Source organism: Oncorhynchus kisutch, linkage group LG4 (genome assembly GCF_002021735.2).
Source record: "Oncorhynchus kisutch isolate 150728-3 linkage group LG4, Okis_V2, whole genome shotgun sequence".
NCBI lineage: Eukaryota > Metazoa > Chordata > Actinopteri > Salmoniformes > Salmonidae > Oncorhynchus > Oncorhynchus kisutch.
Genome location: NC_034177.2, coordinates 2669718 through 2813896, shown reverse-complemented (window position 1 = coordinate 2813896; position 144179 = coordinate 2669718). Strand labels below are relative to the sequence as shown.

General features: G+C 44.5%; 1 protein-coding gene across 2 annotated transcripts; it reads left to right on the top strand.

The window, feature by feature from the left end:
* The first annotated feature begins 27534 nt into the window (after positions 1-27534).
* tprg1 (tumor protein p63 regulated 1) lies at positions 27535-131793 on the top strand. Of its 2 annotated transcripts, XM_031822306.1 has the most exons (7): positions 27590-27662; positions 27844-27896; positions 28574-28858; positions 32626-32717; positions 99847-100023; positions 126922-127075; positions 131126-131793. In XM_031822306.1, exons 2-7 carry the CDS (start codon positions 27876-27878, stop codon positions 131318-131320), a joined length of 924 nt encoding a protein of 307 aa, XP_031678166.1. In that variant the 5' UTR covers positions 27590-27662; positions 27844-27875; the 3' UTR covers positions 131321-131793. The 2 variants fall into 2 exon arrangements, with proteins under 2 accessions (XP_031678168.1, XP_031678166.1); XM_031822308.1 differs by lacking the exon at positions 27844-27896 and having other exon boundaries at positions 27535-27662.
* The last annotated feature ends 12386 nt before the right edge of the window (positions 131794-144179 follow it).

The following is a 144179-nucleotide window of genomic DNA, read 5'->3' as shown; positions in this document are numbered from 1 at the left end:
CCGAATGCGCTGTAGAATGTAAATACTATCTAGATATACTTCCTACTGTATCTCTGCTTAACAAAAGGATTTATAGTTTGCCCACATGTGCTAGTGTTGCTCTTGACGTAGCCAGTTCCTGAAAAGACTTACAGTAAATACTGAGGAATGGATATTATCGCAGATGGCAGGTACATCGTCCAGTGTGTATATCAGAGATGATTGTTCAAATGCATTCAGCTCTTTCAAATCTATAAGGTTAGAAAGACACACACACACACACACACACACACACACACACACACACACACACACACACATACACACACACACACACACACACACACACACACACACACACACACACACACACACACACACACACACACACACACACACACACACACTTGGCATCAGGGGAAAAAACTTGGCATCAGGGGAAGTTTCCAGTTGTGAGTGCAGGCAGCAGTGTGTTGATTGCTTGGCCTAGATATATCGTGATCCTCACTAGCTTCTCTCCTCCGGATGTGGTCATGTGATGCATCATGGAGATGGGGATGGGGTTTGTTAAGTTTCAACGGTTTATATCTGGTGAATGTATAGTGGTTTACATAAAGCATGCAGGAAATACAAAGTAAGACACGCGTCAAGTCATTGCCTGAATCCTTTACCACTGCAGGGAACGTTCACGTGAGAGGAACAGAGAGGAACGTGCAGGGAACGTTCACGTGAGAGGAACAGAGAGGAACGTGCAGGGAACGTTCACGTGAGAGGAACAGAGAGGAACGTGCAGGGAACGTTCACGTGAGAGGAACAGAGAGGAACGTGCAGGGAACGTTCACGTGAGAGGAACAGAGAGGAACGTGCAGGGAACGTTCACGTGAGAGGAACAGAGAGGAACGTGCAGGGAACGTTCACGTGAGAGGAACAGAGAGGAACGTGCAGGGAACGTTCACGTGAGAGGAACAGAGAGGAACGTGCAGGGAACGTTCACGTGAGAGGAACAGAGAGGAACGTGCAGGGAACGTTCACGTGAGATCAGGTGGCTCGCTATTTTGAAACAGACAAACAATGAACAGGGCCATGGTTTAGTCTATTCTATGGAATGACAGGGAGTTTCTCATACACTCACTAAACTACAACATGTGGAATAAGTCAAAGGGTTCTGAAGTCACTGAATCACAATATGACAAAGAAAATGTAAACTACCAAGCTTTTCATTGTCTTCATACCAGACATTAAAATCGACTTCCAAAACCCAAGTTGGCTGATGTTTCATAAGGGTTTTCCCTCTAAGTGTTTATAACCAGTGATTTATTTGTCTGTTGATTCTGTATCTTCTTTCATCATTCATCTTGTACAGTCGTTTTTTTTTTTTGCGTTACTCTCATCTCAAATTGCTTTAAATATGGAGTGATATAGAGTACAATACTAGCTACATCACACAAAAAAGGGTAAACTGTCAAATTTCCAGGAAAGCTGCATCCCGTGTCAACAACTGGAATGGCTCCTTCTTCCTCATCCATTCTGGATGTCTGTCACACCGAATGGAAACTGAAACGCACACACTTATTTCTACAACTCAAGTAGAAACCTCAGATAGAAGGCCTTCCATCCCCTACGGCCATCAGTCCTCCAGTAACCCCTACAGTAGAAACCTAGCTCAGATAGGAGGCCTTCCATCCCCAACGGACATCAGTCCTCCAGTAACCCCTACAGTAGAAACCTAGCTCAGATAGGAGGCCTTCCATCCCCAACGGACATCAGTCCTCCAGTAACCCCTACAGTAGAAACCTAGCTCAGATAGGAGGCCTTCCATCCCCAACGGACATCAGTCCTATGGTACCTCCAACAGCCCTCAGGCCTCCAGTAACCTCAACAGCCATGGAGGACTGATGGCCTATAATAATTGAAAAGATTTAAGAATAAACAATAAAGAGGTCACAATGAGAGCGCTGATTGAATGGACCAATGCTTTGGACGTTTTCTGAAAAATGAAGGCAGTAAAGAACTCCGTGTCGTGTCGTTGGTTTCCGTGTCGTTAGTAACATGGCGCGAGGGGTGGTTAGCCAATGACGGCTCCACTATGTGAGGGTTGCCAAACCCGGAATAATCCATATTGTTCATGTCCAGACTTTGGGGGGGCCACTAGTAAAAATCTTGCTAGTGAGGGGTTTCTACACGAAGCAAACACTTTTCAGTCATGTATTCAACCTCTCGACAGGTTCTGAAGACTGACGCTTACGGTTCTCCTGTGAGCAGTGATATCCTTCACGGTTCTCCTGTGAGCAGTGATATCCATCACGGTTCTCCTGTGAGCAGTGATATTCATCACGGTTCTCCTGTGAGCAGTGATATCCGTCACGGTTCTCCTGTGAGCAGTGATATCCTTCACAGTTCTCCTGTGAGCAGTGATATCCTTCACAGTTTTCCTGTGAGCAGTGATATCCTTCACAGTTCTCCTGTGAGCAGTGACATCCTTCACAGTTCTCCTGTGAGCAGTGATATCCGTCACAGTTCTCCTGTGAGCAGTGATATCCTTCACAGTTCTCCTGTGAGCAGTGATATCCTTCACAGTTCTCCTGTGAGCAGTGATATCCGTCACGGTTCTCTTGTGAGCAGTGATATCCTTCACAGTTCTCCTGTGAGCAGTGATATCCTTCACAGTTCTCCTGTGAGCAGTGATATCCTTCACAGTTCTCCTGTGAGCAGTGATATCCTTCACAGTTCTCCTGTGAGCAGTGATATCCTTCACAGTTCTCCTGTGAGCAGTGATATCCTTCACAGTTCTCCTGTGAGCAGTGATATCCTTCACAGTTCTCCTGTGAGCAGTGATATCCTTCACAGTTCACTTGTGAGCAGTGATATCCTTCACGGTTCTCCTGTGAGCAGTGATATCCTTCACAGTTCTCCTGTGAGCAGTGATATCCGTCACGGTTCTCCTGTGAGCAGTGATATCCGTCACGGTTCTCCTGTGAGCAGTGATATCCGTCACGGTTCTCCTGTGAGCAGTGATATCCTTCACAGTTCTCCTGTGAGCAGTGATATCCTTCACGGTTCTCCTGTGAGCAGTGATATCCGTCACGGTTCTCCTGTGAGCAGTGATATCCTTCACAGTTCTCCTGTGAGCAGTGATATCCTTCACAGTTCTCCTGTGAGCAGTGATATCCGTCACAGTTCTCCTGTGAGCAGTGATATCCTTCACAGTTCTCCTGTGAGCAGTGATATCCTTCACAGTTCTCCTGTGAGCAGTGATATCCTTCACAGTTCTCCTGTGAGCAGTGATATCCTTCACAGTTCTCCTGTGAGCAGTGATATCCTTCACAGTTCTCCTGTGAGCAGTTAAGCAGGAAAACAGTGATCCAGGAGAGCTTATTGAATAACGCTCTTGCTCAGGAAGAGAAGCATGAACGACCAGAGAGTGGGAGAGTGGCTGCTTATAAGATGACGATGATGCTCACCTTATTCTCGCCACTCTACCTGTGTGTCTCCAACAGACGCTCTGATTGGTTACTCTGAGAGTATTGGTGATTCATCAAAACGAGCATTTGAAAGAGAACCATAGTCATTCATATTAGAATTTGTGACTACCTGATTTGACATTTCTTTGTGTGTTCTTTGTGCAAATTCAATGGCAAATTCATTTGTTTCTGATACCCCCAGGTGTCCTAAAATATAGAATCAAATAGCTTGATTGTCCATGTTATTACTAGCTCAAAGATATTCTCTGGTACTTTTGTATATTTTTTTAGCCAGTAGTTCTGAAAGTAGAGCTCACGAGCCAAAAGCGATCATCGAAAATTGCCTACTAGGTAACATACCTACAGATATGTGCACCACATCGTTGCTCTCTCATTCGCTCTTAATAGCTGTCACTCAAACAATGAGGGGCTGAAGCTCATTGGCTGAAACTCGAATTGCTAGGGGGCTGGCCCATGTGGGGGTAATTGTAGGGAGAACAGTACCACACAGCTTCCAAAAAAGACGCGCTTTCAAACTAGGGATTTCGTGGCTAATTGAGGTAAAATATTTACACATTGACACATCCAGCACAAAGTGGGAGGTTTAAAAAAATACTTACTAGTCGCCAAAATACCGGAGCTTAAAACAAATACATGTGTCAGGGTAGTAGATGCACATAAAGAAAACGCATATATTTTACCCTAAATGGTCCTGAGGAAGAAGGCCATGCCTTCCTGGTCCCCTGGTACATAGACGTTGGAGAAATGCTGAAAGAAACCACATATCCTTACCTTAAAAGCAGTCTAAGCATCTAAACATAAACTAGTTTTGGAACTAAACTCAAACACGAATGAACAATAACCTAAAACAATAGTTATTGTCTATATCAAAGAATGTCCTTTTGGCCATAAAAAATGCTTTCGTATAACATATAGAAATGGATCATTTCTATATTTTGTAGATATTTTTGACACATAAAACAAACACAGTGGCTGGAAGACTGGGAGTTCGATCGAACCAAAAATACGTCTTGCTTGACATTCAGCATTAGGAGATGGATCTGAGGTAAGGCCCTGTCAGAGACTAGCATCCTGTCCAGGAGATGGATCTGAGGTAAGGCCCTGTCAGAGACTAGCATCCTGTCCAGGAGATGGATCTGAGGTAAGGCCCTGTCAGAGACTAGCATCCTGTCCAGGAGATGGATCTGAGGTAAGGCCCTGTCAGAGACTAGCATCCTGTCCAGGAGATGGATCTGAGGGAAGGCCCTGTCAGAGACTAGCATCCTGTCCAGGAGATGGATCTGAGGTAAGGCCCTGTCAGAGACTAGCATCCTGTCCAGGAGATGGATCTGAGGTAAGGCCCTGTCAGAGACTAGCATCCTGTCCAGGAGATGGATCTGAGGTAAGGCCCTGTCAGAGACTAGCATCCTGTCCAGGAGATGGATCTGAGGTAAGGCCCTGTCAGAGACTAGCATCCTGTCCAGGAGATGGATCTGAGGTAAGGCCCTGTCAGAGACTAGCATCCTGTCCAGGAGATGGATCTGAGGTAAGGCCCTGTCAGAGACTAGCATCCTGTCCAGGAGATGGATCTGAGGTAAGGCCCTGTCAGAGACTAGCATCCTGTCCAGGAGATGGATCTGAGGTAAGGCCCTGTCAGAGACTAGCATCCTGTCCAGGAGGTGGACTTGGACATCAAGCTGCCTCACACTACTACAGACACAGTGGGGGGGGGGGACTCATACAACACTCTATAACGCTACTAAAGACACAGTGGGGGGGGGGGGACTCATACAACACTCTGTAAACACTACTAAAGACACAGTGGGGGGGGACTCATACAACACTCTATAACACTACTAAAGACAAAGTGGGGGGGGGGCTCATACAACACTCTATAACACTACTAAAGACACAGTGGGGGGGGGACTCATACAACACTCTATAACACTACTAAAGACACAGTGGGGGGGGACTCATACATCACTCTATAACACTACTAAAGACACAGTGGGGGGGGGGGGGGCACTCATACATCACTCTATAACACTACTAAAGACACAGCGGGGGGGACTCATACAACACTCTATAACACTACTAAAGACACAGTGGGGGGGACTCATACAACACTCTATAACACTACTAAAGACACAGTGGGGGGGACTCATACAACACTCTATAACACTACTAAAGACACAGTGGGGGGGAGGACTCATACAACACTCTATAACACTACTAAAGACACAGTGGGGGGGGGGACTCATACAACACTCTATAACACTACTAAAGACACAGTGGGGGGGGGGCTCATACAACACTCTATAACACTACTAAAGACACAGTGGGGGGGGGGGACTCATACAACACTCTATAACACTACTAAAGACACAGTGGGGGGGGGGGGGGGGGGCTCATACATCACTCTATAAACACTACTAAAGACACAGTGGGGGAGGCTCATACAACACTCTATAAACACTACTAAAGACACAGTGGGGGGGGACTCATACAACACTCTATAACACTACTAAAGACACAGTGGGGGGGGGGACTCATACAACACTCTATAACACTACTAAAGACACAGTGGGGGGGGCTCATACAACACTCTATAACACTACTAAAGACACAGTGGGGAGGGGGGACTCATACAACACTCTATAACACTACTAAAGACACAGTGGGGGGGGGGGACTCATACAACACTCTATAACGCTACTAAAGACACAGTGGGGGGGGACTCATACAACACTCTATAACACTACTAAAGACACAGTGGGGGGGGACTCATACAACACTCTATAACACTACTAAAGACACAGTGGGGGGGGACTCATACAACACTCTATAACACTACTAAAGACACAGTGGGGGGGGGGGGACTCATACAACACTCTATAACACTACTAAAGACACAGTGGGGGGGGGCTCATACAACACTCTATAACACTACTAAAGACACAGTGGGTGGGGGGGGGGGGGGACTCATACAACACTCTATAACACTACTAAAGACACAGTGGGGGGGGGGGGCTCATACATCACTCTATAAACACTACTAAAGACACAGTGGGGGAGGCTCATACAACACTCTATAACACTACTAAAGACACAGTGGGGGGGGACTCATACAACACTCTATAACACTACTAAAGACACAGTGGGGGGGGGGCTCATACAACACTCTATAACACTACTAAAGACACAGTGGGGGGGGGACGGACTCATACAACACTCTATAACACTACTAAAGACACAGTGGGGGGGGGCTCATACAACACTCTATAACACTACTAAAGACACAGTGGGGGGGGGGGGACTCATACAACACTCTATAACACTACTAAAGACACAGTGGGGGGGGGGGCTCATACATCACTCTATAAACACTACTAAAGACACAGTGGGGAGGCTCATACAACACTCTATAACACTACTAAAGACACAGTGGGGGGGGACTCATACAACACTCTATAACACTACTAAAGACACCGTGGGGGGAGGACTCATAAAACACTCTATAACACTACTAAAGACACAGTGGGGGGGGGGGGGCTCATACAACACTCTATAACACTACTAAAGACACAGTGGGGGGGGGCTCATACAACACTCTATAACACTACTAAAGACACAGTGGGGGGGACGGGACTCATACAACACTCTATAACACTACTAAAGACACAGTGGGGGGGGACTCATACAACACTCTATAACACCACTAAAGACACAGTGGGGGGGGACTCATACATCACTCTATAAACACTACTAAAGACACAGTGGGGGGGGGACTCATACAACACTCTATAAACACTACTAAAGACACAGTGGGGGGGGGACTCATACAACACTCTATAACGCTACTAAAGACACAGTGGGGGGGGGGACTCATACAACACTCTATAACACTACTAAGACACAGTGGGGGGGACTCATACAACACTCTGTAAACACTACTAAAGACACAGTGGGGGGGGACTCATACAACACTCTATAACACTACTAAAGACACAGTGGGGGGGGGGGACTCATACACACTCTATAACACTATTAAAGACACAGTTGGGGGGACTCATACATCACTCTATAAAACTACTAAAGACACAGTGGGGGGAGGGGGGGCACTCATACATCACTCTATAACACTACTAAAGACACAGTGGGGGGGGGACTCATACTCACTCTATAACACTACTAAAGATACAGTGGGGGGGGAGGGGGGTGCACTCATACATCACTCTATAACACTACTAAAGACACAGTGGGGGGGGACTCAACATCACTCTATAACACTACTAAAGACACAGTGGGGAGGGGGGACTCATACAACACTCTATAACACTACTAAAGACACAGTGGGGGGGGGACTCATACAACACTCTATAACACTACTAAGACACAGTGGGGGGACTCATACAACACTCTGTAAACACTACTAAAGACACAGTGGGGGGGGACTCATACAACACTCTATAACACTACTAAAGACACAGTGGGGGGGGGACTCATACAACACTCTATAACACTACTAAAGACACAGTGGGGGGGGCTCATACAACACTCTATAACACTACTAAAGACACAGTGGGGAGGGGGGACTCATACAACACTCTATAACACTACTAAAGACACAGTGGGGGGGACTCATACAACACTCTGTAAACACTACTAAAGACCACAGTGGGGGGGGACTCATACAAACACTCTATAACACTACTAAAGACACAGTGGGGGGGGGGGGGGACTCATACAACACTCTATAACACTACTAGAGACACAGTGGGGGGGGCTCATACAACACTCTATAACACTACTAAAGACACAGTGGGGGGGGGGGGGCTCATACATCACTCTATAACACCTTACTAAAGACACAGGTGGGGGGGGGCTCCATTACAACCACTCTATTAACACTTACTAACAGGACACAATTGGGGGCTAATACCAACACTCTTAACACCTACTAAAGGACACAGTGGGGGGGGGGACCTCATACAACACTCTATAACACTACTAAGACACAGTGGGGGGGGGGCGACTCATACAACACTCTATAACACTACTAAAGACACAGTGGGGGGGGGACTCATACAACACTCTATAACACTACTAAAGACACAGTGGGGGGGGGACTCATACAACACTCTATAACACTACTAAAGACACAGTGGGGGGGGGGCTCATACAACACTCTATAACACTACTAAAGACACAGTGGGGGGGGGGACTCATACAACACTCTATAACACTACTAAAGACACAGTGGGGGGGGGGCTCATACATCACTCTATAACACTACTAAAGACACAGTGGGGGAGGACTCATACAACACTCTATAACACTACTAAAGACACAGTGGGGGGGGACTCATACAACACTCTATAACACTACTAAAGACCACAGTGGGGGGGGGGACTCATACAACACTCTATAACACTACTAAAGACACAGTGGGGGGGGGGGGCTCATACAACACTTTATAACACTACTAAAGACACAGTGGGGGGGGACTCATACAACACTCTATAACACTACTAAGACAACCAGTGGGGGGGGACTCATTACAACAGCTCTATAACACTACTAAAGACCAACAGTGGGGGTGGACGCATACAACACTCTATAACACTACTAAATGGGGGACTCATACTCATTTAACTAGGGGGGGACTCATACATCACTCTAATAAACACTACTAAAGACACAGTGGGGGGAGGGGACTCATACAACACTCTATAACGCTACTAAAGACACAGTGGGGGGGACTCATACAACACTCTAATAACACTACTAAAGACACAGTGGGGGGGACTCATACAAACCTCTGTAAACACTACTTAAAGACACAGTGGGGGGGGGACTCATACAACACTCTATAACACTACTAAAGACACAGTGGGGGGGGGACTCATACAACACTCTATAAACACTACTAAAACACAGTGGGGGGGACTCATACAATCACTCTATAACACTACTAAAGACACAGTGGGGGGGACTCATACATCACTCTATAACACTACTAAAGACACAGGGGGGGGGGACTCATACATCACTCTATAACACTACTAAAGACACAGTGGGGGGGGACTCATACAACACTCTATAAACACTACTAAAGACACAGTGGGGGGGACTCATACAACACTCTATAACACTACTAAAGACACAGTGGGGGGGACTCATACAACACTCTGTAAACACTACTAAAGACACAGTGGGGGGGGACTCATACAACACTCTATAACACTACTAAAGACACAGTGGGGGGGGGGGACTCATACAACACTCTATAACACTACTAAAGACACAGTGGGGGGGACTCATACAACACTCTATAACACTACTAAAGACACAGTGGGGGGGGGGGGACTCATACAACACTCTATAACACTACTAAAGACACAGTGGGGGGGACTCATACAACACTCTATAACACTACTAAAGACACAGTGGGGGGGGGGACTCATACAACACTCTATAACACTACTAAAGACACAGTGGGGGGGGACTCATACAACACTCTATAACACTACTAAAGACACAGTGGGGGGGGGACTCATACAACACTCTATAACACTACTAAAGACACAGTGGGGGGGGGACTCATACAATCACTCTATAAACACTACTAAAGACACAGTGGGGGGGACTCATACAACACCTCTATAACAATACTTAAAGACACAGTGCGGGGGGGACTCATACAACACCTCTATAACACTATTAAAGACACAGTGGGGGGGGCTCATACATCACTCTTTAAACACTACCTAAAGACACAGTGGGGGCGGGGACTCATACAACACTCTATAACACTACTAAAGACACAGTGGGGGGGGACTCATACAACACTCTATAACACTATAAAGACACAGTGGGGGGAAGACTCATACAACACTCTATAAACACTTATAAAGACACAGTGGGGGGGGGCTCAATACAACACTCTATAACACTACTAAAGACACAGTGGGGGGGGGGGACTCATACAACACTCTATAACACTACTAAAGACACAGTGGGGGGGGCTCATACAACACTCTATAACACTACTAAAGACACAGTGGGGGGGACTCATACAACACTCTATAACACTACTAAAGACACAGTGGGGGGGGCTCATACAACACTCTATAACACTACTAAGACACAGTGGGGGGGGGACTCATACAACACTCTATAACAACTACTAAAGACAAGTGGGGGGGAGGCTCATACAACACTCTATAACACTACTAAAACACAGTGGCGGGGGGGGGCTCATACAACACTCTATAACACTTACTAAAGACACAGTGGTGGGGGGGGACTCATACAAACACTCTATAACACTACTAAATTAAAAACACAGTGGGGGGGGACTCATACAACACTTTATAACACTACTAAAGACACAGTGGGGGGGACTCATACAACACTCTATAACACTACTAAAGACACAGTGGGGGGGAGGACTCATACAACACTCTATAACACTACTAAAGACACAGTGGGGGGGACTCATACAACACTCTATAACACTACTAAAGACACAGTGGGAGGGGACTCATACATCACTCTATAAACACTACTAAAGACACAGTGGGGGGGGAGGACTCATACAACACTCTATAACACTACTAAAGACACAGTGGGGGGGGGCTCATACAACACTCTATAACACTACTAAAGGACACAGTGGGGGGACTCATACAACACTCTATAACACTACTAAAGACACAGTGGGGGGGGGCTCATACAACACTCTATAACACTACTAAAGACACAGTGGGGGGGGGGACTCATACAACACTCTATAACACTACTAAAGACACAGTGGGGGGGAGGACTCATACAACACTCTATAACAGTACTAAAGACACAGTGGGGGGGGGCTCATACAACACTCTATAACACTGACTAAAGACAACAGTGGTGGGGGGGACTCATACAACACTCTATAAACTACTAAATACACAGTGGGGGGGGACTCATACAACACTTTATAACACTACTAAAGACACAGTGGGGGGGACTCATACAACACTCTATAACACTACTAAAGACACAGGTGGGGGGGAGGGACTCATACAACACTCTATAACACTACTAAAGACACAGTGGGGGGGGACTCATACAACACTCTATAACACTATAAAACAGGGACTACTAAAGACACAGTGGGGGGGGGACTCATACATCACTCTATAAACACTACTAAAGACACAGTGGGGGGGGGACTCATACAACACTCTATAACGCTACTAAAGACACAGTGGGGGGGGGGACTCATACAACACTCTATAACACTACTAAAGACACAGTGGGGGGGACTCATACAACACTCTGTAAACACTACTAAAGACACAGTGGGGGGGGACTCATACAACACTCTATAACACTTACTAAAGACACAGTGGGGGGGGACTCATACAACACTCTATAACATTTCTAAAGACACAGTGGGGGGGACTCATACATCACTCTATAACACTACTAAAGACACAGTGGGGGGGGGGGGACTCATACAACACTCTATAACACTACTAAAGACACAGTGGGGGGGACTCATACAACACTCTATAAACACTACTAAAGACACAGTGGGGGGGGACTCATACAACACTCTATAACACTACTAAAGACACAGTGGGGGGGGGGACTCATACAACACTCTATAACACTACTAAAGACACAGTGGGGGGGACTCATACACACTCTATAACACTACTAAAGACACAGTGGGGAGGGGGGGGGGCACTCATACATCACTCTATAACACTACTAAAGACACAGTGGGGGGGGGGACTCATACATCACTCTATAACACTACTAAAGACAAGGGGGGGGGGGGGACTCATACATCACTCTATAACACTACTAAAGACACAGTGGGGGGGGACTCATACAACACTCTATAACACTACTAAAGACACAGTGGGGGGGGGACTCATACAACACTCTATAACACTACTAAAGACACAGTGGGGGGGGGGACTCATACATCACTCTATAAACACTACTAAAGACACAGTGGGGGAGGGCTCATACAACACTCTATAACACTACTAAAGACACAGTGGGGGGGACTCATACAACACTCTATAACACTACTAAAGACACAGTGGGGGGAGGACTCATACAACACTCTATAACACTACTATAAAGACACAGTGGGGGGGGGGGGACTCATACAACACTCTATAACACTACTAAACACACAGTGGGGGGGGACTCATACAACACTCTATAACACTACTAAAGACACAGTGGGGGGGGGGGGGGGACTCATACAACACTCTATAACACTACTAAAGACACAGTGGGGGGGGAGGGGATCATACAACACTCTATAACACTACTAAAGACACAGTGGGGGGGGGGCTCATACATCACTCTATAAAACACTACTAAAGACACAGTGGGGGGGGGACTCATACAACACTCTATAACACTACTAAAGACACAGTGGGGGGAGGGGGACAACACTCTAAACACACTACAGAGGGGGGGGGGGGGGGGGACTCATACATCACTCTATAACACTACTAAAGACACAGTGGGGGGGGGACTCATACAACACTCTATAACACTACTAAAGACACAGTGGGGGGGGGGGGACTCATACAACACTCTATAACACTACTAAAGACACAGTGGGGGGGGGACTCATACATCACTCTATAACACTACTAAAGACACAGTGGGGGGGGGGGGGGGACTCATACAACACTCTATAACACTACTAAAGACACAGTGGGGGGGGACTCATACAACACTCTATAACACTACTAAAGACACAGTGGGGGGGGGACTCATACAACACTCTATAACACTACTAAAGACACAGTGGGGGGGACTCATACAACACTCTATAACACTACTAAAGACACAGTGGGGGGGGACTCATACAACACTCTATAACACTACTAAAGACACAGTGGGGGGGGGACTCATACAACACTCTATAACACTACTAAAGACACAGTGGGGGGGGGACTCATACAACACTCTATAACACTACTAAAGACACAGTGGGGGGGGGGCTCATACATCACTCTATAACACTACTAAAGACACAGTGGGGGGGGGACTCATACAACACTCTATAACACTACTAAAGACACAGTGGGGGGGGGGGGACTCATACAACACTCTATAACACTACTAAAGACACAGTGGGGGGGACTCATACAACACTCTCTAAACACTACTAAAGACACAGTGGGGGGGGGACTCATACAACACTCTATAACACTACTAAAGACACAGTGGGGGGGGGACTCATACAACACTCTCTATAACACTACTAAAGACACAGTGGGGGGGGGCTCATACATCACTCTATAACACTACTAAAGACACAGTGGGGGGGGGGGGGGGGCACTCATACACACTCTATAACACTACTAAAGACACAGTGGGGGGGGGGGACTCATACAGGGGGGAACTCATACATCACTCTATAACACTACTAAAGACAGTGGGGGGGAGGGGGGGGCTCATACATCACTCTATAACACTACTAAAGACACAGTGGGGGGGGACTCATACATCACTCTATAACACTACTAAAGACACAGTGGGGGGGGGGGACTCATACAACACTCTATAACACTACTAAAGACACAGTGGGGGGGGGCTCATACAACACTCTATAACACTACTAAAGACACAGTGGGGGGGGGGACTCATACAACACTCTATAACACTACTAAAGACACAGTGGGGGGGGGGGGGGGGCACTATACAACACTCTATAACACTACTAAAGACACAGTGGGGGGGGGACTCATACAACACTCTATAACACTACTAAAGACACAGTGGGGGGGGGACTCATACAACACTCTATAACACTACTAAAGACACAGTGGGGAGGGCTCATACAACACTCTATAACACTACTAAAGACACAGTGGGGGGGGACTCATACAACACTCTATAACACTACTAAAGACACAGTGGGGGGGGGGACTCATACAACACTCTATAACACTACTAAAGACACAGTGGGGGGGACTCATACAACACTCTGTAAACACTACTAAAGACACAGTGGGGGGGGACTCATACAACACTCTTATAACACTACTAAAGACACAGTGGGGGGGGGACTCATACAAACACTCTATAACACTATTAAAGACACAGTGGGGGGGGGGGGGGACTCATACATCACTCTATAACACTACTTAAGACACAGTGGGAGGAGGGGGGGGCACTCATACATCACTCTATAACACTACTAAAGACACAGTGGGGGGGGGGACTCATACATCACTCTATAACACTACTAAAGACACAGGGGGGGAGGGGGGGGCACTCATACATCACTCTATAACACTACTAAAGACACAGTGGGGGGGGACTCATACATCACTCTATAACACTACTAAAGACACAGTGGGGGGGGGACTCATACAACACTCTATAACACTACTAAAGACACAGTGGGGGGGGGGGCTCATACAACACTCTAAACACACTACTAAAGACACAGTGGGGGGGGACTCATACATCACTCTATAACACTACTAAAGACACAGTGGGGGGGGGGGGGGACTCATACATCACATCACTCTATAAACACTACTAAAGACACAGTGGGAGGAGGGGGGGGCACTCATACATCACTCTATAACATCTACTAAAGACATCAAGTGTGGGGGGGGGACTCATACATCACTCTATTAACACATACTAAAGATACAGTGGGGGGGAGGGGGGGCACTCATAGCATCTACTCTATAACACTACTAAAGACACAGTGGGGGGGGGGTCATACATCTCTCTATAACACTACTAAAGACACAAGTGGGGAGGGGGGACTCATACAACACTCTTATAACACTACTAAAGACACAGGTGGGGGGGGGGGGACTCATACAACACTCTATAACACTAACTAAAGACACAGTGGGGGGGGGGCTCATATCATCACTCTATAAACACTACTAAAGACACAGTGGGGGGGGACTATACAACACTCTATACACTACTAAAGTCACAGTGGGGGGGGGGACTCATACAAACCACTCTATAACACTACTAAAGACACATTGGGGGGGGGGGACTCATACAACACTCTATAACACTACTAAAGACACAGTGGGGGGGGGGGGGCTCATACAATCACTCTATAAAACACTACTAAAGACACAGTGGGGGGGGGACTCATACAACCCTCTATAACACTACTAAAGTCACAGTGGGGGGGGACTCATACAACACTCTATAACACTACTAAAGATACATTGGGGGGGGGGGGGGGACTCATACAACACTCTATACCATACTAAAGACACCAGCGGGGGGGGGAGGACTCATACAACCACTCTATAACACTACTAAAGACACAGTGGGGGGGGGGGGGCCGACTCATACAACACTCTATAAACAATACTAAAGACACAGTTGGGGGGGGTGACTCATACAACCACTCTATAACGCTACTAAAGACACAGTGGGGGGGGGCGACCTCATACCAACACTCTATAACACTACTAAAGACACAGTGGGGGGTGGGGGGGACTCATACAACACTCTATAACACTACTAAGACAAAGGGGGGGGGGACTCATACAACACTCTATAACACTACTAAAGACACAGTGGGGGGGGACTCATACATCACTCTATAACACTACTAAAGACACAGTGGGGGGGTAGGACTCATACAACACTCTATAACACTACTAAGACACAGTGGGGGGGGACTCATACAACACTCTATAACACTACTAAAGACACAGTGGGGGGGGGGGGGGGGCTCATACACCACTCTATAACACTACTAAAGACACAGTGGGGGGGGGGACTCATACAACACTCTATAACACTACTAAAGACATAGTGGGGGGGTACTCATACAACACTCTATAACACTACTAAAGACACAGTGGGGGGGGGCGACTCATACAACACTCTATAACACTACTAAGGACACTGTGGGGGGGGGGGACTCATACCAACACTCTATAACACTACTAAAGACACAGTGGGGGGGGGGGGACTCATACATCACTCTATAAACACTACTAAAGACACAGTGGGGGGGGGGGGGACTCATACAACACTCTATAACGCTACTAAAGACACAGTGGGGGGGGGGACTCATACAACACTCTATACACTACTAAAGACACAGTGGGGGGACTCATACCAACACTCTGTAAACACTACTAAAGACACAGTGGGGGGGACTCATACAAACACTCTATAACACTACTAAGACACAGTGGGGGGGGGGGGGACTCATACAACACTCTATAACACTATTAAAGACACAGCTGGGGGGGGACTCATACATCACCCTATAACACTACTAAAGACACAGTGGGGGGAGGGGGGGCGGCACTCATACATCACTCTATAACACTACTAAAGACACAGTGGGGGGACTCATACAACACTCTATAACACTACTAAAGACACAGTGGGGGGGGGGGACTCATACAACACTCTATAAACACTACTAAAGACACAGTGGGGGGGGACTCATACAACACTCTATAACGCTACTAAAGACCACACAGTGGGGGGGGGCGACTCATACAACACTCTATAAACACTACTAAAAGACACAGTGGGGGGTGGGGGGGACTCATACAACACTCTATAACACTACTAAAGACACAGTGGGGGGAGGACTCATACAACACTCTATAACACTACTAAAGACACAGTGGGGGGGGGGCTCATACAACACTCTATAACACTACTAAAGACACAGTGGGGGGGGGGGGGGGCGACCCATACAACACTCTATAACACTACTAAAGACACTGTAGGGGGGGGACTCATACAACACTCTATAACACTACTAAAGACACAGTGAGGGGGGGACTCATACAACACTCTATAACACTACTAAAGACACAGTGGGGGGGGGGGGGGGAACTCATTCAACACTCTATAAACACTACTAAAGACACAGTGGGGGGGGGTGGACTCATACAACACTCTATAACACTACTAAAGACATAGTGGGGGGGGGGACTCATACATCACTCTATACACACTACTAAAGACACAGTGGGAAGGGGGGGACTCATACAACACTCTATAACGCTACTAAAGACACAGTGGGGGGGGGACTCATACAACACTCTATAACACTACTAAAGACACAGTGGGTGGGACTCATACAACACTCTGTAAACACTACTAAAGACACAGTGGGGGGGGGACTCATACAACACTCTATAACACTACTAAAGACACAGTGGGGGGGGGCTCATACAACACTCTATAACACTACTAAAGACACAGTGGGGGGGGGGGGACTCATACAACACTCTATAACACTACTAAAGACACAGTGGGGGGGGGACTCATACAACACTCTATAACACTACTAAAGACACAGTGGGGGGGGGGGGGGGGCTCATACAACACTCTATAACACTACTAAAGACACAGTGGGGGGGGGGACTCATACAACACTCTATAACACTACTAAAGACACAGTGGGGGGACTCATACAACACTCTATAACACTACTAAAGACACAGTGGGGGGGGGGCTCATAAAACACTCTATAACACTACTAAGACACAGTGGGGGGGGGGGGGGACTCATACAACACTCTATAACACTACTAAAGACACAGTTGGGGAGGAGGGACTCATACAACACTCTATAGCACCACTAAAGACACAGTGGGGGGGGGGGGGCTGATACAACACTCTATAACACTACTAAGACACAGTGGGGGGGGGACTCATACAACACTCTATAAACACTACTAAAGACACAGTGGGGGGGGGGGGGGACTCATACAACACTCTATAACAATACTAAGACACAGTGGGGGGGGACTCATACAACACTCTATAACACTACTAAAGACACAGTGGGGGGGGGTTTCATACAACACTCTATAACACTACTAAAGACACAGTGCGGGGGGCTCATACAACACTCTATAACACTACTAAAGACACAGTGGGGGGGGACTCAGACATCACTCTATAACACTACTAAAGACACAGTGGGGGGAGGGGGGGGGCACTCATACATCACTCTATAAACACTACTAAAGACACAGTGGGGGGAGGGGGGGGCACTCATACATCACTCTATAACACTACTAAAGACACAGTGGGGGGAACTCATACAACACTCTATAACACTACTAAAGACACAGTGGGGGGGGACTCATACAACACTCTATAACACTACTAAAGACACAGTGGGGGGGGGACTCATACATCACTCTATAACACTACTAAAGACACAGTGGGGGGGGACTCATACAACACTCTATAACACTACTAAAGACACAGTGGGGGGGGGACTCATACAACACTCTATAACACTACTAAAGACACAGTGGGGGGGGACTCATACATCACTCTATAACACTACTAAAGACACATTGGGGGGGGGACTCATACAACCTACTCTATAACACTACTAAAGACCAGTGGGGGGGACTCATACAACACTCTATAACACTACTAAAGACACAGTGGGGGGGGACTCAGACATCACTCTATAACACTACTAAATACACAGTGGGGGGGGACTCATACAACACTCTATAACACTACTAAAGACACAGTGGGGGGGAGACTCATACAACACTCTATAACACTACTAAAGACACAGTGGGGGGGGGGCTCATACAACACTCTATAACACTACTAAAGACACAGTGGGGGGGGGGGGGACTCATACAACACTCTATAACACTACTAAAGACACAGTGGGGGGGAGGACTCATACATCACTCTATAACACTACTAAAGACACATTGGGGGGGGGGACTCATACAACACTCTATAACACTACTAAAGACACAGTGGGGGGGGGACTCATACAACACTCTATAACACTACTAAAGACACAGTGGGGGGGGACTCAGACATCACTCTATAACACTACTAAATACACAGTGGGGGGGGGGACTCATACAACACTCTATAACACTACTAAAGACACAGTGGGGGGGGGGGACTCATACAACACTCTATAACACTACTAAAGGACACAGTGGGGGGGGGGGGGGACTCATACAACACTCTATAACACTACTAAAGACACAGTGGGGGGGGGGGACTCATACAACACTCTATAACACTACTAAAGACACAGTGGGGGGGGGGACTCATACATCACTCTATAACACTACTAAAGACACATTGGGGGGGGGGGGGGGACTCATACAACACTCTATAACACTACTAAAGACACAGTGGGGGGGACTCATACAACACTCTATAACACTACTAAAGACACAGTGGGGGGGGACTCAGACATCACTCTATAACACTACTAAATACACAGTGGGGGGGGGACTCATACAACACTCTATAACACTACTAAGACCACAGTGGGGGGGGAGACTCATACATCACTCTATAACACTACTAAAGACACATTGGGGGGGGGACTCATACAACACTCTATAACACTACTAAAGACACAGTGGGGGGACTCATACAACACTCTATAACACTACTAAAGACACAGTGGGGGGGGACTCAGACATCACTCTATAACACTACTAAATACACAGTGGGGGGGGGGACTCATACAACACTCTATAACACTATAAAGACACAGTGGGGGGGGGACTCATACAACACTCTATAACACTACTAAAGAACAGTGGGGGGGGGGGGACTCATACAACACTCATATAACACTACTAAAGACACAGTGGGGGGGACTCATACAACACTCTATAACACTACTAAAGACACAGTGGGGGGGGGGACTCATACATCACTCTATAACACTACTAAAGACACAGTGGGGGGGGGGGACTCATACAACACTCTATAACACTACTAAAGACACAGTGGGGGGGGGGGGCGACCCATACAACACTCTATAACACTACTAAATACACAGTGGGGGGGGGGACTCATACAACACTCTATAACACTACTAAAGACACAGTGGGGGGGGACTCATACAACACTCTATAACACTACTAAAGACACAGTGGGGGGGGGGGGGACTCATACAACACTCTATAACACTACTAAAGACACAGTGGGGGGGGACTCATACAACACTCTATAACACTACTAAAGACACAGTGGGGGGGGGGACTCATACTCATACATCACTCTATAACACTACTAAAGACACAGTGGGGGGGGGGGGGGGACTCATACAACACTCTATAACACTACTAAAGACACAGTGGGGGGGGGACTCATACAACACTCTATAACACTACTAAAGACAGGGGGGGGGGGGGACTCATACAACACTCTATAACACTACTAAAGACACAGTGGGGGGGACTCATACAACACTCTAACACTACTAAAGACACAGTGGGGGGGGGGGGACTCATACAACACTCTATAACACTACTAAAGACACAGTGGGGGGGGGGGGGGCGAGGCCCATACAACCACTCTATAACACTACTAAAGGACACAGTGGGGGGGGGAGGACTCATACATCACTCCTATACAAGCACTCTATAACACAAATACTAAAGACACAGTGGGGGGGGGGGACTCATACATCACTCTATAAACACTACTAAAGACACAGTGGGGGGGGGGGGGCCTCATTACAACACGCTATTACCTACTACTAAAGACACGTGGGGGGGGACTATTACATCACTTCTATAAACACTTAGTAAATGACACTAGTGGGGGGGGACTCATTATCAACACTCTATAACACTACTAAAGACACAGTGGGGGGGGACTCATACAACACTCTATAACACTACTAAAACACAGGTGGGGTGGGGGGACTCATAAACACTCTTTAACACTACTTAAAGACACAGTGGGGGGGGACTCATACAACACTCTATAACACTACTAAAGACACAGTGGGGGGGGGACTCATACCAACACTCTATAACACTACTAAAGACACAGTGGGGGGGGGACTCATACAACACTCTATAACACTACAAAAGAACAGTGGGGGGGGGACTCATACAACACTCTATTAACACTACTAAAGACACAGTGGGGGGGGGGCTCATACAACACTCTATAACACTACTAAAGACACAGTGGGGGGGGGGGGGACTCATACAACACTCTATAGCACTACTAAAGACACAGTGGGGGGGGGGACTCATACAACACTCTATAACACTACAAAAGACACAGTGGGGGGGGGACTCATACAACACTCTATAACACTACTAAAGACACAGTGGGGGGGGGGGCTCATACAACACTCTATAACACTACTAAAGACACAGTGGGGGGGGGGGGGGACTCATACAACACTCTATAGCACTACTAAAGACACCAGTGGGGGGGGGGACTCATACAACACTCTATAACACTACAAAAGACACAGTGGGGGGGGGACTCATACAACACTCTATAACACTACTAAAGACACAGTGGGGGGGGGGGCTCATACATCACTCTATAACACTACTAAAGACACAGTGGGGGGGGGGGCTCATACAACACTCTATAACACTACTAAAGACACAGTGGGGGGGGGGGGGGGGCACTCATACATCACTTTCTTACTTTACTATTGATATTTGGGTATCTGTACTTTACTATTGATATTTTTGATTACTTTTACTTCACTACATACATAAATTCCTAAAGAAAATAATGTACTTTTTACTCCATACATTGTCCCTAACACCCAAAAGTATTCATTACATTCTGAATGCTTAGCAGGACAGGAAAATGGTCCAATTCACGCACTTATCAAGAGAACATCCCTGGTCATCCCTACTGCCTCTGATCTGGAGGACTCACTAAACAGAGAACATCCCTGGTCATCCCTACTACCTCTGATCTGGAGGACTCACTAAACAGAGAACATCCCTGGTCATCCCTACTACCTCTGATCTGGAGGACTCACTAAACAGAACATCCCTGATCATCTACTGCCTCTGATCTGGAGGACTCACTAAACAGAGAACATCCCTGGTCATCTACTGCCTCTGATCTGGAGGACTCACTAAGCAGAGAACATCCCTGGTCATCCCTACTGTCTGTGATCTGGAGGACTCATTAAACAGAGAACATCCCTGGTCATCCCTACTGCCTCTGATCTGGAGGACTCACTAAACAGAGAATATCCCTGGTCATCCCTACTGCCTCTGATCTGGAGGACCCACTAAACAGAGAACATCCCTGGTCATCTCTACTGCCTCTGATCTGGAGGACTCACTAAACAGAGAACGTCCCTGGTCATCCCTACTGCCTCTGATCTGGAGGACTCACTAAACAGAGAACATCCCTGGTCATCCCTACTGCCTCTGATCTGGAGGACTCACTAAACAGAGAACGTCCCTGGTCATCCCTACTGCTTCTGATCTGGAGGACTCACTAAACAGAGAACGTCCCTGGTCATCCCTACTGCCTCTGATCTGGAGGACTCACTAAACAGAGAACATCCCTGGTCATCCCTACTACCTCTGATCTGGAGGACTCACTAAACAGAACATCCCTGATCATCTACTGCCTCTGATCTGGAGGACTCACTAAACAGAGAACATCCCTGGTCATCTACTGCCTCTGATCTGGAGGACTCACTAAGCAGAGAACATCCCTGGTCATCCCTACTGTCTGTGATCTGGAGGACTCATTAAACAGAGAACATCCCTGGTCATCCCTACTGCCTCTGATCTGGAGGACTCACTAAACAGAGAACATCCCTGGTCATCCCTACTACCTCTGATCTGGAGGACTCACTAAAGAGAGAACATCCCTGGTCATCCCTACTACCTCTGATCTGGTGGACTCACTAAACAGAGAATATCCCTGGTCATCCCTACTGCCTCTGATCTGGAGGACCCACTAAACAGAGAACATCCCTGGTCATCTCTACTGCCTCTGATCTGGAGGACTCACTAAACAGAGAACGTCCCTGGTCATCCCTACTGCCTCTGATCTGGAGGACTCACTAAACAGAGAACATCCCTGGTCATCCCTACTGCCTCTGATCTGGAGGACTCACTAAACAGAGAACATCCCTGGTCATCCCTACTGTCTGTGATCTGGAGGACTCATTAAACAGAGAACATCCCTGGTCATCCCTACTGCCTCTGATCTGGAGGACTCACTAAACAGAGAACGTCCCTGGTCATCTCTACTGCCTCTGATCTGGAGGACTCACTAAACAGAGAACGTCCCTGGTCATCTCTACTGCCTCTGATCTGGAGGACTCACTAAACAGAGAACGTCCCTGGTCATCCCTACTGCCTCTGATCTGGAGGACTCACTAAACAGAGAACATCCCTGGTCATCCCTAATGCCTCTGATCTGGAGGACTCACTAAACAGAGAACATCCCTGGTCATCTACTGCCTCTGATCTGGAGGACTCACTAAACAGAGAACATCCCTGGTCATCCCTACTGTCTGTGATCTGGAGGACTCATTAAACAGAGAACATCCCTGGTCATCCCTACTGCCTCTGATCTGGAGGACTCACTAAACAGAGAACATCCCTGGTCATCTCTAATGCCTCTGATCTGGAGTACTCACTAAACAGAGAACATCCCTGGTCATCTCTACTGCCTCTGATCTGGAGGACTCACTAAACAGAGAACATCCCTGGTCATCCCTACTGCCTCTGATCTGGAGGACTCACTAAAGAGAGAACATCCCTGGTCATCCCTACTGTCTGTGATCTGGAGGACTCATTAAACAGAGAACATCCCTGGTCATCCCTACTGCCTCTGATCTGGAGGACTCACTAAACAGAGAACGTCCCTGGTCATCTCTACTGCCTCTGATCTGGAGGACTCACTAAACAGAGAACGTCCCTGGTCATCTCTACTGCCTCTGATCTGGAGGACTCACTAAACAGAGAACGTCCCTGGTCATCCCTACTGCCTCTGATCTGGAGGACTCACTAAACAGAGAACATCCCTGGTCATCCCTAATGCCTCTGATCTGGAGGACTCACTAAACAGAGAACATCCCTGGTCATCTACTGCCTCTGATCTGGAGGACTCACTAAACAGAGAACATCCCTGGTCATCCCTACTGTCTGTGATCTGGAGGACTCATTAAACAGAGAACATCCCTGGTCATCCCTACTGCCTCTGATCTGGAGGACTCACTAAACAGAGAACATCCCTGGTCATCTCTAATGCCTCTGATCTGGAGTACTCACTAAACAGAGAACATCCCTGGTCATCTCTACTGCCTCTGATCTGGAGGACTCACTAAACAGAGAACATCCCTGGTCATCCCTACTGCCTCTGATCTGGAGGACTCACTAAAGAGAGAACATCCCTGGTCATCCCTACTGTCTGTGATCTGGAGGACTCATTAAACAGAGAACATCCCTGGTCATCCCTACTGCCGCTGATCTGGAGGACTCACTAAACAGAGAATATCCCTGGTCATCCCTACTGCCTCTGATCTGGAGGACCCACTAAACAGAACATCCCTGGTCATCTCTACTGCCTCTGATCTGGAGGACTCACTAAACAGAGAACATCCCTGGTCATCTCTAATGCCTCTGATCTGGAGGACTCACTAAACAGAACATCCCTGGTCATCTCTAATGCCTCTGATCTGGAGGACTCACTAAACAGAGAACATCCCTGGTCATCCCTACTGCCTCTGATCTGGAGGACTCACTAAAGAGAGAACATCCCTGGTCATCCCTACTACCTCTGATATGGAGGACTCACTAAACAGAGAACATCCCTGGTCATTCCTACTGCCTCTGATCTGGAGGACTCACTAAACAGAGAATATCCCTGGTCATCCCTACTGCCTCTGATCTGGAGGACCCACTAAACAGAGAACATCCCTGGTAATCTCTACTGCCTCTGATCTGGAGGACTCACTAAACAGAGAACGTCCCTGGTCATCCCTACTGCCTCTGATCTGGAGGACTCACTAAACAGAGAACATCCCTGGTCATCCCTACTGCCTCTGATCTGGAGGACTCAATAAAGAGAGAACATCCCTGGTCCATCCCTACTGCCTCTGCAGGACTCACTAAACAGAACATCCCTGGTCATCCCTACTGCCTCTGATCTGGAGGACTCAATAAAGAGAGAACATCCCTGGTCCATCCCTACTGCCTCTGCAGGACTCACTAAACAGAGAACATCCCTGGTCATCCCTACTGCCTCTGATCTGGAGGACTCATTAAACAGAGAACATCCCTGGTCATCCCTACAGCCTCTGATCTGGAGGACTCACTAAACAGAGAACATCCCTGGTCATCCCTACTGCCTCTGATCTGGAGGACAAATGCTTCAAATACTTTTAGACTTTTACTCAAGTAGTATTTTACTGGGTGGTCGTTTTTATTATTACGGTATCTTTACTTTTACTCAAGGACGACAATTGGGTTATTTTGCCACCATTTTCCCACCATTTTTCCACCATTTTCCCACCACTGCCTAGAACCATGTGAGGTATCCACTTTTATTCCCATGAAGATTTGTAAGACTTGTTTAGCCCATTGTGGGGCAGGGGGTGAACACTATTTGGCAGTGGATTGTAATTGGCTTGACCGGTACCTACCCCATTTCCCAAATCTGTGGGTGGGTGGGGGGGGGGGGGAACCAACCCAAATAAAGTGTATGTTTTAAAGGCTCTCTGAAGGGGTAAACATTTTCACACCAATTGTCTTTCCTATATTGTCCTTAAAATATTTTTTACAAAGGCACAGTGCAGTCAAAATGACCCCCCCCCCCCCCCTGTGTTTTGTATCATATTATACACTGAACTGTTGGTTAGTAACATTTCACAGTAACCATGGTTACTGGTTGAAAATACAATCTACACAGGACTTTTTTTAATAAGCATGTTTTGCATAGGTGTAGTTTTGGCTTGCCTGGTAACATTACCGGTGTGGTGGAGTTAATAGACTGACAACAACGAGTTCCAAACCTCTCTGCCAATAGCAGCTAATTTCCAGGTTACATATCCCTCCCATTCTGCTATACTGTACTGTAGTTAACACTAAATATTTCATTTTATCTGTAAATAAAATGATATATTATTAACAGGTAACAAAAACGGTGAAGAGATGAATGCGAGGCAATGACATCAATCCAATGGGTAGTTCCTGGTCTTAACGGCTCTGTGCTGTAGTTAACACTAAAGGCTTTATATTCTAACAGGAAAACGTCGACCTATCGTGTGTGGGAGTAGCTATATAAGATACTCCGCAGGACAGACAGCCTTTTATAGGGAAAGGCTGCTTGTCAACACGGCTTTTTGGTGGTTCTTCAGGATTATAACTAGATTTGGTTTTTTACACTTCAAGCTTCATTTTTATTTTTTTACAGAATGAATAGAGTCTTCAAAGAATTACTGAATGAGGAATTAGTGGCCTTAGTCTCACGGCATGTCAGTAACGATTAGCCCGAACGGATGAATGATGCTTCAATGCTTGATGATGCCTATTCAAATACTTTGTGGGAGAGAGGTCCAAAATCACTCTGCGACAATCCTGTAGATCCCCACAGCCCACCCACTCATCAAATTGTTTGATAGATTACTGTCTATCTCTCAATGTCAAACATGGTGAAATAAAACGAGTGGTATTTTAAGCACAAACACATCAGAGTGGGAACATAAGTCAGAGATTGGGGGGGTGGGGGTAGCCAAAGAAAAAACGTATTTATTCTTTTCATTAACATGCCTGGTATCTATCCTAAGACCTAATCTTCAGCCATTTGTAATAGCATACAGTACACAATGCCTAACAGTATTACATGTTGGGAAATCAAATAGAGCCTAGGAAATTATGTTGTATGGCATTCACTATGGACATATTTCATAGACTTGTAGGCCTATTTGAAGCGTGGCTTGATCTATTTAGATACAATTCTGACATGTTTGTTGTGGTGTGTGGAGCTATAGGCTAGGCCCTGCAACCACAATGTGTGAGTGGAATACGCACTAAATGTGACACATTTCAAAATAGAAGTGTAATTGAATTACATTGAATTGATATCAAATATAGCTGTGGCCTGGTTGTCCTACATAGCCTAAGCTACGCATCCTTAAACAAATCAGGCAAGGCATTTATATCACGACAACATTATGTTCAGGTAAAGTTGCTTAATTTATTATTTTAGGCTACAGCTCTGGTCCAGAGCGTTAAGTGCGTTCCTTCCTGTTACTGGTCCAGTGAGTGGAACGCCCAGGATCAGAGCTACCTGTCAAAGTGAGCAAACAAGTGTTTTGTTTCCGTGTGCGTAACCACGGCCCCGCCCATTATAATAATACAAGGAACAAGGAAACAACACCTGCTGCCGCTGCGCATCTTTCACTCACGTCCACGAACTACTAGTAAGTATAGCCTCCTACGGCTAATTATACTATCCGAATATGTTTGTAAGTAAGAAGTTTTATGTCGATATTATTTCAATAAACAGCGTAACAAAAAGTGCAATGTCAGATTGCTTGGTGCGTAATATAGATGAAGGGCTCTGTTCTTTGTGAAAAATACTTTTTTCCCCCTCTGAAATAGTTCCTGCCCTAAAGTGCAATAGTCTACTTTTGATGAATCAAGACCGAATCGTAGTAAGTGTAGTCTACTTGACGGATGCTCAATAAAATGTGGATTGAATCCAGGAAGTCAACACAAGTTGTTTAATCATCAGTGATTAAAGCTGTCAAACATGAATTACCAACTGTCTAAACATGACAACCAATGTAGCTTACAGTTGTGCAAGATAAATGGTGTCCCAAGTTGTACCATATTCCTAACAGTGCACTACTTTTGACCAGAACTCAATGGGGGGCTGATCAAAACTAGTGCACTATAACGGGTTAAAGGGTGCCATTTGTCTGTCAGTTGTGGGTAAGACTGTAAAATAAGATGTACGGTGAGGTCCAGAATTATTGGCACCCTTGATAAAGACGAGCAACAAATATATAGTGTATCAAATAAATAATACACATGCGGAGCAAATCCCTCCCAACATGTTCTCATAAAAACATTTTTGAAAAAAGACTCGTTATCCTCGCATGGTGAGGTATTGAAAACAAGGGGTGCCAATAAATTTGAGCCTCTATCTTTTTCAGATATATTAAAATATATATTTTTCATTAAAATCCCCTTCCTCCCTCAATTGTTTTTTTTTTGCATACAATATAGTTCAGTATTTTTTATTTTATTTTTTATTTTATACAGTATTTTTTTCTCTCATCTTTATCAAATGTGTTAATAATTGTGGACTGTATGTTATTTTGTTCAGGTCATCACCATGTCTGAGGATAAAACAGTCACATTGAAGCCTGTGGATCTGGTAGAACCAGAACCAGGCTTCTCATCCTCTCACCTAGACCCCGCCGATACCTCCTATCAGCCCCCTGCTTTAGATAAGACACCGGGTCAGCCAGACCTCCAAGGCCAGGACAGTGGACACCCGGGGACAGAGGAGAAAGGCCCTGTTGGCCCTACACCTGATGCTGTGGCTCAGGGGAATCGATGGACCTCAACACTGGACCAGTTTAAACTGAAGCGGTTCTTCGTCTTGAGGGTAAGCTTAATAATGACTTGAACACGGGCATCATTATAGAACAAACCGGAAGCCTACCTGTACACAATGCTTGTTGTTACATGCAAATCATCCTTATAGTAATTATATCTACAGTAAATACTGAATCAGAACGGTTCCAAATTAGCATTGTCCTAAAAACAATGGCTTAAAACAATATTATGTTTAGTAAATTCAATTAATCCCATTAATGTGGAACATGCCCATGGTTCCACTGCACAGATTCATGAAATGTAACTTGTCTCAAGACAATGTGAACAGATTTAACATCCCCATCATCCCGGCTCCGTGTGTTCACACCTACAGTAAATACATAGTGCTTAATCAGCTGCCAGGCCAGACAGACACTCCTAAACTAATCACATTATTAATCAAGAGTTGTTATAAACTGACGTGTCCAAGTATTGTGTGCTTATCTTTTTACTCTGAGGTCAGACATGGAGAGGGTTCAGATTAGGGTTCCTTCAGAGTGGTTAGAGCGTTGGACTAGTAACCGGAAGGTTCCTTCAGAGTGGTTAGAGCGTTGGACTAGTAACCGGAAGGTTCCTTCAGAGTGGTTAGAGCGTTGGACTAGTAACCGGAAGGTTCCTTCAGAGTGGTTAGAGCGTTGGACTAGTAACCGGAAGGTTCCTTCAGAGTGGTTAGAGCGTTGGACTAGTAACCGGAAGGTTCCTTCAGAGTGGTTATAGCGTTGGACTAGTAACCGGAAGGTTCCTTCAGAGTGGTTAGAGCGTTGGACTAGTAACCGGAAGGTTCCTTCAGAGTGGTTAGAGCGTTGGACTAGTAACCGGAAGGTTCCTTCAGAGTGGTTATAGCGTTGGACTAGTAACCGGAAGGTTCCTTCAGAGTGGTTATAGCGTTGGACTAGTAACCGGAAGGTTCCTTCAGAGTGGTTAGAGCGTTGGACTAGTAACCGGAAGGTTCCTTCAGAGTGGTTAGAGCGTTGGACTAGTAACCGGAAGGTTCCTTCAGAGTGGTTAGAGCGTTGGACTAGTAACCGGAAGGTTCCTTCAGAGTGGTTAGAGCGTTGGACTAGTAACCGGAAGGTTCCTTCAGAGTGGTTATAGCGTTGGACTAGTAACTGGAAGGTTCCTTCAGAGTGGTTAGAGCGTTGTACTAGTAACCGGAAGGTTCCTTCAGAGTGGTTAGAGCGTTGGACTAGTAACCGGAAGGTTCCTTCAGAGTGGTTAGAGCGTTGGACTAGTAACCGGAAGGTTCCTTCAGAGTGGTTAGAGCGTTGGACTAGTAACCGGAAGGTTCCTTCAGAGTGGTTAGAGCGTTGGACTAGTAACCGGAAGGTTCCTTCAGAGTGGTTAGAGCTTTGGACTAGTAACTGGAAGGTTCCTTCAAAAAAGCATCAAGAAAGAGGATTTTGACACCCACCCTCACAAGTTCCTGCTACATTATTTTGTTGAAATATAATTTGATCTCTAAGAAATTAAGCTAATTGTATTGCAACCAAATTGGCTATTTTAAGTGTATACGATTCACATAATATTCAATAAATATACTACCCAACATCCTATTTGGACCAAACTTTTTTTTCTACCAATGTGTAAGACATGGGTAATCAAAAAATAATAATTTGAAAACCACCCACTGAGGTGGAGGCTATATACAGGGTATTACGGTACAGAGTCAATGTGGAGGCTATATACAGGGTATTACGGTACAGAGTCAATGTGGAGGCTATATACAGGGTGTTACGGTACAGAGTCAGTGTGGAGGCTATATACAGGGTGTTACGGTACAGAGTCAATGTGGAGGCTATATACAGGGGGTACCGGTACAGAGTCAATGTGGAGGCTATATACAGGGGATACCGGTACAGAGTCAATGTGGAGGCTATATACAGGGGTTACCGGTACAGAGTCAATGTGGAGGCTATATACAGGGGGTACTGGTACAGAGTCAATGTGGAGGCTATATACAGGGGGTACCGGTACAGAGTCAATGTGGAGGCTATATACAGGGTGTTACGGTACAGAGTCAATGTGGAGGCTATATACAGGGGGTACCGGTACAGAGTCAATGTGGAGGCTATATACAGGGGGTACCGGTACAGAGTCAATGTGGAGACTATATACAGGGGGTACCGGTACAGAGTCAATGTGGAGGCTATATACAGGGTATTACGGTACAGAGTCAATGTGGAGGCTATATACAGGGTATTACGGTACAGAGTCAATGTGGAGACTATATACAGGGTATTACGGTACAGAGTCAATGTCGAGGCTATATACAGGGTATTACGGTACAGAGTCAATGTGGAGGCTATATACAGGGTATTACGGTACAGAGTCAATGTGGAGGCTATATACAGGGTGTTACGGTACAGAGTCAATGTGGAGGCTATATACAGGGTATTACGGTACAGAGTCAATGTGGAGGCTATATACAGGGTATTACGGTACAGAGTCAATGTGGAGGCTATATACAGGGTATTACGGTACAGAGTCAATGTGGAGACTATATACAGGGTATTACGGTACAGAGTCAATGTGGAGGCTATATACAGGGGGTACCGGTACAGAGTCAATGTGGAGGCTATATACAGGGTATTAGGGTACAGAGTCAATGTGGAGACTATATGCAGGGGGTACCGGTACAGAGTCAATGTGGAGGCTATATACAGGGGGTACCGGTACAGAGTCAATGTGGCGGCTATATACAGGCGGTACCGGTACAGAGTCAATGTGGAGGTTATATACAGGGTATTACGGTACAGAGTCAATGTGGAGGCTATATACAGGGTATTACGGTACAGAGTCAATGTGGAGGCTATATACAGGGTATTACGGTACAGAGTCAATGTGGAGTCTATATACAGGGTATTACGGTACAGAGTCAATGTGGAGGCTATATACAGGGGGTACCGGTACAGAGTCAATGTGGCGGCTATATACAGGCGGTACCGGTACAGAGTCAATGTGGAGGTTATATACAGGGTGTTACGGTACAGAGTCAATGTGGAGGCTATATACAGGGTATTACGGTACAGAGTCAATGTGGAGGCTATATACAGGGTATTACGGTACAGAGTTAATGTCGAGGCTATATACAGGGTATTACGGTACAGAGTCAATGTGGAGGCTATATACAGGGTATTACGGTACAGAGTCAATGTGGAGGCTATATACAGGGTGTTACGGTACAGAGTCAATGTGGAGGCTATTTACAGGGTATTACGGTACAGAGTCAATGTGGAGGCTATATACAGGGTATCACGGTACAGAGTCAATGTGGAGGCTATATACAGGGTATTACGGTACAGAGTCAATGTGGAGTCTATATACAGGGTATTACGGTACAGAGTCAATGTTGAGGCTATATACAGGGGGTACCGGTACAGAGTCAATGTGGAGGCTATATACAGGAGGTACCGGTACAGAGTCAATGTGGAGGCTATATACAGGGTGTTACGGTACAGAGTCAATGTGGAGGCTATGTACAGGGTGTTACGGTATAGAGTCAATTTGGATGCTATATACAGGGGGTACCGGTACAGAGTCAATGTGGAGGCTAAATACAGGGGGGTACCGGTACAGAGTCAATGTGGAGGCTATATACAGGGTATTACGGTACAGAGTCATACTGCTGGACTGCATAGAAAACACAACAAAACCTTTTGTTCTTATTAAGAGACATTGAAACCGTTTGTGCTTCTACATCTAATCATTTTTATATAATTGTTATTTACGGAGGAATGATCTTTAACCTTGTGTTTTTTTGTTGTTGTTCCTGTTTAGCCAGGGACCATGGACCAAGCTCTTGGGGACATCAAGGCTCTGGTCAATCAGGATGAGGATGGCGATGTCCATGGTGTCTGGCTGATGGCCGAGTGAGTTTATCGCCGTTCATATCTCTCTCACTTTGTCCTGGTCTTCCATAGCCATTCTAGGATGAGCAGAAGAAGAAATAATATAACAGGAAGTTGCAAAACAACAGATTTTCTGTTAGAACAAGTTGTGATGATGTCCAGCAGTATTGCTTTCCCATCAACAGTGTAACTGAAAACCCTCACTGATTTATAGTACCTGGTTGTTCTCAGCTGATATATAGTACCTGGTTGATCTCAGCTGATATATAGTACCTGGTTGTTCTCAGCTGATATATAGTACCTGGTTGTTCTCAGCTGATATATAGTACCTGGTGGTTCTCAGCTGATATATAGTACCTGGTTGTTCTCAGCTGATATATAGTACCTGGTTGTTCTCAGCTGATATATAGTGCCTGGTTGTTCTCAGCTGATATAAAGTACCTGGTGGTTCTCAGCTGATATATAGTACCTGGTGGTTCTCAGCTGATATATAGTACACGGTTGTTCTCTGCTGATATATAGTACCTGGTTGTTCTCAGCTGATATATAGTACCTGGTTGTTCTCAGCTGATATATAGTACCTGGTTGTTCTCAGCTGATATATAGTACCTGGTTGTTCTCCGCTGATATATAGTACCTGGTTGTTCTCAGCTGATATATAGTACCTGATCGTTTCCAGCTGATATATAGTACCTGGTTGTTCTCGGCTGATATATAGTACCTGGTTGTTCTCGGTTGATATATAGTACCTGGTTGTTCTCGGCTGATATATAGTACCTGGTGGTTCTCAGCTGATATATAGTACCTGGTTGTTCTCAGCTGATATATAGTACCTGGTGGTTTCAGCTGATATATAGTACCTGGTGGTTTCAGCTGATATATAGTACCTGGTCATTCTCAGCTGATATATAGTACCTGGTTGTTCTCAGCATTATAGTACCTGGTGGTTCTCAGCTGATATGTAGTACCTGGTGGTTCTCAGCTGATATGTAGTACCTGGTGGTTCTCAGCTGATATGTAGTACCTGGTTGTTCTCAGCATTATAGTACCTGGTGGTTCTCAGCTGATATGTAGTACCTGGTTGTTCTCAGCTGATATATAGTACCTGGTTGTTCTCAGCTGATATATAGTACCTGGTCGTTCTCAGCATTTTAGTACCTGGTCGTTCTCAGCATTATAGTACCTGGTCATTCTCAGCATTATAGTACCTGGTCGTTCTCAGCATTATAGTACCTGGTTGTTCTCAGCTGATATATAGTACCTGGTCGTTCTCAGCTGATATATAGTACCTGGTTGTTCTCAGCATTATAGTACCTGGTCGTTCTCAGCTGATATATAGTACCTGGTGGTTCTCAGCTGATATATAGTACCTGTTCGTTCTCAGCTGATATGTAGTACCTGGTCGTTCTCAGCATTATAGTACCTGGTTGTTCTCGGCAGATATATAGTACCTGGTGGTTCTCAGCTGATATATAGTACCTGGTCGTTCTCAGCTGATATATAGTACCTGGTTGTTCTCAGCTGATATATAGTACCTGGTTGTTCTCAGCTGATATATAGTACCTGGTCGTTCTCAGCTGATATATAGTACCTGGTCGTTCTCAGCATTATAGTACTTGGTCGTTCTCAGCTGATATATAGTACCTGGTCGTTCTCAGCTGATATATAGTACCTGGTCGTTCTCAGCTGATATATAGTATCTGGTTGTTCTCAGCATTATAGTACCTGGTTGTTCTCAGCTGATATATAGTACCTGGTCGTTCTCAGCTGATATATAGTACCTGGTTGTTCTGTTCTCAGCTGATATATCGTACCTGGTCGTTCTCAGCTGATATATAGTACCTGGTCGTTCTCAGCTGATATATAGTACCTGGCCGTTCTCAGCTGATATATAGTACCTGGTCGTTCTCAGCTGATATATAGTACCTGGTCGGTCTCAGCTGATATATAGTACCTGGTCGTTCTCGGCTGATATATAGTACCTGGTTGTTCTCAGCATTATAGTACCTGGTTGTTCTCAGATGATATATAGTACCTGGTCGTTCCCAGCTGATATATAGTACCTGGTTGTTCTCAGCATTATACTACCTGGCCGTTCTCAGCTGATATATAGTACCTGGTTGTTCTCAGCTGATATATAGTACCTGGTCATTCTCAGCTGATGTATAGTACCTGGTCGTTCTCAGCTGATATATAGTACCTGGTCGGTCTCAGCTGATATATAGTACCTGGTCGTTCTCGGCTGATATATAGTACCTGGTTGTTCTCAGCATTATAGTACCTGGTTGTTCTCAGATGATATATAGTACCTGGTCGTTCCCAGCTGATATATAGTACCTGGTTGTTCTCAGCATTATACTACCTGGCCGTTCTCAGCTGATATATAGTACCTGGTTGTTCTCAGCTGATATATAGTACCTGGTCATTCTCAGCTGATATATAGTACCTGGTCATTCTCAGCTGATATATAGTACCTGGTTGTTCTCAGCATTATAGTACCAGGTGGTTCTCAGCTGATATATGGTACCTGGTTGTTCTCAGCTGATATATAGTACCTGGTTGTTCTCGGCTGATATATAGTACCTGGTCGTTCCCAGCTGATATATAGTACCTGGTCATTCTCAGCATTATAGTACCAGGTGGTTCTCAGCTGATATATAGTACCTGGTCGTTCTCAGCTGATATATAGTACCTGGTCGTTCTCAGCTGATATATAGTACCTGGTCGTTCTCAGCTGATATAGTACCTGGTTGTTCTCAGCTGACATATAGTACCTGGTTGTTCTCAGCTGATATATAGTACCTGGTCGTTCTCAGCTAATATATAGTACCTGGTTGTTCTCAGCATTATAGTACCTGGTCGTTCTCAGCTGATGTATAGTACCTGGTCGTTCTCAGCTGATATATAGTACCTGGCCGTTCTCAGCATTATAGTACCTGGTTGTTCTCAGCTGATATGTAGTACCTGGTTGTTCTCAGCTGATATATAATACCTGATCATTCTCAGCTGATATATAGTACCTGGTCATCTCAGCATTATAGTACCTGGTTGTTCTCAGCTGATATATAGTACCTGGTCGTTCTCAGCATTATAGTACCAGGTGGTTCTCAGCTGATATATGGTAGCAGGTTGTTCTCAGCTGATATATAGTGCCTGGTTGTTCTCAGCATTATAGTACCTGGTTGTTCTCAGCTGATATATAGTGCCTGGTCGTTCTCAGCTGATATATAGTACCTGGTTGTTCTCAACATTATAGTACCAGGTGGTTCTCAGCTGATATATAGTACCTGGTTGTTCTCAGCTGATATATAGTACCAGGTGGTTCTCAGCTGATATGTAGTACCTGGTTGTTCTCAGCATTATAGTACCTGGTGGTTTTCAGCTGATATGTAGTACCTGGTTGTTCTCAGCTGATATATAGTACCTGGTTGTTCTCAGCTGATATATAGTACCTGGTCGTTCTCAGCATTTTAGCACCTGGTCGTTCTCAGCATTATAGTACCTGGTCGTTCTCAGCATTATAGTACCTGGTCGTTCTCAGCATTATAGTACCTGGTTGTTCTCAGCTGATATATAGTACCTGGCCGTTCTCAGCTGATATATAGTACCTGGTTGTTCTCAGCATTATAGTACCTGCTCGTTCTCAGCTGATATATAGTACCTGGTCGTTCTCAGCTGATATATAGTACCTGGTCGTTCTCAGCTGATATATAGTACCTGGTCGTTCTCAGCATTATAGTACCTGGTTGTTCTCGGCTGATGTATAGTACCTGGTGGTTCTCAGCTGATATATAGTACCTGGTCGTTCTCAGCTGATATATAGTACCTGGTTGTTCTCAGCTGATATATAGTACCTGGTTGTTCTCAGCTGATATATAGTACCTGGTCGTTCTCAGCTGATATATAGTACCTGGTTGTTCTCGGCATTATAGTACCTGGTTGTTATCAGCTGATATATAGTACCTGGTCGTTCTCAGCTGATATATAGTACCTGGTCGTTCTCAGCATTATAGTACTTGGTTGTTCTCAGCTGATATATAGTACCTGGTCGTTCTCAGCTGATATATAGTATCTGGTTGTTCTCAGCATTATAGTACCTGGTTGTTCTCAGCTGATATATAGTACCTGGTCGTTCTCAGCTGATATATAGTACCTGGTTGTTCTGTTCTCAGCTGATATATCGTACCTGGTCGTTCTCATCTGATATATAGTACCTGGTCGTTCTCAGCTGATATGTAGTACCTGGCCGTTCTCAGCTGATATATAGTACCTGGCCGTTCTCAGCTGATATATAGTACCTGGTCGTTCTCAGCTGATATATAGTACCTGGTCGTTCTCAGCTGATGTATAGTACCTGGTCGTTCTCAGCTGATATATAGTACCTGGTCGGTCTCAGCTGATATATAGTACCTGGTCGTTCTCGGCTGATATATAGTACCTGGTTGTTCTCAGCATTATAGTACCTGGTTGTTCTCAGATGATATATAGTACCTGGTCGTTCCCAGCTGATATATAGTACCTGGTTGTTCTCAGCATTATACTACCTGGCCGTTCTCAGCTGATATATAGTACCTGGTTGTTCTCTGCTGATATATAGTACCTGGTCATTCTCAGCTGATATATAGTACCTGGTCATTCTCAGCCGATATATAGTACCTGGTCGTTCTCAGCATTATAGTACCAGGTGGTTCTCAGCTGATATATGGTACCTGGTTGTTCTCAGCTGATATATAGTACCTGGTTGTTCTCAGCTGATATATGGTACCTGGTTGTTCTCAGCTGATATATAGTACCTGGTTGTTCTCAGCTGATATATAGTACCAGGTGGTTCTCAGCTGATATATGGTACCTGGTTGTTCTCAGCTGATATATAGTACCTGGTCGTTCCCAGCTGATATATAGTACCTGGTCATTCTCAGCATTATAGTACCAGGTGGTTCTCAGCTGATATATAGTACCTGGTCGTTCTCAGCTGATATATAGTACCTGGTCGTTCTCAGCTGATATATAGTACCTGGTCGTTCTCAGCTGATATATAGTACATGGTTGTTCTCAGCTGATATATAGTACCTGGTTGTTCTCAGCATTATAGTACCTGGTCGTTCTCAGCTGATATATAGTACCTCGTTGTTCTCAGCATTATAGTACCTGGTCGTTCTCAGCTGATGTATAGTACCTGGTTGTTCTCAGCTGATATATAGTACCTGGTCGTTCTCAGCATTATAGTACCTGGTTGTTCTCAGCTGATATGTAGTACCTGGTTGTTCTCAGCTGATATATAATACCTGATCATTCTCGGCTGATATATAGTACCTGGTCATCTCAGCATTATAGTACCTGGTTGTTCTCAGCTGATATATAGTACCTGGTCGTTCTCAGCATTATAGTACCAGGTTGTTCTCAGCTGATATATGGTAGCAGGTTGTTCTCAGCTGATATATAGTGCCTGGTTGTTCTCAGCATTATAGTACCTGGTTGTTCTCAGCTGATATATAGTGCCTGGTCGTTCTCAGCTGATATATAGTACCTGGTTGTTCTCAACATTATAGTACCAGGTGGTTCTCAGCTGATATATAGTACCTGGTTGTTCTCAGCATTATAGTACCAGGTGGTTCTCAGCTGATATATGGTACCTGGTTGTTCTCAGCTGATATATAGTACCTGGTTGTTCTCAGCTGATATATAGTACCTGGTCGTTCTCAGCTGATATATCGTACCTGGTCGTTCTCAGCTGATAAATAGTACCTGGTTGGTTCTCAGCTGATATATAGGAGCTGGTTGTTCTCAGCATTATAGTACCTGGTTGTTCTCAGCTGATATATAGTACCTGGTCGTTCTCAGCATTATAGTACCTGGTTGTTCTCAGCGTTATAGTACCTGGTTGTTCTCAGCTAATATATAGTACCTGGTTGTTCTCAGCTGATATATATAGTACCTGGTCATTCTCAGCTGATATATAGTACCTGGTTGTTCTCAGCTGCTATATAGTACCTGGTCGTTCTCAGCTGATATATAGTACCTGGTTGTTATCAGCTCTATATATTACCTGGTCGTTCTCAGCTGATGTATAGTACCTGGTCGTTCTCAGCTGCTATATAGTACCTGGTCGGTCTCATCTGATATATAGTACCTGGTCGTTCTCGGCTGATATATAGTACCTGGTTGTTCTCAGATGATATATAGTACCTGGTCGTTCCCAGCTGATATATAGTACCTGGTTGTTCTCAGCATTATACTACCTGGCCGTTCTCAGCTGATATATAGTACCTGGTTGTTCTCAGCTGATATATACTACCTGGTCGTTCTCAGCATTATAGTACCTGGTTGTTCTCAGCTGATATATAGTACCTGGTCGTTCTCAGCATTATAGTACCAGGTGGTTCTCAGCTGATATATAGTACCTGGTCGTTCTCAGCTGATATATAGTACCTGGTCGTTCTCAGCTGATATATAGTACCTGGTCGTTCTCAGCTGATATATTGTACCTGGTTGTTCTCAGCTGATGTATAGTACCCGGTCGTTCTCAGCTGATATATAGTACCTGGTTGTTCTCAGCTGATATATAGTACCTGGTCGTTCTCAGCCGATATATAGTACCTGGTCGTTCTCAGCATTATAGTACCTGGTGGTTCTCAGCTGATATATAGTACCTGGTTGTTCTCAGCTGATATATAGTACCTGGTCGTTCTCAGCTGATATATAGTACCTGGTTGTTCTCAGCGTTATAGTACCTGGTTGTTCTCATCTAATATATAGTACCTGGTTGTTCTCAGCTGATATATATAGTACCTGGTCATTCTCAGCTGATATATAGTACCTGGTCGTTCTCAGCTGATATATAGTACCTGGTTGTTCTCAGCTGATATATAGTACCTGGTTGTTCTCAGCTGATATATAGTACCTGGTTGTTATCAGCTCTATATATTACCTGGTTGTTCTCAGCTGATGTATAGTACCTGGTCGTTCTCAGCTGATATATAGTACCTGGTTGTTCTCAGCATTATAGTACCTGGTTGTTCTCATATGATATATAGTACCTGGTCGTTCCCAGCTGATATATAGTACCTGGTTGTTCTCAGCATTATACTACCTGGCCGTTCTCAGCTGATATATAGTACCTGGTCGTTCTCAGCATTATAGTACCTGGTTGTTCTCAGCTGATATATAGTACCTGGACTTTCTCAGCATTATAGTACCAGGTGGTTCTCAGCTGATATATGGTACCTGGTTGTTCTCAGCTGATATATAGTACCTGGTTGTTCTCAGCTGATATATGGTACATGGTTGTTCTCAGCTGATATATAGTACCTGGTCGTTCTCAGCTGATATATAGTACCAGGTGGTTCTCAGCTGATATATAGTACCTGGTCGTTCTCGGCATTATAGTACCAGGTGGTTCTCAGCTGATATATAGTACCTGGTCGTTCTCAGCATTATAGTACCTGGTGGTTCTCAGCTGATATATAGTACCTGGTCGTTCTCAGCTGATATATAGTACCTGGTTGTTCTCAGCTAATATATAGTACCTGGTTGTTCTCAGCTGATATATATATAGTACCTGGTCATTCTCAGCTGATATATAGTACCTGGTCGTTCTCAGCTGATATATAGTACCTGGTCGTTCTCAGCTGATATATAGTACCTGGTCGTTCTCAGCTGATATATAGTACCTGGTTGTTATCAGCTCTATATATTACCTGGTCGTTCTCTGCTGATGTATAGTACCTGGTCGTTCTCAGCTGATATATAGTACCTGGTCGGTCTCAGCTGATATATAGTACCTGGTCGTTCTCGGCTGATATATAGTACCTGGTTGTTCTCAGCAGTATAGTACCTGGTTGTTCTCAGATGATATATAGTACCTGGTTGTTCCCAGCTGATATATAGTACCTGGTTGTTCTCAGCTGATATATAGTACCTGGTCGTTCTCAGCATTATAGTACCTGGTTGTTCTCAGCTGATATATAGTACCTGGTCGTTCTCAGCATTATTGTACCAGGTGGTTCTCAGCTGATATATGGTACCTGGTTGTTCTCGGCTGATATATAGTACCTGGTTGTTCTCAGCTGATATATAGTACCTGGTCGTTCTCGGCATTATAGTACCAGGTGGTTCTCAGCTGATATATAGTACCTGGTCGTTCTCAGCTGATATATAGTACCTGGTCGTTTTCAGCTGATATATAGTACCTGGTCGTTCTCAGCTGATATATAGTACCTGGTTTTTCTCAGCTGATGTATAGTACCTGGTCGTTCTCAGCTGATATATAGTACCTGGTTGTTCTCAGCTGATATATAGTACCTAGTTGTTCTCAGCATTATAGTACCTGGTCGTTCTCAGCTGATATATAGTACCTGGTCGTTCTCAGCTGATATATAGTACCTGGTCGTTCTCAGCATTATAGTACCTGGTTGTTCTCAGCTGATATGTAGTACCTGGTTGTTCTCAGCTGATATATAATACCTGATCATTCTCAGCTGATATATAGTACCTGGTCATCTCAGCATTATAGTACCTGGTCGTTCTCAGCTGATATATAGTACCTGGTCGTTCTCAGCTGATAAATAGTACCTGGTTGGTTCTCAGCTGATATATAGGAGCTGGTTGTTCTCAGCATTATAGTACCTGGTTGTTCTCAGCTGATATATAGTATCTGGTCGTTCTCAGCATTATAGTACCTGGTGGTTCTCAGCTGATATATAGTACCTGGTTGTTCTCAGCTGATATATAGTACCTGGTCGTTCTCAGCTGATATATAGTACCTGGTTGTTCTCAGCGTTATAGTACCTGGTTGTTCTCAGCTAATATATAGTACCTGGTTGTTCTCAGCTGATATGTATAGTACCTGGCCATTCTCAGCTGCTATATAGTACCTGGTCGTTCTCAGCTGATATATAGTACCCGGTCGTTCTCAGCCGATATATAGTACCTGGTTGTTCTCAGCTGATATATAGTACCTGGTTGTTCTCAGCTGATATATAGTACCTGGTTGTTATCAGCTCTATATATTACCTGGTCGTTCTCAGCTGATATATAGTACCTGGTTGTTCTCAGATGATATATAGTACCTGGTTGTTCTCAGCTGATATATAGTACCTGGTCGTTCTCAGCTGATATATAGTACCTGGTCGGTCTCAGCTGATATATAGTACCTGGTCGTTCTCGGCTGATATATAGTACCTGGTTGTTCTCAGATGATATATAGTACCTGGTCGTTCCCAGCTGATATATAGTACCTGGTTGTTCTCAGCATTATACTACCTGGCTGTTCTCAGCTGATATATAGTACCTGGTTGTTCTTTGCTGATATATAGTACCTGGTCGTTCTCAGCATTATAGTACCTGGTTGTTCTCATCTGATATATAGTACCTGGTTGTTATCAGCTCTATATATTACCTGGTTGTTCTCAGCTGATGTATAGTACCTGGTCGTTCTCAGCTGATATATAGTACCTGGTTGTTCTCAGCATTATAGTACCTGGTTGTTCTCAGATGATATATAGTACCTGGTCGTTCCCAGCTGATATATAGTACCTGGTTGTTCTCAGCATTATACTACCTGGCCGTTCTCAGCATTATACTACCTGGCCGTTCTCAGCTGATATATAGTACCTGGTCGTTCTCAGCATTATAGTACTTGGTTGTTCTCAGCTGATATATAGTACCTGGTCGTTCTCAGCATTATAGTACCAGGTGGTTCTCAGCTGATATATGGTACCTGGTTGTTCTCAGCTGATATATAGTACCTGGTTGTGCTCAGCTGATATATGGTACATGGTTGTTCTCAGCTGATATATAGTACCTGGTCGTTCTCAGCTGATATATAGTACCAGGTGGTTCTCAGCTGATATATGGTACCTGGTTGTTCTCAGCTGATATATAGTACCTGGTCGTTCCCAGCTGATATATAGTACCTGGTCGTTCTCGGCATTATAGTACCAGGTGGTTCTCAGCTGATATATAGTACCTGGTCGTTCTCAGCTGATATATAGTACCTGGTTGTTCTCAGCTGATGTATAGTACCTGGTCGTTCTCCGCTGATATATAGTACCTGGTTGTTCTCAGCTGATATATAGTACCTAGTTGTTCTCAGCATTATAGTACATGGTCGTTCTCAGCTGATATATAGTACCTGGTTGTTCTCAGCATTATAGTACCTGGTCGTTCTCAGCTGATATATAGTACCTGGTCGTTCTCAGCTGATATATAGTACCTGGTCGTTCTCAGCATTATAGTACCTGGTTGTTCTCAGCTGATATGTAGTACCTGGTTGTTCTCAGCTGATATATAATACCTGATCATTCTCAGCTGATATATAGTACCTGGTCATCTCAGCATTATAGTACCTGGTTGTTCTCAGCTGATATATAGTACCTGGTCGTTCTCAGCATTATAGTACCAGGTGGTTCTCAGCTGATATATGGTAGCTGGTTGTTCTCAGCTGATATATAGTACCTGGTCGTTCTCAGCTGATATATAGTACCAGGTTGTTCTCAACATTATAGTACCAGGTGGTTCTCAGCTGATATATAGTACCAGGTGGTTCTCAGCTGATATATGGTACCTGGTTGTTCTCAGCTGATATATAGTACCTGGTTGTTCTCAGCTGATATATAGTACCTGGTCGTTCTCAGCTGATATATAGTACCTGGTCGTTCTCAGCTGATAAATAGTACCTGGTTGGTTCTCAGCTGATATATAGGAGCTGGTTGTTCTCAGCATTATAGTACCTGGTTGTTCTCAGCTGATATATAGTATCTGGTCGTTCTCAGCATTATAGTACCTGGTCGTTCTCAGCATTATAGTACCTGGTGGTTCTCAGCTGATATATAGTACCTGGTTGTTCTCAGCTGATATATAGTACCTGGTCGTTCTCAGCTGATATATAGTACCTGGTTGTTCTCAGCTAATATATAGTACCTGGTTGTTCTCAGCTGATATATAGTACCTGGTTGTTCTCTGCTGATATATAGTACCTGGTCGTTCTCAGCATTATAGTACCTGGTTGTTCTCATCTGATATATAGTACCTGGTTGTTATCAGCTCTATATATTACCTGGTTGTTCTCAGCTGATGTATAGTACCTGGTCGTTCTCAGCTGATATATAGTACCTGGTTGTTCTCAGCATTATAGTACCTGGTTGTTCTCAGATGATATATAGTACCTGGTCGTTCCCAGCTGATATATAGTACCTGGTTGTTCTCAGCATTATACTACCTGGCCGTTCTCAGCATTATACTACCTGGCCGTTCTCAGCTGATATATAGTACCTGGTCGTTCTCAGCATTATAGTACCTGGTTGTTCTCAGCTGATATATAGTACCTGGTCGTTCTCAGCATTATAGTACCAGGTGGTTCTCAGCTGATATATGGTACCTGGTTGTTCTCAGCTGATATATAGTACCTGGTTGTGCTCAGCTGATATATGGTACATGGTTGTTCTCAGCTGATATATAGTACCTGGTCGTTCTCAGCTGATATATAGTACCAGGTGGTTCTCAGCTGATATATGGTACCTGGTTGTTCTCAGCTGATATATAGTACCTGGTCGTTCCCAGCTGATATATAGTACCTGGCCGTTCTCGGCATTATAGTACCAGGTGGTTCTCAGCTGATATATAGTACCTGGTCGTTCTCAGCTGATATATAGTACCTGGTTGTTCTCAGCTGATGTATAGTACCTGGTCGTTCTCAGCTGATATATAGTACCTGGTTGTTCTCAGCTGATATATAGTACCTAGTTGTTCTCAGCATTATAGTACATGGTCGTTCTCAGCTGATATATAGTACCTGGTTGTTCTCGGCATTATAGTACCTGGTCGTTCTCAGCTGATATATAGTACCTGGTCGTTCTCAGCTGATATATAGTACCTGGTCGTTCTCAGCATTATAGTACCTGGTTGTTCTCAGCTGATATGTAGTACATGGTTGTTCTCAGCTGATATATAATACCTGATCATTCTCAGCTGATATATAGTACCTGGTCATCTCAGCATTATAGTACCTGGTTGTTCTCAGCTGATATATAGTACCTGGTCGTTCTCAGCATTATAGTACCAGGTGGTTCTCAGCTGATATATGGTAGCTGGTTGTTCTCAGCTGATATATAGTACCTGGTCGTTCTCAGCTGATATATAGTACCAGGTTGTTCTCAACATTATAGTACCAGGTGGTTCTCGGCTGATATATAGTACCTGGTTGTTCTCAGATGATATATAGTACCTGGTCGTTCCCAGCTGATATATAGTACCTGGTTGTTCTCAGCATTATACTACCTGGCCGTTCTCAGCTGATATATAGTACCTGGTTGTTCTCTGCTGATATATAGTACCTGGTCGTTCTCAGCATTATAGTACCTGGTTGTTCTCAGATGATATATAGTACCTGGTTGTTCTCAGCTGATATATAGTACCTGGTCGTTCTCAGCTGATATATAGTACCTGGTCGGTCTCAGCTGATATATAGTACCTGGTCGTTCTCGGCTGATATATAGTACCTGGTTGTTCTCAGCTGATATATAGTACCTGGTCGTTCTCGGCATTATAGTACCAGGTGGTTCTCAGCTGATATATAGTACCTGGTCGTTCTCAGCTGCTATATAGTACCCGGTCGTTCTCAGCTGATATATAGTACCTGGTTGTTCTCAGCTGATATATAGTACCTGGTTGTTCTCAGCTGATATATAGTACCTGGTTGTTCTCAGCTGATATATAGTACCTGGTTGTTCTCAGCTGATATATAGTACCTGGTTGTTATCAGCTCTATATAGTACCTGGTCGTTCTCAGCTGATATATAGTACCTGGTTGTTCTCAGATGATATATAGTACCTGGTTGTTCTCAGATGATATATAGTACCTGGTCGTTCTCAGCTGATATATAGTACCTGGTCGGTCTCAGCTGATATATAGTACCTGGTCGTTCTCGGCTGATATATAGTACCCGGTTGTTCTCAGATGATATATAGTACCTGGTCGTTCCCAGCTGATATATAGTACCTGGTTGTTCTCAGCATTATACTACCTGGCCGTTCTCAGCTGATATATAGTACCTGGTTGTTCTTTGCTGATATATAGTACCTGGTCGTTCTCAGCATTATAGTACCTGGTTGTTCTCATCTGATATATAGTACCTGGTTGTTATCAGCTCTATATATTACCTGGTTGTTCTCAGCTGATGTATAGTACCTGGTCGTTCTCAGCTGATATATAGTACCTGGTTGTTCTCAGCATTATAGTACCTGGTTGTTCTCAGATGATATATAGTACCTGGTCGTTCCCAGCTGATATATAGTACCTGGTTGTTCTCAGCATTATACTACCTGGCCGTTCTCAGCATTATACTACCTGGCCGTTCTCAGCTGATATATAGTACCTGGTCGTTCTCAGCATTATAGTACTTGGTTGTTCTCAGCTGATATATAGTACCTGGTCGTTCTCAGCATTATAGTACCAGGTGGTTCTCAGCTGATATATGGTACCTGGTTGTTCTCAGCTGATATATAGTACCTGGTTGTGCTCAGCTGATATATGGTACATGGTTGTTCTCAGCTGATATATAGTACCTGGTCGTTCTCAGCTGATATATAGTACCAGGTGGTTCTCAGCTGATATATGGTACCTGGTTGTTCTCAGCTGATATATAGTACCTGGTCGTTCCCAGCTGATATATAGTACCTGGTCGTTCTCGGCATTATAGTACCAGGTGGTTCTCAGCTGATATATAGTACCTGGTCGTTCTCAGCTGATATATAGTACCTGGTTGTTCTCAGCTGATGTATAGTACCTGGTCGTTCTCAGCTGATATATAGTACCTGGTTGTTCTCAGCTGATATATAGTACCTAGTTGTTCTCAGCATTATAGTACATGGTCGTTCTCAGCTGATATATAGTACCTGGTTGTTCTCGGCATTATAGTACCTGGTCGTTCTCAGCTGATATATAGTACCTGGTCGTTCTCAGCTGATATATAGTACCTGGTCGTTCTCAGCATTATAGTACCTGGTTGTTCTCAGCTGATATGTAGTACCTGGTTGTTCTCAGCTGATATATAATACCTGATCATTCTCAGCTGATATATAGTACCTGGTCATCTCAGCATTATAGTACCTGGTTGTTCTCAGCTGATATATAGTACCTGGTCGTTCTCAGCATTATAGTACCAGGTGGTTCTCAGCTGATATATGGTAGCTGGTTGTTCTCAGCTGATATATAGTACCTGGTCGTTCTCAGCTGATATATAGTACCAGGTTGTTCTCAACATTATAGTACCAGGTGGTTCTCAGCTGATATATAGTACCAGGTGGTTCTCAGCTGATATATGGTACCTGGTTGTTCTCAGCTGATATATAGTACCTGGTTGTTCTCAGCTGATATATAGTACCTGGTCGTTCTCAGCTGATATATAGTACCTGGTCGTTCTCAGCTGATAAATAGTACCTGGTTGGTTCTCAGCTGATATATAGGAGCTGGTTGTTCTCAGCATTATAGTACCTGGTTGTTCTCAGCTGATATATAGTATCTGGTCGTTCTCAGCATTATAGTACCTGGTCGTTCTCAGCATTATAGTACCTGGTGGTTCTCAGCTGATATATAGTACCTGGTTGTTCTCAGCTGATATATAGTACCTGGTTGTTCTCAGCTAATATATAGTACCTGGTTGTTCTCAGCTGATATATAGTACCTGGTTGTTCTCTGCTGATATATAGTACCTGGTCGTTCTCAGCATTATAGTACCTGGTTGTTCTCATCTGATATATAGTACCTGGTTGTTATTAGCTCTATATATTACCTGGTTGTTCTCAGCTGATGTATAGTACCTGGTCGTTCTCAGCTGATATATAGTACCTGGTTGTTCTCAGCATTATAGTACCTGGTTGTTCTCAGATGATATATAGTACCTGGTCGTTCCCAGCTGATATATAGTACCTGGTTGTTCTCAGCATTATACTACCTGGCCGTTCTCAGCATTATACTACCTGGCCGTTCTCAGCTGATATATAGTACCTGGTCGTTCTCAGCATTATAGTACCTGGTTGTTCTCAGCTGATATATAGTACCTGGTCGTTCTCAGCATTATAGTACCAGGTGGTTCTCAGCTGATATATGGTACCTGGTTGTTCTCAGCTGATATATAGTACCTGGTTGTGCTCAGCTGATATATGGTACATGGTTGTTCTCAGCTGATATATAGTACCTGGTCGTTCTCAGCTGATATATAGTACCAGGTGGTTCTCAGCTGATATATGGTACCTGGTTGTTCTCAGCTGATATATAGTACCTGGTCGTTCCCAGCTGATATATAGTACCTGGTCGTTCTCGGCATTATAGTACCAGGTGGTTCTCAGCTGATATATAGTACCTGGTCGTTCTCAGCTGATATATAGTACCTGGTTGTTCTCAGCTGATGTATAGTACCTGGTCGTTCTCAGCTGATATATAGTACCTGGTTGTTCTCAGCTGATATATAGTACCTAGTTGTTCTCAGCATTATAGTACATGGTCGTTCTCAGCTGATATATAGTACCTGGTTGTTCTCGGCATTATAGTACCTGGTCGTTCTCAGCTGATATATAGTACCTGGTCGTTCTCAGCTGATATATAGTACCTGGTCGTTCTCAGCATTATAGTACCTGGTTGTTCTCAGCTGATATGTAGTACCTGGTTGTTCTCAGCTGATATATAATACCTGATCATTCTCAGCTGATATATAGTACCTGGTCATCTCAGCATTATAGTACCTGGTTGTTCTCAGCTGATATATAGTACCTGGTCGTTCTCAGCATTATAGTACCAGGTGGTTCTCAGCTGATATATGGTAGCTGGTTGTTCTCAGCTGATATATAGTACCTGGTCGTTCTCAGCTGATATATAGTACCAGGTTGTTCTCAACATTATAGTACCAGGTGGTTCTCAGCTGATATATAGTACCAGGTGGTTCTCAGCTGATATATGGTACCTGGTTGTTCTCAGCTGATATATAGTACCTGGTTGTTCTCAGCTGATATATAGTACCTGGTCGTTCTCAGCTGATATATAGTACCTGGTCGTTCTCAGCTGATAAATAGTACCTGGTTGGTTCTCAGCTGATATATAGTATCTGGTCGTTCTCAGCATTATAGTACCTGGTCGTTCTCAGCATTATAGTACCTGGTGGTTCTCAGCTGATATATAGTACCTGGTCGTTCTCAGCTGATATATAGTACCTGGTTGTTCTCCGCTGATATATAGTACATGGTTGTTCTCAGCTGATATATAGTACCTGTTTGTTCTCAGCTGATATATAGTACCTGGTTGTTATCAGCTCTATATATTACCTGGTCGTTCTCAGCTGATGTATAGTACCTGGTCGTTCTCAGCCGATATATAGTACCTGGTCGGTCTCAGCTGATATATAGTACCTGGTCGTTCTCGGCTGATATATAGTACCTGGTTGTTCTCAGATGATATATAGTACCTGGTCGTTCCCAGCTGATATATAGTACCTGGTTGTTCTCAGCATTATACTACCTGTCCGTTCTCAGCTGATATATAGTACCTGGTTGTTCTCTGCTGATATATAGTACCTGGTCGTTCTCAGCATTATAGTACCTGGTTGTTCTCAGCTGATATATAGTACCTGGTCGTTCTCAGCATTATAGTACCAGGTGGTTCTCAGCTGATATATAGTACCTGGTCGTTCTCAGCTGATATATAGTACCTGGTCGTTCTCAGCTGATATATAGTACCTGGTCGTTCTCAGCTGATATATAGTACCTGGTCGTTCTCAGCTGATATATAGTACCTGGTCGTTCTCAGCATTATAGTACCTGGTGGTTCTCAGCTGATATATGGTAGCTGGTTGTTCTCAGCTGATATATAGTACCTGGTCGTTCTCAGCTGATATATAGTACCTGGTCGTTCTCAGCTGATATATAGTACCTGGTCGTTCTCAGCATTATAGTACCTGGTTGTTCTCAGCTGATATGTAGTACCTGGTTGTTCTCAGCTGATATATAATACCTGATCATTCTCAGCTGATATATAGTACCTGGTCATCTCAGCATTATAGTACCTGGTTGTTCTCAGCTGATATATAGTACCTGGTCGTTCTCAGCATTATAGTACCAGGTGGTTCTCAGCTGATATATGGTAGCTGGTTGTTCTCAGCTGATATATAGTACCTGGTCGTTCTCAGCTGATATATAGTACCAGGTTGTTCTCAACATTATAGTACCAGGTGGTTCTCAGCTGATATATAGTACCAGGTGGTTCTCAGCTGATATATGGTACCTGGTTGTTCTCAGCTGATATATAGTACCTGGTTGTTCTCAGCTGATATATAGTATCTGGTCGTTCTCAGCATTATAGTACCTGGTCGTTCTCAGCATTATAGTACCTGGTGGTTCTCAGCTGATATATAGTACCTGGTTGTTCTCAGCTGATATATAGTACCTGGTCGTTCTCAGCTGATATATAGTACCTGGTTGTTCTCAGCTAATATATAGTACCTGGTTGTTCTCAGCTGATATATAGTACCTGGTTGTTCTCTGCTGATATATAGTACCTGGTCGTTCTCAGCATTATAGTACCTGGTTGTTCTCATCTGATATATAGTACCTGGTTGTTATCAGCTCTATATATTACCTGGTTGTTCTCAGCTGATGTATAGTACCTGGTCGTTCTCAGCTGATATATAGTACCTGGTTGTTCTCAGCATTATAGTACCTGGTTGTTCTCAGATGATATATAGTACCTGGTCGTTCCCAGCTGATATATAGTACCTGGTTGTTCTCAGCATTATACTACCTGGCCGTTCTCAGCATTATACTACCTGGCCGTTCTCAGCTGATATATAGTACCTGGTCGTTCTCAGCATTATAGTACCTGGTTGTTCTCAGCTGATATATAGTACCTGGTCGTTCTCAGCATTATAGTACCAGGTGGTTCTCAGCTGATATATGGTACCTGGTTGTTCTCAGCTGATATATAGTACCTGGTTGTGCTCAGCTGATATATGGTACATGGTTGTTCTCAGCTGATATATAGTACCTGGTCGTTCTCAGCTGATATATAGTACCAGGTGGTTCTCAGCTGATATATGGTACCTGGTTGTTCTCAGCTGATATATAGTACCTGGTCGTTCCCAGCTGATATATAGTACCTGGTCGTTCTCGGCATTATAGTACCAGGTGGTTCTCAGCTGATATATAGTACCTGGTCGTTCTCAGCTGATATATAGTACCTGGTTGTTCTCAGCTGATGTATAGTACCTGGTCGTTCTCAGCTGATATATAGTACCTGGTTGTTCTCAGCTGATATATAGTACCTAGTTGTTCTCAGCATTATAGTACATGGTCGTTCTCAGCTGATATATAGTACCTGGTTGTTCTCGGCATTATAGTACCTGGTCGTTCTCAGCTGATATATAGTACCTGGTCGTTCTCAGCTGATATATAGTACCTGGTCGTTCTCAGCATTATAGTACCTGGTTGTTCTCAGCTGATATGTAGTACCTGGTTGTTCTCAGCTGATATATAATACCTGATCATTCTCAGCTGATATATAGTACCTGGTCATCTCAGCATTATAGTACCTGGTTGTTCTCAGCTGATATATAGTACCTGGTCGTTCTCAGCATTATAGTACCAGGTGGTTCTCAGCTGATATATGGTAGCTGGTTGTTCTCAGCTGATATATAGTACCTGGTCGTTCTCAGCTGATATATAGTACCAGGTTGTTCTCAACATTATAGTACCAGGTGGTTCTCAGCTGATATATAGTACCAGGTGGTTCTCAGCTGATATATGGTACCTGGTTGTTCTCAGCTGATATATAGTACCTGGTTGTTCTCAGCTGATATAGTACCTGGTCGTTCTCAGCTGATATATAGTACCTGGTCGTTCTCAGCTGATAAATAGTACCTGGTTGGTTCTCAGCTGATATATAGGAGCTGGTTGTTCTCAGCATTATAGTACCTGGTTGTTCTCAGCTGATATATAGTATCTGGTCGTTCTCAGCATTATAGTACCTGGTCGTTCTCAGCTGATATATAGTACCTGGTCGTTCTCAGCATTATAGTACCTGGTCGTTCTCAGCTGATATATAGTACCTGGTTGTTCTCCGCTGATATATAGTACCTGGTTGTTCTCAGCATTATAGTACCTGGTTGTTCTCAGCTGATATATAGTATCTGGTCGTTCTCAGCATTATAGTACCTGGTCGTTCTCAGCATTATAGTACCTGGTGGTTCTCAGCTGATATATAGTACCTGGTTGTTCTCAGCTGATATATAGTACCTGGTCGTTCTCAGCTGATATATAGTACCTGGTTGTTCTCAGCTAATATATAGTACCTGGTTGTTCTCAGCTGATATATATAGTACCTGGCCATTCTCAGCTGCTATATAGTACCTGGTCGTTCTCAGCTGATATATAGTACCTGGTCGTTCTCAGCATTATAGTACCTGGTCGTTCTCAGCTGATATATAGTACCTGGTTGTTCTCCGCTGATATATAGTACCTGGTTGTTCTCAGCTGATATATAGTACCTGTTTGTTCTCAGCTGATATATAGTACCTGGTTGTTATCAGCTCTATATATTACCTGGTCGTTCTCAGCTGATGTATAGTACCTGGTCGTTCTCAGCTGATATATAGTACCTGGTCGGTCTCAGCTGATATATAGTACCTGGTCGTTCTCGGCTGATATATAGTACCTGGTTGTTCTCAGATGATATATAGTACCTGGTCGTTCCCGGCTGATATATAGTACCTGGTTGTTCTCAGCATTATACCACCTGGCCGTTCTCAGCTGATATATAGTACCTGGTTGTTCTCTGCTGATATATAGTACCTGGTCGTTCTCAGCATTATAGTACCTGGTTGTTCTCAGCTGATATATAGTACCTGGTCGTTCTCAGCATTATAGTACCAGGTGGTTCTCAGCTGATATATAGTACCTGGTCGTTCTCAGCTGATATATAGTACCTGGTCGTTCTCAGCTGATATATAGTACCTGGTCGTTCTCAGCTGATATATAGTACCTGGTCGTTCTCAGCTGATATATAGTACCTGGTCGTTCTCAGCTGATATATAGTACCTGGTCGTTCTCAGCATTATAGTACCAGGTGGTTCTCAGCTGATATATGGTAGCTGGTTGTTCTCAGCTGATATATAGTACCTGGTCGTTCTCAGCTGATATATAGTACCTGGTCGTTCTCAGCTGATATATAGTACCTGGTCGTTCTCAGCATTATAGTACCAGGTGGTTCTCAGCTGATATATGGTAGCTGGTTGTTCTCAGCTGATATATATTACCTGGTCATTCTCAGCTGATATATAGTACCTTGTCGTTCTCAGCTGATATATAGTACCTTGTCGTTCTCAGCTGATATATAGTACCTGGTTGTTCTCAGCTGATATATAGTACCTGGTTGTTCTCAGCTGATATATAGTACCTGGTTGTTCTCAGCTGATATATGGTACCTGGTTGTTCTCAGCTGATATATAGTACCTGGTTGTTCTCAGCTGATATATAGTACCTGGTCGTTCTCAGCTGATATATAGTACCTTGTCGTTCTCAGCTGATAAATAGTACCTGGTTGGTTCTCAGCTGATATATAGGAGCTGGTTGTTCTCAGCATTATAGTACCTGGTTGTTCTCAGCTGATATATAGTATCTGGTCTTTTTCAGCATTATAGTACCTGGTGGTTCTCAGCTGATATATAGTACCTGGTTGTTCTCAGCTGATATATAGTACCTGGTCGTTCTCAGCTGATATATAGTACCTGGTTGTTCTCAGCGTTATAGTACCTGGTTGTTCTCAGCTAATATATAGTACCTGGTTGTTCTCTGCAGATATATATAGTACCTGGCCATTCTCAGCTGCTATATAGTACCTGGTTGTTCTCAGCTGATATATAGTACCTGGTTGTTATCAGCTCTATATATTACCTGGTCGTTCTCAGCTGATGTATAGTACCTTGTCGTTCTCAGCTGATATATAGTACCTGGTCGGTCTCAGCTGATATATAGTACCCGGTCGTTCTCGGCTGATATATAGTACCTGGTTGTTCTCAGATGATATATAGTACCTGGTCGTTCCCAGCTGATATATAGTACCTGGTTGTTCTCAGCATTATACTACCTGGCCGTTCTCAGCTGATATATAGTACCTGGTTGTTCTCTGCTGATATATAGTACCTGGTCGTTCTCAGCATTATAGTACCTGGTGGTTCTCAGCTGATATATAGTACCTGGTCGTTCTCAGCATTATAGTACCTGGTGGTTCTCAGCTGATATATAGTACCTGGTTGTTCTCAGCTGATATATAGTACCTGGCCGTTCTCAGCTGATATATAGTACCTGGTTGTTCTCAGCGTTATAGTACCTGGTTGTTCTCAGCTAATATATAGTACCTGGTTGTTCTCAGCTGATATATATAGTAACTGGTCATTCTCAGCTGATATATAGTACCTGGTTGTTCTCAGCTGATATATAGTACCTGGTTGTTCTCAGCAGATATATAGTACCTGGTTGTTCTCAGCTGGTATATAGTACCCGGTTGTTATCTGCTCTATATATTACCTGGTCGTTCTCAGCTGATATATAGTACCTGGTCGTTCTCTGCTGATATATAGTACCTGGTTGTTCTCCGCTGATATATAGTACCTGGTTGTTCTCAGCTGATATATAGTACCCGTTTGTTCTCAGCTGATATATAGTACCTGGTTGTTATCAGCTCTATATATTACCTGGTCGTTCTCAGCTGATGTATAGTACCTGGTCGTTCTCAGCTGATATATAGTACCTGGTCGGTCTCAGCTGATATATAGTACCTGGTCGTTCTCGGCTGATATATAGTACCTGGTTGTTCTCAGATGATATATAGTACCTGGTCGTTCCCAGCTGATATATAGTACCTGGTTGTTCTCAGCATTATACTACCTGGCCGTTCTCAGCTGATATATAGTACCTGGTTGTTCTCTGCTGATATATAGTACCTGGTCGTTCTCAGCATTATAGTACCTGGTTGTTCTCAGCTGATATATAGTACCTGGTCGTTCTCAGCATTATAGTACCAGGTGGTTCTCAGCTGATATATAGTATCTGGTCGTTCTCAGCTGATATATAGTACCTGGTGGTTCTCAGCTGTTAAATAGTACCTGGTCGTTCTCAGCTGATATATAGTACCTGGTGGTTCTCAGCTGATAAATAGTACCTGGTGGTTCTCAGCTGATATATAGGAGCTGGTTGTTCTCAGCATTATAGTACCTGGTTGTTCTCAGCTGATATATAGTACCTGGTCGTTCTCAGCATTATAGTACCTGGTCGTTCTCAGCTGATATATAGTACCTGGTCGTTCTCAGCATTATAGTACCTGGTTGTTCTCAGCTGATATATAGTACCTGGTCGTTCTCAGCATTATAGTACCAGGTGGTTCTCAGCTGATATATAGTACCTGGTCGTTCTCAGCTGATATATAGTACCTGGTCGTTCTCAGCTGATATATAGTACCTGGTCGTTCTCAGCTGATATATAGTACCTGGTCGTTCTCAGCTGATATATAGTACCTGGTCGTTCTCAGCTGATATATAGTACCTGGTCGTTCTCAGCATTATAGTACCAGGTGGTTCTCAGCTGATATATGGTAGCTGGTTGTTCTCAGCTGATATATAGTACCTGGTCGTTCTCAGCTGATATATAGTACCTGGTCGTTCTCAGCTGATATATAGTACCTGGTCGTTCTCAGCATTATAGTACCAGGTGGTTCTCAGCTGATATATGGTAGCTGGTTGTTCTCAGCTGATATATATTACCTGGTCATTCTCAGCTGATATATAGTACCTTGTCGTTCTCAGCTGATATATAGTACCTTGTCGTTCTCAGCTGATATATAGTACCTGGTTGTTCTCAGCTGATATATAGTACCTGGTTGTTCTCAGCTGATATATAGTACCTGGTTGTTCTCAGCTGATATATGGTACCTGGTTGTTCTCAGCTGATATATAGTACCTGGTTGTTCTCAGCTGATATATAGTACCTGGTCGTTCTCAGCTGATATATAGTACCTTGTCGTTCTCAGCTGATAAATAGTACCTGGTTGGTTCTCAGCTGATATATAGGAGCTGGTTGTTCTCAGCATTATAGTACCTGGTTGTTCTCAGCTGATATATAGTATCTGGTCTTTTTCAGCATTATAGTACCTGGTGGTTCTCAGCTGATATATAGTACCTGGTTGTTCTCAGCTGATATATAGTACCTGGTTGTTCTCTGCAGATATATATAGTACCTGGCCATTCTCAGCTGCTATATAGTACCTGGTTGTTCTCAGCTGATATATAGTACCTGGTTGTTATCAGCTCTATATATTACCTGGTCGTTCTCAGCTGATGTATAGTACCTTGTCGTTCTCAGCTGATATATAGTACCTGGTCGGTCTCAGCTGATATATAGTACCCGGTCGTTCTCGGCTGATATATAGTACCTGGTTGTTCTCAGATGATATATAGTACCTGGTCGTTCCCAGCTGATATATAGTACCTGGTTGTTCTCAGCATTATACTACCTGGCCGTTCTCAGCTGATATATAGTACCTGGTTGTTCTCTGCTGATATATAGTACCTGGTCGTTCTCAGCATTATAGTACCTGGTGGTTCTCAGCTGATATATAGTACCTGGTCGTTCTCAGCATTATAGTACCTGGTGGTTCTCAGCTGATATATAGTACCTGGTTGTTCTCAGCTGATATATAGTACCTGGTCGTTCTCAGCTGATATATAGTACCTGGTTGTTCTCAGCGTTATAGTACCTGGTTGTTCTCAGCTAATATATAGTACCTGGTTGTTCTCTGCAGATATATATAGTACCTGGCCATTCTCAGCTGCTATATAGTACCTGGTTGTTCTCAGCTGATATATAGTACCTGGTTGTTATCAGCTCTATATATTACCTGGTCGTTCTCAGCTGATGTATAGTACCTTGTCGTTCTCAGCTGATATATAGTACCTGGTCGGTCTCAGCTGATATATAGTACCCGGTCGTTCTCGGCTGATATATAGTACCTGGTTGTTCTCAGATGATATATAGTACCTGGTCGTTCCCAGCTGATATATAGTACCTGGTTGTTCTCAGCATTATACTACCTGGCCGTTCTCAGCTGATATATAGTACCTGGTTGTTCTCTGCTGATATATAGTACCTGGTCGTTCTCAGCATTATAGTACCTGGTGGTTCTCAGCTGATATATAGTACCTGGTCGTTCTCAGCATTATAGTACCTGGTGGTTCTCAGCTGATATATAGTACCTGGTTGTTCTCAGCTGATATATAGTACCTGGCCGTTCTCAGCTGATATATAGTACCTGGTTGTTCTCAGCGTTATAGTACCTGGTTGTTCTCAGCTAATATATAGTACCTGGTTGTTCTCAGCTGATATATATAGTAACTGGTCATTCTCAGCTGATATATAGTACCTGGTTGTTCTCAGCTGATATATAGTACCTGGTTGTTCTCAGCAGATATATAGTACCTGGTTGTTCTCAGCTGGTATATAGTACCCGGTTGTTATCTGCTCTATATATTACCTGGTCGTTCTCAGCTGATATATAGTACCTGGTCGTTCTCTGCTGATATATAGTACCTGGTTGTTCTCCGCTGATATATAGTACCTGGTTGTTCTCAGCTGATATATAGTACCCGTTTGTTCTCAGCTGATATATAGTACCTGGTTGTTATCAGCTCTATATATTACCTGGTCGTTCTCAGCTGATGTATAGTACCTGGTCGTTCTCAGCTGATATATAGTACCTGGTCGGTCTCAGCTGATATATAGTACCTGGTCGTTCTCGGCTGATATATAGTACCTGGTTGTTCTCAGATGATATATAGTACCTGGTCGTTCCCAGCTGATATATAGTACCTGGTTGTTCTCAGCATTATACTACCTGGCCGTTCTCAGCTGATATATAGTACCTGGTTGTTCTCTGCTGATATATAGTACCTGGTCGTTCTCAGCATTATAGTACCTGGTTGTTCTCAGCTGATATATAGTACCTGGTCGTTCTCAGCATTATAGTACCAGGTGGTTCTCAGCTGATATATAGTATCTGGTCGTTCTCAGCTGATATATAGTACCTGGTGGTTCTCAGCTGTTAAATAGTACCTGGTCGTTCTCAGCTGATATATAGTACCTGGTGGTTCTCAGCTGATAAATAGTACCTGGTGGTTCTCAGCTGATATATAGGAGCTGGTTGTTCTCAGCATTATAGTACCTGGTTGTTCTCAGCTGATATATAGTACCTGGTCGTTCTCAGCATTATAGTACCTGGTCGTTCTCAGCTGATATATAGTACCTGGTCGTTCTCAGCATTATAGTACCTGGTTGTTCTCAGCTGATATATAGTACCTGGTCGTTCTCAGCATTATAGTACCAGGTGGTTCTCAGCTGATATATAGTACCTGGTCGTTCTCAGCTGATATATAGTACCTGGTCGTTCTCAGCTGATATATAGTACCTGGTCGTTCTCAGCTGATATATAGTACCTGGTCGTTCTCAGCTGATATATAGTACCTGGTCGTTCTCAGCTGATATATAGTACCTGGTCGTTCTCAGCATTATAGTACCAGGTGGTTCTCAGCTGATATATGGTAGCTGGTTGTTCTCAGCTGATATATAGTACCTGGTCGTTCTCAGCTGATATATAGTACCTGGTCGTTCTCAGCTGATATATAGTACCTGGTCGTTCTCAGCATTATAGTACCAGGTGGTTCTCAGCTGATATATGGTAGCTGGTTGTTCTCAGCTGATATATATTACCTGGTCATTCTCAGCTGATATATAGTACCTTGTCGTTCTCAGCTGATATATAGTACCTTGTCGTTCTCAGCTGATATATAGTACCTGGTTGTTCTCAGCTGATATATAGTACCTGGTTGTTCTCAGCTGATATATAGTACCTGGTTGTTCTCAGCTGATATATGGTACCTGGTTGTTCTCAGCTGATATATAGTACCTGGTTGTTCTCAGCTGATATATAGTACCTGGTCGTTCTCAGCTGATATATAGTACCTTGTCGTTCTCAGCTGATAAATAGTACCTGGTTGGTTCTCAGCTGATATATAGGAGCTGGTTGTTCTCAGCATTATAGTACCTGGTTGTTCTCAGCTGATATATAGTATCTGGTCTTTTTCAGCATTATAGTACCTGGTGGTTCTCAGCTGATATATAGTACCTGGTTGTTCTCAGCTGATATATAGTACCTGGTTTGTTCTCTGCAGATATATATAGTACCTGGCCATTCTCAGCTGCTATATAGTACCTGGTTGTTCTCAGCTGATATATAGTACCTGGTTGTTATCAGCTCTATATATTACCTGGTCGTTCTCAGCTGATGTATAGTACCTTGTCGTTCTCAGCTGATATATAGTACCTGGTCGGTCTCAGCTGATATATAGTACCCGGTCGTTCTCGGCTGATATATAGTACCTGGTTGTTCTCAGATGATATATAGTACCTGGTCGTTCCCAGCTGATATATAGTACCTGGTTGTTCTCAGCATTATACTACCTGGCCGTTCTCAGCTGATATATAGTACCTGGTTGTTCTCTGCTGATATATAGTACCTGGTCGTTCTCAGCATTATAGTACCTGGTGGTTCTCAGCTGATATATAGTACCTGGTCGTTCTCAGCATTATAGTACCTGGTGGTTCTCAGCTGATATATAGTACCTGGTTGTTCTCAGCTGATATATAGTACCTGGTCGTTCTCAGCTGATATATAGTACCTGGTTGTTCTCAGCGTTATAGTACCTGGTTGTTCTCAGCTAATATATAGTACCTGGTTGTTCTCAGCTGATATATATAGTAACTGGTCATTCTCAGCTGATATATAGTACCTGGTTGTTTCTCAGCTGATATATAGTACCTGGTTGTTCTCAGCAGATATATAGTACCTGGTTGTTCTCAGCTGGTATATAGTACCCGGTTGTTATCTGCTCTATATATTACCTGGTCGTTCTCAGCTGATATATAGTACCTGGTCGTTCTCAGCTGATATATAGTACCTGGTTGTTCTCCGCTGATATATAGTACCTGGTTGTTCTCAGCTGATATATAGTACCCGTTTGTTCTCAGCTGATATATAGTACCTGGTTGTTATCAGCTCTATATATTACCTGGTCGTTCTCAGCTGATGTATAGTACCTGGTCGTTCTCAGCTGATATATAGTACCTGGTCGGTCTCAGCTGATATATAGTACCTGGTCGTTCTCGGCTGATATATAGTACCTGGTTGTTCTCAGATGATATATAGTACCTGGTCGTTCCCAGCTGATATATAGTACCTGGTTGTTCTCAGCATTATACTACCTGGCCGTTCTCAGCTGATATATAGTACCTGGTTGTTCTCTGCTGATATATAGTACCTGGTCGTTCTCAGCATTATAGTACCTGGTTGTTCTCAGCTGATATATAGTACCTGGTCGTTCTCAGCATTATAGTACCAGGTGGTTCTCAGCTGATATATAGTATCTGGTCGTTCTCAGCTGATATATAGTACCTGGTGGTTCTCAGCTGTTAAATAGTACCTGGTCGTTCTCAGCTGATATATAGTACCTGGTGGTTCTCAGCTGATAAATAGTACCTGGTGGTTCTCAGCTGATATATAGGAGCTGGTTGTTCTCAGCATTATAGTACCTGGTTGTTCTCAGCTGATATATAGTACCTGGTCGTTCTCAGCATTATAGTACCTGGTCGTTCTCAGCTGATATATAGTACCTGGTTGTTCTCAGCGTTATAGTACCTGGTTGTTCTCAGCTGATATATATAGTACCTGGTCATTCTCAGCTGATATATAGTACCTGGTCGTTCTCAGCTGATATATGGTACCTGGTCGTTCTCAGCTGATATATAGTACCTGGTTGTTCTCAGCTGATATATAGTACCAGGTTGTTATCAGCTCTATATATTACCTGGTCGTTCTCAGCTGATGTATAGTACCTGGTCGTTCTCAGCATTATAGTACCTGGTTGTTCTCAGCTGATATATAGTACCTGGTCGTTCTCAGCATTATAGTACCAGGTGGTTCTCAGCTGATATATGGTACCTGGTTGTTCTCAGCTGATATATAGTACCTGGTTGTTCTCAGCTGATATATGGTACATGGTTGTTCTCAGCTGATATATAGTACCTGGTTGTTCTCAGCTGATATATAGTACCAGGTGGTTCTCAGCTGATATATGGTACCTGGTTGTTCTCAGCTGATATATAGTACCTGGTTGTTCTCAGCTGATATATAGTACCTGGTCGTTCTCAGCTGATAAATAGTAACCTGGTTGGTTCTCAGCTGATATATAGGAGCTGGTTGTTTCAGCATTATAGTACCGTGGTTGTTCTCAGCTGATATATAGTATCTGGTCGTTCTCAGCATTATAGTACCTGGTCGTTCTCAGCTGATATATAGTACCTGGTCGTTCTCAGCATTATAGTACCTGGTCGTTCTCAGCTGATATATAGTACCTGGTTGTTCTCCGCTGATATATAGTACCTGGTTGTTCTCAGCATTATAGTACCTGGTTGTTCTCAGCTGATATATAGTATCTGGTCGTTCTCAGCATTATAGTACCTGGTCGTTCTCGGCATTATAGTTAAGCTGATAGTACCTGTGTTCTCAGCTGATATATAGTACCTGGTTGTTCTCAGCTGATATATAGTACCTGTTTGTTCTCAGCTGATATATAGTACCTGGTTGTTCTCAGCTGATATATAGTACCTGGTCGTTCTCAGCTGATATATAGTACCTGGTCGTTCTCAGCATTATAGTACCTGGTCGTTCTCAGCTGATATATAGTACCTGGTTGTTCTCCGCTGATATATAGTACCTGGTTGTTCTCAGCTGATATATAGTACCTGGTTGTTCTCAGCTGATATATAGTACCTGGTTGTTCTCAGCTCTATATAGTACCTGGTCGTTCTCAGCTGATATATAGTACCTGGTCGTTCTCAGCTGATATATAGTACCTGGTCGTTCTCAGCTGATATATAGTACCTGGTCGTTCTCAGCTGATATATAGTACCTGGTTGTTCTCAGCTGATATATAGTACCTGGTCGTTCTCAGCTGATATATAGTACCTGGTTGTTCTCAGCATTATAGTACCTGGTCGTTCTCAGCTGATATATAGTACCTGGTTGTTCTCAGCTGATATATAGTACCTGGTCGTTCTCAGCATTATAGTACCTGGTTGTTCTCAGCTGATATATAGTACCTGGTCGTTCTCAGCATTATAGTACCTGGTGGTTCTCAGCTGATATATAGTACCTGGTCGTTCTCAGCTGATATATAGTACCTGGTCGTTCTCAGCTGATATATAGTACCTGGTCGTTCTCAGCTGATATATAGTACCTGGTCGTTCTCAGCTGATATATAGTACCTGGTCGTTCTCAGCTGATATATAGTACCTGGTCGTTCTCAGCATTATAGTACCTGGTGGTTCTCAGCTGATATATAGTACCTGGTTGTTCTCAGCTGATATATAGTACCTGGTCGTTCTCAGCTGATATATAGTACCTGGTCGTTCTCAGCTGATATATAGTACCTGGTCGTTCTCAGCATTATAGTACCTGGTGGTTCTCAGCTGATATATAGTACCTGGTTGTTCTCAGCTGATATATAGTACCTGGTCGTTCTCAGCTGATATATAGTACCTTGTCGTTCTCAGCTGATATATAGTACCTGGTCGTTCTCAGCTGATATATAGTACCTGGTTGTTCTCAGCTGATATATAGTACCTGGTTGTTCTCAGCTGATATATAGTACCTGGTTGTTCTCAGCTGATATATAGTACCTGGTTGTTCTCAGCTGATATATAGTACCTGGTCGTTCTCAGCTGATATATAGTACCTGGTCGTTCTCAGCATTATAGTACCTGGTGGTTCTCAGCTGATATATAGTACCTGGTTGTTCTCAGCTGATATATAGTACCTGGTCGTTCTCAGCTGATATATAGTACCTGGTCGTTCTCAGCTGATATATAGTACCTGGTCGTTCTCAGCATTATAGTACCTGGTGTTCTCAGCTGATATATAGTACCTGGTTGTTCTCAGCTGATATATAGTACCTGGTCGTTCTCAGCTGATATATAGTACCTGGTCGTTCTCAGCTGATATATAGTACCTTGTCGTTCTCAGCTGATATATAGTACCTGGTTGTTCTCAGCTGATATATAGTACCTGGTCGTTCTCAGCATTATAGTACCTGGTGTTCTCAGCTGATATATGGTACCTGGTTGTTCTCAGCTGATATATAGTACCTGGTTGTTCTCAGCTGATATATAGTACCTGGTTGTTCTCAGCTGATATATAGTACCTGGTTGTTCTCAGCTGATATATAGTACCAGGTGGTTCTCAGCTGATATATGGTACCTGGTTGTTCTCAGCTGATATATAGTACCTGGTTGTTCTCAGCTGATATATAGTACCTGGTCGTTCTCAGCTGATAAATAGTACCTGGTTGGTTCTCAGCTGATATATAGGACCTGGTTGTTCTCAGCATTATAGTACCTGGTTGTTCTCAGCTGATATATAGTACCTGGTCGTTCTCAGCATTATAGTACCTGGTCGTTCTCAGCTGATATATAGTACCTGGTCGTTCTCAGCATTATAGTACCTGGTCGTTCTCAGCTGATATATAGTACCTGGTTGTTCTCCGCTGATATATAGTACCTGGTTGTTCTCAGCATTATAGTACCTGGTTGTTCTCAGCTGATATATAGTACCTGGTCGTTCTCAGCATTATAGTACCTGGTCGTTCTCAGCATATAGTACCTGGTGGTTCTCAGCTGATATATAGTACCTGGTTGTTCTCAGCTGATATATAGTACCTGGTCGTTCTCAGCTGATATATAGTACCTGGTTGTTCTCAGCTGATATATAGTACCTGGTTGTTCTCAGCTGATATATAGTACCTGGTTGTTCTCAGCTGATATATAGTACCTGGTCGTTCTCAGCTGATATATAGTACCTGGTCGTTCTCAGCATTATAGTACCTGGTCGTTCTCAGCTGATATATAGTACCTGGTTGTTCTCAGCTGATATATAGTACCTGGTTGTTCTCAGCTGATATATAGTACCTGGTTGTTCTCAGCTGATATATAGTACCTGGTTGTTCTCAGCTCTATATAGTACCTGGTCGTTCTCAGCTGATATATAGTACCTGGTCGTTCTCAGCTGATATATAGTACCTGGTCGTTCTCAGCTGATATATAGTACCTGGTCGTTCTCAGCTGATATATAGTACCTGGTTGTTCTCAGCTGATATATAGTACCTGGTCGTTCTCAGCTGATATATAGTACCTGGTTGTTCTCAGCATTATAGTACCTGGTCGTTCTCAGCTGATATATAGTACCTGGTTGTTCTCAGCTGATATATAGTACCTGGTCGTTCTCAGCATTATAGTACCTGGTTGTTCTCAGCTGATATATAGTACCTGGTCGTTCTCAGCATTATAGTACCTGGTGGTTCTCAGCTGATATATAGTACCTGGTCGTTCTCAGCTGATATATAGTACCTGGTCGTTCTCAGCTGATATATAGTACCTGGTCGTTCTCAGCTGATATATAGTACCTGGTCGTTCTCAGCTGATATATAGTACCTGGTCGTTCTCAGCTGATATATAGTACCTGGTCGTTCTCAGCATTATAGTACCTGGTGGTTCTCAGCTGATATATAGTACCTGGTTGTTCTCAGCTGATATATAGTACCTGGTCGTTCTCAGCTGATATATAGTACCTGGTCGTTCTCAGCTGATATATAGTACCTGGTCGTTCTCAGCATTATAGTACCTGGTGGTTCTCAGCTGATATATAGTACCTGGTTGTTCTCAGCTGATATATAGTACCTGGTCGTTCTCAGCTGATATATAGTACCTGGTCGTTCTCAGCTGATATATAGTACCTGGTCGTTCTCAGCTGATATATAGTACCTGGTTGTTCTCAGCTGATATATAGTACCTGGTTGTTCTCAGCTGATATATAGTACCTGGTTGTTCTCAGCTGATATATAGTACCTGGTTGTTCTCAGCTGATATATAGTACCTGGTCGTTCTCAGCTGATATATAGTACCTGGTCGTTCTCAGCATTATAGTACCTGGTGGTTCTCAGCTGATATATAGTACCTGGTTGTTCTCAGCTGATATATAGTACCTGGTCGTTCTCAGCTGATATATAGTACCTGGTCGTTCTCAGCTGATATATAGTACCTGGTCGTTCTCAGCATTATAGTACCTGGTGTTCTCAGCTGATATATAGTACCTGGTTGTTCTCAGCTGATATATAGTACCTGGTCGTTCTCAGCTGATATATAGTACCTGGTCGTTCTCAGCTGATATATAGTACCTGGTCGTTCTCAGCTGATATATAGTACCTGGTTGTTCTCAGCTGATATATAGTACCTGGTTGTTCTCAGCTGATATATAGTACCTGGTTGTTCTCAGCTGATATATAGTACCTGGTTGTTCTCAGCTGATATATAGTACCTGGTTGTTCTCAGCTGATATATAGTACCTGGTCGTTCTCAGCTGATATATAGTACCTGGTCGTTCTCAGCTGATATATAGTACCTGGTTGTTCTCAGCTGATATATAGTACCTGGTTGTTCTCAGCATTATAGTACCTGGTTGTTCTCAGCTGATATATAGTACCTGGTCGTTCTCAGCATTATAGTACCTGGTGGTTCTCAGCTGATATATAGTACCTGGTTGTTCTCAGCTGATATATAGTACCTGGTCGTTCTCAGCTGATATATAGTACCTGGTTGTTCTCAGCGTTATAGTACCTGGTTGTTCTCAGCTGATATATAGTACCTGGTTGTTCTCAGCTGATATATATAGTACCTGGTCGTTCTCAGCTGATATATAGTACCTGGTTGTTCTCAGCTGATATATAGTACCTGGTTGTTCTCAGCTCTATATAGTACCTGGTCGTTCTCAGCTGATATATAGTACCTGGTCGTTCTCAGCTGATATATAGTACCTGGTCGGTCTCAGCTGATATATAGTACCTGGTCGTTCTCAGCTGATATATAGTACCTGGTTGTTCTCAGATGATATATAGTACCTGGTCGTTCTCAGCTGATATATAGTACCTGGTTGTTCTCAGCATTATAGTACCTGGCCGTTCTCAGCTGATATATAGTACCTGGTTGTTCTCAGCTGATATATAGTACCTGGTCGTTCTCAGCATTATAGTACCTGGTTGTTCTCAGCTGATATATAGTACCTGGTCGTTCTCAGCATTATAGTACCTGGTGGTTCTCAGCTGATATATAGTACCTGGTTGTTCTCAGCTGATATATAGTACCTGGTCGTTCTCAGCTGATATATAGTACCTGGTTGTTCTCAGCGTTATAGTACCTGGTTGTTCTCAGCTAATATATAGTACCTGGTCGTTCTCAGCTGATATATGGTACCTGGTCGTTCTCAGCTGATATATAGTACCTGGTTGTTCTCAGCTGATATATAGTACCAGGTGGTTCTCAGCTGATATATAGTACCTGGTTGTTCTCAGCTGATATATAGTACCTGGTTGTTCTGCTCTATATATTACCTGGTCGTTCTCAGCTGATATATAGTACCTGGTCGTTCTCAGCTGATATATAGTACCTGGTTGTTCTCAGCTGATATATAGTACCTGGTTGTTCTCAGCTGATATATAGTACCTGGTTGTTCTCAGCTGATATATAGTACCTGGTTGTTCTCAGCTCTATATAGTACCTGGTCGTTCTCAGCTGATGTATAGTACCTGGTCGTTCTCAGCTGATATATAGTACCTGGTCGGTCTCAGCTGATATATAGTACCTGGTCGTTCTCAGCTGATATATAGTACCTGGTTGTTCTCAGATGATATATAGTACCTGGTCGTTCTCAGCTGATATATAGTACCTGGTTGTTCTCAGCATTATAGTACCTGGCCGTTCTCAGCTGATATATAGTACCTGGTTGTTCTCTGCTGATATATAGTACCTTGTCGTTCTCAGCTGATATATAGTACCTTGTCGTTCTCAGCTGATATATAGTACCTGGTTGTTCTCAGCTGATATATAGTACCTGGTTGTTCTCAGCTGATATATAGTACCTGGTTGTTCTCAGCTGATATATAGTACCTGGTTGTTCTCAGCTGATATATAGTACCTGGTTGTTCTCAGCTGATATATAGTACCTGGTCGTTCTCAGCTGATATATAGTACCTGGTCGTTCTCAGCTGATATATAGTACCTGGTTGTTCTCAGCTGATATATAGTACCTGGTTGTTCTCAGCATTATAGTACCTGGTTGTTCTCAGCTGATATATAGTACCTGGTCGTTCTCAGCATTATAGTACCTGGTGGTTCTCAGCTGATATATAGTACCTGGTTGTTCTCAGCTGATATATAGTACCTGGTCGTTCTCAGCTGATATATAGTACCTGGTTGTTCTCAGCGTTATAGTACCTGGTTGTTCTCAGCTGATATATAGTACCTGGTCGTTCTCAGCTGATATATAGTACCTGGTCGTTCTCAGCTGATATATAGTACCTGGTTGTTCTCAGCTGATATATAGTACCTGGTTGTTCTCAGCTCTATATAGTACCTGGTCGTTCTCAGCTGATATATAGTACCTGGTCGTTCTCAGCTGATATATAGTACCTGGTCGTTCTCAGCTGATATATAGTACCTGGTCGTTCTCAGCTGATATATAGTACCTGGTTGTTCTCAGCTGATATATAGTACCTGGTCGTTCTCAGCTGATATATAGTACCTGGTTGTTCTCAGCATTATAGTACCTGGTCGTTCTCAGCTGATATATAGTACCTGGTTGTTCTCAGCTGATATATAGTACCTGGTCGTTCTCAGCATTATAGTACCTGGTTGTTCTCAGCTGATATATAGTACCTGGTCGTTCTCAGCATTATAGTACCTGGTGGTTCTCAGCTGATATATAGTACCTGGTTGTTCTCAGCTGATATATAGTACCTGGTCGTTCTCAGCTGATATATAGTACCTGGTTGTTCTCAGCGATTATAGTACCTGGTTGTTCTCAGCTGATATATAGTACCTGGTTGTTCTCAGCTGATATATAGTACCTGGTCGTTCTCAGCTGATATATAGTACCTGGTTGTTCTCAGCTGATATATAGTACCTGGTTGTTCTCAGCTGATATATAGTACCTGGTTGTTCTCAGCTGATATATAGTACCTGGTTGTTCTCAGCTCTATATAGTACCTGGTCGTTCTCAGCTGATATATAGTACCTGGTCGTTCTCAGCTGATATATAGTACCTGGTTGTTCTCAGCTGATATATAGTACCTGGTTGTTCTCAGCTGATATATAGTACCTGGTTGTTCTCAGCTGATATATAGTACCTGGTTGTTCTCAGCTCTATATAGTACCTGGTCGTTCTCAGCTGATGTATAGTACCTGGTCGTTCTCAGCTGATATATAGTACCTGGTCGTTCTCAGCTGATATATAGTACCTGGTCGTTCTCAGCTGATATATAGTACCTGGTTGTTCTCAGCTGATATATAGTACCTGGTCGTTCTCAGCTGATATATAGTACCTGGTTGTTCTCAGCATGATATAGTACCTGGTCGTTCTCAGCTGATATATAGTACCTGGTTGTTCTCAGCTGATATATAGTACCTGGTCGTTCTCAGCATTATAGTACCTGGTTGTTCTCAGCTGATATATAGTACCTGGTCGTTCTCAGCATTATAGTACCTGGTGGTTCTCAGCTGATATATAGTACCTGGTTGTTCTCAGCTGATATATAGTACCTGGTTGTTCTCAGCTGATATATAGTACCTGGTTGTTCTCAGCTGATTATAGTACCTGGTTGTTCTCAGCTGATATATAGTACCTGGTCGTTCTCAGCTGATATATAGTACCTGGTCGTTCTCAGCTGATATATAGTACCTGGTTGTTCTCAGCTGATATATAGTACCTGGTCGTTCTCAGCTGATATATAGTACCTGGTTGTTCTAAGAGACAGCTGATATATAGTACCTGGTTGTTCTCAGCATTATAGTACCTGGTTGTTCTCAGCTGATATATAGTACCTGGTCGTTCTCAGCATTATAGTACCTGGTCGTTCTCAGCTGATATATAGTACCTGGTCGTTCTCAGCATTATAGTACCTGGTCGTTCTCAGCTGATATATAGTACCTGGTTGTTCTCAGCTGATATATAGTACCTGGTTGTTCTCAGCTGATATATAGTACCTGGTTGTTCTCAGCTGATATATAGTACCTGGTGTTCTCAGCTGATATATAGTACCTGGTCGTTCTCAGCATTATAGTACCTGGTTGTTCTCAGCTGATATATAGTACCTGGTTGTTCTCAGCTGATATATAGTACCTGGTCGTTCTCAGCTGATATATAGTACCTGGTTGTTCTCAGCTGATATATAGTACCTGGTTGTTCTCAGCTGATATATAGTACCTGGTCGTTCTCAGCTGATATATAGTACCTGGTCGTTCTCAGCTGATATATAGTACCTGGTCGTTCTCAGCATTATAGTACCTGGTCGTTCTCAGCTGATATATAGTACCTGGTGTTCTCAGCTGATATATAGTACCTGGTTGTTCTCAGCTGATATATAGTACCTGGTTGTTCTCAGCTGATATATAGTACCTGGTTGTTCTCAGCTATATATAGTACCTGGTCGTTCTCAGCTGATATATAGTACCTGGTCGTTCTCAGCTGATATATAGTACCTGGTCGTTCTCAGCTGATATATAGTACCTGGTCGTTCTCAGCTGATATATAGTACCTGGTTGTTCTCAGCTGATATATAGTACCTGGTTGTTCTCAGCTGATATATAGTACCTGGTTGTTCTCAGCATATATAGTACCTGGTCGTTCTCAGCTGATATATAGTACCTGGTCGTTCTCAGCTGATATATAGTACCTGGTCGTTCTCAGCTGATATATAGTACCTGGTCGTTCTCAGCTGATATATAGTACCTGGTTGTTCTCAGCTGATATATAGTACCTGGTCGTTCTCAGCTGATATATAGTACCTGGTTGTTCTCAGCATTATAGTACCTGGTCGTTCTCAGCTGATATATAGTACCTGGTTGTTCTCAGCTGATATATAGTACCTGGTCGTTCTCAGCTGATATATAGTACCTGGTCGTTCTCAGCTGATATATAGTACCTGGTTGTTCTCAGCTGATATATAGTACCTGGTTGTTCTCAGCTGATATATAGTACCTGGTTGTTCTCAGCTGATATATAGTACCTGGTTGTTCTCAGCTGATATATAGTACCTGGTTGTTCTCAGCTGATATATAGTACCTGGTCGTTCTCAGCTGATATATAGTACCTGGTCGTTCTCAGCTGATATATAGTACCTGGTTGTTCTCAGCTGATATATAGTACCTGGTTGTTCTCAGCATTATAGTACCTGGTTGTTCTCAGCTGATATATAGTACCTGGTCGTTCTCAGCATTATAGTACCTGGTGGTTCTCAGCTGATATATAGTACCTGGTTGTTCTCAGCTGATATATAGTACCTGGTCGTTCTCAGCTGATATATAGTACCTGGTTGTTCTCAGCGTTATAGTACCTGGTTGTTCTCAGCTGATATATAGTACCTGGTTGTTCTCAGCTGATATATAGTACCTGGCCATTCTCAGCTGCTATATAGTACCTGGTTGTTCTCAGCTGATATATAGTACCTGGTTGTTATCAGCTCTATATATTACCTGGTCGTTCTCAGCTGATGTATAGTACCTGGTCGTTCTCAGCTGATATATAGTACCTGGTCGGTCTCAGCTGATATATAGTACCTGGTCGTTCTCGGCTGATATATAGTACCTGGTTGTTCTCAGATGATATATAGTACCTGGTCGTTCCCAGCTGATATATAGTACCTGGTTGTTCTCAGCATTATACTACCTGGCCGTTCTCAGCTGATATATAGTACCTGGTTGTTCTCTGCTGATATATAGTACCTGGTCGTTCTCAGCATTATAGTACCTGGTTGTTCTCAGCTGATATATAGTACCTGGTCGTTCTCAGCATTATAGTACCTGGTGGTTCTCAGCTGATATATAGTACCTGGTTGTTCTCAGCTGATATATAGTACCTGGTCGTTCTCAGCTGATATATAGTACCTGGTTGTTCTCAGCGTTATAGTACCTGGTTGTTCTCAGCTAATATATAGTACCTGGTTGTTCTCAGCTGATATATATAGTAACTGGTCATTCTCAGCTGATATATAGTACCTGGTTGTTCTCAGCTGATATATAGTACCTGGTTGTTCTCAGCAGATATATAGTACCTGGTTGTTCTCAGCTGGTATATAGTACCTGGTTGTTATCTGCTCTATATATTACCTGGTCGTTCTCAGCTGATATATAGTACCTGGTCGTTCTCAGCTGATATATAGTACCTGGTTGTTCTCAGCTGATATATAGTACCTGGTTGTTCTCAGCTGATATATAGTACCTGGTTGTTCTCAGCTGATATATAGTACCTGGTTGTTATCAGCTCTATATATTACCTGGTCGTTCTCAGCTGATGTATAGTACCTGGTCGTTCTCAGCTGATATATAGTACCTGGTCGTTCTCAGCTGATATATAGTACCTGGTCGTTCTCAGCTGATATATAGTACCTGGTTGTTCTCAGATGATATATAGTACCTGGTCGTTCCCAGCTGATATATAGTACCTGGTTGTTCTCAGCATTATACTACCTGGCCGTTCTCAGCTGATATATAGTACCTGGTTGTTCTCTGCTGATATATAGTACCTGGTCGTTCTCAGCATTATAGTACCTGGTTGTTCTCAGCTGATATATAGTACCTGGTCGTTCTCAGCATTATAGTACCAGGTGGTTCTCAGCTGATATATAGTATCTGGTCGTTCTCAGCTGATATATAGTACCTGGTGGTTCTCAGCTGTTAAATAGTACCTGGTCGTTCTCAGCTGATATATAGTACCTGGTGGTTCTCAGCTGATATATAGTACCTGGTGGTTCTCAGCTGATATATAGGAGCTGGTTGTTCTCAGCATTATAGTACCTGGTTGTTCTCAGCTGATATATAGTACCTGGTCGTTCTCAGCATTATAGTACCTGGTCGTTCTCAGCTGATATATAGTACCTGGTTGTTCTCAGCGTTATAGTACCTGGTTGTTCTCAGCTGATATATATAGTACCTGGTCATTCTCAGCTGATATATAGTACCTGGTCGTTCTCAGCTGATATATGGTACCTGGTCGTTCTCAGCTGATATATAGTACCTGGTTGTTCTCAGCTGATATATAGTACCAGGTGGTTCTCAGCTGATATATGGTAGCTGGTTGTTCTCAGCTGATATATAGTACCTGGTTGTTCTCAGCTGATATATATTACCTGGTCGTTCTCAGCTGATGTATAGTACCTGGTCGTTCTCAGCATTATAGTACCTGGTTGTTCTCAGCTGATATATAGTACCTGGTCGTTCTCAGCATTATAGTACCTGGTGGTTCTCAGCTGATATATAGTACCTGGTTGTTCTCAGCTGATATATAGTACCTGGTTGTTCTCAGCTGATATATAGTACCTGGTTGTTCTCAGCTGATATATAGTACCTGGTTGTTCTCAGCTGATATATAGTACCTGGTGTTCTCAGCTGATATATAGTACCTGGTTGTTCTCAGCTGATATATAGTACCTGGTTGTTCTCAGCTGATATATAGTACCTGGTCGTTCTCAGCTGATATATAGTACCTGGTTGTTCTCAGCTGATATATAGTACCTGGTTGTTCTCAGCATTATAGTACCTGGTTGTTCTCAGCTGATATATAGTATCTGGTCGTTCTCAGCATTATAGTACCTGGTCGTTCTCAGCTGATATATAGTACCTGGTCGTTCTCAGCATTATAGTACCTGGTCGTTCTCAGCTGATATATAGTACCTGGTTGTTCTCCGCTGATATATAGTACCTGGTTGTTCTCAGCATTATAGTACCTGGTTGTTCTCAGCTGATATATAGTATCTGGTCGTTCTCAGCATTATAGTACCTGGTCGTTCTCAGCATTATAGTACCTGGTGGTTCTCAGCTGATATATAGTACCTGGTTGTTCTCAGCTGATATATAGTACCTGGTCGTTCTCAGCTGATATATAGTACCTGGTTGTTCTCAGCTGATATATAGTACCTGGTTGTTCTCAGCTGATATATAGTACCTGGCCATTCTCAGCTGCTATATAGTACCTGGTCGTTCTCAGCTGATATATAGTACCTGGTCGTTCTCAGCATTATAGTACCTGGTCGTTCTCAGCTGATATATAGTACCTGGTTGTTCTCAGCTGATATATAGTACCTGGTTGTTCTCAGCTGATATATAGTACCTGGTTGTTCTCAGCTGATATATAGTACCTGGTTGTTATCAGCTCTATATATTACCTGGTCGTTCTCAGCTGATGTATAGTACCTGGTCGTTCTCAGCTGATATATAGTACCTGGTCGGTCTCAGCTGATATATAGTACCTGGTCGTTCTCGGCTGATATATAGTACCTGGTTGTTCTCAGATGATATATAGTACCTGGTCGTTCCCAGCTGATATATAGTACCTGGTTGTTCTCAGCATTATACTACCTGGCCGTTCTCAGCTGATATATAGTACCTGGTTGTTCTCAGCTGATATATAGTACCTGGTCGTTCTCAGCATTATAGTACCTGGTTGTTCTCAGCTGATATATAGTACCTGGTCGTTCTCAGCATTATAGTACCAGGTGGTTCTCAGCTGATATATAGTGCCTGGTCGTTCTCAGCTGATATATAGTACCTGGTCGTTCTCAGCTGATATATAGTACCTGGTCGTTCTCAGCTGATATATAGTACCTGGTCGTTCTCAGCTGATATATAGTACCTGGTCGTTCTCAGCTGATATATAGTACCTGGTCGTTCTCAGCATTATAGTACCTGGTGGTTCTCAGCTGATATATAGTACCTGGTTGTTCTCAGCTGATATATAGTACCTGGTCGTTCTCAGCTGATATATAGTACCTGGTCGTTCTCAGCTGATATATAGTACCTGGTCGTTCTCAGCATTATAGTACCAGGTGGTTCTCAGCTGATATATAGTACCTGGTTGTTCTCAGCTGATATATAGTACCTGGTCATTCTCAGCTGATATATAGTACCTTGTCGTTCTCAGCTGATATATAGTACCTGGTCGTTCTCAGCTGATATATAGTACCTGGTTGTTCTCAGCTGATATATAGTACCTGGTTGTTCTCAGCTGATATATAGTACCTGGTTGTTCTCAGCTGATATATAGTACCTGGTTGTTCTCAGCTGATATATAGTACCTGGTTGTTCTCAGCTGATATATAGTACCTGGTCGTTCTCAGCTGATATATAGTACCTGGTCGTTCTCAGCTGATAAATAGTACCTGGTTGGTTCTCAGCTGATATATAGTACCTGGTTGTTCTCAGCATTATAGTACCTGGTTGTTCTCAGCTGATATATAGTACCTGGTCTTTTCAGCATTATAGTACCTGGTGGTTCTCAGCTGATATATAGTACCTGGTTGTTCTCAGCTGATATATAGTACCTGGTCGTTCTCAGCTGATATATAGTACCTGGTTGTTCTCAGCGTTATAGTACCTGGTTGTTCTCAGCTAATATATAGTACCTGGTTGTTCTCAGCTGATATATATAGTACCTGGCCATTCTCAGCTGATATATAGTACCTGGTTGTTCTCAGCTGATATATAGTACCTGGTTGTTATCAGCTCTATATATTACCTGGTCGTTCTCAGCTGATGTATAGTACCTGGTCCGTTCTCAGCTGATATATAGTACCTGGTCGGTCTCAGCTGATATATAGTACCCGGTCGTTCTCGCTGATATATAGTACCTGGTTGTTCTCAGATGATATATAGTACCTGGTCGTTCCCAGCTGATATATAGTACCTGGTGTTCTCAGCATTATACTACCTGGCCGTTCTCAGCTGATATATAGTACCTGGTTGTTCTCTGCTGATATATAGTACCTGGTCGTTCTCAGCATTATAGTACCTGGTTGTTCTCAGCTGATATATAGTACCTGGTCGTTCTCAGCATTATAGTACCTGGTGGTTCTCAGCCGATATATAGTACCTGGTTGTTCTCAGCTGATATATAGTACCTGGTTGTTCTCAGCGTTATAGTACCTGGTTGTTCTCAGCTAATATATAGTACCTGGTTGTTCTCAGCCGATATATATAGTAACTGGTCATTCTCAGCTGATATATAGTACCTGGTTGTTCTCAGCTGATATATAGTACATGGTTGTTCTCAGCAGATATATAGTACCTGGTTGTTCTCAGCTGGTATATAGTACCCCGGTTGTTATCTGCTCTATATATTACCTGGTCGTTCTCAGCTGATATATAGTACCTGGTCGTTCTCAGCTGATATATAGTACCCTGGTTGTTCTCCGCTGATATATAGTACCTGGTTGTTCTCAGCTGATATATAGTACCTTTTGTTCTCAGCTGATATATAGTACCTGGTTGTTATCAGCTCTATATATTACCTGGTCGTTCTCAGCTGATGTATAGTACCTGGTCGTTCTCAAGCTGATATATAGTACCTGGTCGGTCTCAGCTGATATATAGTACCTGGTCGTTCTCGGCTGATATATAGTACCTGGTTGTTCTCAGATGATATATAGTACTGGTCGTTCCCAGCTGATATATAGTACCTGGTTGTTCTCAGCATTATACTACCTGGCCGTTCTCAGCTGATATATAGTACCTGGTTGTTCTCTGCTGATATATAGTACCTTGTCGTTCTCAGCTGATATATAGTACCTTGTCGTTCTCAGCTGATATATAGTACCTGGTTGTTCTCAGCTGATATATAGTACATGGTTGTTCTCAGCTGATATATAGTACCTGGTTGTTCTCAGCTGATATATGGTACCTGGTTGTTCTCAGCTGATATATAGTACCTGGTTGTTCTCAGCGGTATAGTACCTGGTTGTTCTCAGCTAATATATAGTACCTGGTTGTTCTCAGCAGATATATATAGTACCTGGCCATTCTCAGCTGCTATAGTACCTGGTTGTTCTCAGCTGATATATAGTACCTGGTTGTTATCAGCTCTATATATTACCTGGTCGTTCTCAGCTGATGTATAGTACTGGTCGTTCTCGCTGATATATAGTACCTGGTCGGTCTCAGCTGATATATAGTACCCGGTCGTTCTCGGCTGATATATAGTACCTGGTTGTTCTCAGATGATATATAGTACTGGTCGTTCCAGCTGAATATAGTACCTGGTTGTTCTCAGCATTATACTACCTGGCCGTTCTCAGCTGATATATAGTACCTGGTTGTTCTCTGCTGATATATAGTACCTGGTCGTTCTCAGCATTATAGTACCTGGTTGTTCTCGGCTGATATATAGTACCTGTCGTTCTCAGCATTATAGTACCTGGTGGTTCTCAGCTGATATATAGTACCTGGTTTGTTCTCAGCTGTATATAGTACCTGGTTGTTCTCAGCAGATATATAGTAACTGGTTGTTCTCAGCTGGTATATAGTACCTGGTTGTTATCTGCTCTATATATTACCTGGTCGTTCTCAGCTGATATATAGTACCTGGTCGTTCTCAGCTGATATATAGTACCTGGTTGTCTCCGCTGATATATAGTACCTGGTTGTTCTCAGCTGATATATAGTACCTGTTTGTTCTCAGATGATATATAGTACCTGGTCGTTCTCAGCTGATATATAGTACCTGGTCGGTCTCAGCTGATATATAGTACCTGGTCGTTCTCGGCTGATATATAGTACCTGGTTGTTCTCAGATGATATATAGTACCTGGTCGTTCCCAGCTGATATATAGTACCTGGTTGTTCTCAGCATTATACTACCTGGCCGTTCTCAGCTGATATATAGTACCTGGTTGTTCTCTGCTGATATATAGTACCTGGTCGTTCTCAGCATTATAGTACCTGGTTGTTCTCAGCTGATATATAGTACCTGGTCGTTCTCAGCATTATAGTACCAGGTGGTTCTCAGCTGATATATAGTATCTGGTCGTTCTCAGCTGATATATAGTACCTGGTGGTTCTCAGCTGTTAAATAGTACCTGGTCGTTCTCAGCTGATATATAGTACCTGGTGGTTCTCAGCTGATAAATAGTACCTGGTGGTTCTCAGCTGATATATAGGAGCTGGTTGTTCTCAGGCATTATAGTACCTGGTTGTTCTCAGCTGATATATAGTACCTGGTCGTTCTCAGCATTATAGTACCTGGTCGTTCTCAGCTGATATATAGTACCTGGTTGTTCTCAGCGTTATAGTACCTGGTTGTTCTCAGCTGATATATATAGTACCTGGTCATTCTCAGCTGATATATAGTACCTGGTCGTTCTCAGCTGATATATGGTACCTGGTCGTTCTCAGCTGATATATAGTACCTGGTTGTTCTCAGCTGATATATAGTACCAGGTGGTTCTCAGCTGATATATGGTAGCTGGTTGTTCTCAGCTGATATATAGTACCTGGTTGTTATCAGCTCTATATATTACCTGGTCGTTCTCAGCTGATGTATAGTACCTGGTCGTTCTCAGCATTATTGTACCTGGTTGTTCTCAGCTGATATATAGTACCTGGTCGTTCTCAGCATTATAGTACCAGGTGGTTCTCAGCTGATAAATAGTACCTGGTTGGTTCTCAGCTGATATATAGGAGCTGGTTGTTCTCAGCATTATAGTACCTGGTTGTTCTCAGCTGATATATAGTATCTGGTCTTTTCAGCATTATAGTAACCTGGTGGTTCTCAGCTGATATATAGTACCTGGTTGTTCTCAGCTGATATATAGTACCTGGTCGTTCTCAGCTGATATATAGTACCTGGTTGTTCTCAGCGTTATAGTACCTGGTTGTTCTCAGCTAATATATAGTACCTGTTGTTCTCAGCTGATATATATAGTACCCTGGCCATTCTCAGCTGCTCTATAGTACCTGGTTGTTCTCAGCTGATATATAGTACCTGGTTGTTATCAGCTCTATATATTACCTGGTCGTTCTCAGCTGATGTATAGTACCTGGTCGTTCTCAGCTGATATATAGTACCTGGTCGGTCTCAGCTGATATATAGTACCTGGTCGTTCTCGGCTGATATATAGTACCTGGTTGTTCTCAGATGATATAGGTAGCTGTAGTACCTCCAAGCTGATATAGTACTGGGTGTTCTCGGCATTATACTACCTGGCCGTTCTCAGCTGATATATAGTACCTGGTTGTTCTCTGCTGATATATAGTACCTGGTCGTTCTCAGCATTATAGTACCTGGTGGTTCTCAGCTGATATATAGTACCTGGTTGTTCTCAGCTGATATATAGTACCTGGTCGTTCTCAGCATTATAGTACCTGGTGGTTCTCAGCTGATATATAGTACCTGGTTGTTCTCAGCTGATATATAGTACCTGGTCGTTCTCAGCATTATAGTACCTGGTGGTTCTCAGCTGATATATAGTACCTGGTTGTTCTCAGCGTTATAGTACCTGGTTGTTCTCAGCTAATATATAGTACCTGGTTGTTCTCAGCTAATATATAGTACCTGGTTGTTCTCAGCTGATATATATAGTAACTGGTCATTCTCAGCTGATATATAGTACCTGGTCGTTCTCAGCTGATATATAGTACCCGGTTGTTATCTGCTCTATATATTACCTGGTCGTTCTCAGCTGATGTATAGTACCTGGTCGTTCTCAGCTGATATATAGTACCTGGTCGTTCTCGGCTGATATATAGTACCTGGTTGTTCTCAGCATTATAGTACCTGGTTGTTCTCAGATAATATATAGTACCTGGTTGTTCTCAGCTGATATATAGTACCTGGTCGTTCTCAGCATTATAGTACCTGGTTGTTCTCAGCTGATATATAGTACCTGGTCGTTCTCGGCATTATAGTACCAGGTGGTTCTCAGCTGATATATGGTACCTGGTTGTTCTCAGCTGATATATAGTACCTGGTTGTTCTCAGCTGATATATGGTACCTGGTTGTTCTCAGCTGATATATAGTACCTGGTCGTTCCCAGCTGATATATAGTACCTGGTCGTTCTCGGCATTATAGTACCAGGTGGTTCTCAGCTGATATATAGTATCTGGTCGTTCTCAGCTGATATATAGTACCTGGTGGTTCTCAGCTGTTAAATAGTACCTGGTCGTTCTCAGCTGATATATAGTACCTGGTGGTTCTCAGCTGATAAATAGTACCTGGTGGTTCTCAGCTGATATATAGGAGCTGGTTGTTCTCAGCATTATAGTACCTGGTTGTTCTCAGCTGATATATAGTACCTGGTCGTTCTCAGCATTATAGTACCTGGTGGTTCTCAGCTGATATATAGTACCTGGTCGTTCTCAGCTGATATATAGTACCTGGTTCTTCTCAGCTAATATATAGTACCTGGTTGTTCTCAGCTGATATATATATAGTACCTGGTCATTCTCAGCTGCTCTATAGTACCTGGTTGTTCTCAGCTGATATATAGTACCTGGTTGTTATCAGCTCTATATATTACCTGGTCGTTCTCAGCTGATGTATAGTACCTGGTCGTTCTCAGCTGATATATAGTACCTGGTCGGTCTCAGCTGATATATAGTACCTGGTCGTTCTCGGCTGATATATAGTACCTGGTTGTTCTCAGATGATATATAGTACCTGGTCGTTCCCAGCTGATATATAGTACCTGGTTGTTCTCAGCATTATACTACCTGGCCGTTCTCAGCTGATATATAGTACCTGGTTGTTCTCTGCTGATATATAGTACCTGGTCGTTCCCAGCATTATAGTACCTGGTGGTTCTCAGCTGATATATAGTACCTGGTTGTTCTCGGCTGATATATAGTAACCTGGTCGTTCTCGGCATTATAGTACCTGGTGGTTCTCAGCTGATATATAGTACCTGGTTGTTCTCAGCTGATATATAGTACCTGGTCGTTCTCGGCATTATAGTACCTGGTGGTTCTCAGCTGATATATAGTACCTGGTTGTTCTCAGCGTTATAGTACCTGGTTGTTCTCAGCTAATATATAGTACCTGGTTGTTCTCAGCTGATATATATAGTAACTGGTCATTCTCAGCTGATATATAGTACCTGGTCGTTCTCAGCTGATATATAGTACCTGGTTGTTCTCAGCTGATATATAGTACCTGGTTGTTCTCAGCTGATATATAGTACCTGGTTGTTCTCAGCTGATATATAGTACCCGGTTGTTATCTGCTCTATATATTACCTGGTCGTTCTCAGCTGATGTATAGTACCTGGTCGTTCTCAGCTGATATATAGTACCTGGTCGTTCTCGGCTGATATATAGTACCTGGTTGTTCTCAGCATTATAGTACCTGGTTGTTCTCAGATAATATATAGTACCTGGTTGTTCTCAGCTGATATATAGTACCTGGTCGTTCTCAGCATTATAGTACCTGGTTGTTCTCAGCTGATATATAGTACCTGGTCGTTCTCAGCATTATAGTACCTGGTGGTTCTCAGCTGATATATAGTACCTGGTTGTTCTCAGCTGATATATAGTACCTGGTTGTTCTCAGCTGATATATAGTACCTGGTTGTTCTCAGCTGATATATAGTACCTGGTCGTTCTCAGCTGATATATAGTACCTGGTCGTTCTCAGCATATATAGTACCTGGTGGTTCTCAGCTGATATATAGTATCTGGTCGTTCTCAGCTGATATATAGTACCTGGTGGTTCTCAGCTGTTAAATAGTACCTGGTCGTTCTCAGCTGATATATAGTAACCTGGTGGTTCTCAGCTGATAAATAGTACCCTGGTGGTTCTCAGCTGATATATAGGAAGCTGGTTGTTCTCAGCATTATAGTACTGGTTGTTCTCAGCTGATATATAGTACCTGGTCGTTCTCAGCATTATAGTACCTGGTGGTTCTCAGCTGATATATAGTACCTGGTCGTTCTCAGCTGATATATAGTACCTGGTTCTTCTCAGCTAATATATAGTACCTGGTTGTTCTCAGCTGATATATAGTACCTGGGTCGTTCTCAGCATTATAGTACCTGGTGGTTCTCAGCTGATATATAGTACTGGTGGTTTCTCAGCTGATATATAGGAGCTGGTTGTTCTCAGCATTATAGTACCTGGTTGTTCTCAGCTGATATATAGTACCTGGTCGTTCTCAGCATTATAGTACCTGGTGGTTCTCAGCTGATATATAGTACCTGGTCGTTCTCAGCTGATATATAGTACCTGGTTCTTCTCAGCTAATATATAGTACCTGGTCATTCTCAGCTGATATATAGTACCTGGTCGTTCTCAGCTGATATATAGTACCTGGTCGTTCTCAGCTGATATATAGTACCTGGTCGTTCTCAGCTGATATATAGTACCTGGTCGTTCTCAGCTGATATATAGTACCTGGTTGTTCTCAGCTGATATATATTACCTGGTTGTTATCAGCTCTATATATTACCTGGCCGTTCTCAGCTGATGTATAGTACCCGGTCGTTCTCAGCTGATATATTGTACCTGGTTTGTTCTCAGCTGATGTATAGTACCTGGTCATTCTCAGCTGATATATAGTACCTGGTTGTTCTCAGCTGATATATAGTACCTGGTCGTTCTCAGCTGATATATAGTACCTGGTCGTTCTCAGCATTATAGTACCTGGTGGTTCTCAGCTGATATATAGTACCTGGTTGTTCTCAGCGTTATAGTACCTGGTTGTTCTCAGCTAATATATAGTACCTGGTTGTTCTCAGCTGATATATAGTACATGGTCGTTCTCAGCTGATATATAGTACCCGGTTGTTCTCGGCGTTATAGTACCTGGTTGTTCTCAGCTAATATATAGTACCTGGTTGTTCTCAGCTGATATATATAGTACCTGGTCATTCTCAGCTGATATATAGTACCTGGTCGTTCTCAGCTGATATATGGTACCTGGTCGTTCTCAGCTGATATATAGTACCTGGTTGTTCTCAGCTGATATATAGTACCTGGTTGTTCTCAGCTGATATATAGTACCTGGTTGTTCTCGGCTGATATATAGTACCTGGTTGTTATCAGCTCTATATATTACCTGGTCGTTCTCAGCTGATATATAGTACCTGGTCGTTCTCAGCATTATAGTACCAGGTGGTTCTCAGCTGATATATGGTACCTGGTTGTTCTCAGCTGATATATAGTACCTGGTTGTTCTCAGCTGATATATGGTACATGGTTGTTCTCAGCTGATATATAGTACCTGGTCGTTCCCAGCTGATATATAGTACCTGGTCGTTCTCGGCATTATAGTACCAGGTGGTTCTCAGCTGATATATAGTACCTGGTCGTTCTCAGCTGATATATAGTACCTGGTGGTTCTCAGCTGTTAAATAGTACCTGGTCGTTCTCAGCTGATATATAGTACCTGGTGGTTCTCAGCTGATAAATAGTACCTGGTGGTTCTCAGCTGATATATAGGAGCTGGTTGTTCTCAGCATTATAGTACCTGGTTGTTCTCAGCTGATATATAGTACCTGGTCGTTCTCAGCATTATAGTACCTGGTGGTTCTCAGCTGATATATAGTACCTGGTCGTTCTCAGCTGATATATAGTACCTGGTTGTTCTCAGCTGATATATAGTACCTGGTCGTTCTCAGCTGATATATAGTACCTGGTCGTTCTCAGCTGATATATAGTACCTGGTCGTTCTCAGCTGATATATAGTACCTGGTCGTTCTCAAGCTGATATATAGTACCCTGGTTGTTCTCAGCTGATATATATTACCTGGTTGTTATCAGCTCTATATATTACCATGGTCGTTCTCAGCTGATGTATAGTACCTGGTCGTTCTCAGCTGATATATTGTACCTGGTTGTTCTCAGCTGATGTATAGTACCTGGTCGTTCTCAGCTGATATATAGTACCTGGTTGTTCTCAGCTGATATATAGTACCTGGTCGTTCTCAGCTATATATAGTACCTGGTCGTTCTCAGCATTATAGTACCTGGTGGTTCTCAGCTGATATATAGTACCTGGTCGTTTCTCAGCTGATATATAGTACCTGGTTGTTCTCAGCGTTATAGTACCTGGTTGTTCTCAGCTAATATATAGTACCTGGTTGTTCTCTGCTGATATATATAGTACCTGGTTCATTCTCAGCTGATATATAGTACTGGTCGTTCTCTGCTGATATATAGTACCTGGTCGTCTCTGCTGATATATAGTAACTGGTCGTTCTCAAGCTGATATATAGTACCTGGTTGTTCTCAGCTGATATATAGTACCTGGTTGTTCTCGGCTGATATATAGTACCTGGTTGTTATCAGCTCTATATATTACCTGGTCTGTTCTCAGCTGATGTATAGTACCTGGTCGTTCTCAGCTGATATATAGTACCTGGTTGTTCTCAGCATTATAGTACCTGGTTGTTCTCAGCTGATATATAGTACCTGGTCGTTCTCAGCATTATAGTACCAGGTGGTTCTCAGCTGATGTATGGTACCTGGTTGTTCTCAGCTGATATATAGTACCTGGTTGTTCTCAGCTGATATATGGTACCTGGTTGTTCTCAGCTGATATATAGTACCTGGTCGTTCTCAGCTGATATATAGTACCAGGTGGTTTTCAGCTGATATATGGTACCTGGTTGTTCTCAGCTGATATATAGTACCTGGTCGTTCCCAGCTGATATATAGTACCTGGCCGTTCTCGGCATTATAGTACCAGGTGGTTCTCAGCTGATATATAGTACCTGGTCGTTCTCAGCTGATATATAGTACCTGGTCGTTCTCAGCTGATATATAGTATCCGGTTGTTCTCAGCTGATATATAGTACCTGGTTGTTCTCAGCTGATATATAGTACCTGGTTGTTATCAGCTCTATATATTTCCTGGTCGTTCTCAGCTGATGTATAGTACCTGGTCGTTCTCAGCTGATATATAGTACCTGGTCGGTCTCAGCTGATATATAGTACCTGGTCGTTCTCGGCTGATATATAGTACCTGGTTGTTCTCAGCAGTATAGTACCTGGTTGTTCTCAGATGATATATAGTACCTGGTTGTTCCCAGCTGATATATAGTACCTGGTTGTTCTCAGCATTATACTACCTGGCCGTTCTCAGCTGATATATAGTACCTGGTTGTTCTCAGCTGATATATAGTACCTGGTCGTTCTCAGCATTATAGTACCTGGTTGTTCTCAGCTGATATATAGTACCTGGTCGTTCTCAGCATTATAGTACCAGGTGGTTCTCAGCTGATATATGGTACCTGGTTGTTCTCAGCTGATATATAGTACCTGGTTGTTCTCAGCTGATATATGGTACCTGGTTGTTCTCAGCTGATATATAGTACCTGGTCGTTCTCAGCTGATATATAGTACCAGGTGGTTCTCAGCTGATATATGGTACCTGGTTGTTCTCAGCTGATATATAGTACCTGGTCGTTCCCAGCTGATATATAGTACCTGGTCGTTCTCGGCATTATAGTACCAGGTGGTTCTCAGCTGATATATAGTACCTGGTCGTTCTCAGCTGATATATAGTACCTGGTCGTTTTCAGCTGATATATAGTACCTGGTCGTTCTCAGCTGATATATAGTACCTGGTTGTTCTCAGCTGATGTATAGTACCTGGTCGTTCTCAGCTGATATATAGTACCTGGTTGTTCTCAGCTGATATATAGTACCTAGTTGTTCTCAGCATTATAGTACCTGGTCGTTCTCAGCTGATATATAGTACCTGGTTGTTCTCGGCATTATAGTACCTGGTCGTTCTCAGCTGATATATAGTACCTGGTCGTTCTCAGCTGATATATAGTACCTGGTCGTTCTCAGCATTATAGTACCTGGTTGTTCTCAGCTGATATGTAGTACCTGGTTGTTCTCAGCTGATATATAATACCTGATCATTCTCAGCTGATATATAGTACCTGGTCATCTCAGCATTATAGTACCTGGTTGTTCTCAGCTGATATATAGTACCTGGTCGTTCTCAGCATTATAGTACCAGGTGGTTCTCAGCTGATATATGGTAGCTGGTTGTTCTCAGCTGATATATAGTACCTGGTTGTTCTCAGCATTATAGTACCTGGTCGTTCTCAGCTGATATATAGTACCTGGTTGTTCTCAGCTAATATAAAGTACCTGGTTGTTCTCAGCTGATATATATATAGTACCTGGTCATTCTCAGCTGATATATATATAGTACCTGGTCATTCTCAGCTGATATATAGTACCTGGTCGTTCTCAGCTGATATATAGTACCTGGTCGTTCTCAGCTGATATATAGTACCTGGTCGTTCTCAGCTGATATATAGTACCTGGTTGTTCTCAGCTGATATATAGTACCTGGTTGTTCTCAGCTGATATATAGTACCTGGTTGTTCTCAGCATTATAGTACCTGGTTGTTCTCAGCTGATATATAGTACCTGGTCGTTCTCGGCTGATATATAGTACCTGGTTGTTCTCAACATATAGTACCAGGTGGTTCTCAGCTGATATATAGTACCAGGTGGTTCTCAGCTGATATATGGTACCTGGTTGTTCTCAGCTGATATATAGTACCTGGTTGTTCTCAGCTGATATATAGTACCTGGTCGTTCTCAGCTGATATATAGTACCTGGTCGTTCTCAGCTGATAAATAGTACCTGGTTGGTTCTCAGCTGATATATAGGAGCTGGTTGTTCTCAGCATTATAGTACCTGGTTGTTCTCAGCTGATATATAGTACCTGGTCGTTCTCAGCATTATAGTACCCGGTGGTTCTCAGCTGATATATAGTACCTGGTTGTTCTCAGCTGATATATAGTACCTGGTTGTTCTCAGCTGATATATAGTACCTGGTCGTTCTCAGTTGATATATAGTACCTGGTTGTTCTCAGCGTTATAGTACCCGGTTGTTCTCAGCTAATATATAGTACCTGGTTGTTCTCAGCTGATATATATAGTACCTGGTCATTCTCAGCTGATATATAGTACCTGGTCGTTCTCAGCTGATATATGGTACCTGGTCGTTCTCAGCTGATATATAGTACCTGGTTGTTCTCAGCTGATATATAGTACCTGGTTGTTCTCAGCTGATATATAGTACCTGGTTGTTCTCGGCTGATATATAGTACCTGGTTGTTATCAACTCTATATATTACCTGGTCGTTCTCAGCTGATGTATAGTACCTGGTCGTTCTCAGCATTATAGTACCTGGTTGTTCTCAGCTGATATATAGTACCTGGTCGTTCTCAGCATTATAGTACCAGGTGGTTCTCAGCTGATATATGGTACCTGGTTGTTCTCAGCTGATATATAGTACCTGGTTGTTCTCAGCTGATATATGGTACATGGTTGTTCTCAGCTGATATATAGTACCTGGTCGTTCTCAGCTGATATATAGTACCAGGTGGTTCTCAGCTGATATATGGTACCTGGTTGTTCTCAGCTGATATATAGTACCTGGTCGTTCCCAGCTGATATATAGTACCTGGTCGTTCTCGGCATTATAGTACCAGGTGGTTCTCAGCTGATATATAGTACCTGGTCGTTCTCAGCTGATATATAGTACCTGGTGGTTCTCAGCTGTTAAATAGTACCTGGTCGTTCTCAGCTGATATATAGTACCTGGTGGTTCTCAGCTGATAAATAGTACCTGGTGGTTCTCAGCTGATATATAGGAGCTGGTTGTTCTCAGCATTATAGTACCTGGTTGTTCTCAGCTGATATATAGTACCTGGTCGTTCTCAGCATTATAGTACCTGGTGGTTCTCAGCTGATATATAGTACCTGGTCGTTCTCAGCTGATATATAGTACCTGGTTGTTCTCAGCTGATATATAGTACCTGGTCGTTCTCAGCTGATATATAGTACCTGGTCGTTCTCAGCTGATATATAGTACCTGGTCGTTCTCAGCTGATATATAGTACCTGGTCGTTCTCAGCTGATATATAGTACCTGGTTGTTCTCAGCTGATATATATTACCTGGTTGTTATCAGCTCTATATATTACCTGGTCGTTCTCAGCTGATGTATAGTACCTGGTCGTTCTCAGCTGATATATTGTACCTGGTTGTTCTCAGCTGATGTATAGTACCTGGTCGTTCTCAGCTGATATATAGTACCTGGTTGTTCTCAGCTGATATATAGTACCTGGTCGTTCTCAGCTGATATATAGTACCTGGTCGTTCTCAGCATTATAGTACCTGGTGGTTCTCAGCTGATATATAGTACCTGGTCGTTCTCAGCTGATATATAGTACCTGGTTGTTCTCAGCGTTATAGTACCTGGTTGTTCTCAGCTAATATATAGTACCTGGTTGTTCTCTGCTGATATATATAGTACCTGGTCATTCTCAGCTGATATATAGTACCTGGTCGTTCTCTGCTGATATATAGTACCTGGTCGTTCTCAGCTGATATATAGTACCTGGTTGTTCTCAGCTGATATATAGTACCTGGTTGTTCTCAGCTGATATATAGTACCTGGTTGTTCTCGGCTGATATATAGTACCTGGTTGTTATCAGCTCTATATATTACCTGGTCGTTCTCAGCTGATGTATAGTACCTGGTCGTTCTCAGCTGATATATAGTACCTGGTTGTTCTCAGCATTATAGTACCTGGTTGTTCTCAGCTGATATATAGTACCTGGTCGTTCTCAGCATTATAGTACCAGGTGGTTCTCAGCTGATGTATGGTACCTGGTTGTTCTCAGCTGATATATAGTACCTGGTTGTTCTCAGCTGATATATGGTACCTGGTTGTTCTCAGCTGATATATAGTACCTGGTCGTTCTCAGCTGATATATAGTACCAGGTGGTTTTCAGCTGATATATGGTACCTGGTTGTTCTCAGCTGATATATAGTACCTGGTCGTTCCCAGCTGATATATAGTACCTGGCCGTTCTCGGCATTATAGTACCAGGTGGTTCTCAGCTGATATATAGTACCTGGTCGTTCTCAGCTGATATATAGTACCTGGTCGTTCTCAGCTGATATATAGTACCCGGTTGTTCTCAGCTGATATATAGTACCTGGTTGTTCTCAGCTGATATATAGTACCTGGTTGTTATCAGCTCTATATATTTCCTGGTCGTTCTCAGCTGATGTATAGTACCTGGTCGTTCTCAGCTGATATATAGTACCTGGTCGGTCTCAGCTGATATATAGTACCTGGTCGTTCTCGGCTGATATATAGTACCTGGTTGTTCTCAGCAGTATAGTACCTGGTTGTTCTCAGATGATATATAGTACCTGGTTGTTCCCAGCTGATATATAGTACCTGGTTGTTCTCAGCATTATACTACCTGGCCGTTCTCAGCTGATATATAGTACCTGGTTGTTCTCAGCTGATATATAGTACCTGGTCGTTCTCAGCATTATAGTACCTGGTTGTTCTCAGCTGATATATAGTACCTGGTCGTTCTCAGCATTATAGTACCAGGTGGTTCTCAGCTGATATATGGTACCAGGTTGTTCTCAGCTGATATATAGTACCTGGTTGTTCTCAGCTGATATATGGTACCTGGTTGTTCTCAGCTGATATATAGTACCTGGTCGTTCTCAGCTGATATATAGTACCAGGTGGTTCTCAGCTGATATATGGTACCTGGTTGTTCTCAGCTGATATATAGTACCTGGTCGTTCCCGGCTGATATATAGTACCTGGTCGTTCTCGGCATTATAGTACCAGGTGGTTCTCAGCTGATATATAGTACCTGGTCGTTCTCAGCTGATATATAGTACCTGGTCGTTTTCAGCTGATATATAGTACCTGGTCGTTCTCAGCTGATATATAGTACCTGGTTGTTCTCAGCTGATGTATAGTACCTGGTCGTTCTCAGCTGATATATAGTACCTGGTTGTTCTCAGCTGATATATAGTACCTAGTTGTTCTCAGCATTATAGTACCTGGTCGTTCTCAGCTGATATATAGTACCTGGTTGTTCTCGGCATTATAGTACCTGGTCGTTCTCAGCTGATATATAGTACCTGGTCGTTCTCAGCTGATATATAGTACCTGGTCGTTCTCAGCATTATAGTACCTGGTTGTTCTCAGCTGATATGTAGTACCTGGTTGTTCTCAGCATTATAGTACCTGGTTGTTCTCAGCTGATATATAGTACCTGGTCGTTCTCAGCATTATAGTACCAGGTGGTTCTCAGCTGATATATGGTTGCTGGTTGTTCTCAGCTGATATATAGTACCTGGTTGTTCTCAGCATTATAGTACCTGGTCGTTCTCAGCTGATATATAGTACCTGGTTGTTCTCAGCTAATATAAAGTACCTGGTTGTTCTCAGCTGATATATATATAGTACCTGGTCATTCTCAGCTGATATATATATAGTACCTGGTCATTCTCAGCTGATATATAGTACCTGGTCGTTCTCAGCTGATATATAGTACCTGGTCGTTCTCAGCTGATATATAGTACCTGGTCGTTCTCAGCTGATATATAGTACCTGGTTGTTCTCAGCTGATATATAGTACCTGGTTGTTCTCAGCTGATATATAGTACCTGGTTGTTCTCAGCATTATAGTACCTGGTTGTTCTCAGCTGATATATAGTACCTGGTCGTTCTCGGCTGATATATAGTACCTGGTTGTTCTCAACATATAGTACCAGGTGGTTCTCAGCTGATATATAGTACCAGGTGGTTCTCAGCTGATATATGGTACCTGGTTGTTCTCAGCTGATATATAGTACCTGGTTGTTCTCAGCTGATATATAGTACCTGGTCGTTCTCAGCTGATATATAGTACCTGGTCGTTCTCAGCTGATAAATAGTACCTGGTTGGTTCTCAGCTGATATATAGGAGCTGGTTGTTCTCAGCATTATAGTACCTGGTTGTTCTCAGCTGATATATAGTACCTGGTCGTTCTCAGCATTATAGTACCTGGTGGTTCTCAGCTGATATATAGTACCTGGTTGTTCTCAGCTGATATATAGTACCTGGTTGTTCTCAGCTGATATATAGTACCTGGTCGTTCTCAGTTGATATATAGTACCTGGTTGTTCTCAGCGTTATAGTACCCGGTTGTTCTCGGCTAATATATAGTACCTGGTTGTTCTCAGCTGATATATATAGTACCTGGTCATTCTCAGCTGCTATATAGTACCTGGTCGTTCTCAGCTGATATATAGTACCTGGTTGTTCTCAGCTGATATATAGTACCTGGTTGTTCTCAGCTGATATATAGTACCTGGTTGTTCTCAGCTGATATATAGTACCTGGTTGTTCTCAGCTGATATATAGTACCTGGTTGTTATCAGCTCTATATATTACCTGGTCGTTCTCGGCTGATATATAGTACCTGGTTGTTCTCAGCTGATATATAGTACCTGGTTGTTCTCAGCTGATATATAGTACCTGGTTGTTCTCAGCTGATATATAGTACCTGGTTGTTATCAGCTCTATATATTACCTGGTCGTTCTCAGATGATATATAGTACCTGCTTGTTCTCAGCTGATATTTGCTACCTGGTCGTTGTCAGGATTATAGTACCTGGTCGTTGTCAGGATTATAGTACCTGGTCGTTCTCAGCTGATCTTCCTCCCCATCTAAGTTCAATTCAGTCAATTGTTACAACATGTTCAGTAAATGAACATTCAGGAAGTGATTTCAGTGAGATGGTGACATTTACCCAGCATCACTAACATCTGTCAGAGCCTATCACGCAGCCCGGTTGGGCACCATGCTCTTTCAGGAAACATTTAAAAGCCTTAGCTGTGTGAAATAAATTATATATCCTGTCCTTCACGGTGTAAGTTCCTACAATGGCTCTGCAGTTCTATGTTTGGTACTTGTCTGTGTGTGGACTTCTTTGTAACAAAGGAAAGTGTTTGTTAGATACAACTGTACTTAATGGCATTTATGAGTTTCCTATAAGGTTTACGGCCTTTTTGTTGAAGATGTCGTATAAGGTGACCTGCAGCTTATGAGTTTTCATCCGTCTCAAGTAGCTACTGTAGTGCACAGAGGGTTTATAGCACAGGGATTCTTCAAAGATGGGACTATTGCCAATTTTTCCACACAAATATTTGTGACTTGTTTCAAGAAGCTATGTGTATGTCACACGTCACTACTTCGAGGCATTTGCTTTTCAAAACGTGTTTTTTTTGGCTGAAATCTGGAACATGTGAACTTTCATGTGCCTTAATAACAAACTTGTATGCCATCTGTAAATATGAATACCATTGTTAAGTTACGAGCCTAGTTGGTTTAGCCACAGAAAAAACACAGGAACCTTCCCGCTTGCCATGATTGGCTGAGATAATGGATGGTCTGGACATGCCGAGAGAAGAGTTCAGATTGGTCTGACTTGTTAACAGGTCAAAGGTCAGCGGGAAAAAGTTATGATGGACTCCTTTCATGCTGATTCTCTCTGATAATGAATCAGACGGATGAGGAAATCCCTGATTTTAGATAAAAAACATTTTTATTGAACCAGACATTGTCGTCTTCTGATGAGTGATGGGGAAGAAACGGCAATCAACAGTGTTGTTGTCACGGAAGAAGTTGATAGCGTTTTGAAGCAGAGAGTTGATTGCCATATGCGTAAAGATTCGAAAAGAGAAGGCTGTTGTATAAAACACTTGTATCCGGATTACATCTTCAAACTGAGGGCAACCATGGCGTCCATGACAGAGGGAGAATCATTCAGCCATGTATACGGGTAAGAGTCTAGCTACATTTTCAGATATTATTAGTTTCTAATTTAGTCAGAAAGTAATTTTCATTGCAAGGTAAAGTGTACTGTTATCTAGCTAGCTAACGTTAGCTGTCTGGCTCGCTAGCTAACGTGACGTGTAATGTCGTAATATTATTTGTGTGTCAGAAAACCATTTGCATTGATAGTTATAGCCTAATGTTAGCTAGACAACGTTGAACCTATTTGGTTAGCTTTAGCTAACTGAAGATTCTGGCATGTTAGTATGAGTTGGGATTCATTTATGGTTCCTTGTTTAGCTAGCTAGCTAAATGTCTAAAGAAAAGACTCCACTATGCAAGTAACCATTTCACTGTACTGTTTACATCTGTATCCAAACTGACTTGTTGGAAAGGTGGCATCTTATGATGGTGCCATGTTGAAAGTCACTGAGCTCCTCGGACGCCGCCAGCCGCAACCGGGAGACCCATGGGGCGGCGCATAATTGGCCCAGCGTCGTCCGGGTTAGGGGACGGTTTTGGCCAGCAGGGATGTCCTTGTCACATCGCCTTCGAGCAACTCCTGTGGCGGTCCGGGCGCAGTGCACGCTGACATGGTCGCCAGGTGTACGGTGTTTCCTCTGACACATTGGTGCTGCTGGCTTCTGGGTTAAGCGGTCATTGTGTCAAGTAGCAGTGCGGCTTGGTTGGTTTGTGTTCCTGGAGGACGCACGGCTCTCGACCTTCTCCTCTCCTAAGTACGTTGCAGCGATGAGACAAGACTGTAACTACCAATTGGATACCGCAAAATAAAAATAAAGCCACTGAGCTCTTCATAAGACCATTCTCATGCCAATGTTTGTCTATGGAGATTGCATGGCTGTGTGCTTGATTTTATTCACCTGTCTGCAAATGATGTGGCTGAAATAACCAAATGCACTCATTTGAAGGGGTTTTGATGTATATACATAAATTATAAAATACTTATTTTCCATCATAATTTTCAAATAAATTCATTTAAAATCCTATGTGATTTTCTGGATTTTTTTCTCGGTCATATTTGAAGTGTACCTATGATGAAAGTTACAGGCCTCTCTCATCTTTTTAAGTGGGAGAACTTGCACAATTGGTGGCTGACTAAATACTTTTTTGCCCCACTGTATATAGTGTACACACACTTGAGTATACCAAACATTAACAACACCTTCCTAATAATGAGTTGCACCCCCCCCCCCCCTTTGCCCTCAGAACAGCCTCAATTCGTCAGGGCATGGACTCTACAAGGTGTCATGTGATCCACCTACTACCATACCCTGTTCAAAGGCACATCAATAAGCAGTCATCCCTTTTCACCTGCATTCACCTGGTCAGTCTATGTCATGGAAAGAGGTGTTCCTAATGTTTTGTATGCTCTGTGTACATTTATATATATATTTATATATTTCATTACAAATTGATACTTTGAGTCAGATATTGATATCGCCCCAAAATAATATTGTGATATTTAACTGTATTGATTTTTCCCCCATCGCTAACTAACTAACTAACTAGCCAACTAGACAACTAGACAACTAGCTAGCCAACTAGCTTGCTAGAGACAACTAGCCAACTAACTAGCTAACTCACAAACTAGCTAACTAGATAACTAACTAAGTAGCAGTGTGGTGGAAGTGGTTGCAGCAGTAATATCTTCCTGATGGTTTATGTGGAGCAGCAGTAGAAGACCCACTGCAAACACACAGGAACGGAGTGTTCCCAGCTCACCGGGGAGTGTTCCCAGCTCACCGGGGAGTGTTCCCAGCTCACCGGGGAGTGTTCCCAGCTCACCGGGGAGTGTTCCCAGCTCTCCACGGAGTGTTCCCAGCTCTCCACGGAGTGTTCCCAGCTCACCAGGGAGTGTTCCCAGCTCTCCACGGAGTGTTCCCGGCTCTCCACGGAGTGTTCCCGGCTCTCCACGGAGTGTTCCCAGCTCTCCACGGAGTGTTCCCAGCTCTCCACGGAGTGTTCCCAGCTCTCCACGGAGTGTTCCCAGCTCACCCGGGGAGTGTTCCCAGCTCACCCGGGGAGTGTTCCCAGCTCACCCGGGGAGTGTTCCCAGCTCACCCGGGGAGTGTTCCCAGCTCACCACGGAGTGTTCCCAGCTCACCCGGGGAGTGTTCCCAGCTCACCACGGAGTGTTCCCAGCTCACCCGGGGAGTGAGCGAGGGAGGGAGGGAGAATAAGAGAGACTGAGAGAGATGGAGAATCCATGCCACCGTGAATAACTTGTGTGCATGTAGCGAGGGACGTATGTGTGTGTGTTGGTGTGTGTGTTTGTCCTCCTGACATAAATGACTAAGAAAACATTTCTCCTTGTTAGACTTAGAGGTAGGACTTCAGGAGGACGAAGGGATGTGTGCTCTCTCTCTGCTCATATTATTTATTCATTTTCTATCTCTTTATCTTTCTCTTTTTATGTCTCTATCTTTGTCTTGCTCCCGTGTGGCACAGCGGTCTAAGGCACTGCATCTTAGTGCAAGAGGCGTCACTACAATCCCTGGTTCGAATCCAGTATCACATCCGGCCGTGATTGGGAGTACCATAGGGTGGAGCAGAATTGGCCCAGCATTGTCTGGGTTTGGCCGTCATTGAAAATAAGAATTTGTTCTTATTAATTGACATGCCTAGTTAAATAAAAAAAATCTCTCTTTATCTTTCTCTCTTTCTCTATCTCTCATCTTTATCTTATATTTCATTCTCTGTCTTTTATCTCTTTATCTCACTCTCTCATTTTCTTTCTCTCTCATCTCTCTTCTCTCTGCATCTGTTTCTGCTTTCTCTCTCATCTCTCTTCTCTCTGCATCTGTTAAATTCAACCGGCTTTATTTGAAGGGGAATAATCAGTAAACATTACACTCACAAATATTGTAAAATAATATAGACATTTCAAATGTTATAGTATTGGCTATGTACAGTGTGCAAATAGTTGAAGTATGAAGGGGGCTAGTACATGTCCCTGGGCCTAGAAATGATTGATCTCCCCCTCCAGGATGGAGAAGCTGTCTTCATTAAAGTATGGGGGATCTAGTGGGGGGATATAGGTAGCACACAGGAGGACATTGTTCTCTGTTGAGATAATTTCCTTTAGAATTTCTAGACAAATGTAAAATGTTCCTGTTTTGATTAATTTAATGGAGTGAGTTTGTTCTGCTCTATACCAAATTAGCATACCCCCTGAGTCCCTTCCCTGTTTCACACCTGGTCGTTTGGTGGATGGGACTACCAGCTCTCTGTAACCTAGAGGGCAACCAGTGGGTCCGTCTCCTCTATACCACCCACCTGGTAGTGTGGTGGATGGGACTACCAGCTCTCTGTAACCTAGAGGGCAACCAGTGGGTCCGTCTCCTCTATACCATGTTTCACACCTGGTAATTTGGTGGATGGGACTACCAGCTCTCTGTAACCTAGAGGGTTACAGTGGGTCCGTCTCCTCTATACCAGGTTTCTTGCAGTATGACAATGTCTGCATTACCGATTTCTTTGGTGAAGTCCGGGTTCCTGCTCTTTAGGCCAAAGGCAGATGACCTCAGGCCTTGGATATTCCAGGATGATATAGTGAAGGCTTTGTGTTCCATAAAGTGTCCAATGCTGTTGGTCGTGGTTTGGCCTCAGACCAGTAAGTGTGAGCAGAGCTTTCATGTTGGGCGATGTCCTTTAAGGTCCTGGCGAAGGTGGGCTCTGCTGCCTTGTAGTGGTGGACCTGGTCATAAAGGTGGGCTGCCTTGTAGTGGTGGACCTGGTCATAAAGGTGGGCTCTGCTGCCTTGTAGAGATGGACCTGGTCATAGAGGTGGGCTGCCTTGTAGAGGTGGACCTGGTCATAAAGGTGGGCTCTGCTGCCTTGTAGAGGTGGACCTGGTCATAAAGGTGGGCTGCCTTGTAGTGGTGGACATGGTCATAAAGGTGGGCTGCCTTGTAGTGGTGGACCTGGTCATAAAGGTGGGCTGCCTTGTAGTGGTGGACCTGGTCATAAAGGTGGGCTCTGCTGCCTTGTAGAGATGGACCTGGTCATAGAGGTGGGCTGCCTTGTAGAGGTGGACCTGGTCATAAAGGTGGGCTGCCTTGTAGAGGTGGACCTGGTCATAGGGGCTGTTCTAGTCCAGGGTGGACCTGGTCATAGAGGCAGTTCTTGTCCAGGGTGGAGTGGTGGACCTGGTCATAGAGGCTGTTCTAGTCCAGGGTGGATCTGGTCATATAGGCTGTTCTAGTCCAGGGTGGACCTGGTCATAGAGGCTGTTCTTGTCCAGGGTGGAGTGGTGGGCCTGGTCATAGAGGCTGTTCTAGTCCAGGGTGGACCTGGTCATAGAGGCTGTTCTAGTCCAGGGTGGACCTGGTCATAGAGGCTGTTCTAGTCCAGGGTGGAGTAGTGGGCCTGGTCATAGAGGCTGTTCTAGTCCAGGGTGGACCTGGTCATAGAGGCTGTTGTAGTCCAGGGTGGAGTGGTGGACCTGGTCATAGAGGCTGTTCTAATCCAGGGTGGAGTGGTGGGCCTGGTCATAGAGGCTGTTCTAGTCCAGGGTGGAGTGGTGGACCTGGTCATAGAGGCTGTTCTAGTCCAGGGTGGATCTGGTCATAGAGGTTGTTCTAGTCCAGGGTGGACCTGGTCATAGAGGCTGTTCTAGTCCAGGGTGGACCTGGTCATAGAGGCTGTTCTAGTCAAGGGTGGAGTGGTGGACCTGGTCATAGGGGCTGTTCTAGTCCAGGGTGGACCTGGTCATAGATGCTGTTCTAGTCCAGGGTGGACCTGGTCATAGAGGCTGTTCTAGTCCAGGGTGGACCTGGTCATAGAGGCTGTTCTAGTCCAGGGTGGAGTGGTGGACCTGGTCATAGAGGCTGTTCTAGTCCAGGGTGGAGTGGTGGACCTGGTCATAGAGGCAGTTCTTGTCCAGGGTGGAGTGGTGGACCTGGTCATAGAGGCTGTTCTAGTCCAGGGTGGATCTGGTCATATAGGCTGTTCTAGTCCAGGGTGGACCTGGTCATAGAGGCTGTTCTTGTCCAGGGTGGAGTGGTGGGCCTGGTCATAGAGGCTGTTCTAGTCCAGGGTGGACCTGGTCATAGAGGCTGTTCTAGTCCAGGGTGGACCTGGTCATAGAGGCTGTTCTAGTCCAGGGTGGAGTAGTGGGCCTGGTCATAGAGGCTGTTCTAGTCCAGGGTGGACCTGGTCATAGAGGCTGTTGTAGTCCAGGGTGGAGTGGTGGACCTGGTCATAGAGGCTGTTCTAATCCAGGGTGGAGTGGTGGGCCTGGTCATAGAGGCTGTTCTAGTCCAGGGTGGAGTGGTGGACCTGGTCATAGAGGCTGTTCTAGTCCAGGGTGGATCTGGTCATAGAGGTTGTTCTAGTCCAGGGTGGACCTGGTCATAGAGGCTGTTCTAGTCCAGGGTGGACCTGGTCATAGAGGCTGTTCTAGTCAAGGGTGGAGTGGTGGACCTGGTCATAGGGGCTGTTCTAGTCCAGGGTGGACCTGGTCATAGATGCTGTTCTAGTCCAGGGTGGACCTGGTCATAGAGGCTGTTCTAGTCCAGGGTGGACCTGGTCATAGAGGCTGTTCTAGTCCAGGGTGGAGTGGTGGACCTGGTCATAGAGGCTGTTCTAGTCCAGGGTGGAGTGCTGGACCTGGTCATAGAGGCTGTTCTAGTCCAGGGTGGAGTGGTGGGCCTGGTCATAGAGGCTGTTCTAGTCCAGGGTGGACCTGGTCATAGAGGCTGTTCTAGTCCAGGGTGGAGTGGTGGGCCTGGTCATAGAGGCTGTTCTAGTCCAGGGTGGAGTGGTGGACCTGGTCATAGAGGCTGTTCTAGTCCAGGGTGGAGTGGTGGACCTGGTCATAGAGGCTGTTCTAGTCCAGGGTGGAGTGGTGGACCTGGTCATAGAGGCTGTTCTAGTCCAGGGTGGAGTGGTGGAGCTGGTCATAGAGGCTGTTCTAGTCCAGGGTGGAGTGGTGGACCGGGTCGGTAGAGGCTGTTCTAGTCCAGGGTGGAGTGGTGGACCGGGTCATAGAGGCTGTTCTAGTCCAGGGTGGAGTGGTGGACCTGGTCATAGAGACTGTTCTAGTCCAGGGTGGAGTGGTGGACCTGGTCATAGAGGCTGTTCTAGTCCAGGGTGGAGTGGTGGACCGGGTCGGTAGGCGTTAGGTTTTGAAGCACAGTCACAGGAAATGCATTTGTTTACCCGCTGTATTGTAGCAGGGTGGAAGTATTTTCGTGTGTGTATAAATTAGCAAAATTAAATTTTAAAAAACAACAACAGTTTTTGCTTTGTCATTATGGGGTATTGTGTGTAGATTTATGAGGGGGAACAACTATTTAATTAATTTTAGAATAAGGGGTCTGAAAACCTTTCCGGCAAGATGCAATGCACTTCTCTCTCTCTCCTGTCAATTTGTGCAAATTCATCGTTTTATAACTTCATTTTTGCATTGTTACATCATCAGTAGTAAATCAAATCAAATCAAATGTATTTGTCACATGGTTAGCAGATGTTAATGCGAGTGTAGCGAAATGCTTGTGTAGCGAAATGCATTTATCATTCATTCCTATAATGTCTCATCTATAATGTTTTGTTTGGTTTTGATCCTTTCTGTTTATATATTAAATCTATTATTATTCCAGTCGTTAACCGCATCCCTTGTCGGACTGGACACATTTTTTGCAGAGCACACAACCTATGCTTGAGTAAGGACGCCCACCTGATTACGCTTAGAAGTAGGCCTTGTAAGGCCCAAATTGCATTGCATTGCATTGCACGCAAATGTAAGCATAAAAATGGTCCCAATTGGGGGATCTGATTAGTGTTTCTGATTGGCTTAATGCACCACCAATAATGACCTGTGGAGCTTCTCAAAATAAACAAAGTCTGTTTTTAGAATCAATTGAGAATTACAAATAGTTCCTCAATCTATATGAAAAATCTTTCTAGCTCTCTCCCTTTCGATAACCACTCAGTGTGAAAGAGAACAATGTCATGCTCTGATCCAGTGGAAATGTCATAATAATAGGCCTACCATGATTACTTCTTATCAGTGCTTGACTTGAACTGAAATAGGTGCTGGTACTGTTTATAGTTAGGTGTTAGGAGCTCCACAATACTCTTGAGCTGATATTCTATGAGAGGAACAGGAGCTCAAGCAGTTTGACGTGCCGGTACTCCGCTCTGGTGAACTCCTGCCCAAGTCAACCACTGCTTCTCATCAGTGCTGGACTTGGACTGAAATAGGTTTCAGTACTCAGTAGGTTCAGGAGCTCCACAAAAAGCTAATATTCGATAAGAGGAACAGGAGAATTTGAACCGCTGAACTCCTGCTCAAGTCAACCACTGCTTCTTATCCCTTGATCAAATAGTCTACAGCTGTGTCTGTCCTGATCTCACTGGAGCAGGAAGCTCTGAGGGCCCAGAATATTTGATACAATGTTGCAAGTTTTCTGAAGCACTGAAGCTTTGTGCCAGTTAAAGGAGCAGGAGGAGAATGGTTGGGTCAGGTTACATTTTTTTAAATTTTTCTGGTGATGCAGATCTCTGGCTCCCTCTTGAATCATTTGTGTCTTAGAAAGTACAAGGTCCCTCCCCTTTGACCTGCTCCAATGCGGTTTTGAGGTTGCGTTGAGAGAAATTGAGGAAGGATGAATTGGGAAAGAGCCTAGCACTCACCTGCCAAACTAGCTAAATGACTTCCTCCTCCTCATCATCATCAACCTCAGCAGCCCACAGAGCAGACTGTGAAGTCAATCTCACCCCCCCTGCTACAGTCAATGACCTCCCCCTTCCTCATCATCAACAGCAGCATCCCGCAGAGCAGACTGTGAACTGAGTCAATCTAGCACCCACAGAACTCATTTTGTGGGTATTTAATTCTGCTACAATTACCTCAGATCATTATATAGTAGGCCGGCACAGCAGGAGACTAGTGAATCACAGCTTTACTGTTGTGTTTCTCTCTGTTCTAAACTTTCTCTGCATTCTAACACTTTGCATTTTATGAATCAAGTTGTGCCTGACCGTGAAAGAAGTTGATAGTGTATTGAGGGGAAATACATAGTTGGGTTGTTTATATAGTGTGAATGTTGTGCTATTGTTTTGCTGTGAGATTGTGAAATATTGAAAGTGGCCGAGTGCTCACAGGTCCCCACCTCTGTCGGGTCCCCGCCTCTCTGTCTGGTCCCCGCCTCTCTGTCTGGTCCCCACCTCTCTGTCTGGTCCCCGCCTCTCTGTCTGGTCCCCGCCTCTCTGTCTGGTCCCCGCCTCTCTGTCTGGTCCCCGCCTCTCTGTCTGGTCCCCGCCTCTCTGTCTGGTCCACGCCTCTCTGTCGGGTCCCCGCCTCTCTGTCGGGTCCCCGCCTCTCTGTCTGGTCCCCGCCTCTCTGTCTGGTCCCCGCCTCTCTGTCTGGTCCCCGCCTCTCTGTCTGGTCCCCACTTCTCTGTCGGGTCCCCACTTCTCTGTCGGGTCCCCACTTCTCTGTCATGTGTTTGGTGTGAAAGAGAATGTGTTCTCATCGTAACTTCCGTCCCGTCTTCAGGGTTGACCATTGGAACAACGAGAGAGAGCGTGTGGTGCTGATCACAGACAGCTCTCTGCTGATCTGTAAGTACGACTTCGTCATGCTCAACTGTGAACACATACAGAGAATCCCTCTCAACTTTGTGGACCGCATCACCCACGGCAACTTCAGCTTCCCCCAGCGGTCTCTTCTCACGTGAGTAACCCCTTCGTCTCCATCACTGCCTCTCCTCTTCCTCCTCTTCCTCCCCCTCGACCCTTTGCTTACTGGAAAAGAAGACAATGTTTTGATGCTGCAGGGGAAGGGAGAGTTAAATGGGTTGATGCAAGGGAGGGAGAGTTAAATGTTTTTATGATGCAAGGGAGGGAGAGTTAAATGTTTTGATGATGCAAGGGAGGGAGAGTTAAATGTTTTGATGATGCAAGGGAAGGGAGAGTTAAATGTGTCATGGTGGTTACGGTTTCATCCCAGGTTTTCTCTAGACAAACTTTTGTTCATGTGGATGAGGAGAGAACGAGAGGGAGAGAGAGAAAGTGTGTGTGTGTGTGTGAGTTGAATGTTTTTTTGTATTGCCTTTCCAAACTGTCTAGATGTGGTAATTAGTGTGGTATCCAGCACATAAACCACTTTCTTCTTTATTCTAAAGGAGCTGTTGTCAATATAAGAAAACTTACCAGGAGAGAAAGATGAATTCTGCCTCCGTCGTTTTCTGTACCTCGTTAGTTTAAAGGAAGAGAAGAGAAGGACTGGTAGGGGTAAAGCAGAGGTGGCTGTAAACAGATGAGGGGAGGGAGAGAGAGAGAGGAGAACTAATGGTTAGATGAAGAATTCAAAAACCTAAGAAAGGAATTGAGAAACATATCCAACCAAAAAACACAGAGACCCAGAAAACCTTTTACATTTTACAATGGAAACACTAAAACAGTGCAGAAATACACTACGGAAAAAATAAAGAACAAATGATGGAATCGACCCACTTCTGGGAAAACTTAAACAAACAACAACATAAAGAGTTGAGTCTATCCAAAACGTAGATGAATGGATAAACCACTTCTCCAATCTTTTTGACCAAGCTGCCATCAAGGCCAAAGGTGGCTACTTTGAAGAATCTCAAATATAAAATATATTTTGATTTGTTTCGCACTTTTTTGGTTACTACATGATTCCATATGTGTTATTTAATAGTTTTGACATCTTTACTATTATTCTACCATGTAGAGAATAGTACAAAGAAAAACCCTTGACTGTGTAGTGTGTGTCTAATCTTTTGACTGTACAAATCTTAGAATCAACTATTAAAGACTACCAGAACCCACTGGATTCCAGAACCCACTGGATTCCAGAACCCACTGGATTCCAGAACCCACTGGATTCTCCAATTACATTGAATGAACTACAGTACAAAATACAAACCCTCCAACCCAAAAAGGCCTGTGGTGTTGATGGTATCTTCAAATGACATGATAAAATATACAGGTCACAAATTCCAATTGGCTATACTTAAACTCTTTAACATCATCCTCAGCTCTGGCATCTTCCCCAATATTTGGAACCAATAACTACTGTAGGACATGCATCAAAAGCAACCTTGGGAAAATCCTCTGCGTTATCATTAACAGCAGACTCGTACATTTCCTGCAAATTTCTAATTGGCTTTTTACCAAATGTATGTACAACAGACCACGTATTCACCCTGCACACCCTAATTGACAAACAAACAAACAAACAAGTGTGCGGTTAAATCAGTCATAGATTTGGATTGTCCTTTATGGTTATGAGGTCTGGGGTCCGCTCACCAACCAAGAATTCACTAAATGGAATAAACACCAAATTGAGACTCTGCATACAGAATTATGCATAAATATCCACAGTGTACAACGTAGAACAACAAATAAGGCATGCAGAGCAGAATTAGGCCGATACCCACTAATTATCAAAATCCAGAACTGAGCAGTTAAATTCAACAACCACCTAAAAGGAAGCGATTCCCAAACCTTCCATAACAAAGCCATCACCTACAGAGAGATGAACCTGGAGAAGAGTCCCTTAAGCAAACTGGTCCTGAGGCTCTGTTCACAAACACACCCTACAGAGCCCCAGGACAGCATTTTTGTATTTTCTTTAAACTGCATTGTTGGTTAAGGGCTTGTAAGTAAGCATTTCACTGTAAGGTCTACATCTGTTGTATTTGGCACATGTGACAAATACAATTTGACCTGATCATGAGAAAACAAAAAGATAATTTCTTGACACATTGGAAAGAATCAACAAAAAAACTGAGCAAACAAATATGCTCTTTGTCCCTAAACAGAGAGGACACAGTGGCAGAATACCTGACCACTGTGACTGACCCAAACTTAAGGAAAGCTTTGACTATGTACAGACTCAGTGAGAATAGTCTGAGGCAGACATGGCTCTCAAGAGAAGACAGGCTATGTGCTCACTGCCCACAAAATGAGGTGGAAACTGAGCTGCACTTCCTAACCTCTTGTCCAACGTATGACCATATTAGAGAGACATATTTCCCTCAGATTACACAGACCCACAAAGAATTTGAAAACAAATCCAATTTTGATAAACTCCCATATCTACTGGGTGAAATACCACAGTGTTGCATCACAGCATCAAGATTTGTGACCTGTTGCCACAAGAAAAGGGCAACCAGTGAAGAACAAACACCATTGTAAATACAACCTATATTTATGTTTATTTATTTTCCCTTTTGTACTTTAACTATTTGCACATTGTTACAATGCTGTGTATAGCCATAATATGACATTTGAAATGTCTCTATTCTTTCGGGACAGACAGACTGAGTGACTGAGTGACTGAGTGACTGAGTGACTGAGTGACTGAGTGACTGAGTGACTGAGTGACTGAGTGACTGAGTGACTGAGTGAGCGAGCGAGTGAGCCCTGCTGAGATTCCAAATAGCCACACCCTGAACTCTAGCTCATTTGTCTATTTGCTCATGCAATTTACATTACAAAATACACTACAAAAACACTATAATTGGCTTTTTCTTACAGAGAAAATAAAAACCATGCATTTTAATGATTTGTATTTGGTTGCACTTGATTGGTTGATTTCTATTTCTACATTTGAAAGTAGGCCTAACTGTGCTCGCTGTAACCAGTAGCAATTAATGAGATAAACAGCAGAGGGCGCTCTAGGACATTACTTCAGTTGCCTCAATGTCTACCACAGCTTTATATTGTAAACCTACTTTCCTTTAACTCTGTTGTCTTTGCACAATGTTGTTCTAAATGAATGATTTGACATGCATTGGTGTGCTGTAGTACGCACGTACAGGTGGGCACCTTATAACACACCTGAAGGATATGCTGGATGCCATGTAATAGAGTCAATGAAGTCCTCTGCTGAGTCCCATACACAACATATTAGATGCTTTTTGGGGATCTGGGTCACTCAATTCAGAGGGGTGTGGGGAAGAGAGAGGCCACAAGGAGTATATCTGTTCTCCTCTCTCCCTCCATTCAAACTCTGACTCTGCTCTGACTCAATCTCTAGCTCTGACCAGCCCTGACTCCATCCCTAGCCCTGACTCCATCCCTAGCCCTGACTCCATCCCTAGCCCTGACTCCATCCCTAGCCCTGACTCCATCCCTAGCCCTGACTCCATCCCTAGCCCTGACTCCATCCCTAGCCCTGACTCCATCCCTAGACCCGGCTCCATCCCTAGACCCGCTCCATCCCTAGCCCTAACCCCATCCCTAGCTCTGACTCTATCCCTAGCCCTGACTCCATCTCTCACTCCATCCCTAGCCCTGACTCCATCCCCGACTCCATCCCTAGCCCTGACTCCATCCCCGACTCCATCCCTAGCCCTGACTCCATCCCCGAATCCATCCCTAGCCCTGAATCCATCCCCGACTCCATCCCTAGCCCTGACTCCATCTCTGAATCCATCCCTAGCCCTGACTCCATCTCTGAATCCATCCCTAGCCCTGACTCCATCTCTGAATCCATCCCTAGCCCTGACTCCATCTCTGAATCCATCCCTAGCCCTGACTCCATCCATAGCTCTGAATCCATCCCTAGCCCTGAATCCATCCCTAGCCCTGACTCCAGCTCTGAATCCATCCCTAGCCCTGACTCCAGCTCTGAATCCATCCCTAGTCCTGACTCCAGCTCCGACTCCATCCCTAGCCCTGACTCCTTCCCTAGCCCTGACTCCATCCCTAGCCCTGACTCCATCCCTAGACCTGACTCCATCTCTGAATCCATCCCTAGCCCTGACTCCATCCATAGCTCTGAATCCATCCCTAGCCCTGACTCCATCCCTAGCCCTAGCCCTGACTCCATCCCTAGCCCTGACTCCATCCCTAGCCCTGACTCCATCCCTAGCCCTGACTCCATCCCTAGCTCTGACTCCATCACTAGCTCTCAATCCTTCCCTAGTCCTGACTCCATCCCTAGCCCTGACTCCATCCCTAGCCCTGACTCCATCCCTAGCCCTGACTCCATCCCTAGCCCTGACTCCATCCCTGGCCCCGACTCCATCCCTAGCCACGACTCCATCCCTAGCTCTCAATCCTTCCCTAGCCCTGACTCCATCCCTAGCCCTGACTCCATCCCTAGCCCTGACTCCATCCCTAGCCCTGACTCCATCCCTAGCCCTGACTCCATCCCTGGCCCCGACTCCATCCCTAGCCCCGACGCCATCCCTAGCTCTGAATCCATCCCTAGCCCTGACTCCATCTCTACCCCTGACTCCAGCCCCGACTCCATCTCTTCCCCTTATAGAGCTGCTGTTTACACTTTTCCATTCCTTTCTTTTCCTCTTTCACTTGCCTCTCTCCTATTCTTTCTACAGCTCTCTTTTTCTCCTCTCGTTCTTTAGCTCCTTCATGCACATCCTTTGGAGGGAGGGAGGGAGGGAGGGAGGGTGGATACATGGTTGGATGGCTGGCTGGCTGGATACATGGTTGGATGGCTGGCTGAGAAGGACATTATGAGACTGTATTGAGCAATCAGGGGATTTGTGTGTTGGCTGAGAGACAATATGGGACACTGCCATAACAGCTGAACTGTTCCTGATATTTATCTAGTGTTGTTGCAGGGAGGCCCAGGAATTTATAGTCGCTTGCCCATCAGCTTAACTAAGAATACAGTCAGTGTGTGTTTGTGTCTAGGGGGTGCGGAATGGGGTCGGTGGGTGGGTGTGTGTGTGTTAGTGATGCGCAGGTCAGCTATTTGTTCACCCGCACCCGCCCACAATTGCTGATAACACATCCACAACCGCTCATTTATATGGAATAAAGGGAAAATCTGAGGCCCGCACTCGACCCTAGCCCGCTAATATAGAAAATGCGCTATACAGTCGGAGATGGCGGATGATATCATTAGATACAGTACATGCAGCTTCTCTTCTGTCATTATTGTTGCCCCAAGAAGACTTTAATAAAAACCCTCAACAGAATGATGTCATAAAGGGATAGAATGAATGATGTCATAAAGGGATAGAATGAATGATGTCATAAAGGGATAGAATGAATGATGTCATAAAGGGATAGAATGACTGATGTCATAAAGGGATAGAATGAATGATGTCATAAAGGGATAGAATGACTGATGTCATAAAGGGATAGAATGAATGATGTCATAAAGGGATAGAATGAATGATGTCATAAAGGGATAGAATGAATGATGTCATAAAGGGATAGAATGAATGATGTCATAAAGGGATAGAATGACTGATGTCATAAAGGGATAGAATGACTGATGTCATAAAGGGATAGAGTGAATGATGTCATAAAGGGATAGAATGAATGATGTCATAAAGGGATAGAACTCCATAACACAGGGGAGCACTCCATAACACAGGGGAGCACTCCATAACGCAGGGGAGCACTCCATAACACAAGGGAGCACTCCATAACATAGGGAGCTCTCCTTAACACAGGGGAGCACTCCTTAACACAGGGGAGCACTCCATAACACAAGGGAGCACTCCATAACACAGGGGAGCACTCCATAACACAGGGGAGCACTCCATAACACAGGGGAGCACTCCATAACGCAGGGGAGCACTCCATAACGCAGGGGAGCACTCCATAACACAGGGGAGCACTCCATAACACAGGGGAGCACTCCTTAACACAGGGGAGCACTCCTTAACACAGGGGAGCACTCCATAACACAAGGGAGCACTCCATAACACAAGGGAGCACTCCATAACATAGGGGAGCACTCCATAACACAGGGGAGCACTCCATAACACAGGGGAGCACTCCATAACACAGGGGAGCACTCCATAACACAGGGGAGCATTCCATAACACAGGGGAGCACTCCATAACACAAGGGAGCACTCCATAACGCAGGGGAGCACTCCTTAACACAAGGGAGCACTCCATAACACAGGGGAGCACTCCATAACACAGGGGAGCACTCCATAACACAGGGGAGCACTCCATAACGCAGGGGAGCACTCCTTAACACAAGGGAGCACTCCATAACACAGGGGAGCACTCCATAACACAGGGGAGCACTCCATAACACAGGGGAGCACTCCATAACACAAGGGAGCACTCCATAACACAGGGGAGCACTCCATAACACAGGGGAGCACTCCATAACACAGGGGAGCACTCCATAACACAGGGGAGCACTCCATAACACAGGGGAGCACTCCTTAACACAGGGGAGCACTCCTTAACACAGGGGAGCACTCCATAACACAGGGGAGCACTCCATAACACAGGGGAGCACTCCTTAACACAAGGGAGCACTCCTTAACACAGGGGAGCACTCCATAACACAGGGGAGCACTCCATAACACAGGGGAGCACTCCTTAACACAAGGGAGCACTCCTTAACACAGGGGAGCACTCCATAACACAGGGGAACACTCCATAACACAGCCAACACTGATGTCATCCTCTTTTACCACTTCACCTAATCTTTCCTAAACATTAGACTACTGTTCTGGCCCTCTGTTATTTTTAAACTGTCTATTTCACAGCTTCTTTTCTTATTGAATTAAACTCTTGACAACTCTTGTCCTTTTTTTCCTCAGTGGACCAACGTTAACTTTTGCAGCCAAGTTTTCACGACATATTTTTTTTCCGGTTTCTGTGTATTTGGAGTGAGACAGTTAGGCCCTAAAGCTGAGGCTTAGTCTACACGGTAACACTAAAGCTGAGGCTTACTCTACACGGTAACACTAAAGCTGAGGCTTAGTCTACACGGTAACACTAAAGCTGAGGCTTAGTCTACACGGTAACACTAAAGCTGAGGCTTAGTCTACACGGTAACACTAAAGCTGAGGCTTAGTCTACACGGTAACACTAAAGCTGAGGCTTAGTCTACACGGTAACACTAAAGCTGAGGCTTAGTCTACACGGTAACACTAAAGCTGAGGCTTAGTCTACACGGTAACACTAAAGCTGAGGCTTAGTCTACACGGTAACACTAAAGCTGAGGCTTAGTCTACACGGTAACACTAAAGCTGAGGCTTAGTCTACACGGTAACACTAAAGCTGAGGCTTAGTCTACACGGTAACACTAAAGCTGAGGCTTAGTCTACACGGTAACACTAAAGCTGAGGCTTAGTCTACACGGTAACACTAAAGCTGAGGCTTAGTCTACACGGTAACACTAAAGCTGAGGCTTAGTCTACACGGTAACACTAAAGCTGAGGCTTAGTCTACACGGTAACACTAAAGCTGAGGCTTAGTCTACACGGTAACACTAAAGCTGAGGCTTAGTCTACACGGTAACACTAAAGCTGAGGCTTAGTCTACACGGTAACACTAAAGCTGAGGCTTAGTCTACACGGTAACACTAAAGCTGAGGCTTAGTCTACACGGTAACACTAAAGCTGAGGCTTAGTCTACACGGTAACACTAAAGCTGAGGCTTCGTCTACACGGTAACACTAAAGCTGAGGCTTAGTCTACACGGTAACACTAAAGCTGAGGCTTAGTCTACACGGTAACACTAAAGCTGAGGCTTCGTCTACACGGTAACACTAAAGCTGAGGCTTAGTCTACACGGTAACACTAAAGCTGAGGCTTAGTCTACACGGTAACACTAAAGCTGAGGCTTAGTCTACACGGTAACACTAAAGCTGAGGCTTAGTCTACACGGTAACACTAAAGCTGAGGCTTAGTCTACACGGTAACACTAAAGCTGAGGCTTCGTCTACACGGTAACACTAAAGCTGAGGCTTAGTCTACACGGTAACACTAAAGCTGAGGCTTAGTCTACACGGTAACACTAAAGCTGAGGCTTAGTCTACACGGTAACACTAAAGCTGAGGCTTCGTCTACACGGTAACACTAAAGCTGAGGCTTCGTCTACACGGTAACACTAAAGCTGAGGCTTAGTCTACACGGTAACACTAAAGCTGAGGCTTCGTCTACACGGTAACACTAAAGCTGAGGCTTCGTCTACACGGTAACACTAAAGCTGAGGCTTCGTCTACACGGTAACACTAAAGCTGAGGCTTCGTCTACACGGTAACACTAAAGCTGAGGCTTAGTCTACACGGTAACACTAAAGCTGAGGCTTAGTCTACACGGTAACACTAAAGCTGAGGCTTCGTCTACACGGTAACACTAAAGCTGAGGCTTAGTCTACACGGTAACACTAAAGCTGAGGCTTCGACTACACGGTAACACTAAAGCTGAGGCTTAGTCTACACGGTAACACTAAAGCTGAGGCTTCGTCTACACGGTAACACCAGATACACATAATGAAAGAGAAATCTCAATATACACTTAAGATTAATTTTTTGGGGGATGAATTGTTTTCTCTTCATTCAACCTGCCTGCCACCCACCAGCCCTTTATCCACACAATATTTAATTATCCTAAACCTGCCCCCCCCCCAGCAGAGGGACTGTGTGTGTGTGTGTGTGTGTGTGTGTGTGTGTGTGTGTGTGTGTGTGTGTGTGTGTGTCATTCTCCTGTCTGTGTGTGTGTGTGTCTAAGTGTCTATGTGTTAAGTGACTGTGTGTCTGTGTGTGAAGTGACTGTGTGTCTGTGTTAAGTGACTGTGTGTCTGTGTGTTAAGTGACTGTGTGTCTGTGTGTTAAGTGACTGTGTGTCTATGTGTTAAGTGACTGTGTGTCTATGTGTTAAGTGACTGTGTGTCTATGTGTTTTAAATGACTGTGTGTTTAAGTGACTGTGTAGTTAAGGACCTATCGACGTACAGCTCTCGGGGCGATCAGTGAAAGTCAAATCCCCAGCGTTGTGGTGTATTGTCAACACAGTGAAGACTTCCAAGGCCTCTGGCAGGTTAGAGAACCCAGCCCTGTTGTGCCTGTCTGGGCTAGTCCCTCCACTCTGGTGCTTACCTGAGGAATTCTGCCTCTTCAGACTCTTTTCTATCTCCATTGATAACCAGGGCAATAGGCTCCACGCTCATACAAAAGGGAAGTGTATACACACCCTATCCCCTCTCCTCCACCCTCGCCTTCTTTTGCTGAAACATAATCAGTAGTCTTTTGAGCCAGGGCTTTGGGACTTTGTGTCTTTCTACTCTCCTTGAGTCTCCTTTCCTTCCCCTTTAGGAAGTCGTACCCTCCTTGAGTCTCCTTTCCTTCCCTTTTAGGAAGTGGTACCCTCCTTGAGTCTCCTTTCCTTCCCTTTAGGAAGTGGTACCCTCCTTGAGTCTCCTTTCCTTCCCTTTAGGATGTTGTACCCTCCTTGAGTCTCCTTTCCTTCCCTTTTAGGAAGTGGTAGCCTCCTTGAGTCTCCTTTCCTTCCCTTTAGGATGTTGTACCCTCCTTGAGTCTCCTTTCCTTCCCTTTTAGGAAGTGGTAGCCTCCTTGAGTCTCCTTTCCTTCCCTTTTAGGAAGTGGTACACTCCTTGAGTCTCCTTTCCTTCCCTTTTAGGAAGTAGTACCCTCCTTGAGTCTCCTTTCCTTCCCTTTTAGGATGTTGTACCCTCCTTGAGTCTCCTTTCCTTCCCTTTTAGGAAGTGGTACCCTCCTTGAGTCTCCTTTACTTCCCTTTTAGGATGTTGTACCCTCCTTGAGTCTCCTTTCCTTCCCCTTTAGGATGTTGTACCCTCCTTGAGTCTCCTTTACTTCCCTTTTAGGAAGTGGTACCCTCCTTGAGTCTCCTTTCCTTCCCTTTTAGGAAGTGGTACCCTCCTTGAGTCTCCTTTCCTTCCCTTTAGGATGTTGTACCCTCCTTGAGTCTCCTTTCCTTCCCTTTAGGATGTTGTACCCTCCTTGAGTCTCCTTTCCTTCCCTTTTAGGAAGTGGTACCCTCCTTGAGTCTCCTTTCCTTCCCCTTCCTTCCATCAGACCCTTTAGCAGCATCCTACATGGCACCCTATTCCATATGTAGTGCAGTATTGACTAGAGGCCTATGTCAAAAGTAGCTGGCCTTGGGCAAAAGTAGTGCACTACAGATGCAGGATTGTAATTTGTTCAATCCTTTGTTTCTGTGAATTTTCCTGCAAAGCAGAAAATGCAAACTTGTAGTGTATTTGAGTTTTAAAAAGGCCTCTAAAGTTATTAATTTCCACTTTGACATTTCTGACTTGATTAGCCCCTCTAAATATCTACATTCATTATAATCCACATAATAATTAACATTTCCTGTTGCTGCAGGATTCTTTTCCTGTTGTAGCAAACTGGCTCAAATTCAGATCCTACATCTGTACATAGGTAATAGGTCTGTAGCCGTCTGGTACGTAGAATTAGTTGGTATGGTGGCAGCTAGGATGGCTGGCAGCACGCAGAGTTCAGGTGTGTGTGTGTGTGTGTGTGTGTGTGTGTGTGTGTGTGTGTGTGTGTGAGAGAGAGATTGAGTTATTAACACAGCCCCACCCTGAACTGCTGGGTGTGTAATATATTGTCAAGGAGGAGACAGCTATATTCTGTAGCCTCGAGTGATGAAATGGGCTTGGCAGGCAGGAAGTACTATTGCTCACCTGGCTGATGATTAGGGCGGGACCATATCAAGAGGAATGAACTTCTTTAGGAAAACAGCCCAAATGTTGGAAACAAACTTGATTATGTTATTATCCAGAGTCACATTGATTTATTTCTCAAGCGATCTCACACCCTATTTTACATACAGCATGTTTTTAAAGGACCAAAGACTGGCAACTGGTAATGCCCCAGTACTCTGAACACCCCCTGTATGGCAACTGGTAATGCCCCAGTACTCTGTATGGCAACTGGTAATGCCCCAGTACTCTGAATACCCCCTGTATGGCAACTGGTAATGCCCCAGTACTCTGAATACCCCCTGTATGGCAACTGGTAATGCCCCAGTACTCTGAATACCCCCTGTATGACAACTGGTAATGCCCCAGTACTCTGAATACCCCCTGTATGACAACTGGTAATGCCCCAGTACTCTGAATACCCCCTGTATGGCAACTGGTAATGCCCCAGTACTCCGAATACCCCCTGTATGACAACTGGTAATGCCCCAGTACTCTGAATACCCCCTGTATGGCAACTGGTAATGCCCCAGTACTCTGAATACGTATGTATGACAGATTGGGCAGAGGGACAGGTGCGGAGGAGGAGAGAGGAAAGGAGGGGAGGAAATACTGTTGTGTTTAGCAGACAGGAAGTACTATTGAGAGGACAGACAGGAAGTACTATTGCTCAATATGTGGCTGATGGTAGAACATTACAATAAATAAAATCATTGCATATAAAACTACCGTTCAAAAGTTTGGGGTCACTTAGAAATGTTCTTGTTTTTGAAAGAAAAGCTCATTTTATTTGTCCATTAAAACAACATCAAATTGATCAGAAATACAGTGTAGATATTGTTAATGTTGTAAATGACTATTGTAGCTGGAAAGGGCAGATTTTCTTGTAATGGAATATCTACATAGGCGTACAGAGGCCCATTATCAGCAACCATCACTCCTGTGTTCCAATGGCACGTTGTGTTAGCTAATCCAAGTTTATCATTTTAAAAGGCTAAATGATCATTAGAAAACCCTTTTGCAATTATGTTAGCACAGCTGAAAACTGTTGTTCTGATTAAAGAAATAATAAAACTGTCCTTCTTTAGACTAGTTGAGTATCTGGAGCATCAGCATTTGTGGGTTCAATTACAGGCTCAAAATGGCAAGAAACAGAGCTTTCTTCTGAAACTCGTCAGTCTCTTCTTGTTCTGAGAAATGAAGGCTATTCCATGCGAGAAATTGCCAAGAAACTGAAGATCTCGTACAATGCTGTGTAAAAAGGCCTCTAAAGTTATTAATTTCCACTTTGACATTTCTGACTTGATTAGCCCCTTCTAAATATCTCCATTCATTATAATCCACATAATAATTAACATTTCCTGTTGCTGCAGGATTATTTTCCTGCTGTAGCAAACTGGCTCAAATTCAGATCCTACATCTGTACATAGGTAATATGTAGCCGTTTGGTATGTAGAATTAGTTGGTATGGTGGCAGCTAGGATGGCTGGCAGCACGCAGAGTTCAGGTGTGTGTGTGTGTGTGTTCGTGTGTGTGTGTGTGTGTGTGAGAACAGCGCAAACTGGCTCAAACCAGAATAGAACAAGGAGTGGGAGGCCCCGGTGCTCTACTGAGCAAGAGGACAAGTACATTAGTGTGTCTAGCTTGAGAAACAGATGCCTCACAAGTCCTCAACTGGCAGCTTCATTAACAGCTCCCAGGGACTGCGGGTACAGCTCCCAGGGACTGCGGTTACAGCTCCCAGGGACTGCGGGTACAGCTCCCAGGGACTGCGGTTACAGCTCCCAGGGACTGCGGGTACAGCTCCCAGGGACTGCGGGTACAGCTCCCAGGGACTGCGGGTACAGCTCCCAGGGACTGCGGGTACAGCTCCCAGGGACTGCGGGTACAGCTCCCAGGGACTGCGGGTACAGCTCCCAGGGACTGCGGGTACAGCTCCCAGGGACTGCGGGTACAGCTCCCAGGGACTGCGGGTACAGCTCCCAGGGACTGCGGGTACAGCTCCCAGGGACTGCGGGTACAGCTCCCAGGGACTGCGGTTACAGCTCCCAGGGACTGCGGTTACAGCTCCCAGGGACTGCGGTTACAGCTCCCAGGGACTGCGGTTACAGCTCCCAGGGACTGCGGGTACAGCTCACAGGGACTGCGGGTACATCTCCCAGGGACTGCAGGTACATCTCCCAGGGAAGCAGAGCGCAGAAGAAATATGAGCTCATTGAGAGAAGCACCAGATTGAACTTCACTAAATTTTCTAGAGTTTTCATCCCTTTAGTTAACACTATCGTCGTCTCCCTTTTACTGTGGCAATTATGATCAAATCAACGCAATATTAGCCACTTTCAATGCAACGTACCGAAACAAATTGAACTATGCAAGAGATTTTCTTGTAGGAAGAAGTCATCGGCGTAGGATTCTATTGAGCATTACTCAGCCCATACTTTACACAGACCGTGGCATAACCAATCACAGCTGCAAGTAGTCCTATATGCAAATAGACTATTGCCTTATATGGCTCTGTGCCATTCATTGGAAACTGGACTGTGCTTACAGCATGAGTGGTCATGAGTAGTTGTGCTTGTTTTGAGATCAAAGTGAGAGCTACATGTAGCCATGTGTGCTCGTTTGTTCTTATCCGTTGCTAGTTAGTGAGTTATTAGCCCAGTTATGGATCATTTGTAGTCAGCAATGGGGAAGTGGTTGTTTAAAACACAAGCACATTTCTAGACATCTTTGAAAAGCCAGTCAAGAAAAAGGCTTTTTTTGTTGTCTTAAAGGGGCAGTGTTGTATTTTGAGACGGGTTGAATAAGTGAAGTAGCCAATAGGCAGAGAGTAGCATGATTAGTCTGATTCTCCAGTAATGGTATGGGAATAATAATGCATTTTATTTTGTAAAGTGGTTTCTCTTTCAACACAACAACATTGTCAGTCACTTCCTTGTCTGAAGGACAAGTGCATAAACAGGTTCATGTGAAGCCCTGCATGTTTTTCAAAAGTCTCATGGAATGTAGCCCTACATTAAACACCACATTGGCTGCTACTGTAGGCTGAATGACAGAACAGCTATTTCCATGTTAAAATATTATGGGATGCATTTTCTCCATTGTTTCTGATGATAGACCACTCTGGTAGGCCCTACATTAGGATCAAATAGCCACAGTAGCCTACCTGGCCACAGTTAAAACTGTAACATAAAGCAGGTAGAGCCTCAGTGTTCACAGTAAAACTGTAACTTAGTGGGTACAGCCTCAGTGTTCACAGTAAAACTGTAACTTAGTGGGTACAGCCTCAGTGTTCACAGTAAAACTGTAACTTAGTGGGTACAGCCTCAGTGTTCACAGTAAAACTGTAACTTAGTGGGTACAGCCTCAGTGTTCACAGTAAAACTGTAACTTAGTGGGTACAGCCTCAGTGTTCACAGTAAAACTGTAACTTAGTGGGTACAGCCTCAGTGTTCACAGTAAAACTGTAACTTAGTGGGTACAGCCTCAGTGTTCACAGTAAAACTGTAACTTAGTGGGTACAGCCTCAGTGTTCACAGTAAACCTGTAACTTAGTGGGTACAGCCTCAGTGTTCACAGTAAACCTGTAACTTAGTGGGTACAGCCTCAGTGTTCACAGTAAACCTGTAACTTAGTGGGTACAGCCTCAGTGTTCACATTAAACACACACTGGAAGTTGCACAGACCTCACTAATGCTCTTGTGGCTGAATTGGAAGCAAGTCCCAGCAGCAATGTTACTGCATCTAATAGAAGCCTTCCCAGAACAGTGGAGGCTGTTACAGCAGCAAAGGGAGGGGGGACCAACTCCATATTAATGCCCATGTTTTTGGAATGAGTTGATGGACGATCAGGTGTCCACATACTTTTGTTCATGTAGTGTGTGTGTGTGTGTGTGTGTGTGTGTGTGTGTGTGTGTGTGTGTGTGTGTGTGTGTGTGTGTGTGTGTATATATTTATTTATTTTTATATATTATATTTATATATATTTTTTTTTTACTGCAACAACACACATTCTCACAGTTTTACCATCTGAACACCATGGGTGCTTCAGCATTTCCAGCACCCATTACTCCCGAGGCTATGGAAAGGGGAGTTAGATTTGAACGTCCGTGTGTGTGAGCTCTGCTGAGATCCCAAATAGCCACACCCTGAACTCTACCTCAGAGGGATTTGTCTATTTGCTCATGCAATTTACACTACAAAATACACTATAATTTACACGAGAGAGACCTATATGTGCCTCGTTATGTGTTTGACTATGTAACTAGCTGTCATCAGGTCTCCCTCGTGAAAAGACATTTTAAAAAATACATAATTTATGCCAAGGGACTTCCCTGGGCAAATAAAGATTAAATTTGTTTTCACCAGGCAGAATGCATCACTCAATTCACTGGAAAACAAAGAGCTACTGTTTGTGACTCACCTGAGGTGTATAAAGTGCACTAACACCCAGTCATCCCTGAGCCTCAACAGTTCATGTAGTGAGTAATAGGGAAGCCAATCGTTTACTGTTACCTGAGCGAGCAGTTTTTCTGAGAAATCAGAAGGAAAATGCACAGGACTGTCCAAGAGAGTAAGGTAGGGAATGTCAGTGAGTTAATTTATGGGGGAGAGGGGGGCCAGAGGAGGACCAGAGGGGGAAGGGGGACCAGAGGGGGACCAGAGGGGAGAGGAGGACCAGAGGGGAGAGGGGGACCCAGAAGGGAGACCCGAGGGGAGAGGGGGGCCCGAGGGGAAAAGGGGGACCAGAGGCGGAGAGGGGGACCCGAGGGGAGAGGGGAGAGGATGGCCAGAGGGGAGAGGATGGCCAGAGGAGGACCAGAGGGGGACCGGAGGGGGAGAGAGGGACCAGGGGGGGACCAGAGGGAAGAGGAGGACCAGAGGGGGAGAGGAGGACCAGAGGGGGAGAGGAGGACCAGAGGGGGAGGGGAGGACCAGAGGGGGAGAGGAGGACCAGAGGGGGAGAGGAGGACCAGAGGGGGAGAGGAGGACCAGAGGGGGAGAGGAGGACCAGAGGGGGAGAGGAGGACCAGAGGGGGAGAGGAGGACCAGAGGGGGAGAGGAGGACCAGAGGGGGACCAGAGGGGGAGAGGGGGACCAGAGGGGGAGAGGAGGACCAGAGGGGGAGAGGAGGACCAGAGGGGGAGAGGAGGACCAGAGGGGGAGAGGAGGACCGGAGGACCAGAGGAGGAGGACCAGAGGGGGAGAGGAGGAGGACCAGAGGGGGGGAGGAGGAGGACCAGAGGGGGAGAGGAGGAGGACCCGAGGGGGAGAGGAGGAGGACCCGAGGGGGAGAGGAGGAGGACCAGAGGGGGAGAGGAGGAGGGGAGGAGGGGAGGAGGACCAGAGGGGGAGAGATGTGGGAAAGGGAGGGATATATATGCACTTCACACATGGATCATTGTCAAAAGTAGTGTACTGTGGAGGTAATAGGCCACCATTTGGTACTGTGAAGGTAATAGGCCACCAGTTGGTACTGTGAAGGTAATAGGCCACCATTTGGTACTGTGAAGGTATTAGGCCACCATTTGGTACTGTGAAGGTAATAGGCCACCATTTGGTACTGTGAAGGTGATAGGCCACCATTTGGTACTGTGAAGGTGATAGGCCACCATTTGGTACTGTGAAGGTGATAGGCCACCATTTGGTACTGTGAAGGTGATAGGCCACCATTTGGTACTGTGAAGGTGATAGGCCACCATTTGGTACTGTGAAGGTAATAGGCCACCAGTTGGTACTGTGAAGGTAATAGGCCACCAGTTGGTACTGTGAAGGTAATAGGCCACCATTTGGTACTGTGAAGGTGATAGGCCACCATTTGGTACTGTGAAGGTAATAGGCCACCATTTGGTACTGTGAAGGTAATAGGCCACCATTTGGTACTGTGCGGGTGATAGGCCACCATTTGGTACTGTGAAGGTGATAGGCCACCATTTGGTACTGTGAAGGTAATAGGCCACCATTTGGTACTGTGAAGGTAATAGGCCACCATTTGGTACTGTGAAGGTAATAGGCCACCAGTTGGTACTGTGAAGGTGATAGGCCACCATTTGGCACACAGTCCAAGTATCACAATGGCAGTTACTGGCAGACTTTAATACCTTGAAGAGCTGTTATTAAATCTGTGTGCACTAGAATCTAGATAGTGATTGAAAGACATACTGTGTAAAGTGTACTGTGAACAATAGATCTCCACTGAATAGAGGGCAGTGCCAACATCATGTCATTTTAAAGAATGAGGCTCTTGTTGAAATGTGTGCTCTATGTAGGGAATAGTGTGCCTTTGGGGTGCAGACTCTACAGGGTTAGTAGGACTCTGTTTACCTCTCAGACACTACAGGGTTAGTAGGACTCTGTTTACCTCTCTGACTCTACAGGGTTAGTAGGACTCTGTTTACCTCTCTGACTCTACAGGGTTAGTAGGGCTCTGTTTACCTCTGACTCTACAGGGTTAGTAGGGCTCTGTTTACCTCTCAGACTCTACAGGGTTAGTAGGACTCTGTTTACCTCTGACTCTACAGGGTTAGTAGGGCTCTGTATACCTCTCAGACTCTACAGGGTTAGTAGGGCTCTGTTTACCTCTGACTCTACAGGGTTAGTAGGGCTCTGTTTACCTCTCAGACTCTACAGGGTTAGTATGGCTCTGTTTACCTCTCAGACTCTACAGGGTTAGTAGGGCTCTGTTTACCTCTCAGACACTACAGGGTTAGTAGGACTCTGTTTACCTCTCAGACTCTACAGGGTTAGTAGGGCTCTGTTTACCTCTCAGACTCTACAGGGTTAGTATGGCTCTGTTTACCTCTGACTCTACAGGGTTAGTAGGACTCTGTTTACCTCTGACTACAGGGTTAGTAGGACTCTGTTTACCTCTGACTACAGGGTTAGTATGGCTCTGTTTACCTCTCAGACTCTACAGGGTTAGTAGGGCTCTGTTTACCTCTCAGACTCTACAGGGTTAGTATGGCTCTGTTTACCTCTCAGACTCTACAGGGTTAGTATGGCTCTGTTTACCTCTCAGACTCTATAGGGTTAGTAGGGCTCTGTTTACCTCTCAGACTCTACAGGGTTAGTATGGCTCTGTTTACCTCTGACTCTACAGGGTTAGTAGGACTCTGTTTACCTCTGACTACAGGGTTAGTAGGACTCTGTTTACCTCTGACTACAGGGTTAGTATGGCTCTGTTTACCTCTCAGACTCTACAGGGTTAGTAGGGCTCTGTTTACCTCTCAGACTCTACAGGGTTAGTATGGCTCTGTTTACCTCTCAGACTCTATAGGGTTAGTAGGGCTCTGGTTACCTCTCAGACTCTACAGGGTTAGTATGGCTCTGTTTACCTCTGACTCTACAGGGTTAGTAGGGCTCTGTTTACCTCTCAGACTCTACAGGGTTAGTAGGGCTCTGTTTACCTCTGACTCTACAGGGTTAGTAGGGCTCTGTTTACCTCTCAGACTCTACAGGGTTAGTAGTGCTCTGTTTACCTCTGACTCTACAGGGTTAGTAGGGCTCTGTTTACCTCTCAGACTCTACAGGGTTAGTATGGCTCTGTTTACCTCTCAGACTCTACAGGGTTAGTATGGCTCTGTTTACCTCTCAGACTCTACAGGGTTAGTAGGGCTCTGTTTACCTCTCAGACTCTACAGGGTTAGTAGGGCTCTGTTTACCTCTGACTCTACAGGGTTAGTAGGGCTCTGTTTACCTCTCAGACTCTACAGGGTTAGTAGGGCTCTGTTTACCTCTCAGACTCTACAGGGTTAGTAGGGCTCTGTTTACCTCTCTGACTCTACAGGGTTAGTAGGACTCTGTTTACCTCTCTGACTCTACAGGGTTAGTATGGCTCTGGGCCTAGCTGTTTAAAGATATGCCTTCAGGGCCTTTTCATTTAGAGAGCAAGCGAGAGAAAGAGAGAAATATTTACTTAAAATTGCAAGAGAAAGAAACTGGCAAAGAAAATAAGTTGGAGGAAGGAATATGCTGTGGCCAGGTGGCATGTAAGCCTAGTAAACAGATTGCACATTCAGTAAAGTATGTGCCCTGGAGGTAGTAGCTAGGTTAGTGACAGACTGTTGTACTGTTATAGGCTAGTGACATACTGTTGTACTGTTATAGGCTAGTGATATACTGTTGTACTGTTATAGGCTAGTGACAGACTGTTGTACTGTTATAGGCTAGTGATATACTGTTGTACTGTTATAGGCTAGTGACAGACTGTTGTACTGTTATACTGTTGTATGTTAGTGACAGACTGTTATACTTTTCAAATCAAATGTATTTATGTAGCCCTTCTTACTTCAGCTGATATCTCAAAGTGCTGTACAGAAACCCAGCCCGAAACCCCAAACAGCAAGCAATGCAGGTGTAGAAGCACCTGCATTCTGTTTTAGGTTAGTCACTGACTGTTACACTGCTACTGCTGCAGGGCCTGAGGTCTCTAAGGTCAAGCAGACCTATTTGCAAACGAGGCTCCCAGCTAGTCAGCAGCAGCTACTCTTCCTGGGGTTTATTATGGATCCCCATTAGTTCCTGCCAAGTCAGCAGCTACTCTTCCTGGGGTTTATTATGGATCCCCATTAGTTCCTGTCAAGACAGCAGCTACTCTTCCAGGGGTTTATTATGGATCCCCATTAGTTCCTGCCAAGGCAGCAGCTACTCTTCCTGGGGTTTATTATGGATCCCCATTAGTTCCTGCCAAGGCAGCAGCTACTCTTCCTGGGGTTTATTATGGATCCCCATTAGTTCCTGTCAAGACAGCAGCTACTCTTCCAGGGGTTTATTATGGATCCCCATTAGTTCCTGCCAAGGCAGCAGCTACTCTTCCTGGGGTTTATTATGGATCCCCATTAGTTCCTGCCAAGGCAGCAGCTACTCTTCCTGGGGTTTATTATGGATCCCCATTAGTTCCTATCAAGGCAGCAGCTACTCTTCCTGGGGTTTATTATGGATCCCCATTAGTTCCTGCCAAGGCAGCAGCTACTCTTCCTGGGGTTTATTATGGATCCCCATTAGTTCCTGCCAAGGCAGCAGCTACTCTTCCTGGGGTTTATTATGGATCCCCATTAGTTCCTGCCAAGGCAGCAGCTACTCTTCCTGGGGTTTATTATGGATCCCCATTAGTTCCTGCCAAGGCAGCAGCTACTCTTCCTGGGGTTTATTATGGATCCCCATTAGTTCCTGTCAAGGCAGCAGCTACTCTTCCTGGGGTTTATTATGGATCCCCATTAGTTCCTGCCAAGGCAGCAGCTACTCTTCCTGGGGTTTATTATGGATCCCCATTAGTTCCAGGCAGCAGCTACTCTTCCTGGGGTTTATTATGGATCCCCATTAGTTCCTATCAAGGCAGCAGCTACTCTTCCTGGGGTTTATTATGGATCCCCATTAGTTCCTGCCAAGGCAGCAGCTACTCTTCCTGGGGTTTATTATGGATCCCCATTAGTTCCTGCTAAGGCAGCAGCTACTCTTCCTGGGGTTTATTATGGATCCCATTAGTTCCTGCCAAGGCAGCAGCTACTCTTCCTGGGGTGTATTATGGATCCCCATTAGTTCCTGTCAAGGCAGCAGCTACTCTTCCTGGGGTTTATTATGGATCCCCATTAGTTCCTGCCAAGGCAGCAGCTACTCTTCCTGGGGTTTATTATGGATCCCCATTAGTTCCAGGCAGCAGCTACTCTTCCTGGGGTTTATTATGGATCCCCATTAGTTCCTGCCAAGGCAGCAGCTACTCTTCCTGGGGTTTATTATGGATCCCCATTAGTTCCTGCCAAGGCAGCAGCTACTCTTCCTGGGGTTTATTATGGATCCCCATTAGTTCCTATCAAGGCAGCAGCTACTCTTCCTGGGGTTTATTATGGATCCCCATTAGTTCCTATCAAGGCAGCAGCTACTCTTCCTGGGGTTTATTATGGATCCCCATTAGTTCCTATCAAGGCAGCAGCTACTCTTCCTGGGGTTTATTATGGATCCCCATTAGTTCCTGCCAAGGCAGCAGCTACTCTTCCTGGGGTTTATTATGGATCCCCATTAGTTCCTGCCAAGGCAGCAGCTACTCTTCCTGGGGTTTATTATGGATCCCCATTAGTTCCTGCCAAGGCAGCAGCTACTCTTCCTGGGGTTTATTATGGATCCCCATTAGTTCCTGCCAAGGCAGCAGCTACTCTTCCTGGGGTTTATTATGGATCCCCATTAGTTCCTGCCAAGGCAGCAGCTACTCTTCCTGGGGTTTATTATGGATCCCCATTAGTTCCTGCCAAGGCAGCAGCTACTCTTCGTGGGGTTTATTATGGATCCCCATTAGTTCCTGCCAAGGCAGCAGCTACTCTTCCTGGGGTTTATTATGGATCCCCATTAGTTCCAGGCAGCAGCTACTCTTCCTGGGGTTTATTATGGATCCCCATTTGTTCCTGTCAAGGCAGCAGCTACTCTTCCTGGGGTTTATTATGGATCCCCATTAGTTCCTGCCAAGGCAGCAGCTACTCTTCCTGGGGTTTATTATGGATTCCCATTAGTTCCTGCCAAGGCAGCAGCTACTCTTCCTGGGGTTTATTATGGATCCCCATTAGTTCCTGCCAAGGCAGCAGCTACTCTTCCTGGGGTTTATTATGGATCCCCATTAGTTCCTGTCAAGGCAGCAGCTACTCTTCCTGGGGTTTATTATGGATCCCCATTAGTTCCTGCCAAGGCAACAGCTACTCTTCCTGGGGTTTATTATGGATCCCCATTAGTTCCTGCCAAGGCAGCAGCTACTCTTCCTGGGGTTTATTATGGATCCCCATTAGTTCCTGCCAAGGCAGCAGCTACTCTTCCTGGGGTTTATTATGGATCCCCATTAGTTCCTGTCAAGGCAGCAGCTACTCTTCCTGGGGTTTATTATGGATCCCCATTAGTTTCTGCCAAGGCAGCAGCTACTCTTCCTGGGGTTTATTATGGATCCCCATTAGTTCCTGCCAAGGCAGAAGCTACTCTTCCTCGCGTTTATTATGGATCCCCATTAGTTCCTGCCAAGGCAGCAGCTACTCCTCCTGGTCCCCAGCAAAAATTAAGGCAGTAATATACATTATAATTATAATACCATTTTCAAACATTAAAATACATTTTCCAACAGATTTCACAATAGATATAGTGTGTATGTTAAGTGTGTGTATATTGTGTGTTTGTATAGTGTGTATGTTATGTGTGTTCAGTTCACCCTGTTCCATAAGGTGTATAGTGTGTGGGACTCTTCACAGTTCACCCTGTTCCATAAGGTGTATAGAGTGTGGGACTCTTCACAGTACACCCTGTTCCATAAGGTGTATAGTGTGTGGGACTCTTCACAGTTCACCCTGTTCCATAAGGTGTATAGTGTGTGGGACTCTTCACAGTTCACCCTGTTCCATAAGGTGTATAGTGTGTGGGACTCTTCACAGTTCACCCTGTTCCATAAGGTGTATAGTGTGTGGGACTCTTCACAGTTCACCCTGTTCCATAAGGTGTATAGTGTGTGGGACTCTTCACAGTTCACCCTGTTCCATAAGGTGTATAGTGTGTGGGACTCTTCACAGTTCACCCTGTTCCATAAGGTGTATAGTATGTGGGACTCTTCACAGTTCACCCTGTTCCATAAGGTGTATAGTGTGTGGGACTCTTCACAGTTCACCCTGTTCCATAAGGTGTATTTTTATCTCTTTTTAAAATCTGATTCTACTGCTGCATCAGTTACTTGATGTGGAATAGAGTTCCATGTAGTCATGGCTCTATGTAGTACTGTGGAATAGAGTTCCATGTAGTCATGGCTCTATGTAGTACTGTGGAATAGAGTTCCATGTAGTCATGGCTCTATGTAGTACTGTGGAATAGAGTTCCATGTAGTCATGGCTCTATGTAGTACTGTGGAATAGAGTTCCATGTAGTCATGGCTCTATGTAGTACTGTGGAATAGAGTTCCATGTAGTCATGGCTCTGTGTAGGACTGTGGATTAGAGAGCCATGTAGTCATGGCTCTATGTAGGACTGTGGATTAGAGAGCCATGTAGTCATGGCTCTATGTAGTACTGTGGAATAGAGTTCCATGTAGTCATGGCTCTATGTAGTACTGTGGAATAGAGTTCCATGTAGTCATGGCTCTATGTAGTACTGTGGAATAGAGTTCCATGTAGTCATGGCTCTATGTAGTACTGTGGAATAGAGTTCCATGTAGTCATGGCTCTATGTAGTACTGTGGAATAGAGTTCCATGTAGTCATGGCTCTATGTAGTACTGTGGAATAGAGTTCCATGTAGTCATGGCTCTATGTAGTACTGTGGAATAGAGTTCCATGTAGTCATGGCTCTATGTAGTACTGTGGAATAGAGTTCCATGTAGTCGTGGCTCTATGTAGTACTGTGGAATAGAGTTCCATGTAGTCGTGGCTCTATGTAGTACTGTGGAATAGAGTTCCATGTAGTCGTGGCTCTATGTAGTACTGTGGAATAGAGTTCCATGTAGTCATGGCTCTGTGTAGGACTGTGGATTAGAGAGCCATGTAGTCATGGCTCTACGTAGTACTGTGGAATAGAGTTCCATGTAGTCATGGCTCTATGTAGTACTGTGGAATAGAGTTCCATGTAGTCATGGCTCTATGTAGTACTGTGGAATAGAGTTCCATGTAGTCATGGCTCTATGTAGTACTGTGGAATAGAGTTTCATGTAGTCATGGCTCTATGTAGTACTGTGGAATAGAGTTCCATGTAGTCATGGCTCTATGTAGTACTGTGGAATAGAGTTCCATGTAGTCATGGCTCTGTGTAGTACTGTGTGCCTCCCATAGTCTGTTCTGGACTTGGGGACTGTGAAGAGACCTCTACTGACATGTCTTGAGGGGTATGCATGGTATGCATTGGTGTCTGAGCTGTGTGCCAGTAGTTCAGACAGACAGCTGGATGCATTCAATATGTCAATACCTCTCATAAATACAAGTAGTGAAGTCAATCTCTCCTCCACTTTCAGCCAGGAGAGGTCGACATGCATATTATTAATTTTAGCTCTCTGTGTTCATCCAAGGGCCGTGATGCCCTGTTCTGAGGGCCAGCCGTGATGCCCTGTTCTGAGGGCCAGCCGTGATGCCCTGTTCTGAGGGCCAACCGTGATGCCCTGTTCTGAGGGCCAGCCGTGATGCCCTGTTCTGAGGGCCAGCCGTGATGCCCTGTTCTGAGGGCCAGCCGTGATGCCCTGTTCTGAGGGCCAGCCGTGATGCCCTGTTCTGAGGGCCAGCCGTGATGCCCTGTTCTGAGGGCCAGCCGTGATGCCCTGTTCTGAGGGCCAGCCGTGATGCCCTGTTCTGAGGGCCAGCCGTGATGCCCTGTTCTGAGGGCCAACCGTGATGCCCTGTTCTGAGACAATTGTAATCTAAGTCCTTCTTTGTGGCACCTGACCACATGACTGAACAGTAGTCCAGGTGCGACAAAACTAAGGCCTGTAGGACCTGCCTTGTTGATAGTGTTGTTAAGAAGGTAGAAACTAGTGCCTGTAGGACCTTCCTTGTTGATAGTGTTGTTAAGAAGGTAGAAACTATGGCCTGTAGGACCTGCCTTGTTGATAGTGTTGTGAAGAAGGTAGAAACTAGGGCCTGTAGGACCTGCCTTGTTGATAGTGGTGTTAAGAAGGTAGAAACTAGGTCCTGTAGGACCTGCCTTGTTGATAGTGTTGTGAAGAAGGTAGAAACTAGGGCCTGTAGGACCTGCCTTGTTGATAGTGGTGTTAAGAAGGTAGAAACTAGGTCCTGTAGGACCTGCCTTGCTGATAGTGTTGTTAAGAAGGTAGAAACTAGGGCCTGTAGGACCTGCCTTGTTGATAGTGGTGTTAAGAAGGTAGAAACTAGGGCCTGTAGGACCTGCCTTGTTGATAGTGTTGTTAAGAAGGTAGAAACTAGGGCCTGTAGGACCTGCCTTGTTGATAGTGTTGTTAAGAAGGTAGAAACTAGGTCCTGTAGGACCTGCCTTGTTGATAGTGTTGTTAAGAAGGTAGAAACTAGGGCCTGTAGGACCTGCCTTGTTGTTAAGAAGGCAGAGCAGTGCTTTATCATGGACAGACTTCTCCATATCTTAGCTACTGTTGTATCAACATGTTTTGACCATGACAGTTTACAATCCAGGGTTACTCCAAGCAGTTTAGTCATCTCCACTTGCTCAATATCCACATTATTCTTTACAAGATTTAGTTGAGGTTAAGGGTTTAGTGAAAGATTTGTCCCAAATACAACATTTTTAGGATTAGAAATATTTAGGATTAACTTATTTCTTGCCACCCACTCTGAAACTGACTGGAACTCTTTAAATATTTCAGTGATTTTACTTGCTGTGGTAGCTGACGTGTTGATTACTGAGTCATCAGCATACATAGAAACACTGGCTTTACTCAGAGCTAGTGGCAGGTCATTAGTAACGATTGAAAAATCTGTTACCCTGGTGGAATGCCTGTTGAAAAATCTGTTGCCCTGGGGGAATGCCTGTTGAAAAATCTGTTGCCCTGGTGGAATGCCTGTTGAAAAATCTGTTGCCCTGGTGGAATGCCTGTTGAAAAAGCTGTTGCCCTGGTGGAATGCCTATTGAAAGCTCTGTTGCCCTGGTGGAATGCCTGTTGAAAAATCTGTTGCCCTGGTGAATGCCTGTTGAAAAATCTTTTGCCCTGGTGGAATGCCTGTTGAAAAATCTGTTGCCCTGGTGGAATGCCTGTTGAAAGCTCTGTTGCCCTGGTGAATGCCTGTTGAAAAATCTGTTGCCCTGGTGGAATGCCTGTTGAAGAATCTGTTGCCCTGGTGGAATCTGTTGCCCTGGTGGAATGCCTGTTGAAGAATCTGTTGCCCTGGTGGAATCTGTTGCCCTGGTTGAATGCCTCTTGAGGAATCTGTTGCCCTGGTGGAATCTGTTGCCCTGGTGGAATCTGTTGCCCTGGTGGAATCTGTTGCCCTGGTGGAATCTGTTGCCCTGGTGGAATCTGTTGCCCTGGTGGAATCTGTTGCCCTGGTGGAATGCCTCAAATGCATCATTTTAATCAGATGATAAATATACATGTTCACTGTTTGTTGTTGTTTTTTTGTTTTTTGTTTATGCTTTCATAATGTTATAATTATACTGTATATAATATATGACATTTAGCTTGACTCTTTTATCCAAAGCGTATTCTAGTCATGTGTGCATACATTTTATGTTTGGGTGGTCCCGGGAATCGAACCCATTATCCTGGCGTTGCCACCATGGTTCTCTACCAGCTGAACTTGATTGTATTGTTTTTGACTATGCTTTTCTTCAGGACGGGAGGAGAGGAGAGGGTGTCTGTCTGTATCCGTTAATTGGCTGGTTTTCTGTTTCTTGGTTTCACGAGAGAAGGGCGAGGGTCCAACTGTGTTGTTCTGTGGTTTCACGAGAGAAGGGCGAGGGTCCAACTGTGTTGTTCTGTGGTTTCAGGAGAGAAGGGCGAGGGTCCAACTGTGTTGTTCTGTGGTTTCAGAAGAGAAGGGCGAGGGTCCAACTGTATTGTTCTGTGGTTTCACGAGAGAAGGGCGAGGGTCCAACTGTGTTGTTCTGTGGTTTCACGAGAGAAGGGCGAGGGTCCAACTGTGTTGTTCTGTGGTTTCATGAGAGAAGGGCGAGGGTCCAACTGTGTTGTTCTGTGGTTTCACGAGAGAAGGGCGAGGGTCCAACTGTGTTGTTCTGTGGCTGTGTGTGTTTTCAGGAGAGGGTGTGTTCTGATAATGTTGTTTCTGTGTTTCCAGGAGAGGAGGAGAGGGTGTGTTCTGATAACCTTTCTGTGTTTCCAGGAGAGGAGGAGAGGGTTCTGATAATGTTGTTCTGTGGTTTCAGGAGAGGAGGAGAGGGTGTGTTCTGATAACCTTTCTGTGTTTCCAGGAGAGGAGGAGAGGGTTCTGATAATGTTGTTCTGTGGTTTCAGGAGAGGAGGAGAGGGTGTGTTCTGATAACCTTTCTGTGTTTCCAGGAGAGGAGGAGAGGGTTCTGATAATGTTGTTCTGTGTTTCCAGGAGAGGAGGAGAGGGTGTGTTCTGATAATGTTGTTCTGTGTTTCCAGGAGAGGAGGAGAGGGTTCTAATAATGTTGTTCTGTTGTTTCAGGAGAGAAGGAGAGGGTTCTAATAATGTTGTTCTGTGGTTTCAGGAGAGAAGGAGATGGTTCTGATAATGTTGTTTTGTGGTTTCAGGAGAGAAGGAGAGGGTGTGCGTGTGTTCTGGGACCGGCTAAGGGAACCCTCGTTCTTGTCTAAATGGAATCCGTTCACTACAGACTACCCGTTCAGCACCTTTACCTATCACCCTGTCAGGAACATAGACCACAGGTTCACTGCTCTCTGTGAGGTGAGTATCCTACCACATTACCATCCTTACCACCCTACCATCTTACCACCCTACCATCTTACTATCCTTACCACACTACCACCCTACCTTATCTCAGTTCACTGGTCACGATGGCAACACCCACCCGTAGCACGCGCTCCAGCAGGTGTATCTCACTGATCATCCCTAAAGCCAACACCTCATTTGGCCTCCTTTCCTTCCAGTTCTCTGCTGCCTGTGACTGGAACGAATTGCAAAAATCGCTGAAGTTGGAGACTTTTATCTCCCTCACCAACTTTAAACATCTGCTATCTGCGCAGCTAACCGATCGCTGTACATAGTCTATTGGTAAATAGCCCACCCAATTTACCTAACTCATCCCCATACTGTTTTTATTTATTTACTTTTCTGCTCTTTTGCACACCAATATCTCTACCTGTACATGACCATCTGATCATTTATCACTCCAGTGTTAATCTGCTAAATTGTAATTATTCGCCTACCTCCTCATGCCTTTTGCACACAATGTATATAGACTCCCCCTTTGGTTTCTACTGTGTTATTGACTTGTTAATTGTTTATTCCATGTGTAACTCTGTTGTCTGTTCACACTGCTATGCTTTATCTTGGCCAGGTCACAGTTGCAAATGAGAACTTGTTCTCTACCAGCCTACCTGGTTAAATAAAGGTGTTCTCTACCAGCCTACCTGGTTAAATAAAGGTGTTCTCTACCAGCCTACCTGGTTAAATAAAGGTGAAAAAAATTAAAACCTTACCATCCTTACCACCCTACCATCTTACCACACTACCACCCTACCATCTTACCACACTACCACACACCACCCTACCATCTTACCACACTACCACCCTACCATCTTACCACACTACCACCCTACCATCTTACCACACTACCACCCTACCATCTTACCACACTACCACACACCACCCTACCATCTTACCACACTACCACCCTACCATCTTACCACACTACCACCCTACCATCTTACCACACTACCACCCTACCATCTTACCACACTACCACCCTACCATCTTACCACATTACCACCCTACCACACTACCACCCTACCACACTACCACCCTACCATCTTACCACACTACCACACTACCACCCTACCATCTTACCACCCTACCACACTACCACCCTACCATCTTACCACACTACCACCCTACCACACTACCACCCTACCATCTTACCACACTACCACCCTACCATCTTACCACACTACCACCCTACCATCTTACCACACTACCACCCTACCATCTTACCACACTACCACCCTACCATCTTACCACACTACCACCCTACCACACTACCACCCTACCATCTTACCATCCTTACCATCCTACCATCTTACCACCCTACCATCTTACCATCCTACCATCTTACCATCTTACCACTCTATCTCCACCATACATGACAACAACAGCAGGTCTCTCTGTCCTGTAGCCCGAGGACAACAGCAGTAGGTCTGTCTGTCCTGTAGCCCGAGGACAACAGCAGTAGGTCTCTCTGTCCTGTAGCCCGAGGACAACAACAGTAGGTCTCTCTGTCCTGTAGCCCGAGGACAACAGCAGTAGGTCTCTCTGTCCTGTAGCCCGAGGACAACAGCAGTAGGTCTTTCTGTCCTGTAGCCTGAGGACAACAGCAGTAGGTCTGTCTGTCCTGTAGCCTGAGGACAACAGCAGTAGGTCTGTCTGTCCTGTAGCCTGAGGACAACAGCAGTAGGTCTGTCTGTCCTGTAGCCTGAGGACAACAGCAGTAGGTCTGTCTGTCCTGTAGCCTGAGGACAACAGCAGTAGGTCTGTCTGTCCTGTAGCCTGAGGACAACAGCAGTAGGTCTGTCTGTCCTGTAGCCTGAGGACAACAGCAGTAGGTCTGTCTGTCCTGTAGCCTGAGGACAACAGCAGTAGGTCTGTCTGTCCTGTAGCCCGAGGACAACAGCAGTAGGTCTGTCTGTCCTGTAGCCCGAGGACAACAGCAGTAGGTCTGTCTGTCCTGTAGCCCGAGGACAACAGCAGTAGGTCTGTCTGTCCTGTAGCCCGAGGACAACAGCAGTAGGTCTGTCTGTCCTGTAGCCCGAGGACAACAGCAGTAGGTCTGTCTGTCCTGTAGCCCGAGGACAACAGCAGTAGGTCTGTCTGTCCTGTAGCCTGAGGACAACAACAGTAGGTCTGTCTGTTCTGTAGCCTGAGGACAACAGCAGTAGGTCAGGCAGCTAGCCCCAAATCTTCCTGGGATAGCTTAGCATACTATACTCTGCAAAACATTAGCAGTGATGTAGTTAGCATGTAGCCTGCTCTTTTAAATCGAGATGTATTTGTAGGTGCATTTGTAGGTGTATTTGTAGATGCATTTGTAGATGTATTTGTAGGTGTATTTGTAGATGTATTTGTAGGTGTATTTGTAGATGTATTTGTAGGTGCATTTGTAGATGTATTTGTAGGTGCATTTGTAGATGTATTTGTAGGTGCATTTGTAGATGTATTTGTAGGTGTATTTGTAGATGCATTTGTAGATGTATTTGTAGGTGTATTTGTAGGTGTATTTGTAGGTGTATTTGTAGGTGTATTTGTAGGTGTATTTGTAGATGCATTTGTAGATGTATTTGTAGGTGTATTTGTAGGTGTATTTGCAGGTGTATTTGTAGGTGTATTTGTAGGTGTATTTGTAGGTGTATTTGTAGATGCATTTGTAGATGTATTTGTAGGTGTATTTGTAGGTGTATTTGTAGGTGTATTTGTAGGTGTATTTGTAGATGCATTTGTAGATGTATTTGTAGGTGTATTTGTAGGTGTATTTGTAGATGCATTTGTAGGTGTATTTGTAGGTGTATTTGTAGATGTATTTGTAGGTGTATTTGTAGATGCATTTGTAGGTGTATTTGTAGATGCATTTGTAGATGTATTTGTAGATGTATTTGTAGGTGTATTTGTAGGTGTATTTGTAGATGTATTTGTAGGTGTATTTGTAGGTGTATTTGTAGATGTATTTGTAGGTGTCCTGCATCGTCCCATTTAGAAAAGGGAGATTTGATAGAGTTCAAGGTATCATTAATATGATTTTGATAGGCTCAGCATTATGAATTGCACCTGAAAATGCAAGCGCTTTTATATGAGTAAACACACGTCATACTGTACATTGTGTAATAACTTTCCCTCAAAATCAGCAATATATACTAATGGCCAGCACCTCTCCTTCCCACTGAAATGTTGAAATGCAACATCACACCCTGGGATACTACAGATGTATTAGTCAGTGATTCCCAGATAGACAGTTGAAGTGGGAAGTTTACATACACTTAGGTTGGAGTCATTAAAACTCGTTTTTCAACCACTACATATTCTTGTTAACAAACTATAGTTTAGTCGGTTAGGACATCTACTTCGTGCATGACACAAGTAATTTTTCCAACCTCACCCCCGCTCTCTCTCTCACCCCCCGCTCTCTCTCTCACCCCCGCTCTCTCTCTCACCCCTCTCACTCTCTCACCCCTCTCGCTCTCACCCCTCTCGCTCTCTCTCTCTCTCTCACCCCTCGCTCTCACCCCTCTCGCTCTCACCCCTCTCGCTCTCACCCCTCTCGCTCTCACCCCTCTCGCTCTCACCCCTCTCGCTCTCACCCCTCTCGCTCTCACCCCTCTCGCTCTCTCTCTCACCCCTCTCGCTCTCACCCCTCTCGCTCTCACCCCTCTCGCTCTCTCTCTCACCCCTCTCGCTCTCTCTCACCCCTCTCGCTCTCTCTCACCCCTCTCGCTCTCTCTCTCTCCTCACTCTCTCTCCCCTCACTCTCTCTCTCTCTCTCCCCTCACTCTGTCTCTCCCCTCACTCTCTCTCTCTCCCTCCTCTCTCTCCTCTCTCCTCCCTCCCCTCCCTCCTCTCCCTCCTCTCTTCCTCTCCCCTCCCTCCTCTCTTCCTCTCCCCTCCTCTCTTCCTCTCCCCTTCTTCCTCTCCTCTTCCTCTCCTCTCCCTCCTCTCTTCCCTCCCTCCCTCTCTCCTCCCTCTCTTCCTCTCCTTTGCCTACTCTCTTCCCTCCCTCCCTCCCTCTCTCAGATCCAGAGCTTCCGTGAGCAGCTGACGGAGGCAGCCCAAAAGGCCCACCTGAAGCAGCCCATCCCTGGGAAGGCCAACGGAGTCCTGGTACTGAACCAGCCCCTGCTCATCGAGTCCTACGTGGGTCTGATGTCCTTCATCGGGAACCAGAACAAGCTGGGATACTGCCTGGCACGGGGAAACATTGGCTTTTAAACAATGCTTTAGCTAGAATCTTGCAACTACTTGATTACTTAATCATAGTTTGTCAATCATAGGCCTAGTTACAGATAGGAAGTATCATTATAAATATTTTTAATCTGGTGTCTAGTCTTCCCTTGGTCATTCCTTATAGTCTGCTTTCTGATTTTAACTAAGCTTTAACTAGACTACAATTTCTACTTAATTCCTTTTTGTTTCTTTGTTTGCAATCATTTTTGCCAATTTACAGATTTGAAGTAATTTTTTATAATTTAATAGTTGGAAGGATATGTTTTGATGCTAATTTAAAATGTATTTTCATTTTTGAAAATGTTGGGGTTTGTTAGTTTACTTTTCTGTACCTTTAGTAGATGTCTAAATGTAGTTCTGTCATTCTGATCCCCTTTTGGGTTCATTTCCTACGTAGTTACTGTGCCAAATGTGTTCCTGCCGTCCCAGAGTTTATAAAATGTATACAATACCGTGGCTCTCTTCTACAGCTCATCTGACTTTACCGTTCTCTAACTGAATTACTTAGCTCAATGTACAAACAGCCAGTAACATCAACATTTCACCAGATCCTTTGGCTGGATGATTGATTCCCTTGGTATTCCAGGAGCTTTACATTTGACCTCTTCACTGATGCTATAATAATTCACCACTGTTTGCGATGGGAGTTTCTCCCCTTCGTGGTCCTTTGGTTGTGTCCCAAATTGGCACCCTAATCCCTAGAGTAGTGCACTACTTAGGGATTAGGTAGTGCACTACTTATGGAATAGAATGAGATTTTGGACACGAACAAGATATTATCCCTGTGTCATTCTCTTACTGGAACAAGAGGGTGTGTTTGTCAGCTCTGTTTTAAAGGTGTATAGTGTGTTAGTACAGTGATGACGCTACTGGTAATGTCCCCTGATTTGTGAGTATATACCACGTGTCCTGCTGCCGTGCTTGTATCTATAGCACTGGGCCCATGTCAGACTATAACCAGCCAGCCCATCCTATCCTGTCCTGGTGAATGAGGCCCATCCTGTCCTGGTGAATGAGGCCCATCCTGTCCTGGTAAATGAGGCCCATCCTGTCCTGGTGAATGAGGCCCATCCTGTCCTGGTAAATTAGGCCCATCCTATCCTGAGCCTGTCCTGGTAAATGAGACCCATCCTGTCCTGGTAAACGAGGCACATCCTGTCCTGGTAAATGAGGCCCATCCTGTCCTGGTAAACGAGGCACATCCTGTCCTGGTAAATGAGGCACATCCTGTCCCAGTTAATCAGGCCCATCCTATCCTGAGCCTGTCCCAGGTAATGAGGACCATCCTATCCAGAGCCGGTCCCAACACTATAAACCCTTCTCCTTCACTACACAAGACAGACAACACTATAACCCCTTCTCCTTCACTACACAAGACAGACAACACTATAACCCCTTCTCCTTCACTATACTACAAGGGACAGACAACATTATAACCCCTTCTCATTCACTAAACCACACACGACAGACAACACTATAACCCCTTCTCCTTCACTAAACCACACACGACAGACAACACTATAACCCCTTCACTATACTACAAGGGACAGACAACACTATAACCCCTTCTCCTTCACTATACTACAAGGGACAGACAACACTATAACCCCTTCTCCTTCACTACACAAGACAGACAACACTATAACCCCTTCTCCTTCACTACACAGGACAGACAACATTATAACCCCTTCTCCTTCACTATACTACAAGGGACAGACAACACTATAACCCCTTCTCCTTCACTACACAGGACAGACAACATTATAACCCCTTCTCCTTCACTACACTACAAGGGACAGACAACATTATAACCCCTTCTCCTTCACTATACTACAAGGGACAGACAACACTATTACCCCTTATCCTTCACTACACAGGACAGACAACACTATAACCCCTTCTCCTTCACTATACTACAAGGGACAGACAACACTATAACCCCTTCTCCTTCACTACACAAGACAGACAACACTATAACCCCTTCTCCTTCACTACACAAGACAGACAACACTATAACCCCTTCTCCTTCACTGCACAAGACAGACAACACTATAACCCCTTCTCCTTCACTATACTACAAGGGACAGACAACACTATAACCCCTTCTCCTTCACTACACAAGACAGACAACACTATAACCCCTTCTCCTTCACTACACAAGACAGACAACACTATAACCCCTTCTCCTTCACTGCACAAGACAGACAACACTATAACCCCTTCTCCTTCACTATACTACAAGGGACAGACAACACTATAACCCCTTCTCCTTCACTACACAAGACAGACAACACTATAACCCCTTCTCCTTCACTATACTACAAGGGACAGACAACACTATAACCCCTTCTCCTTCACTATACTACAAGGGACAGACAACACTATAACCCCTTCTCCTTCACTATACTACAAGGGACAGACAACACTATAACCCCTTCTCCTTCACTATACTACAAGGGACAGACAACACTATAACCCCTTCTCCTTCACTATACTACAAGGGACAGACAACACTATAACCCCTTCTCCTTCACTACAAGGGACAGACAACACTATAACCCCTTCTCCTTCACTATACTACAAGGGACAGACAACACTATAACCCCTTCTCCTTCACTACAAGGGACAGACAACACTATAACCCCTTCTCCTTCACTACACAGGACAGAGAACATTATAACCCTTTCTCCACTGAGAATAATCTAATCAAGAAGTCTATATTCAGTATATGTTAATTGATTTCATGTTTACACTTCCCTTTCTGTCACCAACATGAGGTTATAAACAGATTATTTTATTTATTCATTATACAGCTGCCACTGTTTATCAAAGGACATCCACTCTTCAAGGCAGAAAGATCAAAAGATCCCCTGCAGCTTGTCCCATTTTAGATTCATATGGAGTTATAATTCAAGTCCGGGTAGAACGTTTATCTTCTTTGTAAAAAAATAAAAATAATAATAATAAATAATAGCACCAGTGGCTAGTTCACACAGGAATCACATCCATAATAAACAAGTTGAACATGTCTGACATATGTTTTCCATGGGAAGGATCTAGGGTGTGTTCTGTCAGCTCTCTGACATCCTACACATCGGGAGGACAGGAGAGGGTGTGTTCTGTCAGCTCTCTAACATCCTACACATCGGGAGGACAGGAGAGGGTGTGTTCTGTCAGCTCTCTGACATCGGGAGGACAGGAGAGGGTGTGTTCTGTCAGCTCTCTAACATCCTACACATCGGGAGGACAGGAGAGGGTGTGTTCTGTCAGCTCTCTGACATCCTACACATCGGGAGGACAGGAGAGGGTGTGTTCTGTCAGCTCTCTGACATCCTACACATCGGGAGGACAGGAGAGGGTGTGTTCTGTCAGCTCTCTGACATCGGGAGGACAGGAGAGGGTGTGTTCTGTCAGCTCTCTGACATCCTACACATCGGGAGGACAGGAGAGAGTGTGTTCTGTCAGCTCTCTGACATCGGGAGGACAGGAGAGGGTGTGTTCTGTCAGCTCTCTGACATCCTACACATCGGGAGGACAGGAGAGGGTGTGTTCTGTCAGCTCTCTGACATCCTACACATCGGGAGGACAGGAGAGGGTGTGTTCTGTCAGCTCTCTGACATCCTACACATCGGGAGGACAGGAGAGGGTGTGTTCTGTCAGCTCTCTAACATCCTACACATCGGGAGGACAGGAGAGGGTGTGTTCTGTCAGCTCTCTGACATCCTACACATCGGGAGGACAGGAGAGGGTGTGTTCTGTCAGCTCTCTGACATCCTACACATCGGGAGGACAGGAGAGGGTGTGTTCTGTCAGCTCTCTGACATCCTACACATCGGGAGGACAGGAGAGGGTGTGTTCTGTCAGCTCTCTGACATCCTACACATCGGGAGGACAGGAGAGGGTGTGTTCTGTCAGCTCTCTAACATCCTACATATCGGGAGGACAGGAGAGGGTGTGTTCTGTCAGCTCTCTGACATCCTACACATCGGGAGGACAGGAGAGGGTGTGTTCTGTCAGCTCTCTGACATCCTACACATCGGGAGGACAGGAGAGGGTGTGTTCTGTCAGCTCTCTGACATCCTACACATCGGGAGGACAGGAGAGGGTGTGTTCTGTCAGCTCTCTAACATCCTACACATTGGGAGGACAGGAGAGGGTGTGTTCTGTCAGCTCTCTGACATCCTACACATCGGGAGGACAGGAGAGGGTGTGTTCTGTCAGCTCTCTAACATCCTACACATCGGGAGGACAGGAGAGGGTGTGTTCTGTCAGCTCTCTAACATCCTACACATCGGGAGGACAGGAGAGGGTGTGTTCTGTCAGCTCTCTGACATCCTACACATCGGGAGGACAGGAGAGGGTGTGTTCTGTCAGCTCTCTGACATCCTACACATCGGGAGGACAGGAGAGGGTGTGTTCTGTCAGCTCTCTGACATCCTACACATCGGGAGGACAGGAGAGGGTGTGTTCTGTCAGCTCTCTGACATCCTACACATCAGGAGGACAGGAGAGGGTGTGTTCTGTCAGCTCTCTGACATCCTACACATCGGGAGGACAGGAGAGGGTGTGTTCTGTCAGCTCTCTGACATCCTACACATCGGGAGGACAGGAGAGGGTGTGTTCTGTCAGCTCTCTGACATCCTACACATCGGGAGGACAGGAGAGGGTGTGTTCTGTCAGCTCTCTGACATCCTACACATCGGGAGGACAGGAGAGGGTGTGTTCTGTCAGCTCTCTGACATCCTACACATCGGGAGGACAGGAGAGGGTGTGTTCTGTCAGCTCTCTGACATCCTACACATCGGGAGGACAGGAGAGGGTGTGTTCTGTCAGCTCTCTGACATCCTACACATCGGGAGGACAGGAGAGGGTGTGTTCTGTCAGCTCTCTGACATCCTACACATCGGGAGGACAGGAGAGGTTGTGTTCTGTCAGCTCTCTAACATCCTACACATTGGGAGGACAGGAGAGGGTGTGTTCTGTCAGCTCTCTGACATCCTACACATCGGGAGGACAGGAGAGGGTGTGTTCTGTCAGCTCTCTGACATCCTACACATCGGGAGGACAGGAGAGGGTGTGTTCTGTCAGCTCTCTGACATCCTACACATCGGGAGGACAGGAGAGGGTGTGTTCTGTCAGCTCTCTAACATCCTACACATCGGGAGGACAGGAGAGGGTGTGTTCTGTCAGCTCTCTAACATCCTACATATCGGGAGGACAGGAGAGGTTGGAGGTTCTCCAAGCCTGTGTCCCAAATTGTACCTTATTCTCTATATAGTGCACTACTTTAGACCAGAACCCATTGGGAATCACATGAGGGGCTCTGGTCTAAAGTAGTGCACTATATAGGGAATAGGGCTCTGGTCTAAAGTAGTGCACTATATAGGGAATAGGGCTCTGGTCTAAAGTAGTGCACTATATAGGGGAATAGGGCTCTGGTCTAAAGTAGTGCACTATATAGGGCTCTGGTCTAAAGTAGTGCACTATATAGAGAATAGGGCTCTGGTCTAAAGTAGTGCACTATATCGAGAATAGGGCTCTGGTCTAAAGTAGTGCACTATATAGGGAATAGAGCTCTGGTCTAAAGTAGTGCACTATATAGGGAATAGGGCCCTGGTCTAAAGTAGTGCACTATATGGGGGAATAGGGTCCTGGTCTAAAGTAGTGCACTATATAGGGAATAGGGCTCTGGTCTAAAGTAGTGCACTATATAGGGAATAGGGTGCCATTTGGGGTGCAAACCCCCTAAGTGTCCTGTTTCCCTCAGAGTTCAGATCACTGTGTTGCTTCAGACACAGAGCTGCATGCCTGATGGAGGAGGGGGATAAATAACAACATCTCTATCATCGCCTGAGAGATATCTTGTATATCTTCTGGCCCACACACATTCTCTCTCTCTCTCTCACACACACACACACACACACACACAACATGCACATACACAAGTTGCAAGTTTCTATTGTAACGTACACTAGTACAGTGAAATGCCTTTCTTGTTGTCGTGAACAGGCAGTGGCTCGGGTGGTTGTTGTCCTGGATGATCTTTTTGGCCTTCCTGTGACATCGGGTGTTGTAGGTGTTGCAGGTAGTTTGCCCCCGGCGTTGCGTTGTGCAGAGCGCACCACCCTCTGGGTAGCCCTGCGGTTGTGGGCGGTGCAGTTGCTATACCAGGCGGTGATACAGCCCGACAGGATGCTCTTAATTGTGCATCTGTAAAAGTTTGAGTTTTCGATGACAAGCCACATTTTTTTCACCCTCCTGAGGTTGAAGAGGCACTATTGCGCCTTCTTCACCACGCTGTCTGTGGGGGGACCATTTCAGTTTGTCTGTGATATGTACACGAGGAACTTAAAACTTTACACCTTCTCCACTACTGTCCCTTTGATGTGGATAAGGGGCTGCTCCTTCTGCTGTTTCCTGAAGTCCACGATCGTCTCTTTTTTGCTGACAATGATGAGTGAGAGGTTATTTTCCTGACACCACACTCCAAGAGCCCTCACCTCCTCCCTGTAGGCTATCTCGTCGTTGTTGGTAATCAAGCCTACTACTGTTGTGTCGTCTGCAAACTTGATGATTGAGTTGGAGGCGTACTTGGCCACGCAGTCATGGGTGAACAGGGAGTACAGGAGGGAGCTGAGAATTCCCCCTTCTGGGGCCCCAGTGTTCAGGATCAGTGGAGGTGTTGTTTCCTACCTTCACCACCTGGGGGCGACCCGTCAGGAAGTCCAGGACCCAATTGCACAGGGCGGGGTTGAGACCCAGGGCCTCAAGCTTAAAGATGAGTTTGGAGGGCACTACGGTGTTGAAGGCTGAGCTATAGTCAATGATGGCGATTGCATCGTCTGTGGACCTGTTGAGGCGGTGTGCAAACTGCAGTGGGTCTAGGGTGGTGTAGGGTTTCCAAGTAGGGTGGAGGTGATATTATCCTTAACTACACTCTCAAAGCACTTTATGATGACAGTGAGTGGCGATTTAGTCATTTAGTTCAGTTACCTTTTGCTTTCTTTGGTACAGCAACAATGGTGGCCTTATTGAAGCATGTGGGGACAGCAGACTGGGATAGGGATTGATTGGATGGCCTGAAAATTGGGTCGGAATTACACAAAGAGCCCAGGGCAGTCGAAGTTGAAGACAGAATTGAAGGTCTTTAACTCCTGATCTGATGTTCAAAAGATCTTGTTGGTTATAGCAAATGATAGAGGATGTATTTAAAGAAGTCGAGATTAACGCCAAAATAATTACAAAATAGCAAAGTTGGGTCAGAGCTCGCAAGATAGCAGCCACGCAGTACGGTGCCATCTTCAAATTTAAACCAAACTTACACACAGTTTTATAGGGGCGACAGATGGAATAAGGAGAGGGTCACAGACAGACAGACAGAGCAGGGAGAGGGTCACAGACAGACTGGGCAGGGAGAGGGTCACAGACAGACTGGGCAGGGAGAGGGTCACAGACAGACAGGACAGGGAGAGGGTCACAGACAGACAGGCCAGGGAGAGGGTCACAGACAGACAGGCCAGGGAGAGGGTCACAGACAGACAGGCCAGGGAGAGGGTCACAGACAGACTGGGCAGGGAGAGGGTCACAGACAGACTGGGCAGGGAGAGGGTCACAGACAGACAGGGCAGGGAGAGGGTCACAGACAGACAGGGCAGGGAGAGGGTCATAGACAGAGGACAGGGAGAGGGTCACAGACAGACAGGCCAGGGAGAGGGTCACAGACAGACAGGCCAGGGAGAGGGTCACAGACAGACAGGGCAGGGAGAGGGTCACAGACAGACAGGGCAGGGAGAGGGTCATAGACAGGACAGGGAGAGGGTCACAGACAGACAGGACAGGGAGACGGGGTCACAGACAGACAGGACAGGGAGAGGGGGTCACAGACAGACAGGACAGGGAGAGGGTCATAGACAGACAGGACAGGGAGAGGGTAGAATATAATAAATGCTTCTGGACAAGTCTTGTTGGTTGGCAACCAGCATTCCATGGACAGGTGCAGCATGTTTACCGAACAAACAGGCCAGGCATGCAGATGGATGGGAGAAAAATGTACATGGAGGCTGGAGATAACATGACCCGTGAAAAACAGCTTACCATCCTAACCGACATACTATCTATCTTTGTGTGGATGCAAACTGTGTGTGTGTGTGTGTCTGGTCTAGGGGCTATGACTAGCTCTGAAGGTGTTCCTGGGAGGGATACGCAGAGCTGCGTGCCAAACCAGGATCGCTAGTGTCTCCAAGAATGTGTCTTATGTTACCCTGATGCCCCCGACCATCCCACTGGTCCCAGGAAGCTCCGCTCAGGGTGTTAGCATCCTAAAAGACAGCTCCGCTCAAGGTGTTAGCATCCTAAATGGCAGCTCTGCTCTGCTCAGGGTGTTAGCATCCTAAATGGCAGCTCTGCTCAGGGTGTTAGCATCCTAAATGGCAGCTCTGCTCCGCTCAGGGTGTTAGCACTCTAAAAGGCAGTTCTACTAAGGGTGTTCGCATCCTAAATGTCAGCTCTGCTCAGGGTGTTAGCATCCTAAATGGCAGCTCCGCTCATTGTGTTAGCATCCTAAATGGCAGCTCTGCTCAGGGTGTTAGCATCCTAAATGGCAGCTCTGCTCAGGGTGTTAGCATCCTAAATGGCAGCTCTGCTCCGCTCAGGGTGTTAGCATCCTAAAAGGCAGTTCTACTAAGGGTGTTAGCATCCTAAATGGCAGCTCTGCTCTGCTCAGGGTGTTAGCATCCTAAATGGCAGCTCTGCTCTGCTCAGGGTGTTAGCATCCTAAATTGCAGCTCTGCTCAGGGTGTTAGCATCCTAAATGACAGCTCCGCTCAGGGTGTTAGCATCCTAAATGGCAGCACTGCTCTGCTCAGGGTGTTAGCATCCTAAATGGCAGCTCTGCTCTGCTCAGGGTGTTAGCATCCTAAATTGCAGCTCTGCTCAGGGTGTTAGCATCCTAAATGACAGCTCCGCTCAGGGTGTTAGCATCCTAAATGGCAGCTCTGCTCTGCTCAGGGTGTTAGCATCCTAAATGGCAGCTCTGCTCAGGGTGTTAGCATCCTAAAGGACAGCTCCGCTCAGGGTGTTAGCATCCTAAATGGCAGCTCTGCTCAGGGTGTTAGCATCCTAAAGGACAGCTCCGCTCAGGGTGTTAGCATCCTAAAGGACAGCTCCGCTCAGGGTGTTAGCATCCTAAATGGCAGCTCTGCTCAGGGTGTTAGCATCCTAAATGGCAGCTCTGCTCCGCTCAGGGTGTTAGCATCCTAAAAGGCAGTTCTACTAAGGGTGTTAGCATCCTAAAAGGCAGCTCTGCTCTGCTCAGGGTGTTAGCATCCTAAAGGACAGCTCTGCTCAGGGTGTTAGCATCCTAAATGGCAGCTCTGCTCTGCTCAGGGTGTTAGCATCCTAAAAGGCAGTTCTACTAAGGGTGTTAGCATCCTAAAATGCAGTTCTACTAAGGGTGTTAGCAGTCTTTGAATGAAGAGATTGAGATTAAACTGTCCAGTTTGAGTGTTGTTGTGTTTGAGTGTTGTTGCTCGTTCCAGTCGCTGCAGTGAACGGAAAAGAGGAACCACCCTCTATGTTGTGCACTAGTTTTGAATGGGGTTCTGGTCTAAAGTAGTGCACTATATAGGGAATAGGGTTCCATAGGGATCTGGTCTAAAGTAGTGCACTATATAGGGAATAGGGCTCTGGTTTAAAGTAGTGCACTATATAGGGAATAGGGCTCTGGTCAAAAGTAGTGCACTATATAGGGAATAGGGCTCTGGTTTAAAGTAGTGCACTATATACAGAATAGGGTGCCATTTGGGAATTACACTACAGCCATAAGACTGGAGGTTGACCTCTTAGAAGGGAGAAGAATCCTCACCTTTAAAGAGGTGTCACCTTTACCTCATCGTTCCCCCTCCCAGATTTGTGGCTTCTCATTTATAACCAAAGATTTCTGAGTTTGATTACCCAGTACCCCCAGTGTTCTGAGTGGATGTGTCACGTTCTGACCATAGTTCTTTTGTGTTTTCCTTGTTTTAGTGTTGTTCAGGACGTGAGCTGGGTGGGCATTCTATGTTGTGTGTCTAGTTTGTCCGTTTCTATGTTTGGCCTGATATGGTTCTCAATCAGAGGCAGGTGTTAGTCATTGTCTCTGATTGGGAACCATATTTAGGTAGCCTGTTTTGTGTTGGGGTTTTGTGGGTGGTTGTTTCCTGTCTTTGTGTTCTCTGCCCCAGATAGGACTGTTTCCTGTCTTTGTGTTCTCTGCCCCAGATAGGACTGTTTCCTGTCTTTGTGTTCTCTGCCCCAGATAGGACTGTTTCCTGTCTTTGTGTTCTCTGCACCAGATAGGGCTGTTTTGGGTTTTTGCCACGTTTGTTATTTTGTATATGTGTAGTGTTCACGTTATCGTCTTTTATTAAACATGTTCAACACGAACTACGCTGCATTTTGGTCCTCCTCTCCTTCCCAGGAAGCCGTTACAGGATGGTTGTTCTACGTTCAGCAGAGAACGAGGCTGATTCATCTCAAAGACCAAAGCATAGATCCAAATTAGGAAGAAAAAAAAAGAGGAGTTTGTGGTAAGAAAACAAGTAATTAACATGTGTATTGTCTTACGGTATATACAGTAACTGAAATTAACTCATATTTTGTCTGAAATATTTTGTCTGCAACATTTATCAACTTCGTCTATCTGAATTTGATTAGTTTCCTATCAAAAACATATATTTTTTAAAGGATTCATTATTTTGTGGGTTTTGGTAACATTTTAGTAGTCTTTCTGCTTTAACTTGGAGAGAATCTCCTTTCTTACTTTTTTCTAGCAAGTTAATGTTCTTAGCTTGCTTGTACATCAAAGTTACTCTTGAGGTTTTTGGTTGTATATAAATATTTTCCATATTTGCTGAATTTGGAAGGGAAATTATCTCTATCAATATATGAATGTGGCCCTATGTCTGTTTGGCGTAAATCCCAATGTAGCTTTTTTGCAACAGTTACAAAAACTAGCTCTAGCTCTGGCTCAGAATGTTTGTTTCTCAATATATATTTTTTCTACATAATCACCTTTCTATTCTATTGGGCTATTGACTGAATAGCACCTTTACCATGTCACAACACAACTGATTAAAACGCATTAAGAAGGAAGGAAATTCCATAAATTAACTTTTGACATGGCACACCTGTTAATTGAAATGCATTCCAGGTGACTACCTCATGAAACTGGTTGAGAGAATGCCAAGAGTGTGCACAGCTGTCATCAAGGCATAGGGTGGCTACTTTAAAGAATCTCAAATATAAAATATATTTAGATTTGTCAACACTTTGTTTGGTTACTACATGATTCCATATGTGTTATTACATAGTTTTGATGTCTTTACTATTAGTCAAAAGAAACTCATGAGTTGGTGTGTCCAAACGTTTGACTGGTACTGTATGTAGCTTGTCTTTCTGCTATGAAAATGTCAAATCTCTGACTATTGTCAGAAGGAAGGGAGACTCAAGATGCCCGTCGATCAGTTAGATGCTATTTTAGTAAGTATAATTGGATTGAAGTTCAGCCCATATTCTCTTCCTCAGGCGTTGGCTTACCCTCCCAAAATGGAACGCTAACTAGAACACCTCTCAGGTGATTCATCATCCCAGCTCTGCACCTCGCCCATGTAGACATTTTAACACACCTGAATTATACACACCTGAATGATACACACCTGAATGCACAGGTAAGGATCACTGGAACTTTTTAAAGCAGTTTGTAAAAATTACCTTTCTGCACCTTTCCGCTAGCAGAATTCAACAATGCCTTCCTTCCATCCAGAAACGCATCACTTGACTTCTGGTATTTTCATGATTCATTTACCAGTCTTTTGTTTGACATATTCATAATTCTGCCATGAGGAGACACAAAAGTGTCATTAACCCCCCAAGATTACTGTTTAATTAAACAATTTGAGATTAGACATAAACCCCAAGATTACTGATTAATTAAACATAAACCCTGTGATTAATGTTTAATTAAACATAAAATCTGAGATTACGGTTTAATTAAACATAAAATCTGAGATTACGGTTTAATTAAACATAAAACTTGAGATTGCGGTTCAATTAAACATAAAACCTGAGGTTACTGATTAATTAAACAGAAAACTTGAGGTTATGGTTTAATTAGACATAAAAACCTGATGTTTTTTGTTTCCATGGCGATACGATGTCAGGTAACAAAGTGTTCTAAAGCACCAAACATGAAGACTTCTAATGCAAACAGAAGAACATCTAAGGACACTACCGTCGTTTGGACAAGTTTTGGCTTCGAGTGAATCACATATTGTCAAGAACACTCAAAGACCCTTATAAAAACACATAAATTGTTGCTGCTGTCTATGATGAAAACAGAAGAGATCGGGAGAGAGAAAGAGAGGGAGAGAGGGGTGATGTCTGATCTGGAATGGTGAAAAACACACCTAATCATTGTCAATTATCCATGAAGACTGACCTTCTAATGTACCATAGCTGCTGCACAATAAGAAACATTAAAGTTAACATATCTAGTATTTACACAATCAAGAATTTTATTAAAATCCTATTTATTTTCCCCACAGGTAGTTTATGCCCACAGCACCGCCCTGCCCTCCCTGTCGTATGTGTGGTAATTTCAGCATCATAAAGACACAGCGCCATGGTGAATGAAACATATAATTATGCTATCCATGGGTACTGATTATTATATATAACTTTATTAAAACTAAAGATGATGACGACAGAGTCATTACAATAACTCCTCAGCAGAAACCGTCATTCAGGTAAAACCAACTGTGGCCTTCTAAACTTGTAACGACCGCCTGCGGTGGAAGAAGGTGAGGAC

Excerpts from the sequence above, each read along its gene's own strand:
- tprg1 (XM_031822306.1), top strand. The coding sequence starts at position 27,876 with ATGAATCAAGACCGAATCGTA. Across the intron at positions 32,718-99,846 it reads GGTGTCTGGCTGATGGCCGA|GGTTGACCATTGGAACAACG; the intron begins GTGAGTTTATCG and ends TCCCGTCTTCAG. Across the intron at positions 127,076-131,125 it reads GGTTCACTGCTCTCTGTGAG|ATCCAGAGCTTCCGTGAGCA; the intron begins GTGAGTATCCTA and ends TCCCTCTCTCAG.